The sequence below is a fragment of the Haemorhous mexicanus genome, chromosome 7, assembly GCF_027477595.1.
Source record: "Haemorhous mexicanus isolate bHaeMex1 chromosome 7, bHaeMex1.pri, whole genome shotgun sequence".
In the NCBI taxonomy this organism is placed as follows: domain Eukaryota; kingdom Metazoa; phylum Chordata; class Aves; order Passeriformes; family Fringillidae; genus Haemorhous; species Haemorhous mexicanus.
The window spans coordinates 36173258-36317436 of NC_082347.1; the positions used below are offsets into that span (position 1 = coordinate 36173258).

The 144179-nt window shown below is 40.5% G+C and overlaps 3 protein-coding genes across 3 annotated transcripts; 2 read left to right on the plus strand and 1 right to left on the minus strand.

Annotated features, from left to right (window-relative positions):
- Positions 1-5831: 5831 nt before the first annotated feature.
- Positions 5832-10264, plus strand: KCNK18 (potassium two pore domain channel subfamily K member 18). Its single transcript, XM_059852295.1, has 3 exons — positions 5832-6048; positions 7068-7223; positions 9459-10264. The coding sequence occupies exons 1-3, from the start codon at positions 5832-5834 to the stop codon at positions 10262-10264; spliced, it is 1179 nt and encodes a 392-aa protein (XP_059708278.1).
- Positions 10265-38361: 28097 nt separating this feature from the next.
- Positions 38362-65893, plus strand: SLC18A2 (solute carrier family 18 member A2). The gene is made up of 15 exons (XM_059852033.1): positions 38362-38538; positions 40299-40650; positions 48087-48145; positions 50272-50355; positions 52782-52874; positions 53272-53361; positions 53466-53509; positions 53584-53644; positions 56970-57065; positions 59934-60012; positions 60262-60313; positions 60724-60787; positions 61791-61910; positions 62466-62599; positions 64388-65893. Exons 1-15 carry the CDS (start codon positions 38418-38420, stop codon positions 64496-64498), a joined length of 1560 nt encoding a protein of 519 aa, XP_059708016.1. The 5' UTR covers positions 38362-38417; the 3' UTR covers positions 64499-65893.
- A 1170-nt stretch (positions 65894-67063) lies between these two features.
- PDZD8 (PDZ domain containing 8) lies at positions 67064-119875 on the minus strand. The gene is made up of 5 exons (XM_059852034.1): positions 118872-119875; positions 102422-102544; positions 98307-98409; positions 72684-72846; positions 67064-71644 (listed from the first exon to the last, which is right to left on the minus strand). The coding sequence occupies exons 1-5, from the start codon at positions 119762-119764 to the stop codon at positions 69453-69455; spliced, it is 3474 nt and encodes a 1157-aa protein (XP_059708017.1). The 5' UTR covers positions 119765-119875; the 3' UTR covers positions 67064-69452.
- Positions 119876-144179: the final 24304 nt, after the last annotated feature.

Below are 144179 nucleotides of genomic sequence, written 5' to 3' on the forward strand. Positions count from 1 at the left end.
CAAGGGCCCAGACACCTGAAAGAGTGTCCCCCACTAAGGTGGCAAAATATTTACTGATTCACTAAAAAGCATCCAAGTGCTATTCCCATGAGAGCTAAAACATTTAAAGGGCCAGCATTACAAAGGGTGAGGAATTAATGGTTTATTAGCTGAAATGGGTAGGACAGGATTTGAAAAGTTCATGTATTCCTGCTCAGAGCTAAGGGAAAACAGCAGAATTGAAAGAAATTTGAAGACAAGTGTCCACTCAATGTTGTCCCAAGGCACACCCATCTGTGAAAGTGTCTTCCACCCCTCAAATCCACAATGACTAATGAGTGGTAGGATAATGGAGTTAAAACTGCAAAGATTACTTTACACAAAAGGGAAAGAGAAATTGCAGAGTGTCATTAGGAAAACTGGGATGAAAACAAGTGATGGAAAATTTAGCCTGACACTCAAGAAACTCTGAGCCACTGACGTGAAACTGTGCCCAGTCTGATTCCAGGGAGAGGAGACAGAAAGAGGTGTCTGATTGTGGGCATCTCACAGACTCCTGCTTGTGGTTTATTAAGTGCCATGGATGACTGAGGGTAGAAAATACTCTAAGCAGGATACTCTGGGGATTTACAGTCCTTAATGACCTCAGAGCTCCTCCAGATACACATTTGACCTCAATGTTATCTGTAATACTTGGCCAATACTGCAGCCTGCAAAGGAAGTGTGTTCTCTTTGACTGAACTTGTATGTGACATTGGTTAAATAAGATAATTTTAAGTTTTTATTCTTGTTAGTATTTTGTATGCTGAGACTTGAGAGGGTCTGTGCCTGTCACAGAGACAGTCTCACATGAATGCTGGTGGATATTTATGGCTAAAAGTTTGTTCTTGTATTTGGGGTTTAAGATTCCCCTCTTTCCACCTGCCCATATACATATAATGCCACATTAATAGTAATAAAGAATGAGCACTTTTAAGAGCAAAGTGGACTTCTCAAAGTGGACTTGAATCTATGTGGGTCTTTTGCCAGTTCAAAGAAGTGCAGAATTGCAAATAAATGCAGTGTTGACATGAATCATGATGCTTAGCTTTCATGCAGCATATAATCTCACATACTCTAATGTTAATTAAATTCCTAAGAAGCAGCTTTCTGATCTCTCTACAGGGAGCTTGTTTGCCTTGAAATGAACTACTGTGCTGAGATAGTCTCCACTATACCAGCATTACGTTCACTACATTAACTCAGTAAAGACTTGGCATAAGACTTGCAGCTGAACCTCAGTAATCCCCTTTGCTTATCTGGAAATCCAAGGCTCCTGCACCGTGGGGTCTGATGCTGGTGACTCGAGGTGACACCAACCTTTCTGCTTGTTCCAGCACCCTGAAATGGTGCCACAGCACTCAGAGGAGTCATGCAAAGTAGTCAGCCATGATGTGGCTTTGTTTGCAAAGCCATCCCTATCCTGACTGAAAATTGTTGTCCTCTATCCACTGGTTTTGCTGGTGGCCCTTTAGAAAGGGTCTGGAAGAGTGTGGTCTGCCTAGAGCAGATTCCCATCCCAGCCCCAAGTGTATTCTGACTTGCCACAGAGAGCAGCAGGAACAGAAGTGGCTGACACAGAGTTCTGCTGTCTGGAAAACCTCAGCCTTGCAGCAGCCAAACCCTCCAGATGAGCTACACCCCTGGCTACTGGGTGAAGCTCTGGGAGAGAGAAGATGTTGCCAGTCCCAGAGGGAAAAAAGCTAATATTTCCTCATTTTGGAGGCAGCCTGGCTCCTTGCAGGCTGTTGTGGTTGCTCAGGTTTGGGAAAGAGGAAGGCAAGGTGAAGTCTTTCTGCCCAGGCAATGATTTGGGCATCAAGGGTCTGGTTAGCTCGTGAGTGACCAAAGACTGGTCCTGTGTTTAGTTACCAGGTGAAAAAGACTCCCATCAAAGGTGTTTCCTGACTATGTGACTTCATCCCTCTTAGAAAGAGGAGGAACAGAACTAATACCCAAGCCTTGGTTGGTCCTGGGGCATATTGAAAGTATTTTTCTCTTGTAAATGAAATGATGGGACCACTTGCTTGGCTTTGGTGTGAACAAGGAATGAAATAGGAAATTCTCCTATTCAGGGTGAGAGTCCTGGACATCTTTAAATCCACTTAGCATTCTATGTAGTGTCAGGATGTTAGTCCTGAGTGCTCTCAAATATTCCCAGAGGTTACAAGCTCAAGCACTCGACTCAAGCAAAAGCTGAGACTTTTAAAGATGGATACAAAGAAAACTAAACCTTCCCTGGGGTATCCAACACACCCTACACTGCCAGTTTGTGCATTTCTCTCTCCATCCCAGCAGTGTGAGGTGTAAGGACTAAGAATGGGAGGTGTCAGGGGAATTCATAGTCCAGGGCAATATGGAATGTGGGGTTGTGAGGAGAAAAATATTTGCAGAGTGCCTTAAAAGCTGGTGTGGCTCATCTGGCAGGGTGTATTTGCTCTGCAGAAGTGTCTTGTGTCTGTGCTGGGGCTGGGCTTGGGCCAGCACTGCTCCTGGGCTGAAATCCCACAGGGAGAGGCCTGAAGGAGCCCCAGAGCTGGGAGTGGGAAAACCATTGTGGGTGGGAGGTGGGAGGAGTCCTAGCAAAGTGCTGGGGACACTAAAAGTGAAACTCCACTGACATCACCCACCCAGCTGACCTCAAGTGGTGTGTCCTTATGTCTTGGGGTCAAATCTAATGCTCACAAAACCCTGAGATTGCTTTCTCAATGCAGCTACTGCTGCCACTTGCTTTTTGCTGTTTTGGGGTGCTTGGAGGTGATATCACCATTAAACCAAAACTATCATTTTTTTGGGGTAGCTAAGGTATATTAATGCATTCTGGAAATACTTTCCAGGGGCCTATAGTGGGGCAATGGATCAAATCTTCCATGATCCTTGTTAGCATTCAACCTGGAATGGAAAGTTTTTAATTCTCCTTGTCATGAAGTGCTGCCAGGCTGAAGCCTCAGTGCCTCTATCAAACTATATTCCCATCAGAATCAATGCCAGGTGTAAATAAGAGTAAACCATTTAATCCATTGCCATTTGTTTTTAAAAAGCACTGTCATCCTTCAGGTCACTTTGATTTTCTCTTTGTCAGTACAGAATGGTGAATCCAGTGGTGTTTCACAGAGCAGGTAACACAGCAGGTCTTTGGCAACATAGCAGATGAATTAATGTAGAGAGGGTTTTACTGATTATTGAAAAACGTTTCTCTCTGCCCAAACAAGGACCTTCTAGGTTTAACCTATGTAATTCAGAAATATCAGATAAAATAGCAATTTCATCATAAGTATTTTTTTACTGGAATTATTTAACCTTGCAGCTGTGGTCAAAAACTTCCCTTTCAAGCAGCCCCTTACAGAGCACTCACATTTGCCCTAATCAAAGAAATGGAAGTTGGGACAAGTGCAGGTTTGCTGTCCATTAATGTGGATAGGAAATGTGTATTGCAAAAATCTCTCTCAATACAAGTACCAGTAACTCAATTTGGAATAACTTGTGGTTAGTGGGATTTGCTTTTAAGCAACTAAGTTCAAATATGTAATACAGCAATAGTGGGAAATGGTTTAGATTAAGCAAATAATGTAAAAATCATTTCTGGTTTTATTTTTATTAAATTTTCTTGTTGTCACAAGCTCAGAGCCTGATGCTGCAAATGGCTGAGAAGCTCCTGGGAATTGCTAAATACTTTGCAGTACCATGTGTAGGAGGAGACTGAGAAGATTTCAAAGCACTTTGTGGAAAATATGTTTATATCTGAGTTGCAGATGAAAAACTGTGCAGGACAAACTGTATCAGAACTACCATACTGGTCAGTGAAAACCTTTTTTTATAACATCAGTGTGAATATGTTGCCTCAGACAGGGGCTCATTGCACAGCACCCTGTCTTATTTTTACAGCTGCAAGCTATTTTCAGTTCAGGGGGGTTATTGAGCCCTGTGTGGTTTGAAGTCAGCACTAGTGACTGTTCTTCTAAACATCTCTCCATTCTCTTTCATGTATGGAAACACCACAACCTTTGGCAAAGACCTTTCTAGCTATGTGAGAAACAATCCTGTTTTGTTTTGAAGCAGATTTCCACTTGCTTCTTTTGATGGTTTTCTCAATTCTGCTTCCAGAAGAGGCTACAGAGAGCTGATCCCTCACCTGCTCTCTCCAGAACACCTGGCAGAACTGAAGATAGTTCCTCAGTCACAATTTTTTCCCCCTGGCCAATGACTGCTCAGTCATTCTTTGTCTGAAAGCTGTCCACACCTTCAGCCATCCTTGTTGCTTTTGAAATTTTCTCAGTTTTTAGCTGTGCTGCCTGAGAGCAGGGTAGCAGAACCATGTTGACTCCTGCAGGTGTGTGCAGCCCTTGCATTTGGACAGTAATAAAGAGCTTTCCAATGTTTCAGTCCCTATTGTAGCAATTCTCAGCATAAAGGACACCAGACCTATGTACATTATCTCCAAGTACGACCTCTCAGGAAGTTCTCTTGCTTTTGGCTAATTATGAACATTAGCAGTTTTTAACCCCGTGTTTCAGGGTCAGTGGGGGAAAAAAATAAAACAGAGATTGACTGCAATTAGAGGATTTATAAATTTGTTGCCAAAAAGCAAGACTGAGCCAACAAGGCACATAACAAGAAAAATATCAAGCACACAAGCTTATTTTTGTCTTAGCCTTAAGGTCTCTTTTTTTAATAGTGGAGACTTGCATACTGGTGAACATAAACTATTTTCTGATCAAATTTTCCGAGAGTTTGACCTAGAATAAGTCACTGTAAGAATGTAGGATTTCTGTGTGGATGTGTGGACTTGTTCCATACATACAGCTCAGTAGGTCTTGGCTGCACAAGACTGTTTCAATTTTTAATGAAAAATGCCTGGAGATGAAATATTTAACACCTCTTTTTGTAAAGTCCAACTCCCCTTACTACCACTACAAAAATTGCAAAGGGCAATGAAGCTGCTTGTTGCTGCAACAAGTGTTTTAGAGCAAAGGATGTTGTTGCTCCTTTGTGTTTTAGAGCAAAGGATGAAAAGAAAGGCTTTATTTTTAAAGTTGGATATAGTTTGCAAAGATCACTAACCCAGAACTGCGTCTTGCAGTTCTGACTTACTAAGGTCAGTGGGAATTTCATAATTGAAACTTCTATTTATATAGGAAGATTTTATTCAAATGAGAACTAGGAGAAACCTTCTTGACTATTTGTATTTTAATTTTTCTCGGGAGAAAAAGAATTTAAAATTCAAAAGACACTTTCTACAAAGACTGTGTGGTATAGAGAGATTCTGTAAGCTCTCTGAAAGGGAAATTAATTGTTTTACCCAGGTCTGCCCAGGGGTTAAAATTAGAGCCATCCCCTTCTTTTGATTAATTTTAAATTTTCTTGTTTGTTTCTGGGAGAAATCTTTAAAGAACTCCATCCCTTACAGTGCACATTTCCCTTCTGGGAGCTGGAAGCATTTCTGCTCTATCAATGGGAAGCTATTGTTCAGGAGAAGGAACTTTAAGCACAAGTTGGCTCCAGTGGAAGCTGATAGGAGCTGGTAGTCCATGTGCATTACAGTGCTGGCTGATCAATAATAATTCAGGGATAGAGTGGCGTGGCATCAACTGAGAAGTATTTCAGGGCTTGATCCGTGGGGACTGTAGTGCAATCTTCACTTATAAAGACATGTGATCTGAAAGCCTGAGGCAGAACAATCCTTGTTTTCACAGGAGAAGCTTTTCTTGGCTGCAAAAGCTTTTACATCCTCATCTTTCTTTCTAAAAGCTGTGTCTTCTCCACAAAATTTTATATTAAAAAAAAAAAAAAACCAACAAAAAAACAAGCCTAGGATGGCAACAACATCACAGCCTCTGCGAGGTAAAACGACATGTAAAAAAATATTTTGGGCAGTGTTTCCTCATGCCTGCTTCATTGTGTCTCTTGTCATCTATGCTTTTCTTGGGGCTCTCATGTTTTCCCACATTGAAAGTACCCGGAAGGTCACAGTAAGTGAAGAATACAGAACATTTCTGCAGAAGCTGATGTACCTCGCCAGAAGGTTACCAGGTATGTGCTGGAATTTCAAAATGACTTAACTGCACAGGGAGCTATTCATTCTCTTGCTTTTTGAATGAGTTTTTTTGCTTTTTAAGACATTCTTCAAAATATTAGCAGCTCACCCTGCAAACAGGATTTTCCCTCTGCCTAGCTAATGACTGCTGTTTTCTTCCTTAGCTGTGATTTTTGACTGCAAGCTTCCCAGTCCTTGTGTTCCTGCCTGGAAAGACTTTTCCTGAGATGCCTGTGTTCTCCCTTTTGCTCATGTTACTTTTTACCTTAAGGAGCAGCTGAGATTCCTTCAGTGGTATTTCCTTCAGTTTGCTGGGGGCTGAATCCTCTCTCTCAGAAAGTTTCTCCAGCTGCCTCTTCCATGCTCTGAGCTTCCCTGCCAGCCCTCTGGTGATGGGATGCTCAGAGGGAGACAGGTGCAGTTCTGCACCCCAGACCCAGTGATGCTGATTGGAGGGGGTGGAGGAGAAAAGAAGGGTTAGAAAACCCCCTGAGTTTCACTCAGGTGGCTGTGCTGACCCAATGGTCAGTTTTGGGCAATTAAATAATGTAAATAATGTCCTTTCCAGCAAAGCTCAGCCACGGGGAGGAGGAAGAAGGGTTGCAGGATTCACAGCAGGGCACTGGGCAGTGACATCCAGGTGGTTCTTGTTGGTTCCCTACTGTTGACCCCACATTTCTTGGTGTCTTTGGGTAAAAAGAGGACTAATCTCCTTTGAAGTCCAAAATGGAACAGGACATTCAGGCTGGAAGCTGGTTACTCAGTCATCTTGTCCTTCTTTATGTTTATTTGTTCCCTGTACTTTTATTCACCAAAGTCACTGAACCCACCTGATTTTTTCAGAGGTGGGGGTGAGGGGCTTGAAAGGGGAGGGTGAGAAGGTGAATATTTTTATCTTTTAAGAGAATATGAGCAAATCCTCAGCTGCAGCATATTTCACTGGAGTAACAGGCAGGCTGCTCCCTGAGTGGTGGTCTGCAAACACTCACTGTGCCTCCTGCTGTGACCGTGACAGATAATGGGACACATAACGTGACAGAAAATGAGAAGTTTAACCAGGAAATCCGTGAGCTTTTCAACACAGCTGACCCAGTCTGGTTTATCAATCCGAAAGAAAGATGGAATTTCTTTGGGTCTCTCTTTTTTTGCTGCACAGTATTCACAACTGTGGGTAAGTACAGAGGTAAAGTAACACCCTTCAGAATAAATTCCTGTTGCTGCTTTCTCTAATGCATTTCCTACAGAGAATTAAAACCACCCTAAACAAACAAACAAACAAACAAACAAACAAACAAACCCACCCCTTCTGAACCCAAAGCCCAAATCCCCTTGAATTTTTCCCCTGAGTATTGCTGATGAGTCTGCAGGCAGTTCTGCAAGCACAGACTGCAGAGACATAGCTGAGTTACAGAAACAAGTCACAATTTAGTAATTAGTGATGGTACACACTAATTAACTGCATCATTACATATATACTATAACATGTATTCATATATGATGTTCACAGAGCTATTGAACTAAAACCATTTTTCAGTCAAACCTTATCCTTCCCACTGTTGTGTGACCTCTTGGGTAATGTTTTCTTCTCTGGAAAAGGTAGTTCATAATGCATATATTGTTTTTCAATTGCTTCTCAGTTACTTTTGTCTAATTCAGCTCTGGTAATCTGTGGTTCTGTAATTAACCACTGTGTTCACATTTCTCTGCGTTAACAGCACTTGATAGTGTTTAAGTCACACCTTTGAAATCTTTCAGTCTGACTTCATATTTCAAAGGAGGACCTAGATCAAATAGAAACATCTGCTCTGATTTTGGCTCCTTCTGCATTGCTACGTACAACTCCTCATGCTCATTCCCAAAGCTACTTTTATCCTTCTGTTAATCTTTCTCAAATGCTGGCAAGTACAGGCACTGTCTATCCAAATTTGTCATAATCAAAGCTGGATGGAAAGTATTCCCACAGCATTGTATCAAATTGCAAAGACATTTCTCCACTGCAGTAGGATGTGCTCAAGATCCCAGCATGGGGGTGCATCCTACTGTAGGAGAAAAACTGAACCTTAAAACCAGCTCATCCTACACAAGGAACAGTGTGAGAGCTGATGAACTCACCCAGAGCCCTTGTGTGCTGTGTCACAGCTCAAACCTCACACTCTCATCTCTTGGGTGACTGCTCAAACTCAGCTTCTCGCAGTTAAAGACAGATGTCTGGGTGGTCAGAGACACACTGGGGATGAGACAAAAATCCTCAGCCCAGTGAATATTTCCTGGAACAAACACAACAGCTAAGAACTTTTGAAAGGGGATGTTTTATCAGAAAGCTTTGACTTCAGCAAGATGATGAAAAGGCATATTGTGGGAAATGTCTTCCCTGGGCCTATTTACCCACCTCCATTAACATGGGACTTGACAAATGTCTCCATACACACCGACCCAACTTAATTATTTCTAAACTGCCAGTACTTTCTGCCTCCATTGCACTGAGTATTAATGCATCTTCCTCAGTTTTGACCTGAATTTTGGGATCAGTAGAAAGCCTGGAATATTTGCTGCTAATAGATGGAATAGGTGGCTATTTCCATTGCAGTGGGTTTGCTATTTGCAGTATCAGGCACTGATAAATTACCTTGGGATAGAATCAAATTATCTGCCTTGAATTTTCTGGGAGAATTGAGGCATCTAGTCTGCAGTTTGATGGTCTGAACTGCCATCTCTTCCCTGCCTGGGGAGGCTGCATAGTGGCTCAGCTAGGATAGATTTCTGATATTAAATTTAAGATCAGGATAACTTTTAAGCCTGGAAAATGCAGAAGATATTTTTAGTGCACAGGAAACAATTTAAAAAAAGAATAAATAAGATCACTCTGTGCAATAATGACAATAATCTTTCCCAAGTGCTTTGAGAGTAAAGATTAGCATTGCCAGTTAGCCTGTGGGGAAGAGAGTGACCAAGAATAAATGGTATTTCAGTGCCTCACAGCAAAGCAGGGACTGAGGCTGGGTTCAGACCAAAGGCTGTGGCAGCCACAAGTGAAAACATGAATGGATGAAGAAAATGAGGGAAACCATACCTCAGCATATGAGCTGATAATATGACAGGCTAAGTACTTGGCCTAGAAGCTCATATAGGAAAGAGCAGGGTTTTTGAAGGGAGAGAAGGAATTGTCAATGTCTTCTGAAGGATGAAGAGAAAAATGGTTGTTAAAATTTAATACAGTTACTATAATACCAAATTTTCTCCCACTGTAATGGAAAAGCACTGGTTTACAACTTGAGTTTCATATCCAATATGTTAGAGGAAGGAAATATAAATACCCAAATTGGATTTAGGGAAAAGGCATATCTTCTGCTACCATTTTATGTATCACATCTCTCTCTTTCTCTTCCCCTTCTTGTTCTTGTTCAAGGTTATGGTAATACCTATCCTGTGACACGGAGTGGGAAGTATCTCTGTATGTTGTATGCTTTATTTGGGATCCCCCTGATGTTCTTGGTCCTGACAGACATGGGAGACATCCTTGCAACTGTCTTATCCAAGTCCTACAACGAGTTCAGGAAACTACAGTCAAAAATTCTTGCCTCTAAACTCTGTTCTGGATCCACATGTAGCAAAAGGAATGAACTGAAATGCAGGGCACAGTCTAACATAGTCATCAATGAGCCCCTGACCATTATGGAAGTGCTGAGAAGTCAGTCAGGTGTGAAACAGATCAAGTATCGTAACGTGGAACTTTTTGAAATGTTAATTGCCAGGGAGAATGAAAACACACAACCAGCAAGAAATAAAAGCATGGAGAGATGGAGTTCATGTCCTGAACTAGCCAGGGAAAAGACGGTGTCCAGAGTAATCAAGAATTTTGACAAAATAGGAAAGGAGTTAGAAAAATTAGATGTGCCCATTGTGTTGATGGTGCTCGTTATCTTTGTGTACATCTCCTGTGCTGCTGCTATTCTTCCAAACTGGGAAAAAAATATGGATTTTCAGGAAGCCTTTTATTTCTGCTTTATCACTTTGACCACTATTGGATTTGGAGATACAAAGCTAGAACATCCCAAGTTTTTCTTGTTTTTTTCCCTCTACATTATAATTGGCATGGAAATTGTTTTCATTGCTTTTAAACTGGGTCAAGACCGCTTAATTGTTCTGTATAAAAAGGTGATTTCATTTTGTGCAGAGAAAAATATTCCATCAAAGAAGATATATCCAAAATAAGAGCAGTCATTTCTCCTTCACTTGTCAGCACTGGCCACTGCAATGAGATGAAATTGTTTCTGTGCATTTCTGCCTTGGGCTTGCAGGTGCCATATTTTAATCTGATTTCCTCTGAGAAATGACTGTGAAATGGCTGAACACTTCTGAAGGCACTTGGTGAAGGCATCTCCAGGGAGTACTTTCCAAAGGGGTCCCTTCTCCTAAATAATCACAGATGCTGCCTGATGAAGAAGCTGAAGGCTCTCCCTGACAGTTCTCCCTGACATATTTTGCAAAGCTCTTACTTTCTGCCGCCTTTCTGTCCCTTCTCCCACTGCAAGCAAATTCAGGAATTTTGTTTTCAGTACTTGTCCAAGCAAGGCCCAGATCTCCTTGGAGGTCCCGTCCTGCCACCTTCTCTGCAGCCAGCTTGGCTGTGTCTGACCTGAGCTGTGACACCTTGCTTGACATCAGAGAGAGCTGGGGAGGAGAGATGTGGACCCAGCTGCTGTGTGTAGCAAACATCACACCTGGCACAACTCAGGGAAATGTTCCATGGAAAGGAAGGACACCACATTTCCCCATCTCTGTCACCTGTCCAGAAACCAGTCAGAGAATTGCCCATCTGTTCGGGGCTGGAAGCACTCCTGCTCCATCATGAGACTCATGATGTCTGTGCTCAGCCTGGAGTCAATGTGTGTCCCACAGTGCCCAGCTCCGAGGTGCTCAGGGCAAGTTCTGCTCCCTGGTGGTGTCTGGGGAAGGCACACAGCAGTCCTGGAGTGGCTGCAGCCCTGGAGTGATGCTCTATGTCGTTGCTGTCACAGGAGCATGTGCTGAACACCGACCCCAGAGATCTCCACTCCTCACCCTCATTTCCCCCTACACAGACTGTGTCACTGACATGTTTTATGAAAAATCTTTTCTTTAGGATTTTTCCTCTTGAGAAGCTGAGAGGTCTCAAGAACAAAATGTAAACAATGATTATTTGCTGCTGTGGAATGCAACGGGTGGATCTGTGATTGGTCTCATCTGGTTGTTTCTAATTAATGGCCAATCACAGTCCAGCTGTCTCGGACTGCTTTAGTCAGTCTGAGCTTTTGTTATTCATTCTTTTTCTATTCTTAGCTAGTTTTCTGATGAATTTTTTTCTTCTATTCTTTTAGTGTAGTTTTAATATAATATATATCATAAAATAACAAATCAAGCCTTCTGAACATGGAGTCAACTTTCTCATCTCTTCCCTCATCCTGGCAACCCTACGAACATCGTGACAGCTGCTGTCACAGGAGCATGTGCTGAACACCAACTCCAGAGACATCCACTCCTCACCCCCATTTCACCCTGCACAGACTGCTCCACTTCTGGGAGCTCCCTGACCCACCTGCAGAAGGAAAAGCCCACCTGCTTCACTGGGATGTGGGCAGGATCCTCTAATTAGAGAATTGTGGAGCATATTAAGATGAGAACATCATTGTTTCTTCAAGATTTTGCTTATATTATTAATAATTTGAATGATCAATAATAGCTTCTCATTAAAACCAATAATTTAGAATAAAAATATATAATTCATATAAAAGAAATCACTAACTTTAATTAACCACATTTAACTTATGATGATATGCATGCCCACTAAGTGTGAACATCTCTAGATAATAAAAAATGCTTGATTATTTACAGAATGTAAAAGATTCTCTATTAGCAAATTTACCAGTTGGAGCTGAGATTTTCAGAATATTTACATGCCATCTTATGTCTGTTGCACTCCATGTTTGTGGTAATATGTATTCAAGCCTTATTAATAATTAGATGCAATTAAGCATTGATGATATGCAAGATATATAATGATTTATAGTAAATAGAAAAGTGTTTTATAAAAATAAAAATAAAAACTACAGAAGCTGAAAGAAACTTCATTTAACTCTGTCATGTTTGCTGTGATTTTGGCCTTATGTAGAAAGCCCCTCCATGCATATCACTCTTATTACTTAATTTTGTGTCTTCAGATTAAAATCAGTGTAGAGCTGTGGTACCATGTCAGAGTTCTCAGAAATCAATGGAAGGACTTGCATGGATCAGATAACTGCATTTCCTGCCCCTCAAGGTTTTCCTTGTGATATTCTAAACCTGTCAATATTTTTAATAACTGGTCTGTATGTAATTTAATTTGTTTCTTTCATATCAATGGGATCTCATTTATGGAGAGCAGTTAATCCTGAATTTATGCCCTCTATATTTTTCATTGGCACGGTACCTTAATACCTTCCCATTTACTTTATGAATTTAGGGAATTTTGGCTGGATTTACAATAGACATTCTGCACCAAATCATTCTAGTTATGGCCAAGGGATGGCAGTAAACAGCTTTCTTTCCTATAGAACCTGTCAGTTAAGAGGGATAAAAATTGATTTTGTAGAAGGAGAGGGAACAAATCACATAACCATTACCCTCTATAAACCAATAATGCACCTGACTGTTGAATATTGTGCACAGCCCTGGTCCTTCACCTCCCAAGGGATATGTAAATTTGGAAAAAAAGTTTATATCCCAGGGTAAAGGATGAACAAAGATAGGGAACAGCTTCCATACAGGACATGTGCAGGAGCTCTCTAGTCTGGAAAGAGGTGAGAGACTGATGGAGAGATGTGTAACATTACAAGGGCTCAGAGAAGGGAAACAAGGGTGCCAGAATGATTTTCAAACATCTCATTGTGAGAGCTGGGGCTGACAAATGAATCCCACATGTGACAGGCTTAAGAAAAGAAAGAAGAGAAAATGGTGCTTGACATATGATATAATTAAGCCATAGCTATTCCTTGTCATGGGATGGTGTGGCAATTAAAGTTCCCATTAGATCAATGAGAGATGGGACAAATAAAAAGAAAAATATTAAAAACAATTAAATCCAAAGATAAAAATTCTGGCTTGATAATCACTGAGTTCTAAATTGGGAGATGAGGATTCATCTGTAGATCTCTCTACAGATTTTGCTGTTCTTGTTTTCTTCCTTTGCAACCTGCTGTCCCTCAGAGACAGGAAGTATTCTGTCCATCCTGTTCTGGCCTGATTTCCATGCCTGTAATGCACAGAAACACATTGCTATAGAGCTAAAAAGCCACTCAGCAAATCTAATACCTGAATAGATATTTAGTTTCATATTTGTGTGCCAGGTAGACCAACCATTCCAGTCTGATTGTGCAAAACATACCACCAAAAAATGTGATTTAGGCAACACAACACAACCAGTCTGAGTAAAAGTAATGTGGTCATTTGACTTGTATCATGAACCTAAAGGAGGGTGGTGAGTTGGACACACATTGCATTGTCAGGTATAAAAATGTATTTATGTCTTCTGTACAGGTGCACTGAAACAGTGATTCCCTCACAAACAGGAATATCTGGGCCTGATTCTCTTACTCTCAGAGTTGGGAGCCAGTTTCCAGATGGCAGAGCAGCAGCTTTGGGCTGAGAGTGACAGCAGCAGTTCACACTGCAGAGCAGGATCTGGATGTAAATCCAGTAAATATAGTCACAGAGCTAATGAAAATGAAACAAAGTAGTGACTAATGGCTCATTTAGTGCATAAATATTTATGATTTGACTGTTCTTATAATGGACTAAATCCTGGAAGAATTTACAGTCACTCCCCACAGAAGTTTTTATTCAACAAAATTGACATGGAGATCAGCTTTGTTTGCTTCAAAGCAGTACAAAATACTGCTTTTCATAAATTTTCCCCATCAGGATCTGCATGAGATGGTGGATTAGATGTGAGGGGCTTCATTGAAGAACTCTTCTATCAGGAAAGACGTGACTGATGGGAAAAGAGCTGCTTGATGTGTAACCCACAGCGGATATGAGTTATTACAGCCCCAGCTGGAGAGCTTTACAGATCAAATGCACTTGATGCTGAAGGATGCTGGATCAATCACCCTTGATTGGGCCAAGATGGCAGCTGTCACGAGCACTTAGGAGCAGAGGGCAGGGTATCCCTGGTGTGGGAATCACAGGGAAACCATGGGAATGAGGGGAAGGAGTGGAAAATAATCTTTGGGCAGAAGGGTTAGAAAGAGAAAATGACAGCAGTGGCAGAGGAAAAAGCTATTTTCTGTGTAGACATAAATATGGTGAAGAGATGCTTGAGACTGAAAATACAGTGGGGGCTAGTTCCTCTGGCTTGGGAAGGTTTGTGCAGCCAGCTTGGCTGGAGAGCCCTTCTTAAACCAGCACAGTGGTTGTGGGTGATGGGCTCCAGCACAGGTCTCACCACCAGCAGCCACAGCAGAAAGTCTGTGCAAGGAATCCTCCTGAGAGATAAAACAGTGTCAGAAAGAAGATACAGGGTCTGGACTGAAAAGTCATTAATGAAACCATCAGAAACATTCCTCTCATCCTCTGCTTTGTCAAAGAATGACATTTTTTTCACAAGCATCTTGTGCAGGAGCAGTACGTCTGAGGACTCAGGAAATTCTTAAAGGGATGTAGGACTTGTCATCTGTGTGCCAGTAGTTCAGATGTAGTCCAGATTTTAGTGGGCTCCATGTTGATAACATCTGATAACACTTTGATGGCTTTTATGCTTTTTCAACTTGTTCCAGGTGGAGATGCACCCACATCATAAAAACACTGCCATATAATGAATGCTAATTGCATGTGTGGTGGCAGGCTCAGCAGAGGCCAAGGCTGGGACTCCAGCTGGGAGCAGTCCCTGAAGTCCTCTGTGCTTCCAGGTTCCCAGCATACCTTGTGATCCTAATTTCCAGACCACAGGGAGCATCAAATGGAGCATGTGTGGCTGTTGCATGCAATGTGTTTTGTGAACCCAGAGGGATGGCTCTTATCATTTAACCTGGCTTGCATAAATAAAACACTCTTTGAAAATTCATTATTCTTCTGTATAAGTAACAACAATTTTTTTTGTTGTTGTTATTACTACTACTAATCAACTCCTCTGGCTGCATTCAGCATTTTCTGCCAGCACATGCTATATTCTAAGACCCACTTTAAGTATTTAGCTGGGCTATATTTCCATTTCTTCTTCACCTTATGCACCACTTTTAAGTAGAAAAAATATTTTTCAAGCCATCTGACATGGCAGCCTGCATTTACACACAGAGCAAGGGAGATGAAGCAGCTCAGGATAAATTTCAGTTGTCTCTGTTAAAGTGCACAGGCACAGATAGCAGTAGAAATATGAGGAATTTTCTCCATCACTCATATAGCAAATCATAGCTACGTGAAGACAGCAGATCTCTCATATATGAAGCCAATATTTTTAGGATAGCAGTCTGAGGTCAAAGTGCAAACCTTCATGAGCAATGAAGTCCATGAATGTATTGCTTGTACGTGCCAATAACTGATTGTCTGCAAGTGGTTTTCATTAGAGAGTTTTAGGAAGTGCTTGAACAAATGTTAGTTGGCTTGTGTGCTTATGGCTTTGCATGTGAATCTGAGCTTTTTTCTTCTCTTTTTTTTTTTTTTTTATACTTTGAGTTAAAAATTCAGTCTCTGAGTAGATAAAATGTAGTTCTTTTGAGGTTAGTTCAGGCTTTTTCCAACTGATGAAGCTCTCAGTGTCTGGCTGGAGGCAGAATCCTTCCAACACTGATCCTGTGCATAAAACTTTATGTCTGTGTATTTTCAGGATGCACATTAGTCCAAAGGAAAAGGAAAGCAATGGGCAAGAAGGGAAAGGGAAGCAAGAAGAAAAGAGTAGAAATTCGACAGTGAAAAATGAATTTCCATGTTAAGCATCCACTGAGAGAAATCAGGGTAATGATGCTACCAACAGTGATTCATTACATTATCTGCTTCCACAAATTCCTGTGTGAACAGGAAAACAGAGAGAGAGAACACCACAAAACCAGCAGATAAAATTGCCAGTGTACTTGATGTGCTGCTGGAAGAGAGCTCCTTGATCTGCTGTGCACTGCAGACTGTCATCGTGCTCTCTGATCTGTGCCCTGTGGGGGACAGCCACCCATTTGCTGCCTTCTGTCACACGTGGCAAAAAGACTTGAGAAGCAGTACCAGAGCTGCAGGCTGGGGTTCTCACTGTGGGTACAAGACACTCACTTTCTAATATTTTCCCCTGTTTATACTTTTCTTGTGGAAAGTAATAGGAGATGTTGCTGCCAAAGGAATTCTGGAGTTTGGGGAATTCAGTTATGTATAAAACCTTCTGCTCACCAGCTTGATAATGCACATGATTTCAGGCTGTTTGTCTCTCACACAAGCATCCAAACTCTCAGGAGAGCACTGGCTGCCTGGATTTCACTGATGCTTAATGGATGGTGTTCCAGATACGACTGGCACCCAAAAGCAAATCTGAGTGCAGGGTGGTATTTTTGACTGAACCACAAATTGTTGATGGTGAAGAGAGGGCTTTTGGAAAGGCTTTAATGTTCTCACCTTTGAATGACTCTGTGAATTGAGCCATTCATGTCAGTAAGAAGGGAAGGACCTGAAGGATAAAGCTCTTTGTGATCCTCCCATGCTGTCACTGTAACTTCTGACACAGAGACATGGCAGGTCACACTGGACTGGCTTTCTCCAAGGCTCATTCCAAGCTTTTCCATATCCCCCAGGAGAACACCAAATAGTTGTATGATCTACTTCAGTCAAAGAAATATATGGCATTTTTGATAAAAAAAATATTTCTCAAACAGTTTGAATAGCCTTGTGTCAAGATAGCTTTGTACTTCCTGGGAAGAGGAAATAAGAGAGCAAATGGATTTTTCATGAATTTTCATGAATTTCTTTGGAGTTCAAGAGCAGGACATAATTTGCTGCACTAAGAAGTCTGATTTTCAGAATGGGTCTATAAATAGTGAATGCTTGGACTAACATTTGACAGCCAACAGCACCTCTTTTCTGTCTTCCCTGCAAGAAATGGTTTTTACAGCAATTTTCTCTGCCAAGGAAATGAACACATTTTGTGCTCAAAGAGATTAAGGACTGGCATGGGTACATGTGTTTGCCTTCTAAAAAAGCCACTTATAAATGCTATTTAAGAAGGAGAGGGCTGAATTTTGGTCTTCTTGATATCCATGGCAAAGCTCACAGTCCTTTAGAAAAATCGTGTTTGGAAAGAAGTGACAAATAGAATCTGTTTTGTCATTAACCACTTTGATCCTGGTTTTAGAAGAGTCATTTCATGCCTAAACTGCCCTTGCATGGGAAGGTTTTTTCCTGCCAAAACCTGCCAAAATTACAGATTATTTGTCTTTTTTTTTCCTCTTGAAAGGACTAGATATTTTTTTAAGTCAGCAGCACTGACCTGAAATCAAGACATTGTTACAGGCTCTGGAGAAAAGGAAATTTCTCAATAAATCCAAGTTCTTCTTGATCAAAGCCAGACAAACATTAAGATGTGTCTTATACCTACATGAAGCAGTCGTGTGGTTATTAATTTCGTTTTTTGTGGCTGTGTTTGCCATTGGCTTTGAACAGAGCTCCCTGTCTCAGAGTTCCCATCAATGGCCCAGCTTGTCCCTGGATCCTGATGAAGAGCCTGGGTGTGACAGGTTCTCTGGGACAAGGCTCACCCTGCCATGGGTCAGAGATTCACTTCTTCCTTGGAGAAGCTTGGATATATTTCCTCTCTTGGCCTTGTTTTCCATTAAAAGGGAAGCAGCAGCATCAATAATAACAACACTATAAACACAGCAACTAAGGTAGTCATTAAACTCAGTCTCCAGGTGACTTTAAAATAGATTTTAGGGATGATGTTCCAATAAGCACTTTGACTTGAGCTTAATTGAAGTCCAGTGTTTTGAGAGTCAGGTATTTTATTTGTTCAATTATAGCTTTTACTGATGGGAGCAGGAAAGAATGCTAGAAACTGTTCTCATCATTTCAGTGTTTGGAAAAAGGTGTCATAAAAAAGCGTTAGGGAGTGTGTTCCTGTAAAATTCTCCAGCCTGCCACTTCACACAGAAGGATTTGAAGTGGCTGACTTTGGCAAATGCTGCTTTGATCTAAAATCTCACCTGCTTTTTAGTTTGAATAGCATCACCATGGGGCTCAGAGCAGCTCAGTTATAAATAAGGAGACCAAAAGATTTGGTCCCTGACTCTGGTTACACTTCCAGTTTCAGAGGGAAGCAGCTCTGTCAAAGTCAGAAAAAATAATGAAATTATAAACCCAACATGGGATTGAGGTCAGGCTCCTTGAATTCTGTTAATAATTATTATTTCTGGAGTTTATTATCTTTATTATGTCGATTCCTTGGAGCATCTTAGATAAGGACTTTAAATCCCCATTTATCTGAGAGTTTTGAGCTGCATGCCTGCTGCAGGGTGCATCTCTGTAACTAAAGCAGCCCTTATCACTTCCTGCCTGTCCTGGCTGAGCAAGAAAGAGAAACTCCTTATGGCACGTGCACAAATATGTGTCACTGGGTGATTGAGTAGATCTGCGGAGCAGCTGCGGTGTGTTTCAGAAAAGAAGAAACTCAGTGAAATAGGAGCTGTGAATGCAGAAGCCTCCTGCAACACCATGAAATTTCATGGCTCAGGAAGTGTCTGCACTGCCCATCTGTCCTGCTCCAGCTGTGCCACTTCACCCCACCAGCTGTGGTCCATCTCAGGGACACTTGGCCTGGCCAATCCATCATTGAATGCCTGATCAATGCACTGGCTTTAGGTGTAAGTATTTATAAATATCTTCATAAATATCCTTAAAAATATCTTTATAAATATCTCTCTACATTAATCTCTTGGATAACTTTGAATACTGAGGAAACATGAGTCTGTCAGCCTTCAGATATTAATTTATCTTTCATGATGATGGATAGCTCTTGTTCAAGGTGCTTGGAGCTGCCTGGAAAGCTGGAGAAGTGGTGTAACCCAGCACAGCAATAATTTGACAAGCACAGATTGAGGAAATCACTTTTCCCCTCTCCCGAGTGGGGAAAGAAAAATGTGATAAACTTGCAAAATTTCAAATTATCATCACATTTTATGAGACTGGACTAGAAGGCATGTGTGTCAGAGAAGTACAAGCATAGGAGTGTTTACAGTCCTATTATTTATATTGCCCAGATTAAGTGATTTATAGTAAAAGAATCTGCACTCAGGGGTCCACTCAGATGAGCATCACTTCTTCACAGGCAAGACTTGCCTTAGGACAAAGATGAAACAGGTGCAGAAAAGAGATCAGTCAGAAGAGCAACCACACTTGAATCCTTGTTATTATTGAGAAGAACTGAGACACTAACAGACCCTTACAGGAGATGTTTCAATTCAGAGACCTCCTGGCTCACTCCCTGAAATATTTGTCAAAATTGTACAAGAAAGATGCTCAGCTGGAAGAGAACCTCATAGCAAGAATGGCTTGAAACAACATTATTTAATGAAAAAGAAAGAAAATCAAAGCAAAGTAGATTATAATGTCTGAGAGAGCTGAGCAATGGTCTGATAGGTTATAGCTGTCAAACCTGGGAGGGACATGAACTGCTGGACAGCCCTGCCTTCATTTCTGCAGGTCTGTATGGCTCTCTGGAGACAGCAAAGCAAGGAGCACCCTTTCATCCCTTTAGCTCTGCAGAGAGATCTCTGGGTCCCTGCAGTGTGGAGAATACACCCCTGCTCCTTTCTGCAAGAGGTGATAACACAGGGATAACCTCTCTGGACTATTTGCCTGATAAATTTAGTTTTTAGTCCCAGAGAACACAGTGAGTGAAGGCATGTTAAATTTGTATTTACAAGAGGAAAGCAATATGCACAAAAAAAATTGTCCACTTGAGTTCACATTCTCTTAAAGCCCCAGAGCCTGTTAAAGCAAACAGGCTCCTGTTGGCTCTGCAAGCTGGAGGGCACTCTTCAGGAGGACCCTAAAAACAAACACCTTATGGCAAGTAGCAAGTGCTTAAATTCCTAGAAAGGCTTTCCAAGTCACAGCGTGCTTCTGCACAACCATGACTCAAAGGCTGTTCTGAGTGAAGAATATGATTTACAAAGAATTCTGTGCAGGTGGTTTAGCAGGTCATGTGTTTCATGGTGGACGTGTTCTACTCTCTATGTAGATTATGCTGTCTTGAGGAATGAATCATTTGTATTTGAAGAAGTCCTCAGGCATCCATTAAACATAACCTGGAGCTTCACAGCCAAGTGCCTCTCTCTTCCTGGAGGTTTTCCATCCTCTGGCACCATGGATCTCCTTGGTGAGAGAACAAGGTTGTTTGCTAAGCTCAGGTAAATTTCCACACACAGACTGACTGACAAAAATTGCAAAACTCTCATTTTCTTCAATGGAAAACCTTTAATGTGACTCCATCCCTGAGTAATGCAGCTCCTGTCATTCCAGTTGTGCTTCTGAAGTCTTTGCAGATGCCTTTCTTTCTGTTCATTCAATAAGAGTGATGAGACACTCTAGCTTTGCTTTCACAGCTCTGCTTCTCTCTGGAGGAAAGCAAATCTGTCCTTAAGCAGCTGCAAAAGGAAGGATGTGTGATAATGATCCCAGTCTGACCTCCACAATATCGATCCTGGCAGGGAGATTGGACAGATGCCATCTTTTGTGTTGTTGTGGAAGAACTTTCTTCCTTATTTTATTTCTTAAGGATCCTGCTTTTCTGCTTTTCTGTGCTTTGAATGATGGTAATGATAAATAAAATTCGGGGGGGGGGGGGGTGTGTGTGTGTGAAAGAACTGATTGAGAGAAAATTCTCATTTTATTCCTGGAGACTTAAGTGTGCTTTTTGCATTCCCTGAGTTCACTTAGAGTTACCTGAAATTGCAAACGCCTCATCTGTATTTTTACTACTCAGGCTTGCTGGGGATGTGTGCTGGGAATAGAAAATCCCTTTGGCTCGGTTACCTGAAGCCACTAGATGGTGCAAGCAGACCTCGTTCCTGCGGGAGGCGCAGCGCCAGCAGATGGCACGGCTGAGATGGAGTCAAATCCTCCCGTCTGCTCTTCAGCCTCCTCTGCCTCCGTAACCAGAGAACGCCTTGGAAAATTCTGTGCGACATCAGCAACAGTGGGACTGTTAGTTGGGGTCTAAAAGCAGGAGCATAGGAGTGAAGTTTAGGAAGGAAAGAATAACAAAATACTTTACACAGATCAGTCAATCTGTTATTGGGTTTAAAGAAAAAAGGGGCCACAAAGATCATTTGATGTGATGCCCTACATTTATTGTCACTGACAGAGCATAGATTTTAAGATGCTCCTTGATCAGTTCTTATTTTAACATTCCTTTAAGAGAAAAACTATATAGAAAGTATTGAAAAATCTCAGATTTCTTAATCATGGCCATGTGAATGGGCAAACAGAGGCACAGAAGGCTTGGAGCCACACAGCAGCTCAGGGCCAGAGCCAGAACTAGCAGCTGGGTCTGTAGTGCTGCTGCTCCCCCTGCCTCTCTCCAATTCCTCTCCTGCTCCTCAGGAGGTGACAAGAGTTTCCTGCAGTGGAAATCCCTGATCACTGCCCAAAGCAGGGACAGAGGAGGTGACAAGGTGTCACTTCCCAAGCCAGGCCCACCCAAACCCAGATGGGAGGCAGGCAGTAAAAACTGAGACCTTTGCAATCCTTGCTCACTCAGGAAGGGTAAAAGCACTGCCCACATTGCTCTGCATGCCAGTGAGGGAAGCACTGGCTGATGGCAAGAGAAACTGATGTAGAACAGGGCATTTTATGCTCTGGTTTTTATTTTGCATCAATTTGGAAGAATGACCTAAAGGAAATGACAGCCTCCCTTGGCTTTATTTGCCCTCATCCATTGAAGTGTGGTAATAATACCTTTGAGGACTGTGGCAAAGCCTAATGTGCTGTTTGCTCACCATAGGATAAAAGATTTAATTAATACCAGAGGAGGAGCTAAATTCTAATTCTTTGTTCCCATAATTGATCTCTACAGGCCTTTCTAGCATTAGAAAAATGAACATCTCAGACAGAAAGACTTATTTTGAAGTTTATTGTCTTTTACTGACAAAAAAAATCACTGGATACACTCGCAAAATTTTAAAAAGTCAAACCAAACCACCATCCATCACACTACAGTTAAAATAATGGTCAAAGCAAACCCTAACACAGCCAGAACAGTGCTGACTTCAGGGTGTGTTGGAAGACAGGGGAGCTCTTTAAAGTCATATCACCAAGCACAGCCCATGCACAGCTGGTGCTCTGAGATGGGTCACCACTTCAGGAACTCAGTGGGAAGGTGTTTGTTACAATTTCAGGGTTAGGAACAGAGAAAGAAAACGGATCTGGTTGAAGGATACCCTGGATGCACAAGTTTTCTCTTCAGGCAGATCAGTTCCCCCTGCATTTCCCACCATGTCCATGGAAACAACCAGAAAGGAGGATGTTTTCACAGCCACCCTTTAAACTGGTGTCACCACTGAGCAGTGCCAGGAGCTGGACTTGGTGACCCTTGTGAGTCCTTTCCAACTGAGGATATTCTAATCTATGAATACTAAATGCCACAATGCATCCTCGATGTGAAATTTATGTCTCCACTCAGATTTCAGACTGAAAAAATGTTCCTGAGATATCCCCCTCAAGGCACACAGTGCCTTCTCTCCTGCTTTGGAGCCCTGGTTCTTTGTTGGAAGCTTCCAAACATTATTTTTGCTTCCTGAGTTATCTTTGAAGCAGACTCTGCCATTTCCATCCTACTGCAAGCAGTGATTTTTCCTCTTCTGCAGCCAGTCAATATTTGAATTGGCAGGAAGATGGGGTGTTTCAAAGGACAGATAATCTTTTATTTGTTCTCTTCCATCCTTGCTTATACTCGGCCCAGACTTCTGCTTAAATGTCTCCAGTTTCCCTCATTGTTATTTTTTAGTGGAATTTAAGTTCCAGCAGTGGAGGCCACGGGACTTGAGTCATTCCAGCCCGTGGTCCTGCTGGCATGGCTGATTATAACTGCACCAGGCAGGTCTGATGCAAACACACAAAATGTCAGCTCCTGCACCACAGCCCCATCCCAGAATAGCACCGACCTTACCACCCCTCCAAATGCTGCCTGGATGCTGAACTTTGCCTGCCCTGAGTGCAGGAGGAAATGCTCAGGGAAGGAGAATGGCTGCCAGCAATGGCACCCAGCACATCGGGCATCGCTGATGGAGCTCTGGGGGAAAGGAGATGCTGACCAGTGGTGACATGCTCCTAAGTGTCATTCCCGGGCCATGGAGGGGACTGTGTGACCTGGGGGTACCTTCCTGAGAGGAGGAGGGAGAATGGGTGCAGATCCCTCCTGCTGTCCCTGTCGCTGTCCCTGTCTGTTGCTGTCCCCTGTTGCTGCACCTGGCGGGGGTTTCTCCGGGTTTGCTTTAGGAGGAGAACACAGGGCAGGGGATGAGGATGCAGAGCGGATACAGCAACCTCCGTGCCCTTCCCCTGTCCTCCCTGTCCCCTCTTCCCGCTCCCCCCGCCTCCTCCAGGGCAATTCCCACATCATTTCAGTCCGAAATCCGGGCAGAAATCAGCGTAGCATGGAGCAGCCCGGATTTACAGCCAGGGCTCCTGAGAGGGACCGGGGCAGCATCAGCGCTGAGCCCCTCGGGCGGCTCTGCAGAGGGGTGGAAACCGACCCAAATCCTTCTTCCCGACACAGATTTATTACTCTGGGCTTCCTCAGTGCTTTCCCGGGCTGTGGTTGTTGTCAGGTAAGAGCAAGACCCACCACAAGGGCTGCTCACACCCCGAGGGAGAGGGGGACTGGGCATGGACAGAAAATGAGCCCAAACATTCATTGTGCTGCCTGCCCAGCGAATGTTGCTTCTCTTATTAGAAAAGACTGGCTGGAAAGCTGTAACAAAAGGCTCAAGGATGATATCAGAGCAAGCAAATCCTTTTGGTGAGTATTTAGTAACATTTATCAATTAATTTTTTTTTGGGAGAAACAAATTTTAAAAAGAGCAAGATCTGTTTCATAGAGTTACCTTTGAAACACCTATCACAAAAGCAGTGTGCTTTAAAGAAGATCTTATATCCATAGGCAATTCTTGGCCAGGCTTACAGGACCCAGAAAGGAAATGTTAACATTTAAAAGATGTCTTTGTTGCTGTTTAATGATCTTTGCTATACATTTCAGACACTGCTCTCTTTCTGACTCTACAAGTGGTGTGTATAAAACTGACAAATAGAAACAGAAACATGTTATCTGTGCAATCAAATAGGACAAACCACACACAAAAAGGTTTCTAATATTATCAGCCTTTCACACTGAATGGATTATTGTCTTACAAAGAAATTCAGCTGGATTACAATCTTTGATAAACAGCAAGAAGCAGTGCTCTGCTTGTGCAATACCCACAAGGAGCAGTTCCAGCTCCAGGATATTGTTCTGCTTTTGTAAACATTTCAAAGGCAGCCCTGCTGAAGGGTTGATGGAAGTGCTGTTTGTGCTTAGGTGGTCATGCTCAGCTGCAGTGTAACAAACTGCTCAGCTCAGGGCTGCCTGATGGAGGGTGCTGCAAAGAGCACTGATGAACTCCTGTTGGTGTTGGCTCTGATGTGGAGGGAGCCTGCAGGCCCAGCCCAGCACTGGAAGTCCTTTTTGTTATGCACGGCATAACTAAATAATGGAAAGGCAATTCCTGCCCTGAGCAACATCTAATTACTCCAAACAGCACAGGGAGGGCTGCATGCAGGAGTACAGGGGGAAGTGGCACTGCCTAGGCTCAAGCAGGCAGCAATTTCTGTGTGCCAGGATCTTTGCACTCATGGGCTGAGGGAGGATGACAGATTTTAAAAATTCTTCTTTAGAGAATATTTTTGGTGTCAAAAGCAGCAGAAGAGGAAGGACAGTATATTTATTAGAAACACAACAAGTGTGAGCATCAGCAGGGGAATATCCTGAAGGGCACACCTTCAGCCAGGCTCTGCTCTTTGTAGCAGCCTGGTTACTCTGGTATTCCTGGACACAGCCACTGCACTTTCCAGCAGGTGCAGGAAATGCAATTAGTTGCTATGGATATTGATCCTGCCTTTAGAGTCTAACTTTGAAGTTGGTTTGGGTTATCTGAAAAACAAAGATGTAGCACGATGCTTTGCCTTCAGTAGGATTGCAAATTGTTTCTTTTATCTTCAAATTTTCCTTTTCTTGCTTTGCTTTCTCTCTTTTATTTATTCTTGTGAAGAGACAGTCTGTGCAAATATTGTGATTTGAAAATAGAGGCAATGGAGACAGCCTGTTGAAATCTCCTTTCATGTAGATGCAGGCTCTAAGAAGAGCTAAATCAAAGGTAAGTTTTTTGCAAAGAAGCGGGAGTACCTGATTATTTTTGACAAAGAGAAATCATATGGAAAGAAAAACATAGTATTTAATTGCAAGTGAAATTCTAGAGGTGCTCAAGATACAATTTGATTCAAACTGAGACTGCAAACAGCCCAGAATTCAGATGTCCAGTTTATTAAAAGAGAGGCTATTTAGAAATTTAGAATTTTGAATTTTGAGAACACTTGAAGATTGCAGGGGCTTGATCCTCAGATCCTTGGTTTGCCTGTGTCTTAAAGTTATGAGGGATCTGCCACTATATACTTACATGACAATCTAAGCAAAAACAGGAAAAAGGTTTTACATTTTTAACAATCATTATTTAATTTAGGAAATTAAAAATATTGATTTCAGAAAATTTATCAGTTACATATATGCAATGTTGATAAACTTTCCAGGAGGCAAAAAAGATCATTAATATTTTGGTGCTTCATATTTCTTATCAGAAGCTTTTCCTTATGTTGATTGTTCAGTGTAGAATTTCAAAAGCATACCTAATTTCCCCTGAAAAAGGATTTTTAATCAGAAATCAGGAAAAGTTATTGGGAAGCACTTCATTACACAGAAGTCAACTGGCATCACTTCCTCACCTTCTTTACTGCAGGCAATCTAGATAGTTAATTATGATTATAATTATAATTATGGATATAATTTGCAGCTTTCATTGGATCTATCTTACCTGGGTTCCTCAGGAAAAGGCACAGAAAGAGAAGGAAAAACTGAATGAAGAAATGCTCTCCTGTTAAAATCCAGAGCCTTTTTCCCATGAGAGGGCTTTAAATAATGAATTAAGCCAGAGAAGATATTCATCTTTAGTACAAGTCAGCGTGATGTTCAGTCCATTTCCCTTTTAACCCAGAATATGTGATCAAAATGGGATTTCTGTTTTAAATCTGCATATCATTCTTGTGTGAAGCATCTGTAATGCCTGGATTCCTTCCCACTAACTTCAGTCATTTCTGAAAAGGCAAAACCAGCTTTCTTTATGGAAGAGTTTCCTTTAATAAAAACCAAAAAATCATAGTCTGTAAACCTGGGACTGTTTATTATTCATAAAGCTATTCTTGTCCATAACTTCTCACATGTGATGGGCATCCCTAGAAGCTAAAAATCAAGAAATTGTGGGCAAATATTCACCAGCACAGAGTCATGAAACACAGTGAAGGACCTGAAAGTTGGAGGGAAGAGGTTATGAACGTGGTTCTCCCTTAATTTAGCTGAATGAAGCAAACAAACCTTTGGAAAATGAAAATGAAGAAATCAGATAATGAATAACAATAAAGGCTCATTAAAACTTAGACGTGCGCCCCTCAAATATAATTACCTTTAATATGATTTCATCAAATGTCACTGAAGAGCTGGAAACTCATAATGATGAAACACTTTTCACCAGTGAGGAGGTCTCATTGGGCTTTATAAATATTGACAATGACTGGCTCTTCCTGCAGGGAAAATCTGGTGCCTGGAAATGTTTAATCTAATAGAGAGCCCAGGCAGCGTCACACAGGGGGTGCAGGTTGGGCCCCTCCACCCAACACCTGCAGGATGGGCACCTCCACTCAAATCTCACATGTGGGATGCTAAATATTTGTCAGACCTGAGTGTCTAACTGTGGAACTTCCTTCCCCTAGAATGTTTAAACTTCACAAGGAGGAACTAACCTGCCCTGGATCAAAACACGAGTTGTGGTGAGCTGTCGTGTGAAGCAGAGGAGCTAGAAGGATTTCTGACTTTGGAAAAGCTGTCCCCAAATATTTCATGTGTGATTTGTTTTGTTTACACAGAAAATGGAAGGAAAAATGGTGTAAAACTATGTAAAACTTTATAAAACTTTAAACTATATATAAACTATGTACTATTAACTATAGTATATAACTATATAACTTATTAGCTATGAACTATATAAACTTTACATAACTTTTTAAAAAAGCCAGGATTATGTTTATTAAATAAAAATATATGTTTATTACATAAATAAACATATATTATTTATATAATTATATATTACATAAACATATATTAATTATATAAAACATATATTAATTATATATTAATTATATGCTATTTAAATATAGATTATGTAAATATGTGATAATTATCTAAATATATGTTTATTATATAAAGCCAGGATTGTATGACAAAGAAGATACTCCACGTCACAGAATCCTGATTTTACATAAGTTCTCTTTCCTTTTCAGAAAGGCAAAAATGTTTTAGAGTGAAAATTTATTACTTTGATGTCATGCATAGAGGAATCCCTTCCCTCCCTTTGCAGAAATGCTCTCCTGCTCATGTCCTGGTCTCTGGATAAAGATGGATGTACTGGAGGTTTTTAAATGCAGTGTTCAGCAAATCACATTTTTGGATTTCATGGCTTCCCTGGTCTTATCCATTGTGTTGCATTCTGCTATATTAAAGGAAAAAAAAAATCTCTTGTTGCCAAACTAAGCCTTTTTAATGCTGTCAGGGAAAGCTCTGGCTTCAGCTTAGTTTTTACAGTTCATGGCTTCTCAGTTTGAGCAAATGCATCTTTAAATTCAGCGCTGTCTCTGTTATTTGCAGTTAACTTTTCAACACCCAAGGCCTGAATCTCTCCCTGCCAGGACCCTGTGAGGAAGATTGGTGCTGACCAGGGCTCCCAGGACTGAGTGGAGTCTCACCTGAGAGCTGCTCCCAGCTCTCCTCCCCAGGAGGGCCCTTGCTGATCTCTTTTCTCACCTGTGGGAAGGCTGGTGGCATTTTGCTCACACCTGCACTCCTCCCTTTCCACATGCAGTCGAGGTTCCTTGCCATTGTGTCTGTCAATTCCTGGTTTTCAACCATCTGACACCTGGCCAGCTTTGCTCCTCTGTTGTGTTACTTAGATAAAATGGCAAAAATGAGAAAGTCCAGGTGTAAAGAGGTATTCTGTTGAACTGCTTTCCCCTGGAAGATCCATGGAAATCCTCTAGCCCCTGTACCACTGAGGGTTCATCTAGGACTCCTGTGGCTCTGAGAAGCTGTCACTCACACACCAGGGAAGTTTTGAGCCTTAAAAGTAGAATCTCACATGAAAATATGCAGCAAGTTCACTGACAGCCAGAACTTCCTTCACTGCTTGGAGCCCCCTGGCTCATATTTGCTTCCTCTTTTTCTGAATGCATTTAACACAGCTTCATGCTTTTCCTCATTGTGTTCCCTTGGAAAATGTCCATAAAGACACCAGGAAAAGCTCAGGCAGTACAAATGTTGACAGAAGTTGCAATGCATACATTATAAAGTGGTTTTTTAAGTAGGATTGAAAACAAAACTGCAGAGCTCAGATTATGGAAATATTGTATCCACACCTAGATATAAATACCTGTGTTTATACATCTGTGTGACATTGCATGTCTGTGCTCATGAACCCCTGCACATACTACACAAAATTTTCTATCCCATTACGATTGCACAAGGCTCACAAAAGCCTGAAAACCTGACAGAAAACAGAAGGGACCACAGCCAGTTTTGATGGCTCCTGACAATAAATAGTAACCTTTATTTTTCACTGTCATAGCACAGGCCACACATCACATCTATGGGCAAACCCTGCTTTAGCCAATGGAAATATATCCATTAACAGCACCAATTTATTCTCCTTTCATTTCAGGGTTCTACAAAGCAAAATAAAATATGAAATGAAGCAGGCTTTATGCTGAGGGAAATGACATTTTTAATTTGAATGCATTGATCAGGAATGAATAATTTGCCCCATGTTTTGGGGTCATTAGTGTGGGAGATGGTGCAGTGCAGTCCAGCAGAGTCTAAGTTTAGCAGTGATATTTCTCATAGAGCATGGAGCTAATTAGTCCCTCTGAAAATTCCCCCTCAATCCCTCGTGGATTTCTTTCTGGAAAACCTCAGAAAGTCAATACAGAAGTTCCTCTTGATGCTATGCATCTCTAGTTAACTCTTTATTTTTCAGTGCAGGATCAGGACAAGTGTGGCAGTCTTGAAGGCTGTTCACAGTTGTCACACACTGATAAACACACACACTTTTCTGGGCTTTAGTATTGCAGCCATTAATAAGGAAAAAAAGCAGGGGGAGGTTATCCTGCTTGGATTTTCTATTGCTAAAGCCAATGCTGAAGAAAAGAAGGTGTGTAAGAACCCCAGGATCTGCACCTTCAGGCCAGGGCTGTAGGCACCACCAGCCCATGAGCACTGGTGATAAATACACCATGGGTTTCAGAGGATCCCCAGGGAAACCAACAGCTCTACTCACAAAAAAGCAAATGGTTGTACACCAGTTTTCTGCTGTTTCCTTCACTTTTGATTCTTCCCTTCCCCTGTTCTGCTTCTATCCTGCCCTGCTTCCCATGTCCATCATTTACTTCTGCCACCTCAAAGGCTTTTGGAGAACAACCACTACAGAGACATTTCTGCCTAGGGCAGCCCAGGAGTTCCAGCCCTGTTTTAAACTCAGTCCCTCACCATGATTTCCTCAGCACTGACATGTTTCCCCTTCAGTTGAGCAGCTGCAAAAAATTACAGGCTCTGAAATCTCTGTGTATTGTTCCCTCTGTGAGTGGTAGGGATCTGTTGGGGCCAAGCTCCCTTCCATATGTGTAAACTGTTCTCCCCAGGAATACTCCTGCTAACTCTGTTCTAACCAGCCACTGCCAGATTATTTCTAGGCTTTAAAAAGATTTTCTTCAACCAAACACATTTAGGATTTTCTAATAGCAATTTAAACCTAATCTGAGAATGTCTGGAAGTGGAAAATGACTTCTACATGCTGAGGCTAGTGTTCCATTACCAGTAATTTATTGTCTTTAAGAGCATCACTGGAACATTTATTGACACAACAAAACACAGACATTTCTGGTTTATTGTAAAATCTCATTGTGCTCAGCCATTTGTGACTAAGCACAGCAGTGCAATTTATACTCCCAGGCAGGGCTTCCCATTTTTCCAAGTGTGTTTAGACTCATATGAAGATTGTATAGTCCAAGGGACAAAAAAAAAATCTCCTGTTGGAAACCAGTGTAAAACCACAAGCTGTATTGGTGGAAGAAAATCAATTAAGATCTTTAGAAAGGAATTTGGCTGAAGAAATTTACTGCAGCATTTCCAGTTGTGTATGCTGGTATCTAAGAGTGGTTTGTTGAAGAAAAGGGCTTCAGTCATTTTAGATTGTAAATAATGGTTTTGTGTGTTAAGAATTCGACAAGATCATGTAGGATATAAATTTAGTATTTGTCTCTTCATTGATTCTAGAACAGATATTTCAGAGAAATATAATTTCTAATTAAAAGTTACACAATAAAGTTTTTTTTTTAATACTTGAATATTTATAATTACTGCTAAGACATTTTAGATCCAATCCTGCAAAGTCACATCTTGAAGTCAGGGATTAAACATGTGGGTAACTGTCAGGTCTGTCAGAGCACTGGAGTAGGAATCTTGTTTGAATTTCACCCACTAGCAGTGGGTGAGGGAGCAACTCCCTGGATGGTTCTGGGTGTCTGAGGAGATCCTGAGTCCCACAGGGCTGAGAGCTACAGCTCATGCACCCCACATTCCACTGATGTTCCACTGCATTGTTCAGAGCAGTCTCAGAACTGTATTTTGCAAGGATTTAGAACTGTTCAATGTCCATTTTTAACCTTCAGATATTTTAGAGGCTCTCGTGCATTTTTATTTTGGATATATTTATTTCTTGGTAGATTTCACCAATTAACTTGACCTCTACCAAAAGCAAAGCCCATTGACTTCTTAGGTTTGTCTGGGATTGCTCCTCCTTGCAGATGTAGGTGGGTGGCAGAAACCTCCTCTGCCTTCCCCTCTTTCCTGTAAGACCAGGATATTTCATGTAAGGCCTTGTCTTGTAAAACTAATGTGATTTTCTCCAGAGCAGGCAGTTAACATTTCTCATTGACTGCACTTATATCTAACATATTGCATAAAGCTCTGAAGAGATTTCATTTATGCCAGCAATATAAATAAGGCCATACAAAAGCTTTTTTGTCCCCCAGCTGATCTAGTATCTTTGCTCCTGCATTACAGTTGTTTGTTTTCTTGCAGGCTCTGAATGTTTCTTTGTGCTCTTATCCCATAATTATTTCATTAGGACCCATGAGGCTGCTGCATCAGCAGAGCACATTCAGCCCAGGTGTTGCTAAAATGATAATCCATGGGAAGCAATCACAGTATTCAGCAGCCTGCAGGTCACACCTGCTCAGGGTGGTGGGCTTGTTTTTCATCATGAATTTTCCACAGGGTTTATTCCAGGATAATACATTTAGATGTAGGTCTGGCAGGCAATTCAAGGATTTTTGAGTGGATTCACTTTTCATGATGGATGGGATATGCATTTAAATGTTAATTAAGTATGGCAACTTTTTGAAGCCCCTTTCACTGATGATTGTGTATTTGAGGGACTCTACTGTGACACCATAATTCTTTAAAATGGCAGATGAATCTTGTTTTATTTTATACACACTTAACTTGCCCTTTAAAAAGAGAAAGTTACAGCTTGGTTTAACATTCTTAAAGGCAACTGCATTAAAAATGTGTTGAAGAACAAGGAATGTTGTTCTCCACAAGAATTCCCATGGTGTGTGGGTTGTGCAGCATTACCTGAATAACTGATCTTAGGCACACACATCCCTTTATGTACATGTGTCTGTAAACTCCAACTCATCTGCATTCTTATTGCTAAACATTTTTCCTTATAAAAGGAGTTCACAGTTTGTGCCTGGAGGGGACTGTGTTTTCTTGCAGAGCCACCTAGAAGACACCAGTTTCAAAAGACATGTAAGCAGTCAATATAAACACAATTCACATGCAATGACTGAATTCCTCTGAGCTCCAGGGATAAGAAGGACTTTTTTGTCAGAGGCTTTTTAGTTTCAGACAGATTTCTGAAGAAAATAATTAGATTTGTAAAACTGAGACCAGCATCTCTCCCCATTGATCACAGAGCTAAGAGTGGCCTCAGGGCTGTGTTCACTCCAAGGGGAAAACCAGCTTGGAAAGGAAAGCTACAACAAGGTGTTATTTAGCCCAGTTATTTTCCAGCTTTTAATGTGCTTGGCAGAGCCTCTTTTTCTTGTCAGATGAAACATGTCAGAGGTAGATCTCTCCATCACTAACCTGTGGTCAGTAATACCAGAGTACTCAGACAATGGAAATGCCATGGAAATGCTAGAAAGAGCTTCCCTGGCCACCTTGCAGGGTGATGGTTCTCCTGGACAGCTCACGAGGACAGAAACATTAAATCCTCTGCCCCATCCAGCTCTTGGCAATGTCTGCTCTCAGGAATGAAAAATATTCTGAATGCAAGAAGCCAGCAGAGAAATGATGATATTTTGAGGTGTGGGATGGAGGGGCACTGCCTCTCCTTCCTCTCCTGTCTCCTGGTTCTTGAGGTTAAATTCTCAAGCAAGTCCAAAAGATGAGAAGATACCTGAAATACCAGGAAACCATTGCCACTGATGAAGCATTGGTGGTGTTTATTCTGCCATTACTTTAGCTACCATGTATATATGCAGACAAATATCTGCCCACCTGTACCTAAACACCCCTTTCATGCTGTAACTCATTTAGGGGTCCCAGGTGATGTGTTTTCTTCAGGGGTTTAGACAGAGAGCAGGGTTTAGTGGTGCTTTTCTACTCAAGCAGCTCCCCAAGTACAGAACTGTCAAATGCTTTTTTTCTAATGTGCATAGCAAAATACTTTAAAAAATAAACTTTAAAGACATTTTACCACAGAATAAAATTTCCTAAATTTGAAATGCAATGAAAATTTCAGACCTTCATAGAAACCCTCACAATATTGTATTTTTTTGATTTGTTTTCAGTCTGAATTGTACAAAGCAAACCTGAAGGATCACCCTCTCAGACTGCTACTATTATTTTGGGTCAAGACAATATATGAACAATATTTTAGAATAAGTGCCCTAACTTGAAAAACTTTTACTTTTGAAGAGGTTAAATTATTTAGTGCACATGGATATGCCATTATATATAAGTCCAGGATTTTGTCAATGACACATATATACATAGATGGTCTTCCAAAAGCATCACAGCAAAGAATCACCTATTTATGGTCATATTTTCATCTACTCCTCCACCCAGCTTTCCCACATCTGTAAAAACCTTCTGCACAGTTTCTTGGTGGATGGGGAAGTGTCAGCCCTGTATTCTGACATTAAAATTAATGTTGTTTCTCTTAAAAGGGGAACAAAGTGATATTTTACTCCTTTTCAGCAGAGACACAGGAGCTGTTCAATCTCTCTTCTTCTCCCACACCCCCTTTCTCCACCCTGAGCCTTTCCAGCTTTAAAAATTACCCCCTCAGAGCATGTCAGACCTGGTTATCACACACACAGCTGTTCAGCCAAATAAATGTTTAGCATTATTGGTGAATTGGTCAACGATTCTCTTAAAAGCAAAATTTCTGCTTTTCTTTTCCTCTCTCCTCTGAACATTCCATGCCATAGGGAGCAGTTGAATATATAGAAATACACATTCACTTCTGTATATGTAGAAATCCACATTCACACATACACTTTCTGTAGGTTATAATTTCTGCAGATTAAAACACAATGCACACCCTCTGTGCCTGGAGAAGAGGAGATGCATTATTCAGTGGAACTAACTACCACCCAGTCTCACTGCAGAGTAATTAGCAGCATGACTGTTGGGCACAGAGGGGGAAAAAAAGTCTGGAAAGGGCTGCAAAGGATGAAAAAGCTGGCTAAGTGTATTACTTGCTATTAGTAAAACATAAGCTGCCAGGTATGGCTTCCAACTTAAATGGTAAGAATTATTTATAGCAGGAATTTTTCCCCAGCAGCAATAGCTGCAAATGATTAATTCATACAGAAAGCTAAGTTAATTATGAAGTATTGCAAATTAAAACTCCAAGCACTAAAAATAAATGTAAATCTTAAAAAGAGACAGCTTTAAAAGGGATTACTTTTCCCAAAGAAGCCAGCAAGGTAATGCACTTCTCAGACTGGATTGTGAGAGCCAGGAGGGTTTTGTTGTAAATTTCAACATTTAAGGAACCTGTAGGCAAATGAGCAAAATTCCACTTCTCCCTGGTGCTTGCAATGGAGTCATAGAATGCTTTTGGTTGGAAAGGGTCTTAAAGATCATCTCATTCCACTTGACCAGATTGCTCCAAGCCCCATGCAACCTGGCCTTCAACACTCCCAGGGACGGGAAGTATTTGTAAGTCCTGAAAAATATTTTTTTTTTCTAAATAAATAAACCCTTTTGGAACTAATTTCAGAGCTTATTTATTTTAAAATTATCCTATTAGAAGTTTATTTCATATTAATTTCTTATTAAAATTAATATGGTGATCACATTATTAAATATGGGTCTAATAAGCGTGTGTATAGTTAAAGAAGTCAAAGCAAATAAAATGTAGCTGACCTGCATTTTTCAAAGCATGAAAGTATTTTTGAGCATTTTTGCACCACTGTTCTGTTGAAAGCTAAAATAACAACTGGAAGAAACAACTCCCTGGCTTTTCTTCTCTCTTTTTTTGACCAATCTTAATTAAAAATTACTGAACAGTAAAACCTTATAATCATCAACAGCTGATTTGGCTGTGGCTATTCCTTTTCTGCTTGTTCTTCAGTAGATAGAGAGATGGCTGATTAAAGAAAAATGGGTGTTAGTGAAGGAATAACTTTTGCCTGAATGCAGTTCACACCTGCAGAGCAGCAAACCTGGCAGGCTTTGCCCTGCTCCCTGCCTGGGTAACCACAATTCCATCAGCTGGATGGGGAAAGCAAAAGTATCCAGGTACCAGCAGGCATCTTCACGTGCAAATGGGTGTTTTTGAGTGCTCTTCTGTCTACCCATGCTGGCACAGGCATGGTTCTGCTTTTATGTTTCAGCATATTTTATCAAACAATCAGTTAGCTGAAGGCAAGAGAAACCAGGACAAAGGGAGTGAGATAAAGCTCCAGCAAAGTGAGCAGATATTGTCAGTGTGTTGTAGCACCACAGCAAGAGAGGGATGAGGAGGAGAAAAATGCCACAAGAAAGGAGGCAGGAGGAAGGGAAGGTTCCCCCTGTCAAGATTGACACCAAGAGATAGAAACAGATTGCTTCTACGGTCATGTCCTTCTTAAGGAATGGTTAGAAAAACATCTCATTTCTCTCCACATCTGCTTTTTGACAGGTGACAAAGCAACAGCATTGCTGTTGATTCACTGTCCTGTGAACTGTTGGGAACAAAAAATACACTGGCCCACATTTTCCTGGTAGAATATTGCAATTGACATTCCACTGACGTGCATTCCATATTAATGCTGCTTCTGCTGCTGACCAGAGCTGGTGCTGCCCTCCTCCTACTGCTATCCATGCAAGCTGTCAACTAAATAATGTCATTTTTTGACCAAGTGCCTTCAGTTTCTGACACTTGAAAGATGAAACATTTCTCCTCACTTCAGCCAGTCAATTGTATTTTTCTATTTCCACCAAATACAGAAGTCCTGTTTTGGAAATTCAACTTCAAATGTGAATGTGTCCAGCTCCTGAAGCTGCTGGTTTAAAAAGTTTAACAACCCCAAACCAATTATAAGCCATCATTCAAGAATCAATAAGCTATTAATAGCTTTGGGTGACACTTGTCATGTGCTGGCATAATAGGTTCTTTAGAGAAATAATATGTGGTGGGCATTTTAAATAAAATCAAAGCTACCTGCATGCAAACAAAAGAGTGCTGAGCTGTCAGCAGATCCTCTCCCACTTTTCACTCTTTTTTGAAAAATCTGTGTTTAGCAAATAACCTGCTGTCCTGAAAATTTATTCCCATTTCCAAGACATGTTAAACTTCATCCAGAGATGGGTTAAGACCCAAGAGAACAATTCAGACCATAAACATTTATCTCCTGTTAGAACTGACACTGGCAAAATTCCAGTGTAAATGTCTTTTGTTCTCAGTCTGAGTGTTTGCAGCACAAGAAGGCTGCTGCCACAGAGGCACCAGCAGAAGTTTCAGCACTTTCCTAAGAAACCTGCATCAGCAGTGAAATCACAACACGTGGGAGATGGAAACCACTAAATGGATTAAAATGCACTGCAGGCAATGTAGCTACAGAAATAAATGACCTGCGTAGTGGTGATGTCATTTTCATCAGCAGGACATTTGGATCTGGGGCTACTGAGCTCCTGAAGGGATTTCTCTCTTTGGGTTTTCCAAAAGTGAAGCTCTGTGAAGAAAAGAGCAGTTCACAAAGCTCAGAATTTGGTGACTAAAAGAAAGTAGTGTGCTATGTGATGTGAAAGACAAGAGTTTTACAGAAGTGGAAACCTTTGTTAGAATGTGTTTCTTGGCCAGTTCACTGCGGTTAATCTCTTTTTTCATATAAAAAAGAGAGGAAATTGATAAGGCTGAGTCAAATACTTGGAATGCCATGAAGAGAAGACCAAAAAATGTTGAGAGACCTCACTGTGGTCTTTAATAACCTCATGAGGGGAAGCTGAAGGGCAAATACTGATCTTTTCCCCTCTCATCATCCGTCACAGGACTCAAGGAAAGGCATGAAGCTGAGTTAGGGGAGGGTTAGGTTGGGTATTAAGAGGAAGTTTTTGACCAGTGGTTGGGTATGGGAATAAATCACACTGGACTCCATTTTCTTCATGGTGGAAAAAGGCCATTCTTTATTCACATATTCCTTTTTATACAGTTTTGCATACTTTGTGTGGGACTCCAATTGGTTAGTAGCTTTCTTGCTAATTACCTTTATTGGTTAGTAACAGGTTGTTATTCTGCATTGATTGGTCACTTAAACCCTCCGTGTCTACTTGTAGGGACAGTTGTTTGTGAAAGATCATTTTCATTTTTCTATCTAACTGTGTAAAACAGTTTATACAGGTGCAAGTTGTTTTTTTCCCCAAGAATAGCTTGTTAGTTAACAAATTGCTCAAAACAGGATTGCTTTCACATGGGAACTAGCAAAATGCTGGCTTTGACAAGGCCAGCCACTGCTTCCAGGAGAGCAGCCTTGATTTTATGAAGCCTTTCTTTATGATTTCTCTACTTGGCTGTAACAGTTGGGCACTGAGGCTCCCCAGGACAGCGGGCACAGCACCGAGGCTGCCTGAGCTAGGAAATGTTTGGGCAATGCTCTCGGGCACAAGGTGGGATTCTTGGAATGTCCTGCACAGGGCTGGAGCTGGACTCAATAATCCTGGTGAGTCCCTTCTGATATTCTGTGATTCTATGAGATTCCTAATTTTAGGCAGCTGTTCCTTGTGGCTCTCCAAAGGCGGCACTGATGTGCTCTGGTGTCTGAGCAGTGACTTTGCTGGGCACACAGAAGTTCTGGCACATTCTGCTGGCACACAGAGGCTGCACTGGGCACACAGAGGTTCCCTGGGCACACAGAGGCTCTGGCACACCTCACTGGGCACACAGAGGTTCCCTGGGCACACAGAGGTTGCACTGGGCACACAGAGGCTCTGGCACACTCCGCTGGGCACACAGAGGTTGCACTGGGCACACAGAGGCTCTGGCACACTCCGCTGGGCACACAGAGGTTCCCTGGGCACACAGAGGCTCTGGCACATCCCGCTGGGCACACAGAGGTTCCCTGGGCACACAGAGGTTCTGGCGCTGCCCCGCAGACCCGGCCCGGCTGTCCCGGAGCATCCCTGCCTGCGGTGGGGGGATATAGAGAGGAGGGCAGAGGAGCGGACTCCCCCCCGTGCCCTGCTCCGCTGGCTAGCTCTCCCCGGGCTCCCACGGGGACCAGAGGAGCCGCCCCTCTCCTCCTCCTCCTCCTCCTCCTCCTCCTGCTGCTGCCGCTCCTCCTCTCCCGCTCCCGCCGAGCAGCGGCCGGGGTCGCGCCGGGAGCGCAGCGCGGAGCGGGGCTGCAGGAGCGCGGCTGCCGCCCGGGTCCCCCCGTGTCCCTCCGGTCCCCGCCGGTCCCCGTGTGTCCGCAGCCGGGCCGGAGCATGGCTTGGGGCGAGCTCGGGCTGCTCCGCTGGCTGCGGGAGAGCCGCCAGTCCCGCAAACTCATCCTGCTCATCGTCTTCATCGCGCTGCTGCTGGACAACATGCTGCTCACCGTGGTCGGTAGGTGAAATGGGCTTGGGCTTCTTCGCCTCCCCTGGCTCCTGCCAGCAATCCTCTCCGGCAGCAGATGTGCTCCCTGGATGCCTGATTAATGCTCTCAAACCCAACGTTTTCAAACACTGGTTAATTTTGTTTTTAACCGTGAATTATATTGCAGGCGTTGCAAACGCGCCGCTGTGGACATCAAAGTCTCGCTTTATTTCCATGCTAATTGAGAGATAAGGAATGGTATAAAAAGGTCTTAATAACTCCTTTTTTATTCTTTTTATTTTATCTTTTTTTCTTTTTCCTGCTAAACGCCACTAATACTTTGTAGAATGACAGATAACAGTATTTTTAGCTCATCGTCGTTTTTTCTCCTGTGGTCATGCAACTGAAACAGCAGGCTAGATAACATTGGAGATGCCTGTTTCCTTGTGATAGTTCTGTTCCCCCCGCATTGGTCTTAAAATGATAGGTTAATAAGAAAACTATCTAAGTCACTTTTAAGAAAAGCACTTCTATGAGTTAGTTTAATAAAATAATAAAAGTTTCGATCAAAGTCCAAGATCCAACTTTTAATGGCTTTAGTGGCACAGTGTCAAGATTCAGAAATCTGCTCAAATAAAACAATTGAATATTTTTTACTGGTAGACTTAGAACTCCTCATATTCAAATGTTTATGTGAATTGAAAGAAAATGGTCCAGAGAAACCAGTAGCTGATGGATGTGCACACAAACACACTTGGTTCTCCTGGAAGTGACTTGGTCTGTGCAGGACTCAGCTCTCAGGTGATGCTTCAGACTCAGCTTCTGAATCTGACTCCTGAATTTCTTGAAAGGGTTTCAACTTAAAAGTTGATACCACAAGGTAGACCTTAGTTAAAAAAATTATCTATTTTTAGCAGTTGATTTTGGATTTTTTTTACATTAATATTCTTCCTTATAACATTAGTAATATTTAATTGCTTGTTTAGTAATATGTATGCTAGAGGCACTAGAAATTGTTATAGTTTGCAGATTTGATAGGCTGGGCTTTTTCAGGATGAAATGCAAGATGGGAAGGAAGGGGTGATTCTGTCACTTGTATTAAAATGAATGAACCTGACATCTGTTTTTATAAACTCTGAAATCCTAATGTCTGAGATGCATATTAATGCAATTAAATTGCAGCCAAGATCCTAAAACATGTAAACATTGTTCCTTTTGGATGATCTTTTCAATGTAAATTTTAAAATAATGAGACATGCAAATATTGATATACTATTTCTGATTCCTTGATATAGGTCTGTTACTTTTTTCCTTCTTATTCCTGGTACCTATCAATATTTTGGTGGTTTATTTTAGAAACGTTTTATATTGTATCTTTTATATTTTGGTTTAATAATCATTCCAATGCTCTTCTCGTTATTCATAATTTTACAGCCTAATAAAAGGACTTGTGAAGCCATGTGCAACAGAGAGGCTTCAGACATGGGGTTTGATACTTGTGATATTTTGCTTAGTGATGTATGTATAGAAAACCGTATGGGAATCTTATGAAAAAACTGGCAAAAAACCCCCAACTATCAGTGTAAATGAACTTTTTGTTTTAAACTGCACTTCTGAGTTACGGGTGTGTTTTTTCCCATGAGCAAATTTCTCTTTCAGTTCTGTGTTTCTGAACATGCCCTGTAGGAAAGCCTTGTATTTCCTGATCAATGGCACAGCAAGCAGCTTGGTGATTCCTTTTCCAAACGACCTGACAGTAAGATGCCAATGTATTCTATTTGTTTTTCCAGTGCCAATAATTCCCAGTTACCTTTACAGCATCGAACACCAGAAAAATGCCACAGAAATCCAGACTGCCAAACCCAACCTCCCCTCAGCCACCATGGACAATTTTCAGAGCATCTTCTCCTACTACGACAATTCCACCATGGTCACTGGAAACGAATCTGACAAGACACAGCCTGCAGAGCTGCATCAGAGCCAGACAGAGCCCATGGTTGTCAGAGTGACTCCCTCTCCCTCTGACTGCCCCAAGGATGACAAGGAGCTGCTGAATGAGAACGTCCGGGTCGGCCTCTTGTTTGCTTCAAAGGCAACAGTGCAGCTGATGACCAACCCCTTCATAGGGCCCCTGACAAACAGGTATGGCACTGCTGCTGCTCCATCACTGAGGGTCCCACACTGCTGCTTTAGCCCACATTTGTGTTTCAAACAGATTATTCTTAATTCTCTTTTGGCCCTGGATTGCTGCCTTCTTGCTTGTTCTGGAGGAGTATTTTAGTGAATTACGTTTGGTGAACCCTTCTAAACCCTTTCCAAAGTAGCTGCATATCAGCCATTAGCATCACACACTTGTCCTCCAGCTCCTGAGACTTGGGTTTTTATAGAAACCTTTGCTGAGATGGTGTTGAAATATCTCCCATATAGTTACAGGAGGCCAGAAGACATTGCAATGTAGTATTCACAAAGACTGTGAACTGTCAATATTCCTGTGACACCCACATCAGGCAAACAAGATATTGAAACTGTAGGCAGGGCTCAGATCCCTTCCCTGCCCTCACTGAGATGAGCAGCTCTTGCTGTGTGGTGGTTTGGAGCTGTCTGAGGAGAGAATCAGTGGGAAATTTGTGTGGACTTCAGGGAAAAGTGCACAAATGTCCAACTTTGCTGGTGCCCTGTTCATCACCAGGTTCAGTGGGTCCCACATTCCCATCAGTACCTGACTCTGCCCTAATTGCTCCCTCTAAATTCTTGCCAATATATGATGTCTTGAACCAAATATGTTTAAATGGGACTTCACAGAAAATTTATTTGGGCCAGGATCAAGCAATAAACACCAATATCAATGACTTAAAGCCCCTCTCCAAATCCAGGTACTGATGATGTTAACATGAAGATTAAGAACTATATATAACATCATTTAAATTTTTGATGTTAATAATAAATTTGATTTCACTGTTAGCATTTTGTGTAACACCTCCCCACAGAAGCAGCTTCAGTCCTCCCAAACAGACTGTGAGATCAATCTCTGCAGGAAATAATAGAATAAATAAACTCCAAACTGCATTTAGTCAGGTAACTGATCTGCATATTTCTTATATAAGCTATTTTCATAGAGAAATATTCATTTCAGAAAATAGCATGCAGCAGAAATCTGTACCTGTAGAACACTTTTGTTTAAGCAGTCAATGTCCATCACAGGTGGCAATGTTTAAAACAAGCAACACACTCCAATGACAGATACTTCAGGTTTTGAAGCCAAAACTACCTTGTTTATGTTTTATGGTGTATACATACATATATATATATATATACTATAAAAATACATATACACTATATATATACACACTATAAATATATATATAGTTTATATACATACACAATATTTATATTTATAGAGTATATATATGCATACACTATATATTAGTAGTGTATATATATATATACTATTAAACCTAATATATATTCTATATATATATGTAGTCTGAGTGTTTCCTTTCAATCTAATAAAAAGGATCCAGCTGAGGGCTAAGCAGCATTTGGACTCACAGAATTATGTATTCAAAACCTGTGTTTGATCTGTGGAACTGATCTAAACACAAAAGCTTTAAATGAGAGAGGCAGTTTCATTTCTCTCTCGTTTCCCCTTATCACCAATACATATCACCTACACAGATTAGGTACACCACCACAAAATTACTTGTGCACAAATATTGCTGCAAGTTGAGAAGGATTTTTTTACCTGCATTGTTTAGTGAGGATGCCACAGCTCCTCTGCAGGTAAAGTAACAAAACATTGAATTATGTTTTTATAATGGTGCTTCTAGGTTTTCCTAACTATCTAAATGGTTGATAGTTGCTCTTTTTGTGTCAGCACCACCCTTTCCAGAGCCTGCCAACACAGGAGAAAGGTGTGTGGTCACACCTGTGCCCTGGAGCCAGCTCCTGGGACGTGTGTGATGCATCCCAGGTTTGGCCATGAGGCAGGAGATGTTCCTGGAGCATTCCCCTGTCCTGTTAGGGACAGGCTTGGCACCACACCAGAGTGAGCTTTAGTGCTGGGAGCTGAGGTTTCCTCCTGGAAACATCCCCCAGGTTTTTGCCTGGGGCAGGGTGTGTGACTGCAGGCACAGGGGCAGGTTTGCTCACATGAGTGGGAGAAGGAAAAACAAGGAGCATTTCATCCCACGTGACAAACTCTTCCCTCATACAGCTGAAGTGAGTGCCTTAATGGCAAAGTGGCCCTAAATTAAATTTAGGGTTCACTGGTTTTCTTTCATGCATTATTTGTATCTTGGTACTGGTATCTGCCTTTCTTCTGAGAAATGCTTAGTGGGAAAAATCAGTTAAGACATTTATCAGCTAACTAACTAACTAACTAACTAACTAACTAACTAACTAATTAACTAACTAACTATCTGTTAACAAATTTATCAACTAACTGTAGAAATTATTGGATACCTTCCCCCTCTTAAGCTGACAATTTCTAATAACAGTGTAGTGTATATGATCAGCTAGAATGTGTGATTGTGTAAATCAAACAGAAAATATCTGGGTTATCAATAGAAAGACTCTTCCTTACCACTGATAAGCTGTTTGGTTACTGTTAAGCTTTTTTGCCTTTATTACTTCTACAGAATTCCAGCAAAATATCAAAGCTTAAGGAGAAATGATTTCTTGTTTCAAGATCAGTGTGCCCAGTTGGTTAAGATGCCCAGTAAGTTTCTTTTTCAAATGAGTAGCACACTGTGCACAGTGATTTTTATTTTTCAGTTAAATATAGCTATTCAAGGGTGGTTTAGAGTTTTAGTCAAGGGCTGATTTTCACCAGGTACTGGCTTTGAGTTTGTACAGCCAGAAACAGGATGTTCTACTCAGATGAGTCTGTGCAAATAATCACTGGTTTTTAGGTTTTCTGAAAGTTTTGGAAGCCTGTTTGGCTTTCCTATATAGTTACTGAGAGTGTAAATTTTCAATAACAAATTTCAGAATTGGTTTAATTCAAGGAGTATGCTCTGCAAATAACATTTCTTATTCAAAGCCCAGCTCTTTTCATGGAACACCAGACACACCTGGCTCAGAGAACAGGTTTGCAGTTCCTGAAACAATACAAGTTCCGTCTGCCCTAACAAAGTCCTGGCAGGGCAAACACTGCTGGTGGCTTTGCCATAGGAAGTGAACAGTTCACTTCCCACCGTGGCACAGTTTCAGGGCAGAGCTGATAAGATTTTGTGGGTCAGAAGCACATTACGTTTATCCTGGTGGTGAAATTTGTAAGGAGCTATCCACAAAGCCCAGCATGTGACACAGGGCTCTTTGTGAGGAGGATGCACTGGCAGGGGGAGAATGAAGGCTCTGCCTGAGACTGTCCTGTGAAAAGAGTGGGCAGAAGGCTGCCCTTTGTAAGCACCTGCCTTATCCCACTGCACTGGCACAGGTGCCCAGAGAAGCTGTGCTGTCCCATCCCTGGAGTGCCCAAGGCCAGGTTGGATGGGGCTTGGAGCAGCCTGGTCCAGTGGAAGGTGTCCCTGGCCATGGCAGGGGTTTGGAAGAGATGGGGTCTAAGTTCCCCTGCAACCCAAACCATTCTGTGGTTCTCTGATTGACTCCTCTGCTTTTATCAGTCTCCACCAAGCTCTGTGCACCAGGCTGTGAGCCCAGCTGTGCCAGCCCCTCAACCACCAGAGCCAGCTCATGCCTCTGCCATGTGTCCCCTCCTTTTTTTCATTAGTCTGAAAAAAATTTGTAGTTTGAACCTTTTCCTTATTCCTATCAGCCTCAAAAACCATTAAAAATTATTAGCTATTTTCATCATCACCATGATTCTGACACCATCCTGCCTCCTTAGCTTGAGAGAGAGTAGCTAGGACCACAATGCCCAAGACACACACAGAGAAGGAGGCAGAGGAATAAATAACATTTATAACTACATATTTACAGCTCAGTTCCTGTGTGAGCTTTCCTTTCAGGTTTTGGCAGGAGGTTGAAGTGACCTGCTCTGTCTGTTCAGGTCACTCTGTCCCTCTGCCTTCCCTGTGCTCCAGCGCGGGGGTGGGAGCACAGGGACCACACACCCTGTCCCTGCTGACCCTGCATGTTCTTTTGGAACTCCACACATATTCAGTGCTTCATTGGTTCAGAACCTCAAGGAACATATTCTTGCCATAAATCCTCCCCAGTCTTCACTGGCAGTGAAGAAGAGAGCCAGAGTTCCAGCCAGGACAGAGCTAACCAGGGGTGCTCACGTAGAGCTGTGTAACAGCCAGGTTGGAATCAGTGCAGAAATCAGGATTTGCAGCACTGTAATTGGTAATTAGGCTCTGATAATTCACAGCTGCTCACCTGGTCAATGTCACCTTTATTGTGCTGTTGCACAGGACCAGCAATCTGTTGTCTTAGTCTGGAGCAATCTTGTTAATGGGCATAAATAATTTCCTGAGAGCCCCACAATCTGGAGCCACAGAGACTGAAATGGAGTTCATCTGGGTAGCACTCTCCAGCAGTAGCAGCCTTTCCTTTCCCTCCTTCAACTAGTAACTCAGACTTTTCCAGAAATCAGAAATACTTGTAATAAGCACTTTTACCTGCAAGTAGCCTTGGTGAGACATGCTGGACTCTGCTTCAGAATTGCTTGGGGGGTTTTGCAAGGAGTGCCCAAGAAAATTATATGTTTAGCCATAGTAACAAGAAAAGATAAGAGAGAAGACAGGCTGTAATATTCTTTGGTGCTGCATACATGCAGAGGAACAAAATGCAGAGGTAATTGTGATGGAGGGTGCTGTGTCATGGCTGAGGACAAACTGCAAATTCACTTTTCACCTGGCAAGAGCATGAATGGCCCAGCACCAAGGGGCAGAATCACTGAGTTGGCTGCTGCAGGTGGTGCCTCTCTTTTTTATGATTATTTGTAGTGCACTTGCTCAGCAAAACCTCCCAGTCTGTGCTCTCAACACCTGTAGAACAGACCAGGGAATCAGCTGCAGGTTAGACATTTGTGGCAGCACAACTGCCACCTAATTAGTGCTGCTGTTTCAGGGTTTGCTAAGAGGCAGGGTGTGTTGAGATTGCCCAGGAAAGGACAGTCTGCATGTCTAAGGAAATGTCAGCTGGATGTGGGCAGGACTGTCCCCTGAGAAAGCCCAAGCATGGCAGGGGCAGCACTCTAGAATTGTGCATCTCCACATTTTGGGGCATGCTCTGGGCACTATTCTCCTTCCAGAGCAATATAAGGACTTGTTTAGCTCCCACCCTCTGCTGTGTGTCACTTTCCACCTTGCTGTGGCCCTGTTTGTCCAAGGAAAAGGAAGAATAACATCTGCAACTGCAAAAATAAAGAACAATGCCTGAACAGTATTACACTGAGCATTAGAAGTGGCTTCCAACATGCTTGTTTTCCTCCTGCCTTCAACCACCAGAAAGTTCCCAGGTGTGGGAAGCCCATTGGAAGGACTGAAATCTCCTTTATTTAGTATGATAGCACTGCTCTGTGTTTAATTTGTGAGTGTTTGTGGAAGATCTCACAGCTCATGTCTCTGATGTAATGATGTGAAGGTGGGAGCCAATTTGGATGGCATTTCTCTTCATGCAATAACTGAATATTATTTCAATGTACTTATAGCAGAAGCAAGCTGCTATCTCACAGGCCCTGTGTCAGGTCTATGAATTGCTTGATTCCTGTACTGAAATCAGAATTCTCCCTCACAGTGCCCATCCTAGATACACCTGGGATGGCCTTGACAGACCCAGCCCTACTTTACTTTGCAGTGGGAAAAGGCATGAGGACATTCACCTTCAGCTTTCACACCCCAGAAAAAGCTGATAGTGCCCACCACCAGCAGTATCCATACCTGCAGGGCTTATTTATTTATTTATTTTTGTCTGTACTCCTGTCAGTGCTTTCTTTAATTGAAAAAACTCAAAATCAGAGCAATTGTGATCAAACTCTCTGTGGCCTTTTCTACCTGGGCCCACTGGGAAGTGCTCACTTCAGCTCTGAGCAGGTAAGAATTTGTCAAGAGGTAATTTTTTATTTCCTCATGTACATAGAAACACCAGTGGAGACCAGCATCCCATTGTGTAATACCTATTACACACACAGCAAGGGAAAGCTGGCTTAGGAAAAAATCATGCACTTTAAATAAAGCAGACAAAAAAAAGTATTGCTCTTTCATATATCAGGTGTGAAGGTGCTGGGAGATGAAAGTTATTATCCTAAGGCCACAGGGGAAGTTTGTGACAGGGATTTAATTTGCTTTGGAGACACCAGTTCAGATGAGTAGCCCATGAGTGACCAGACTCTGCTGGATATTTACAATACCCACTTACAGATTTCAACTAGGAGAATCTATGCACTGTTTTTATCATATTTTAATGCAGTGGTGATTTAAGGCAAAATACCACACAAAAGCTCAATTTATTTCATTCACAAGAATGAGACAAACAATGACCACTGAGCTCTGCTCTCCAGGGAGTTTTCCATTATCAAATGTCCTTGACTGTATAAAAATATTAATTCAAAAACAAAGTTCAGAACAATTATTTTGGTTTGTTTATGTCATGACTACTGTTATTAAAAGGGCCATTATTAACCCTTCAATAATTTGATTGACCTATTTTAGCCAATGCTGCCCATTTAAATGTGCAATACTGTCAAATCATTGGAAACTGAAATCCTTTGAAAGTATTCCTGAATTTGGCCATTAAATAATGTCCTGGAAAATACATTTGAGGTGCAAAATCCTACAAAAAGATGAAGCTGTGAACAAAGTGTGTTGGATAGAATGTGCAGACTGTCTTCAGAGCTGCCTAGGTTTGGATTCTGGGGTAGATTTTTATTGGTGTGAAAAATAATATGTTGTGATTTTATTTTTTTTTTGTGTGGTTGAATGTTCAGTTTTATCTGCTCAAAAAATGTAATTGCTTCCCAGCCAGGAAGTTCTTTATTTCCTGGAAACTTGAAAATGCTTGGAGCAACCAGGCATTTCTACAGGCTGTTTAGAGTCCTGATGAAGAAAGGGGCTGATGAAGAAAGCTTTGATCAGCTCCATTTCTACTCCTAAACCCATGGAAAGCAAAAGTATTATTCTCAGGCTCTTTGGGACTCTTCCAGTGCTCCTGAGGCAAAACTCCCAGAAAAGCTGATGACAAATTTTTCCAGTAAAAAAGCCATTGGCTTGACTATGTCTCATTATAATCATTGTCTGATGAGGATGGAAACAGATGAGCACTGAAACATGACTGGGGTATTTCAAAATTCAGCACACTCAGGGAAATCTTCCCTTGGCATATCTTTGGCAACCTCACGGAGCCCCAGAGGGGTTTTATTGGGAACAATTAAGGCAGAATGAGAACAGGGCAATCAGGGCAGTCATGAGAAGGATTTTTTCCAGGGATTTCAGATACAAGGTCTGCTGTGTCAGATGAAAAGAAGTTTTTGATGTGGAAAAATATGGCCATGTGGTCCACAATAAATAGTTCAAAGCCTGCCAAGGAACTACAGGTTGGGTTTGTGTGGTGTGTGAGCTTGTGTAAGACTAACTCAAAACCTCAGAAATGTGAATATTCATTTTGTTTTCCAGAATAGGCTACCAGATCCCACTGTTTGCTGGCTTCTGCATCATGTTTGTTTCAACAATCAGTAAGTGTCACATCTTACTTGGTCTGGCCCAGGCACGACTTTTAAATAAATGGCCCATCATAATTATCCCTAGGAATTCTTCTTGTTCATGTCTGGGGACTAATTCCCAAGGAAAATTTGAGGGAGTCAGCTCCACATTGGTGCTGATGAGACTGAACAAGGGAACTTGATCTGAGGAGTCACAACCCTTCATCCCAGCTCAGCAGGTCTCTTCCTTAGCTGAGCCTTCCAGGTATTTCTGATCTGGAGCAGTGCTCAGAGAGTTTTAAACAGCCATGGGAGAGCTGTCCTGCAAGGCCCTGGACAAGCAGATACCAGGGGGGTTTATCAGAAAGATTGTGAGGCTGCAGTGGCTCATGAGTAGGGTATGAGTCAACAGGATCACAGTGTTGCTAAACATCTCCGTGGGATGTGCAAACAGGAGCACAGCCTGCCAGTCAGCTGAGATAATTTCCCTGCTCTAATGGCATTGATAAGGCTTCAGCTGCTGTTTCATGTTTGGCTTTGGCCTGACATTTAGAGCTGTGGCCAGACAGAAAGAGTACAGAGAACACCAAGGTTCATTAGAAGCCTGTGAGGATCAGTGAAAGAACTGGTTTTGCCTCAGGAGGCAGATGTAAGATATATTAGAGCCTGTGCCAAAAAAAGGAAGGGGACAAACAGTTTTCCACGTTGTCTGTACATAAAAGAAAGAATAATGAGAGGTTTCCCAGAGGAGATGTGGATGGCACATCCCTGGAAGTGCTCCAGGCCAGGTTGGACAGGGCTTGGAGCAGCCTGGTCTAGAGGGAAGTGTCCCTGCCCATGGCAGGGGATTGAGCCAGGTGATCTTTAAGGTCTCTTCTAACCCAAAACATTCTGTGATTCTATGATCTCAGAACTGCATCATCAAGGGGACTGAAGTGCTAGAGAAGATGACCTGGTCTTAGGGCCACTGACAGCTCTGTGTTTCAGGAGCATGTTAGATAAATTCTGGCTGGGATGTAGATAAGAGTAGGGAGCCTAACTCATGGCAGAGGAGAGAACTGCTGATCTGCTGAAATCCTTTTCTCCTCTATTTTATGTGTCCACATGGAAGGGACTTTTGTAAAATGTGGTGAAAAGCCCTAAAAGGCACAACCACAGAGCAGGTGGGAGGAGTGCATGTGGATCCCATGTTTAGTTGGTGCAGAACACCTTCCTGCAGCTATAACCTGCCCAGAAAAATTCCTTAGGTGGCCAAGGGATGAGAGCTGAAAAAAAAAGCTTTATAAACTCACTCTAGATTTAATGACACTGCCAACATGGGCTCTACAAGCAGAGATGGGGTTGAGTTTCTGAGAAATCTTGTTTTCAGTGTTGTGGGTAGGGAATGGTGACAAAATTTCTGGAAACAGATAGTTATTTTCACAGTTTTGTTTCTTCATCCTAACCTGCTTATCTAGCAGAGCAATTCTTCCAGGCTGAGTGCAGCATCCAGGGGCTCTGTCCCAAAGGGCAGGGAGTGGCTGAGAGTGACCCCTGGGGTTAAATCTCATGGGGAAAGAAAGAGTGGCACATCCTCTGGTGCAGTTTCTCTGACAGTGGCAGGAGAGGGAGCTTGCTGAAGGGTTTGAGCTGGGGGATCTGGCTTCCCTGCGCCTTCAGCCAGCTGTGCTCCACACATCTGGCACAGGGCTGGCAGCACCAGGGGAAAACCTCTCTGCACCCACTCATTACTGGAGGAAGTGGTGAGTGTGTGTTACAGCCTGCCTTCCCTGAGAGCCTGGAGCTCCAGACTGGGCAGCCTTAAATGAAACAGTGTGGAGAGGTGAGGCTGGAAAGAAAACTCTTATTACTCCTCTTGTGTGCAGCTGAACCAGAGCAGAGGTAATCAAATCCTGAGTAATTAGTTAAAACTGCTTGGGCTCTTGCATTCTGTGATACCTGGAGGCTTAGACACCTGAGAGCAATTCAACACTGACACATCCAAATGCAATAAGAGAAAATAATGCAGTTAGCATTGAAAGTGGCACAAGTCACTGTAAACATTTGACTGAATTGTAGGAAGTTTTTGTGATAGTTTCAAGAAATCTAACTTTTTAACCTAGTTATAGTTAACCTAATTTTAAAAATTACCTCTGCTCTTTATTTCTTTTTTCCTGCAGTGTTTGCCTTCTCTGGAAGCTATGCACTACTATTTATTGCCAGGTCCCTTCAAGGAGTGGGCTCCTCATGTTCTTCTGTGGCAGGTAAGAGATGACAGAGGAAAATGCAGATCACTTTCAGTCTGTTTTTAAATTGAATTTTGTCAGCACGTTCAATAATCAATACAAAAATATTCAATTGAATCAATTTCTTTTTTTTTTTTTTCCCGTCTCTTTCATATGGAGTAGCTCAAAAGTAAATGTCTTTTAAGACTTCTTTGGTATTTGGGTTGCAGTAAGGTGGAGCACAAAATGAACTACACTCTCCCTGGGATTTCTGCACCTGTGTCTTCAACATTTGAAATTCATTTTTAGCCATTTTAAAGGTCACTGGGAACTTATGTTGGTACTTATTACAGTTAGAACAGCAGCTCTGTCTGTTATGGAAATTTCTGTTATAAAATGTTGTTTTCAAGGGTTTACCATGCTGGTTGGCAGTTTAGGTACCACAGTTCCAAAAAAAGTGTCTCATTTTTAAATGAGTAAATAAAATGGAGTATGAGTTTTCGGCCCAAATTATTTGAGCACTCTTGAGGCTGAGGCTGGAGAAAATACCTTTTGTTCATGCTGAATATTCCAATCTTGGAAAAATTTCCTGTAATGGCAGGAACTGACATCAGTTAGGGCTGCAAGTCAAGGTTTCCCAAGGGAAGACATGCCAGAATCAAAATTATTGTTCAGCTGTAACTCAGTCCCTGTGCAAGGGGGCATCTTGAGCTATGGGCTCCTAGGTGAGCACAAGACTTTTCTCAGCCACTGAACACAAAAGAGCAGAAAAGGCCAGAGGATCATCTAGTCCACCCTTTCCTAAAGGCAGGATCAACTTAATACCTGTCATTCCTCATGCACACTTGACAGGCCTGACCTCAGAAGCCTCCAGAACTGCCCTCAGCATCCAGCTCAGTGCTTAAGTACCTTTCTGGTCAGGAAGGTTTTGTTCCTGATGTCTCATCTAAAGGCTCCTCACTGCCATGTGCACTTATTTCTGCTTGCCATCCTGCAGAGAACACAGAGATCAGTTTCCTTTCTTTATCTTCCTGGCTCTCTTTTGTACTGCAAGACTGTTATCACCTCTCACATCAGTTTTCTCCTCTCTGGTTTTAAATTGGAAGTCCTGCAGTTGTCCCTCACAGATGCTATTCTGAGCTCTTGCTCTCCCTCTGAGCATTGCCATTCTCTGCATGGTCTCCAGGCAGCCCCAGATTGCTCCCTGTGCTGCACCAGACCCAGACCCAGCTCTGGGGAGAGGCTCTGGCTCCTTACAGGGCCACCAGCAGTGAGGGTCTCACCCTGTGTCTCACAGCAAAGGAAGTTTTGTGAGCCACTGCTGGCAGGCATTGACTCCCCTGCATTTGTGTGTGCAATCATTCCTATCTGTGTGTAGAACTTTGTGTTATTGTCTTTGCATTTCCCCCTCCCTCTTTTCTTCCAGAATATTTCCCCAAATCCCACATTCATTGTGAATTCTAATGCAGCTCTCCAGCTGTTCATGCAAACAATTTGATGTCATCCACTCTTTTCAATAAACATGCTAATCCACTCAGGACCTCTGCTCTTTTGATGATGGATGGTATTTACTGAATGATCACCCATGCAATGTATTGTTTTCCTTCTCTGTGTAGCTGCAGAACTTTTTTACTGAGTCCTATGTAAATCTTGATTTGAGAACAGAATTATTAATTTCCATAAGGACTCTCCTGCAGCATTTACGTCTGCAGTGTCTGAGTGCTCCACAAACAGACAAGCAAATTAGGCTTCATGATTCCTTTTGTGAAATGAAGGCTCATCATCAAGTGCAGAAATAAGGCATGTGAAGATAAAGGTCAAAAGGATCCTTTAAGTTTTTGATGCTGAGCTTGAAATACTCATTTACAAAGCAATCAGCTCTGCATAATACCTCATGCCCAGAGCACTGTCCACAATGGGAGCTAAGTGGTCACCAGACCTTTGTGCACTCTGAGGATAAATAAATGATGGTGAATATTTGTCAAAAGCTTTGATTCTGCTCGTTGGAAAGCATCATCAAAAAGCTCTGTGACAAAGGATGAATAAAGAATCTAACAAATAAGGGCATCACTAAATTACCTGACTAATACTGCACAATGGAACATGGTCTTGGGGACCATGAGTGCTGCCAGAACCATTTTTGCTTGGAAGTTGATTCTATGGGGAGGGAGTACATATATATATATCTATATCTATCTATCTATATCTATCTATCTATCTATATCTATATCTATCTATCTATCTATCTATATATATATATACAAAAAAAAAAAAACCCAAACACTGGTAATTTCTGTATAATGTTTAGTAGGTGTGGCAAATGCTGACCATAAATTGTAACACACAGATGCCTAATTTTGTGCTGTGCTTTTTTCTTATGTCTCTTTACTCATTCATTTATTTATTTATTTTTATTTCTTTATTTTCTTATGTCTCTTTATTTATTTATTTATTTTTAATTGCAGGGATGGGATTGCTTGCCACTGTTTACACGGATGATGAAGAGAGAGGCAACGCCATGGGAATTGCTCTTGGAGGCCTGGCTATGGGAGTATTAGGTCAGTGAGCTGGAGGCTCTACTGGCAGAAGAAACCATTCCCCAGCCATCCAAAGCTTGTTCTTGGGACCTCTGGAGGCAGCAGAAGGGTCTCACTGGGTGTTGTGGCATTGTGCAGTCTCCAGACTGGAATCATGGGGCATGTGAAGAACAGCTTTTCCCACAGCAGGCATTCCCTGTGTGGATTCACATGTCAGGCAGTAATCTCTGAGATGTTTGGGTTTTGTTTGCATTGCACAGTGCTATTGGGGAATGAAGAGGATGGTTATTGCCATGATCAGTGATCTTTGTGGGGATTTTCAAACTGGATTTTTGGTGTGCCCGTAGCAGGATGCCCGAACGCTCACAGGGGTTTAGGTCAGAGTTTTCACAAGTGTGTCCTTTCCTTTTCTTGGCAGTGGGCCCCCCCTTTGGGAGTGTCATGTATGAGTTTGTGGGGAAGAGCTCTCCTTTCCTGGTGCTGGCAGCCCTGGCTCTGTTTGATGGAGGTCAGTAGGTACCTGCATCAGTGCCCTGAGGCACATCCCTTTCCTGTTCCTGCCATCCATCCCCCTCCCTGGAGGAGAGTCACAGCATGGGTTTCTCTTCACAGCTGTTCAGTTACTTGTCCTGCAGCCCTCCAGAACACAGGCAGAAGTGAGTATTAAGGCAAAACACAGCAGGAATGGGTGTCACTTTGCCTTTCCTAATCCCAAGCTTTTGTTTCACAGAGTCAGAAGGGGACTCCTTTACTGACACTTCTGAAGGACCCCTACATCATTATTGCAGCAGGTACCAGACCTTTTTTTTCCTTCTTTAAACCAGCCATTGATGTCATTCTTGGCCTCTTGGCACACCTTGGGCTGAGCTGCTTTAACAGCATTGTCATTTGCTGGTTTACTTCATGCAAAGATCTAAGAATGTGCTGGGCATACAGGGAATGTACCAGCAGAAGCACAATAGGCAGGAAATGTGAAATAAATGTGTCTTTCCAACTGAGAGGCCATTAATGACTTGCAGGTGCCTGCTGGGGCAATGAGATGTGGCCAGGAAAGTTCCTGTGAGGCAAGTGACTTGGGCCAAGGCTTTTGGAGTGAGGGATTGCCAGCACATCACAGGCAGGCACAGGGAGTAACACTGAACTTTGTTTCTGTTTGAAGAGGGAGTAAGTTTGGTCTCTTGAGTGTGAATTGTTGTATTTCAGAAAAGGTCTGAGTGGAATGGTGAATGGTGTTTGGTATTATATGTATCTTTTTTCTGATGAGCCTTTCTGTCTCAAGAGAAGTTTGCCTTTTTGCATCGCACATTGTTGAATGTTTATTCTGAAGTCTGTAATTAAGCCTGGCCCTTTCTAATGTTGACAAAACACCTGGAAACAGATAATCATTTTCACAGTTCTGTTTTTTCATCCTAACTTGCTTGTCTAATAGAGCAATTCTTCCAGGAATTTCTGGAAGTTTTCTGTTTCTTGCTGATTTCAAAGAATTATCAAAACCTCAACTCTGTGACTTGGTCGAGCTGTGACTTAAGTTGTCCAAACCCTTTTGCTTGAGGAGCATGAAAAAAAATAATAAATATACTGAATAAAGGTATTTGAGGGTCAAGTATAGCAAAGACAGTACTTATGATAAGAGATCAGATTTGTCATTCAGCTGTTTCAGTGACTTCTCCTACAGCTGTTAAGGTATATAAAATATGAGAAATCCCCATGGATTATCAGTGGGATTAAGAGGAGCACCTGGGGTCTCTTCTCCTTGCTTTATTTCCCTTGCAGACCACATTTGGTTTTGTCAGAGCTGAATGCCAAATGCCCTGGTTTGTGTCAGAGGTGGTGCTTCACAGCCTGTGCCATCAGTACCCTGACTAGGCAGAAGAAATGTCCCTGACATGTTTTTTCCCTGCTGGTGGGAGCTCAGGGAGTGAAGTCAGTGTCATTCCTGAAGCCAAACCTCACTGACAGGGATTACAGGAAAATCACTGCCACTGCCTGACACAGCTGCATGGACAGACAAGTTGGTTTAAATGATCAGATCCAAAAACCAGAGCTGAGACAGATGTCACCATGAGCACACAGGTCCTTGGGAAGCTGTGGGACAGCTTTTCACTGGGTGCCTGCTCTTCCACAGGAAAATGCCACTGATGTCTGTGGCACTCTGCCAGAAGCTGGGGGGGTTCTTGGCTGTGGAGATGGGATTCAGCTGGAAGGCTGCAATTTCCCACCTTCTGGCCAGCACAGGACATTTAATCTCATTCAAGGAGGAAAAGATGTAGGGTTCATGCCCTTGACACATGGCACTTTAAAGTAAGGTCAGCTGCAGGCAAGGCTGAGGCAAAAAGTAATTTATTTTCTTTTGGGGAAGCTTTGCTGAGGTAGCAGGCTCTTGGACTTTGCCCTGAGATTGCAGAGTACAGCTCAGGCTCTCACTTTTCTCTTGGGCACGTTCTCCAGGTCTGAAGCACCTTTATCACCACATCCCTGGGTGCTTTGGCAAGCTCTGGTGGTGCTTCCTGGCCTAAGGAGAAGTAGGTGCCACAACCATGGGCAAGCACACCTGTTTCTCCTTCCTTTGTGAGCGTTCTTCAGAATAGAATAGACTGAATAGAATATTTAATTAAATAGAATATTTAATTAAATAGCAAATCCTTTGTTATTTAAGCTGTCTCAGTTAGAATGGTCCTGCTTCCTCTGGCTGCACTTTGTGCAGCCTGAAATGTTTTTTTCAGCATCAAGGAAGCTGTTTGAGCCTGGCTGATTTTGGCTTGGGAGAGCCCCAAGGAGTTTAGCTGGAGCTCCTCACAGACCCACTCTGGGAGCTTGCACCCAAGTGGAAAGGTTGGCTTTTGTCTTTAGGGCAAAGCAGTGCTGAGCTGTTGCTCCTTGCCTGGGGAAGGGAGAGAGCTAGCTAGCCAGCAAGTTCATTTTAGGAGTTGTGGATACACAGCCTAACATATTCTGACAGCTTTGAGCAAAGAATGACATCAGTGCTCATTTGGTTTTGAACCTTGTGATGAGGAACTCCCTCCGAGAGAAAGAATGTTTCTCTGACCTCTGAAAAATAGAGATTTTTTTTTTTTTACGGTAAAATTTGCATAGTAAAAGACTGGAAGAGTCTAGAATATTTTCCTGAGATTCAGAGATTGTAAATACTAGGAAGAAAGGGAACACAAGTCTGAGGTTGTCACTTCCAGCAGTGATTCCCAAAAGCCATTTTCAAGGGATTAGCAGAGGGGACGTGTCCTGTTGCCCTGCATTAAGCCTTGAGTGCCTGAGGGTCTTTTGAGTAAGTGTGAAAGGCATCTTGAATCCAAAGAAACACCGTGGGGTATACTAATATCTGCACTGCAGCTGAGGTGCAGCACTGAGGAGAGATGAACACCACCCAAACCCACTGGAGCCTGGCTCTGCAGGCACTGGTGCAGGGCAGAGCTGAGCTGGCAGGCCAGACTGAATCAGCACTTCCACCCCCTGCTGTCCTTTGTGCCTGGGTTATTGAAGGTCCAGGGATTCAAAAGAGATCTGTGAGCAGTTGAAATTCATAGGGCTGTGCAGGCTCAAAGCCATGCTTGCTGCCCAGGCTGGCTCACTGCTGCCTGTAGGATCTCCAGAGAAAATCCCCAGTTGTGGGGAGCAGCCATCCCTGGGCTTGCTCCTTGGTATTTCCAGGATCAAGACCTCCACATGCTGTCGTGTGAGGCAGGCATGAGCTCTCAGGTGACAGAGGCACAGGGTCAGGGCCTGAGCCTCTTACACAGCAGGGCTCTGGTATTGCCCCAGGAGAGCAGGTAAAGACCAAGTGATTGTAGTTTTAGCTAATCATTTGTACAACAGACCTCGTGAACTTTCCAAATGTCATCAAGCTCACTGCAAACTTTCACATTATGAAATAGCTTAACCTTTATTGTAGAATTTCTAGGAGAATAGAAACATATAAAAAGTTAGCCTTCAGTGATTTTACACTGTGTTCTATTTAATGTTAATCACCATCTGACACATGACAAATAGGGCTGTAAAAAGTGCAATATTTTGTGTAAAAGCATCCATTCTTTGCATGGTGTTTTGTTTACAGTCAAAAGAAATAATTACTACTATTTTTCCCCCTCCCCTTCTTTCTTTAAGGCTCAATCTGTTTTGCAAACATGGCTATTGCTATGCTTGAACCAGCTTTACCCATCTGGATGATGGAGACCATGTGCTCAAAAAAATGGCAGCTTGGTAAAGTACAGTGCATTGTTTGCATCTCTATATTTTGTCTATTGAATGTCTGAGTTCTGGTCCTCTTAGAGATTATTTGCTTCAGGGGGGTAATTTAAATTTTTTTTTTTACAATTTGCAAAATGTCAGTGTTAAACCTGCACAATTACAAACACTGGTATGTAAGAAAAAAATTACACAGAGGGGTGATGTTATTGCAGTAGAGGCTACACTCAACTCCTGAACTATTTGAATTATTTTTCAAGGAAAATCAGTTGCAGGCAGCCTCAGGACTGGGGTTGGTCCAGCTCCATTGGGAATCCCAGCACTGCTCTGGCAGTGGATGTTGGCCAGGCAGCTGCAAGGTGCCTGTTGAGCTACAGAGCCAGCCTTGCAGAGCAAAACCATTTGTTTTTTCCCTGTAGGGGATCCCTCCTGAGTGCCCAGCTGAATGCCCCAAGCAGGCAGGCTCAGGGATGTGCAGCAGGTGCTCTGTGCTTGCTGCAAAGCAGGTTTGGGGCAGCACAGCCTCCTCCCACACTGCTCCTGCTGACATGTGGGGGAAAGATGGACTGCTGCTGAAAACGTGGACATGAGGAGCACTTTCCCTTGGAATTTACATAGTTGGCTTCTTTAGTGGTTACTTAATCATCCCTTTCAACAGAAAGCAGGGGGGAGCCCCACCTTGGACCTGGTTCTGAGTTTTAGCAGGGACAAAGCCTTGGGAAACCAAGTCCCTGGGCAAACATGGAGCCTGCCCCAGGCATCCATTTGCACTCCAGTGAATTGGGGCAGCTGCTTTCTCTTTGAGGAGAGCAGGAAACAAACACCAGAGAGTGGATTAAATTCTAGTGAGTGACAAACTGTGTGAGAGGTTGATGTGAATCTTTCTAAGTGGGGGATGCCCAGCCTTCATCCATCTCTGATTAATTTAATGGTGTGGTCATGAGGGTATTTTTTAATATCAGTGTATAGCTTGACAGAAAAAGAAAAATCCTTCATGAAAATGATGTTCAGCTGATATCTCTGCTCTGTGTTAATGTACACATTACACCCTCTAGAAAGCACAAATCTTAGTTCTAATTAATGCAATTGAGATCTAGAGTAGCCACAGATCCAGTTCTTAATGTGCTGCTGAACCTGGCCATTACTTCTAGCCTGTAATAGAGCAGAATGAACATGCAAACTTAGGTATTTTGAACCTCAAAAAGGAAAAATAAGTATTGCCTATCTACCTCCTTCACCAGTTTCATATTACTGGTGCAATAGAAATGAGATTTACAAATCTCTTCATTGAACAGAGGTTACTAGAAGGAAAAGATCCCTTTTAAATTAAGACTAATTTAACCTCTAATGATACAAGTAATTGACTCCATTTCACTTGGTCTGATTTGACAGCATTAATTAAAATTTTTAGGCTTCTTAAATGGTAAATTGAACTGTGGGGTTTTAAGCAAATTATTACCTTCTGCAATTGGAAGCCAGCTGTTTGAAGCATGATCTGGAGAAGGTATAAAGAGCCTTGATTTGACCAATGAATATTACTGTTATTTCTATATTGCATAATATTACATTAGAAAATTATGGTTCTGCCTCAGTATACCACAGCTTACAGACCAACCTGTGCAAGTCTTATTTAACAAGTCTTTGCAGTATAATTTCTCTTTCACAGCTGTCAAGGTCTGCTCTGTGTGACCATTTGGTATAACCAGATAGCTCCAAGCAGGACTGAAGTAGCTGTGGTTACACAGGCTGAAATTAAATATTTCCCCAGCACCACCACTGTAACCCACAAGGTTTTTAATCACAGGATATTGCTGTGCTAAAAATTACCTCTTGATTTTTCTCTTATGAATATATCAGAGAGATGGGAAGGAAGATGGATAGGCAGGAAATGAGAAAAGCTCTGTTGCCCTGGTGAAAGATGAGGAGCACACCCACGTGAGGCAGGGGTTGGATTGTGTACCCTGACACCACGGCTGCTCTCTGAATCCCTGGCTGGGTCCTGCCCTGGGACTTCTGTGTGAGGAGAGGATGAATCCTCCAGTACAGACTGTAATAACTGGATTTTAGACCAGAGATGTCACCAGACAACAGCATCTGCTCTAGATACAGCCACTGCTGTGGCAAGCTCAGGGATAGAAAAGCATTGCTGGTGCCAAAAATGTGTTTTTCCAAGTGGAGGTGGGAAATGAGAGAGACAGAATTTACTCAGGTGTCCTCATCTACAAGCTATTACATTTTTCTTTTAATTTTATTTTATTTAAACCAATATGTGTTTTAAAAAATAAAAATACATTGGCTAAATAATTCTAATACTATTTTTAAAGGTTTTTTATCCTTACATTACTGATACATGCTTCAGTCTGTGCTTGACCAAGGACCATGTCACAGCACTACAGACCTGCCTGTAAGAGGAAGCTTAGTGGCATTCCCAGGCTCAGAGGGGGACTGTCACTTGCAGAGCCTCAGCAGCCCTGCTGGCCCCTCCTGCAGGGGATTCACCCACCCTGAGCACCCTGGGCTGGCTGCATGTGCTGAGCATCTGCTCCTTAAGCCCTGAACTGCAGCAGAGCTGCTCTCCCTGACCTATCCCAAAGCTTATTGCAGTCAGATATAAACTTTTTGCTCTTTGTTGTTCTGTCCCCTCTCCCAGAGCAGTTCTTGTATCAAATGCTGAAAAACTCTTTTCACAGGCATCAGGTTGGTGCTGCATTTCACAGATGATGTCCTTAGATTTCAGGGGAAGGCTGCAACAAACCGGATATTTGATTCTTTGGGCTCTATGAGATGTGTCCAGATCAAAATTGCAGTGTCTGGCATTTATTAGTTTCTTCTAACACTTCCCTGAAATCCTTGCTGATAAAACATCTCATTCATATTTTTCAGGCGTCGCTTTTCTTCCAGCCAGCATCTCTTATCTCATTGGGACGAATCTTTTTGGGATACTTGCACACAAAATTGGAAGGTATGCTTAATTTAAAAATACTAATCACCTTCCAGTCTCTTCATGTACCATTTCCAGTGTTTTCCAGGGCAGTTTATTGATAGTGGAAATTATTAAAGCTTGTTCTATAGGAGCAAAATTGCTTTTTTTTTTGAACACATTGCTACTTTTGCTGTTTAACTCAGCCCTTCAGACATGGCTTTGTAACATTCAGGATCAGCTCTAACATCTCATTATCACCATCTCTGAGTGATGTTTCTTCTTTGCTAGGTGGCTTTGTGCTTTGCTCGGGATGCTAATCGTGGGAATAAGTATTTTATGTGTAAGTAGACAATCCCACATCTTTTAAATCATCTGAATGGTTGTGTGCTCCTCTTCAAATCTGTGCTTTTCCCAAGGGAGTTCTGTGACATGTTATTAAACAATGCGTGGTTAATAGGTTCCAGATCAGATTTTTGAGTGCTTTCCTATTTCAGTGCTTCAATTATTTTTAGAAATGATGACTCTGAGAGGAGCATGCTCCTCTGTTGAGCTGTCACTCAGCAGTTTATAATAGTAAGTGTGTCAGTGGTTTAATGGCACACTTGTCTGAAATGACAGCTCAGAACAAGGATCAGACTCTCAGATCTCAAAGTGGGCCAAAACTACTTGGAGAATTATCTCAGAAAAAGAAACTAACCTCGTTAGCATGTGCAGAGTGATGGAATTAACTGCCTGAAATCTCCTTTGTAGGTACCGTTTGCTAAAAACATTTACGGGCTCATAGCACCAACTTTTGGTGTTGGATTTGCCATAGGTAAGAACATTTGCAATGAGTTCTTACAGTCTGTTGTTTCTGTAAACATGATTTGATATGAAATCACACAGCAAATCAGGTTTTTTGCCATTCTGATCTAACAGTGGTGCAGCCTGAGCTGGGGCCCAAACTGGCAGGCAGAGCAAGAGGGAATTCAGGGACAGTGCTTAGGGAGTTTGGACCAGGCTGCTCTAGACCAGCTGGACCCTCAAGCCTGTCCAGAATTGCTCCATCAACCTAAAGAGATCTTTCAGCCTTTCCATGAATTTAAATGTTGGTTTTTAGAAATGCAGCTGTGCACTGCCCCAAACCCACAGCCTTTCCTGCAGAGGAGAAGGATTTATATAGTCATTTCCACTGGAAATAAAAAGGCTTAAATTGTTTGGGAATTCCCAGGCTCACACACATGTACTCCCCAAGTGACATGTGTGATTTTCCTTGCACTGGGCTGTGCAGGCAGACTGCAGTGGGGACCCTGCCTTGCTTTTCAGTGCTTGGTGCTCAGCAAATCTCCTGGGGCATCCCCACACAAGGAAAGGAGCTACAGAACAAATTCAGACCCCAAGTGTCTCAGCAGTTCTGTGAGCTGTCTGTGCTGTTTCTTGCCAGAAATGAGGGTGTGTATCAAGACACCTGATAAAAACACTGTAAATCATTTAGGTTGGTTGGGGGCTAATGGTGTCTTTTAGGCCTTCAGTCAGGGTAAGTTCACACCAGATAACTTTCCTATAATTACTTGGCAGGGAATGTGAGGTGGGAAGTGTGGATACACCCTAAACCCACATCTCTCCTGTCCTCTGGCAGGTGCCACGTGTACACCTGTGTACATGCCCACACATGACCCCAGACACAGCAAACACCAAAAAAGCAAAGCTAACACGGACTATTTTTACACAAATCTTGCTTTTAGCTGCTTCTGCACCCCTTCTTAGCTCACAATTCACCGAAAAGGGTTCAAAGAAGGGGAAGAAAAGGCAGCATTTTCCTGGGATGTGTTTTGCAGGGATGGTGGACTCCTCCATGATGCCAATCATGGGCTACCTGGTGGATCTGCGCCACGTGTCAGTCTATGGCAGTGTGTATGCCATAGCTGACGTTGCCTTTTGCATGGGTTTTGCCATAGGTAAGTCCAGCCTTCCCCTGCCTGGAAAGCACAGTTAAGAGAAGGGGAGTCTGCTCCAATGCCAGCTGTGAATCCCAGTGGTGCTTGCAGATTTTATGAGGAGAGGTTCTTATTTTCTGCAAGAAATCAGAGCGGGGGGGATTGTGTTTGGCAGCTGTTCCCCTCCCCTGCAGCAGTTTGTGCTCCCTTCGTGAGCCTGAAGGGGTCTGAAGGCACTGGACACAAATGGGAAATGCTGAGGAAAGAGGCCTTGGAACACTTAAAGCTACCACCACAGCTGTGCTCCAAGGGTCTGAGGGGGGAATCACTCCTCACTGACCCCCTGCCTCCTTCAGGGCATGACACAGATGCCCTCAGGAACATCTCTAATCTTCCCAAGGAATGTGGGCTACGGAGCCAGGAAAGTTTTATGATGTAATTACAAACATGTCTTTACATTCCTCAAATCTGTTTGTAAGATGGGGGGCTTGTATACAAAATGACTTGTATACAAAATATACTGCTGCAAATTTGGTGTCAGAGCAATCTCCAGGAAAGGTTTTTTATCTGTACAAGGTCCCTCTGCTGGTGGTGCCATTGCCAAGGCCATTGGATTCCCATGGCTTATGACAATTATAGGAATTGTGGACATCATCTTTGCACCCCTGTGCTTTTTCCTTCGAAGTCCACCTGCCAAAGAGGAGAAAATGGTAAGTGTAACTTAGTTTCTGTTTGTTTTTTGGGTTTTTTCAGTGAAACAAATGATAACTTACATTTGCATCTTTGCCTCTAACTTCCTCAAAATGGGACCAGCACAGTGTCCCCACATTTCACCCCCAGGCATTAACTTTGGAATGAACTCCCCCTTTCTTCTATGGCCAAGATGTATAAAGGCAAACCCGTTGTTAATTAGATGTTACAAAGACACAAATTTGATTTTTATGAAACAGGGTCCTGCAGACATTCCTCTGCACCAGAATATGCTGTGGTGGAGCCAGTGTAGAATTCATTTCTCTTTTCCTTGAGAAGCCAGAACTCTATTGGCCAATTGACCAAATTATTCCTTGGTGTGCCTCAACCTGGTTTTTTCCCACTGGGAAAAAAATATAGAAAAAAATATACCACAGTATATTTTGAATCATCTTTTTTACTCCTTCTCCTTCCTTCATACAGTTCACCTGTCCCTACAAACTAGTGGCTTCTCTTGTCCATTATGTACCACAGGGCTTCTCTCTCTCTTTTTTTTTTTTTAAATATAAATTTGCCAAAGACTTAATGATCTGGAGCACTCAGTGCTCCCCAGCCACTGTAGGGTGTGTCAGAACAGTGTCACCAGATGGAGGTTTAGCCCACTCAGCACCCCATCCTTGCTCTGCCTGAAAAAGGCTGATCTGGGCCCAAAATGTAGTTGCTGGTTGTTTATTTGGGTGAAAAGAAACTAATTTTGCATGGCCATGGTGTTGTTCTGCTGTGGCACCTCTCTGCAAGGTAAGGACAGCACCTGATGCTGGTGCTGCTCACTTTGTATTTGCAGAAGGTGGAAAATTGAATCTTGCTGCAATAATGGTGTGTGTGAGGCCAGGGACCTTCTGTTTGGCTCATATTTGGACTGCAGAATCCCAGTTAATCCCTTGTCATGACCTTTGCTGAATGCACTGGTTTCGTTTGTTTTGGTTTTTGTACATTAAATAAGGCTGAGGAACAGAAAGGAAAAAAAAATCAGCTCCTGTTTCCTGGCAGTATAAAATTTATCAGGTACTTCTATGGTCCCTGACTGTTTCATTTGTAACATCACAACCCTGAAGGGACAGGATCTCTCCCCAGGGCAGAGATCTAATGTACCTTTAAATGCAAAATAGCTCCTGTTTCCAAAGGGGGTCATGGCTGTAAAATGATGTACCAATTCTTTCAGGTTGGAGGACAGTCAGAAGGAGGGTCCCAAAATTGTGGTCTTTGCATAATTATTAACCCCCAAACTTAATTACACTCAGCAGAAAGAACACTACACAGCTGCTCCAAAACTCCTTGGAAAATTTCAGCACAGAAAATTTAGTATTTTATCTGACCCTTGCCCTGATTACCACTTTTAGCTTGCTGTGGGTGTCAGAGCAGTGTTGGGACCCCACTCCTGGCATCATCCTCAGTTTTGCTGTTCTGGATCTCCATGGAAAGAGGGGGAAAAAGCAGTAAAAGAGAACTGGCTTGCAGCAGTAGGACTGCTCTTGGCCATTCATCCAGGTTTTAATAGAAGGAAACTGATTCTGGGAGGGGTGAACTACTGTCTCTGCAGGGCAGGTAGATGTTTTTCAAAAATAGCTGGGTTGAAATACTGGAAATAGAAATTTTAGCACCAAGATCCCCCCTCACACAGACCTGTGGACTCAAGTTACCCTAATTACAATCAGTTTGGGCTCTGCCTCAAGGGAGGAGAGTGGTGCATGCAACCCCAGCCCCAACTGGATGCTAAGCAGAAATACTCACACTCTGTTTTCTTCCAGGCAATACTCATGGATCACAACTGTCCTGTGAAAACAAAAATGTACACCCAGAACAACATCCAATCCTACCCCATAGGTGAAGAAGAGGAGGAATATGAAAGTGATGAATAACAGAAAAGCCATATAACATATTTAGGTGTACAAAATGCTGTGGTTCATGTGAAACATCTCATCCAGAAATAGGTTTTAGCTGTACTGTACATTTAATAGTGAAATGGTCAGAAAAACCAAAGGTATATTATTTATTGCCCGTGACTATGAAGCAGACTGCAAACCGCCTTATGGGGGGAAAGAGCTTTTATAGACCATTTGTATAGTGTTACTCTTTGTGTATTTAATTTTATTGAATATTACACTCTATTTTTTATTAAATGTGTAGTATAAATCTGTATAAAATGTGAATTTTAACTATTTGGTTTTTAAGTCACCTCATTGACAATATTTCATATTTTATTTGAAGTCATAGGTTACTGTCAAACTTGAGTCTTTCTTATTTAATTGGAAATTTTAAAAAACAACTCTCAAAGAAAACCCATCCAATTTGCACCTTTTTAAGTGACACCCTTGTAAGTGCATTGAGAGGAGCTGGAATTCAGAGTGTGGACAGCCCTTTCACTTTTTTCATCAACTTCAGGTCCTAATAATGTATACAAAAAACTAAGTAAGAGGCACAACTTCTCTGCCAGTTTAAATACTGACTTCTCCCTGAACCCCCAGTATTGAGGAAAACGTTTAAGAGATGAGTGTATTGCTATTATTGGTATCTAACAAAGTTTTAATGAAGCAGTTGTGCAATGTGAGGCCCCCCAACACAGAGCACCAGGTAAACATGCACTGTTCCTGTCCCTGCGAAGGGACAGGAATGTAACAGCATGAGGATACTTTTTGTATTTCTATCTTTTGGATCTTTTAACATATTTCAACTTTATTTTAGTTTCTTTATCTTCAGTGAGTGGTTAGGAACAGCTGCAGTATTACTGTATTTAGTCTTAGCATGTACTGAAAGTGAGCTGCTCACTGGAGCAGTTCAAACAACTCTTTTACATGCATTTATGTATACATCTAAAAATTCAATGTACAGTTATTTTTTTAAATGAGTTCAAATGCATTCTTTGCTTAAAAAATTGGAAGAAACAGCCAGTTTGTTGCCAATCTCTCACAACATTTGGGGACACAGCCCAATACAGCTGAAGTATTGTATTAGGCATTTGCCTGCACTTAATAAAAACAAGACTTGGAAAGAAAGCATTTTAAAAACAATCCCAATGTCCTTCTCAGCCATGGTGTATCATTTCATTTGTAAAATGAAAATCTTTATGTGCCTTCTCTCATGTAATTGCAGATGTTTTATGTACTACAGCATAGATAATATGTTTACATATAGTTTTGTAAAGCATATATACTATGGTCAAAAAATATGAAAAAATATAGTGGATGAAACTTCAAGTATTGCTCTGTCAATAATTATGCATTCAGAACGCATCAAAATAAAGTTATCTGACAGAAGTTCATGATCTATTGTAATAAAGTGAAAAAAGGAATTAAGAAAGAACAACCCCCCTCATGATTTGCCTTATGCAGTGTGCTTTAGCAGTGTGGGGAAAGCTGGCAGGAAAGAATTTCTCAGAGCTGCATAGGAAACCAAGATTCTGTCACATGATGAATTCTTCACCAACACCAAGTAAGTAATAATTGTGCAGATCAGTGGCTTTTTACATTAGGCTCAGATTTTACTGTCATTTGCACACTTTGTTCTAAGAGATGTTATTCTACTTAACTTCACTGAAGTCTTTTGGCCAACATCAAATTGTTAATCTGATCAAATTTGAGACTGAAATTCCAACGCAAGAATTCTGAATTATTACAGGACAATTTCATCCTTTTGCCAGCTGATCAACCAGTGTATTTCTTGAATTCACTAATATATGATTCAAACACAGCAACTCATATTTTTTTTAAAAGCACAAAAAGGCTTTCTTCCCAGCTTTGTTTTGAATTTTTTGAGCTCATCAAAACTAAGGAGGAGTTTGCATTAATCTGCAACATGAGTATGAGAACCAAGGAGAGAGAAATGGATCACATTCCTTTTCTACAGCTGGTGCCAGTTTCTGCTGGGCCTGAGTGAGCAGCATCTTCCAGGATTTGCTGAGCAGATCAATGCAGTGCAGTGGCTCTTGTTCTCTTGCTTCTCTCCTGCTCCACCAGAAGAGGAAGATTAATTAAAATCCACACAGACACTCATGTTTGTAATCTCTGTGCCACCTCTCTCCCCATTCCCAAATAAAAATTCAGCAGTTTAGGATTTTTTGAGTAATGAGTAACCAAACCATTTTGGTGACAGTCAGGAAGAAATTTTAGTCAGAAAATACACAAAAAACCCCCCTTTTCCTCATGGAAAAATGGATTTTTCTTATTTTTTATATTTTGATCTGTGTCAATTCAGGTGTGACAAAGACACTTTATTCATTTGCTCCCACTATTTATTCCTCCTCTGCAGCTTTTAACTTCTACAGATGCTTTATTTCAAATTTCTCATCCCAAATAATTCAGTTATCAGTAGTTTCATATAATGCAAAATGTGTCTCTCCCCTGAAGAATCTTCCTTTAAGTGGCGGCTTTAGATGATAAGCTACTGCAATAGAAGTGTTTAAAAAACATGGACACAATGCAAGAAAGTTGATAATTTAGCAAAACTATTTTATTAAAGCTTATTTTCATGATAAAATAATAGCCAACAAAATCATATTAGGCAGGTCTTCTGCAAATGTGTGTAGCTGCCACCTATTCAGATATCATTAAGTCAAGATATTCTTGTTTTCTGTGGTATTCTTTATTTTCAGCTATTTACAGTCAAGCATGAAGCAAAGATTACATCAGGAATGTAATATTACAATTTCCCCCTGGAGATCCACTGCTTATTGTAAATAATGCCAGATAAGAATTCATGTTTTCCTGCTTATCACTAAAATACAACTATTTTGCCCTTTTTCCATTCAGTATATTTAAAAATATTGCACTACATTTAATTTACCTCTTACAATCATCATCATTAGCAACACTTACGTGAGGAAAACGATACCCAGCTTTTCTTACCCACTGTGTCACAGGAGTCAATTTAAAACCATGAATGTGTATTTTGAAATCAGTATTTGCATTGTTTTCACAGCTCCTTCATGTGCACCAGGGCTTAAATGAAGCACTTGGATATATTTGAAAACCTCTGTAATAGTCTGTAAGAGCAAACACTGATGGCATTGAATGCAGATCACCACCAATGGTAAGCTGCTGAGAAAATGGACTGGGGAAGTCTTAATATGCATCTCAAGCAAGTACAGGTTAAATAACTTTGAGACAAGAAGGGAAGCTCATTTTGTGCGATTATTTGCTGAAGCTTAATTTCAGAAGTGTGTCACATGCCTGTTTTAGCATGGATAGTTTTCCATACAACAACTAAGTAGTATCAACTGCCCAGAACTCACTAAAAAGTGCAAGTAGTTGCATGACTGGCAGTAACCATTTTGCTTAGAAGCACAAGCACACTGTCCCATGATGAAAACCACTGCTTCTTAATTCTGCCCATCACAAACTAAACCAAGAAGCAAATTTAAAGGAGAGGTACATTACAGATGACCTCAAAAACTAAAGGAGTTATTTTTACCATCTCAAACTCCACTCCCACAAAGGCTTTTTTTCTACTACCAGCAATACCAGTGATAATGAAACGAGTACCTAGCACAGTACCTAAAATAAAGATGATATTTTATACAAAATTTCTATACACAGAAGATGAAACAATGTCTACAGGAAATAAATAAGAATGATGGCCTTAGCCAGGTGATGCTAAGATCCACAGTTTACACATAGCACAAGACCAGACAGTTCTTTTCAAAAGCAGCTGGCTGAATTTCTTCCTCATCTCTACTGGACTCACAAATTGACTCAAATAAAACATGTTATATACACTATAAGACATTTTGCTGATAAAGGTGATCCTTCTGCTCAGACTCTCTTCTGTCTGAGAAGCTGAATGCAACTTACCATGCTATGATTACTCAAAAGTGTTGAGAGAACATTAGTTACTTTGTATTTTGCACCTCAAGCTTTCCAAAATGATAGTCTGCAGCAAAATATTAATTTCTTTATATTACTTACACCATGATTACATGCTTTTACACAGAAGGCAATGAAACCTCCAACTCTTGTGAACAACTTTCCTTTATCAGGCTATCAGATAATACAACATCACAAACATATGATTTCGGAAGGCAACGAGCCTCTTACCTTGAAAATATTCCCAATTAAATTATTATGAGATACCACTTTATACTTTGACAACTAACAATAGTCCCAAGTTCGAAGGAGGATTTTTTTTTAGCATAGCATTACTACATTTCGTGTTAAATACAAACTACAAAAAGTTCCTGTATTTAACAAAAACATGGAAAACAAATGATATGCAATGGTAACTTCAGTAAGTATTAATAACACACAAAATGAAAGCTCTTTTGTTTGCTTTCATGATATGTTTGGCAAAAAATATACAAATACCTAGAAGACATACAATAAAACTGTGATCAACACTTAAAGCCTGGCCCCTTGGTGACTTCTGAGTCAGTCATCAGCTTAGGCATGCAACAAGCTTATAATGTTTTCATCATACAATGGATACTAAACATCTTGACAACCCTGCCTGTTTCCCATTGAAAACACTAGCTAAAAAAAAAAACAAAAAACAAAAAAAAAAATACAGAGAGGGGAAGTGGGGTCAAGTAATTCATTAAGGAAACCACACACATTGATGTGAAATGGTAAGGTTACATAATTAGAAAAAATAAAAATAAGTTATTAAAAATAAGTTTCCAATATAAACCCCAAAATGTAGTTTTAACCAGCTACTTTAACAAAATGATGGTGCTGTAGCTGGAGAAGAACCACTATTAGCAATTAACTGTGGAGAAGCAGGACACGCACATTATACCAGTGTTTTAATTTAATTTGTGTGTGTTTGGATTCAAGTGCAAAGTATTCTTTTAGTCCATTCCTTCAAAGACTAAATATGTAAATATCAGTCTACTGATTGAGGTGGATCAACGGGTTCTTCTGATATGATGTTCAATGTAGGAGCCTCTGTCAGACTGCCATCTTCGCTATCCACTTCTTCTGCTATACTGGGTTCCTCAAAATCTTTAGTCACTTTTTTGGATTGCTTCTCTAAGAGCATGTTCTCCAGGGACTCTAGATCCTCAATGCCTGCCCTGTAGTGGATCATCAGCAGCGTGAGGGCCTGCAGTCTCTCACCCGACTTAGCCAGCGCAGCAGAAATCAGGGCTTTTTTCCTCACGTCGGTCGTCTCTTTTTCTTCTTTAACCAGCGAATTATTGTTTTCCAGCTCTTGGTCTATTTCATTCTGCAGCTTATCCAACATAAACTCCAACTTCTGAAAGCGCTCCTCCGTGGGTAAACTCCTGTAGAGGTCACGCCCGATCTCCTTCACGGCGATGAAGACGCTGTCGTCGAGGCCGCCCTCCTTGCGCACCAGCTTGATGCCGGCGCTGGCGCGCTTGGAGGGGCTGCTGGGCCCGCTGAGCTCGGTGTCGCTGCTCTCGTTGTCAGACGTGTTCGGGGTGTGCTTGGGCGAAGGCTCGGCCGCGTCCGGGCCCTGCTCGGCCAGCCGGGCTTTGGGCACCTGCCGGAGGTTCAGCAGCCGGGTGCTCGTGTTGATGATGTGCCTGGTCAGACCTGTAGTTCTGTTGGCGGACTTGGCCTCCGAATCAACCCGAGAGGATGCGGCTGCAGGAGGCTCCTGGCCCTCGGCTCTGCTGCTGCCCCCAGTTCGATCGAGCCGCCTTTCAGCTCCCACACAAAAGGGCATCTCAGTTAAACATTTTTCTAGACATTTTTTATGGCAAACGTAAGCACAGAACATGCACTGCGAAGCTGCTTTAGTCCATACTTTCTTTTTGCAGTAATCACACCAAGTTGGATTCTGAAACTGAGTATCTTGAAAGTTATGCTTGTTCTCTGTGAGAACTTGTCCCGAGAAAGGATCCTCTTTCTGAAGGGCACGAGCTTCTTCTTCTAAGTGATTCTCTCTCTCTTTCTCCAGAAATGCGCTTGAATCATCAATTTCACCTTCTTTTAAATATTTGAATTGTAAAGTTATGTCACCGTAACAAAATTTTTCATTGAAACCTTTATGGGTTGTCAAACTCCGCAATGCTGTTCTGGTGACTGCTGCTTTAGGTGTAGGAGCACGCAGTTGAAATTTTCTAACAAATTCCATCGAGGACGTAGCTAGACAATCTAAAGCAATTTCTTCAAGTTTTATGCTTGCATATCCTAAGCAGATAAAACCACCTGCTTTGAAAGGGTCTCTGCACCACAGTGCAACATTAAGGTACTTGTGGTATTTTTCTACTTCAAATAGACAGGAGGATGTTCTCGTCATCGGCCATCGGCCCTGACGGATCTTATAAGGAATTTCTGGTGACTCCCACGTTCGATGATCATCGTTATCTTTGCAGCTACGTGCATTTTCTGTAAGTCCATCTTTCAATGTATCTTGCTTTGGTGCTGTTACTACTTTTGATACTGCTGGGTCTTCTATGTGATCACTAATTTTAATTAGCTTCTCTGTAGATTTTTCTCCATTATTTGCAGGGGGAGGTGGCCTCTCTGGTTTATCAGAACATACATTTCCAGTTTCTAACACAGTTTGGTTATCACTAGTAGACAAAGCAGGCTTAATTTGTGGCCTAGGTGGCACAGGAGGCTTAGTACTAGATCCTTGTGACTGTTTACCCGACAGCTGTGGTGCATCTGAAACCTCAAGAGTTTTAGGTGTTGCCACTTTAGCCCCATCTTTTTGTTGTGTTTTTGATGCTGCCTGGTAATTTCCTAAATGCAGTTTTCGATTCAGGATGGGTGATATAGTTCCAAGAGGTTTAGCAGCAGCAAGAATTACTACTGACCGTTTGGGACTCTGAGATGTTGGCAGATCTTCTTTTTGGTCAGGTGCATCACAAGCTAAGTCTTCAAACTCTGAATCAAAATCTCTGCTATCAGTATCAGCTGCCAAACTATTCTGGTCATCTTCTGCCTGTGCCAAGAAAGCTGTATCCTCCAATTGTCCAAAGCCATCCTGCAGTGCTGAGCCATGCTGATTATGCCCAACAGGCCTTTCATAAAAGACTAAAACTCTCTCCCCAGCTTGTCTAATCAGCTTCAACACTTGGACAGTTGATGTGATTTTAACACCTATCAAAAAAAAAAGACAAACATTATTAAGTTCTAATTATGATAATAATCTAAGTGACCAAAAATAGTCAACAAACATTGTTGCTCAGTAACAAAGGAAGTCAATTATGGCAGAAGAGCTTAATTGAAATGTAACAGATGGATTCTCTCCATTTTATTCATATAAATGTGGAGCTGGAAAAAATAATTACATAAACACTCCAGTTTGCTGCTCATAATAATACTGTAATCTTACATAGTAATGTTGATTTGATATGGCAACAGTTTTAACCTTGTTCTTACTGTAAGTTTGGACTTTTCAGCAGTAGACATTTAACAAAGGATTCAAAAAAGATGAGTATCTTTAAACACAGTTATAATTATAACAGAAGCAGGCTAAAATGAAAATACTTCCAATATGTTAGTGAAATATGGGCATAATGCTACATGATCAGTGTGGCTGGAGTGAGCTGAACCCTCTTACTGAGCAGAACTTTCAGAGCCATTTGATGTATCTCCAGATTACATGCAAGCTAAAATATCTTAATGAGCACACAGTCCAAATACAGTCATGCAGGGGATCCCATAAAAATGACTCTTCCTTTGTTCTAAAGCAATCATCAGCTATCTATTCAAAGGAACTGAAAACCCTTTTAAATTACTGGAGTATTGCAATTGGGATTTATTTAGGCAGTACCTGAGCAAAAGAACCCATTGTAGATTTTAAGCTCTGGCCTGTAAAATGCCTGTAAAAGGTTAAACTTCCTGCTAGCTCAGTCACATTAATGTTTTGGCTCTGTTTTTTATTGTTTTGTTTTGTTGTTTGTTTGTTCTGGTTTTAATGTTGTTGCCAAATGTTTATTCATGCTTCTTTTGCCTTTTACCTAAGAAGGAGTAAATAAATATGCAAGGAAATAAATCAAGCAAACAAAGACCTCAAGTGACCATAAATACATTAATGTTAGCTTTTGAGTGCCAAGCACAACTGTAACAATTAAGAAAGGGAGATTGGCTGAACTGCATACACGACCCTCACTGTGAAAGCTGACATATCACTCACTGCCAATTGCCAGCAGTCTGTCTCCTCTCTGCAGATCAGCAGCTGCAGCAGGTGAGTTTGGAGTCACAGTTTCAATGACAACATGCCCTGCATCCTCCTCCTTGGACTGCACAAGGCGCAGCGTGAGCCCGACGCTTTGCAGATTCCCTTTCACAAGTTCTGCCTGCAGAGAAAGAAGTGAAAAGTATCTCAGTAAAGCTGACTACAAGGATTCATGGCTATGAACAATAATTTAAATAAAAATTAAATAAAATTATACCTTTTTATTAAAAACATTATTATTTAAAAATTGCATTAGGACATCCATTGACTTCACCTAATTGATTAACTGTCTGCCAACTAATTTTACACCTTCGGAGATATTCACAGAAAGTCCCAGTCCTAAATAAATACTACTATTAAACACAACCTCATTATCCATTTTATTAGGAGCACTGCCCCATCAGTCTAGGTATCACTTTGAATGTAGCCCATTTGTGTTATAAAACCTAACACTATGAGCGGCTTTCCAGAAGTCTGTGCAAAAGGGTGCTTGGAGTGACAAAACTCTTATGTACTTATAGATTGCTTAAGTATATTTAGAACAAATCTCAATTAACAATAGCCCAAAAAGTTTCTTCAAAGGGGCAAACCCTTTTCTCACACTTATCTTGCAAAATAAATACAATTTAAATTTTAACTCAAATAACCTCAAATACCTTTTGAAAAACAAACAAACGAAAAAAAAAGGACAACTGAGGTGCAATCCCTGCAGCTGATTTTCATATGACAGACTTAGGTAGTTATTAATTATTTACAGACCTTAGTGTCTGAGATCTTTGGCAACCTTTTTCCTAATAAAAGCAGCCCTTAATGAATTTAACAATATCATTTTTTTCCCGTAAAGCACACTCCTTTTAGACTATTTCAAATGACTGTCTACAATCATTCCATCAACAGATATTCTGTCTGAAAGGAGAACTCATATGTTTCAGCTTCAAGGAATGAAATTTAATTTAGTTTTTTGATTCCCAAGAAGAGAGAGACCGACAGTGTAGAAACCTCCACAGGAAATTTTATATTTGGTTTCAATTTATTGAGTTCAGGTAGACAGCCTTCTCCTCCAGCCTTCTGCATTTACTTTGTTGCTATTCAATTGTGGATGTTTGAACTGTCTGGAGCTGAGCCTCCTCTTTGGAGGATGTGCTCCTTTACTCGGTCCATGGCTCTCTCCTTGGCTGCACGGCTGTCACTCCTTTCCCATAATCTTAACAGCACTGCATCTTGGTTCTTTTTTAATTGTAGTTCAGTTCTATACAGAAATAAAAATGCTGTGCTGCTCAGCAGTTTGCTGAGTTTGAAGAAGCAGACTTGTATTAACTTTCAAAGCTTTGTCACTATTTTCTGGATTTCCCACAGGCACCTACTCTTTCTTCTCAAACTTCTATTGTTAATACCCAACCCAGTAATATATGTAAGAATAACAAGACCAACATAAGCTTAATTGCAGTTCCAAGACTTAAAGGTTATTCCAGAATGAAACAAGTAAATAGTTGCCTACAGAAACAACCCTGATGGAGTTTTCAGGTTGATTTTTGTTCATTTGTTTGTTTAAATGCCATCCTCATTTACACCAAAACTACTGTTACATAATTAAATTTCAAAAAATTTAAACAATAGACTACTAAGTGTTAGGAAATAAAGAAGTATTAGAAACGTCTGTGGAAGAAGACAAACTATTTTTTTTTAAAAAGAATCGCTCTTCTGCTTTAGTCCTTTATTTAAATGCAATATAGCTTTAAGCTAGCAATTCACAAATGTTGCAATGCGCTGTATGGAAACAACATGAACAATTACTGCAATTTCAAACAACACTAATTGAATATTTTAACTGTCAAAAACACAAACGACATGAATTTGCTTTGGCAGCACGCAAAGCTGCAACAAAAACAACATCCAAAGATCACAATAATATAACTGCACATTCTTATCAAACAATGAGGAAACCATTATTTCTGAGCTTTGCTCGGAGTCCAAGTACTCAAATCTCAGTTTTCCTATGATGGGTCCTTTGTAAGTCTCACTCTAAGTGATTAAGCTCAAAAAAATACTTCCAAATCATTGCGTTTGAATAGAAGAGGACTATCATAATGAAGATCAGGAAGTAAACTCGCATTTAAGGAATGCTGACAAACATGAAAATTACAAAGGGCTGAAAAACAAATTATAACCACTTTTCCCCCTAATTTCTGTTAGTGCACTGAAGTAGAAAGCTGTTTAGTGAGAGAATTCCAGGAAAGAAATGGATGCTTAGAACAGTGGAAGGAAAAAAAACAAACCCAACAAAAACCTCAAGATGGTTTTCTTTTTAACACCCTGTTATTCTGGCCATTTAATTATACTCCTTAGGAAGTCATTTATTTTGACTGTATATAGTTTATTCTGAAATCTTACATTAGTTCTGTAGCTCAAAGCCCAGAACTGGAGCTCTTTAGCACGACAGGATGTTTGAGAGCCAAGGCCCATCCAGGGTGGACATCCTGTTAGCTTTGTGTGGCAGCAGAAGAGACATTGCTGTGAGTTTGTTCTCAACATGAGACAACTCTTGTCCCCTCAGTCTCTGAGCAGAGCAGAAAAACACCCACCTACTGAAGGAAGGTGGCCACCACAACCCTGTGACAGGAGTTACCTCAGGCAAACCTACTCCTTCCTTTTACAGTTAGTATTTTCTCATCCATTCAAAAAAATAGCCCATAGTGATAAGATTTCTCCAGAAAGTCACAGGTCTTGTCTCAAAGAGAATGAAGAGCTGGTGTTGCAATATCTGACTTTTTTTAAAAAGGCAGGAATGACCTCTAACCACTGTTGGTACTTGCAAATATGGCAAAGTGCATGATAAGCAGATATGGAGAAAGGACATAATTAGAGAGTAAAAAGGAATAAAAAAGTTACCAAAAAGCTCTTTTTTAAAGTGCTTGTCAGTACAGACTCTGATGCTCTTGAGTTTCCTTTGAATCCAAGCACTCCTTTGAGCAGAACTACACAAGTGGATGACCTAACAGTGAAAATATTCTGTAGTGCAAAGACTAGAAACTCCTGAGGTGATCCCCAGCATTTCACCCTTCCCTCCTCCTCCAGGGAGAGACCACATGAAAGAAATGAGGGACAGCTGGGACCCAAGATATGTAGGTATCTCTGAACATTTGGCTCCCATGCAGGGACACAGCCTGCAGATTACAACATGTATGACTCACTGATGGCAAGGAGACTTCCCATATTCCAGCAGTATCTGATGGAAAGCTGTTTTTGGAAGGAGAGTGCCTTTGAACATAACAAGCAAAGTTCATCTCAACTTTTTATTAACTTTGGCACAGTCACAAGCTTTCTCATGAAGTGAAGTGGTTTTATTTATCAACCCAAACCAGATGAATGGTTTCCTTGATTATTCTTTCTGGCACCTGCAAGAAACACCACACTATCTCAGGCTAAGATGAATGCAGGTGAAGACCATTTGGAGCTCTCAAACATCCCCCAACCCAAAAAGTTCACTCACAAACCCAAACATCTTTTTAGACCCAGCACAGCTACTTAATGCCTTTCTGTCTCCCCCTCAAATTAAGACTTGATAATAAATGTGAAGAGCCAAAGACCTATTGGAACACTGAACACGAGGAGGATGAAAATCAGCTAAATGACACAGAGGTTGGAAGAAAATTGCTAATAATGAAAGGACATTTATTATCAAGAAACCTTGCTGCAAGGAAGAAAAACTAACAGCTGCACCCAGGAGAAAGGGAAATTTTAACCAATTAGCTATATCATATTAAAGCAAGTTTATTTTAATTTGATCTGATTAATAGCTCTGTTTTACTAGTTCCTGCAAACCTTAGTAGTTATTTAAATAAGGAGCAAGACAAAGCAGATATTAGTACTTCATTGTCAGTGACAGGCATACTTTCAATGTATTTTATATTGAAATAGTTAAATAGTTAGAGATAAACTGTATCACAGAGCTTAGAAAATGTATCTTAAAAAAAAAAATAAAAGGCAAGCAATCCCCAGACTATCTATTAAACACTTGTTGAGATTAACATGCAACAAAAGAGGAATGACCATCCTGGAGAGAGAAAAAAAAGGTAGTAATTTCCTTAGTGTTTTATTATTTAAAATATCTCCCAAACCCAACAATAAAACAAGAGAACACAAGATGTCCATTAACTTTAGAATTAATAGAACATTTTGATGTGGAGCTGTGAACACTTGGCTTTTACAGCACGAAGTCCACAAGCATCAATTCCACAGCACAATCTCTCTGCCACTTTCAGTTCAATACTGGATGTGTGCTCTGGAAACATAATGCAGGAGAAAATCATCTTGTGTCTCACAGCCTTTCCTTGCCTCAGTCCTGCGGATCTGAAAGCCCAGCAGTTGAATGTCAGTGAAAAGAAATTTTTCCAAATCTTTTCAAACATACCAGAACTGAACTCCACAGCTTCACAGTGACTAATCAGAAGTTTAAAGCTTGCTAGTATCATTTAAATGGCCAAATATTTAAATGAGTGTCAAAACATGATGCAGTTTAATCTTCAAATGCTTCATGAAATTATCGGTCTGAAATAATTTATAAATACAATGGGATGATAAATAAACATCCCTTTTACAGGCAACAGGCAAATGTGATGCCCTCTCATTTACTATTTACTCCAGAACTATATATGAAGTTAGATTTTTATTTGATTCAGAGGTAAGAATGCCACCAGTAATACTGTAGTCTCATAAGTAGAATCTAAGTTATCATTAGATACAGCACTTTCATTCAGAATTTCTAAGTCAAGATATAATAAATAACGTCCATTAATAAATACAGAGATTACAACATCTAGGAAAGTGTGTATGACAATTTCTTACCAGCAGTGCAATATCATTCAGCTAAACTTTAAAAATTATTAGGTGTACACAAAAATAGAAAATTACAAAATTAAGCCATAGCAGGATAATTGGAGCAGAAGACTTTTGCTTTTAAACTTAACTGCTTATTTTCAGGAACTAAAAAGGAAACACTTGTTTTTGAAAGTGTAATTTTACAATGTAAAATTATTTCTAATAGTCCAAATTTGCTTAACTATTTTTAAGCATTAACATCATAAATAGAATGAATTTAGTAAGCATGTCACATTCTTTTGAATAATTGCTAAAAAAGCTTGATCACCCAATCACAAAATAAGAAATCTTTCTTTACTGACTTTGCATCAACTAGAAGAATACAGTTTTTCCAAATTGTTCATATTCCCCATCAGGGGTATGTAACACATGCTATGTGGCAGAACTGAAACCATGTCAGTGCTGTACTACGGATAAAAATATTTCTTTTTGGCCAAACCATCAACATTGTTAAAGGTGGTATCTTAGATATTCTTGCAAGGTATAGTCTAATGCCTTTTGAGGAAAAAAGTGAGAATGTCTGTGAATATGTCTGTAAAGTATTACATTCTCCCAGACAACCCTGCACGCTGAGAGGAGAGGAAGGAATATTTCATGTCAAAACCCCCCAAAACATTAAAGTCCAAAACTGGGAAGCAGTTTCTTCTCTTCAGAAGATTCAGTTCTTCGTATTATTGAAAAAATGTTTTTGGCAAACATCCTTAAAACATTGACTTTAGTATTATTGCTTTTTTCAAGCCTATTACTGAATACAGTTATTATGTATGACCTGCACAGCAAAGAGGTTGTGAGATTATTTAAAGGGGAGAGAAGGCACTGAAAGGAAACGCGTATCGCCAAACTCATGATTTGCTCCTTAGAAACACTGGACACAAAGGAAATAAAACAATTTTCTTGTGGGAGTTTCTAAATCTATGGTTTAGTAAAGTAGTAGATGTTTTTCTTCTCCTTGTGTCACCTGAAGCCTAAAAAGGGAGCTTGTGGCAGTGTAGCACAAGTCTTTTCCAGCCCTCCTGTCCACGGGGCACGGTAACCCCAGACGTGCTCTGATGTAAACCTGGACTAAGGAATCCATGATGACAGAAACACTTTCATTTCCCAGGCACTGAGAAAACTCCCAATTACAGAAAGATAAATGTTTTCTGAACATTCAAGAGCTACCCCTGTTCTTGGGATGCTTAAATAGCTCACTAGTCAATAAAGTAAGCCCTAATTATCAGTTCTACACTGTACTCACTGTTATGTCTTACACGTGCACAGGTGCAATGATGCACACGTATGGATGTGCCTCCATCTCCAGATTTAACCTGGGTATTTCCTTTAGTGGGCTCAGAAATGTTGAAACACACTGACAGAAGGTTTAAAGAAAATAAAAAGCTGTAGTAATATTTATAGAATAACTACGCTATACAGTACAACGAACAATGAAAAGGAAGGAAATAATCTCTGCAATCAAATTAAATCTATATAGAAAATTGACTTAAGTTCTTTTCCTCCCCACTAGAAAGAGGCATTAATTACAAATCACTCATTAGAAAAAGACTGATGGTAATATAATGTAAAAGATAATACATTGGCTACTTAAGACATCAGTATACACTACAACTAGAAGCAATATGCCATTCTAGAAACCAAAATATACTAGAAAACATATTTACAAATGTGGAAATTATTTTAATGATTCGTGAATTTTTTTTCAAATAATTAAAAAAAGACTGCTTGAATAAAAATCTGCTTCAATTTTTTCCATAACTGAATCTAAATCCTAAATTTAAACTTGCCAATGTTCCACAATTTGTATCAAGACTTCTATAACAATAACTAACATACTCTTCCTTGCTATGTGATCCTTCCTCCATGCCAAAGATATACACATCTTTAGTATCATTCAAGTGGAAATTTAAATGTATTTTTCTACCATTCCCAGGTTTACATTGATTCAGGTAATTTTAATAAACAACCTGATTTGTCCCCTCCATTTTTTTAATATTTTGACAAAACATATCAGACAAATATACTGAAAGAATAGGTATTTCTTCTAGTTATAGAGAATGGTAGATGAAAAGGGGGTGAAATAACTAAATTTATTAGTACCCTTAAACATGGAAATATATATATGTGTGTGTGTGAATAGAACTTCCAAAAAGAAATCAAAAGGAAACTATCAGCTGCTTATAAAAAAAAAATTCCTGTTGAACAGCCATCCTAATAATTGGTTTTGCACAATTCCTTTTACAGTCATATCTGAGCAACTGCTATAAAGACATTCTTATGCTCATTTTGCCTGAAAGAAGTAATTTGAAAATACTATTAAAAATATAACATGCAAAACCAAAATAAGTTTGAAAAAGCTACTAAATTGGACTTTTACCATAAGGAGATATCACCAATAAAAAAAAAATTTCAACCACATTTTCATAATTTCTCTTTCTGTTCTGTGCCACTTATTTGATAGCTAAACCATTCCTTACTTGTACCCAACATTCACTGGAGTGTTTGTAGTGGGTTTCTGGACCAGGCTGATAAAATTTTAGACATATTCAAATTTTAGACATTTTTAATTAATTGGTTTTTTACTTAACCTGGTGTTCTGCTTTCCTCCACTGCTGCTCTGTGTGCTGAAACCTCGTGGGTCAGGAGGGTTTTCCTGTACTCACAGCTGTCCTGAGCAGACTTCCACTTGCTTAATCCTCTAAAAAAGTTAACTTTCCACACTGCTCACCATTCTCTCCAAAACCTCTGAACAACATACTCTGTCCTGAAAACAATTTTCATCAGTGAAACAAAGGAATCAGCCAACACTCAAAATCATCTTGAGATTAATCATTCCCAAACAATTTTTCTAGTACAAATATCAGAAAATATCTAGTGCAATATCAGAAAATAAGTTCTTCAGCTTCTTTCCTTTGATTCAACACTGCCCATTTTGCAATTTCTGCATTTTTGACATATATTTGCATTCCATACCCTATCAGCTAGAGCAGCTCTATAGGACTGGTTACAACTTGGTGTCTCCTTGAGTGTCACTGAATGAATAGTCACCAACTGTTTTATGGAATATTAGGAAAAACAGGTTTTTGATGACTATAAAACAGAGAAAAAAGGGAAGTGGGATGTTCTACCTTTTGCTGTTAATCTTTGCAGCCTTTTGAACTGTGGTCTGTGCATGGGGAGACCCAACGATCTCAGACAAACACTGCATTTTTCCTGTTTGGTTTGTTTTACTTTTAGGAATAAGTGCACTCATGGACAAATGCCTTGATATTTTCTTACTAGTCATCCTAAATAGCAAACCAGCGGGACTAATTTTCTGTTCTGCAAGATAACTTGTAAAACTCAAAAAATACAAGTTTTAAAAATATGACGATAATTTCATTTTGAAATGAGTTACATATTGGGCCAAGATCATATTTAAAATAGCAATTCATTAACACCACAATATGGCAAATGTTATGCACATGTCTAACTTCACCATCATAAACTACTTGTCCGAAAAGAAATGTGAGAATTCATCGTAGGAAAATGAAACATCTGCATGTCTGCCTGATGAGCACTGAAAACTTTAGACATCAGCAAAATCCAGAACAGGCTTGTTACTGAACAGAATGAGGAGCTGTATCTTATTTTCCCAAATACTTGTGACACATTGCAGGTACTCTTTGGCTAAGCTACTCCCAAAAAATTGCACTTTCCAATTGCATGGTGAAGCAGGTTACACAACATGTAAAAAGCAAACTGTTTAGCAATTATCATGAATTGCTGGGGCATTCTTACAGCAATTACAGGACTTGAATGGAGGAGATAAAGACAAGGCAGCAGAAAACCTGCATTTAACTTTGAAGTGACAAAAGCAGGTAAAATAAAGGCCTTCAGTTTTAGGTGGAGCTCTTTGCAGAGCAATTTAGCACAAACACCAACATAGCTTCTCTTTAAGTGCTCTTACTCACTGACCTCCTTTTAGTCTTTATTAAATTCAACTCTGATGATTTCCTTCAGCTCTGAAGAAATGACAAAGATCAATTTTTTTTTCTCTAATGTTATATAGCCATATAAGCCTTTGATAGGAAAAAGGCTTCCTCCAATATTGGTTAAGCATTACTTGGTCATCACATATATATTTAGTGCAAAACTCAGTCTAATAAGAAATATTGAATAATGTTACTAAGTTCATTAATAATACCATGTGTGATATCAAACCAATAAAAACTTTACCGATCACTGCATTGCAAATTACAGATAAAGGAGACTGATGAGAACCTGTGAGATGGAAGCAAAAAAACTGAAAACATTCAAGTGTATGCATTAAAAGTAAACCCTCTAAAACAGTAATTATTTATATGTATCTTGGAAGCATCTAATCAATGGTGATATGACAGCTACTATTAATCTTCCTGCAATAAACTCCAAATATTGGACTATCAGGTGCAGTTCTTTATAATGGAACTGACTGACATTATGAAGAGTTTTCTCCACACAGAGAAACTGCTTGGCAATTTTCACTATCAGACCCAGCAGCATTAAATACCTGAATACTGACATGGATATTGCAATCAAAACTAAAAATATGAAATGTTATTATCCACTGTGATTACAATAATATGCATTACAGATGCTAGTCTCCACAGAAATAAGACATACAATATAATTTATATGCACTAAAAAGTAGCAACTCTTTGAGTTCAATAATGGGCTTAAAAGTCACGTTTTAAAAGCTTAGAAGTTACTTTTCTGACAGAAAAGCTACTCTCCCAAACAAAGCATTAAGACTGCAGGTAATAGAAATTACACTTTTATCAATAACACAGCCAAAGCAACAGGGACCTCACAGGCACCTAGAAGCTCCACAAACATACAATTTGAAATATCATAGAACTTAAAAAGAATAGTTTGTTTTTTCAGCACTGCAGAAACACTACTTTCTTGGCAACTGGTACATTTCTCATCAGCATTAATGGCTAGATGGCTATTAAAGCAAAGCACAAGCCTGAATAATATCCTGTGTGACCCACAGAGTGTTCAGACTCCCACATTCCCACTGAACGAGCTAAGCCCAAAGGAACTAAAGCAGATGTAGTAAAATGATTCGTGATCTTAACAGCTCTTCAGAGATTAAATAGAAGACCCATCTGTATCAATATGAAGTTCCTGCTGAATACGACCCCCAGCCCCACCCTTTGCCCAGAAAATCCACACCAACACTTTTCTGAAATTCTATGTTACCATGGCCAGAAGAAATGAGGATTTATATTTAACTTATTCAGAATAATTGCTGCAAGAAGGCCAAGGTTTTGTATATAATAATTTTTTCTGTACCTAGAAAGGCAGCCAAACCACACTGAGTTGTTTTCAATTAAATTCTGGACAAAACACTGCAGTATAAACACACAAATATACAACCAATAAAGGTTTCCACGACCATACATCTATTTCTGGTTATTTTGTTGAACACATCACATCAAATCAATTTATTTATGGTTATAGGGCACAAGTCACTGGCAGGCAGTGAAACAGCAGCTCAATGTCACATCTAATTAGCAGCACCAAGACAACAGCACACCTAGAAACTAGATTTTCATTCTGTTACCGACAACTACCACTTATAAAAATTGCCACAACTATTAAACTGAAAATATCTTTACATCAACTCAAATACTGACAATTCACTTTGCAAAAAAATCAATACCAAGCTCTATCTCCTCCGCACTTGAAAAACAGTCCAGATTATTTTTTAATGCACATAAAGATCAGTTCCCAATAGACTGAAAGAATGCTTTAGAAACAGAATGTTAGCTGTAAATTGGAATGCACATACCAGCCAGCTTTGCAACTGAGCTTCTAAAAACTCTTCACGAAAATCCAAACATCTGAACTTTTCATAGAAGGGAGCTTTGTCTGCAGTGCTCTCTCCACATAACCAATGTGACCATAAGTGCCTAATAAAAAGTAGGATTTCCTTTCCCTATAGTCAGCTATCTGAATGACAAGAAAACAATTCGTGTAACTACATCTTCTCCAGAAACCAATATTAGACCTCTCTAACACTAAAGTATGTAAAAGAGCTAAAAAGAAACATTCTTCCAGAAACAGCTTATTAAGAGTAAACCCAAGAAAAGTTACAAGAGAAGCAGAACACTACCCAGAGTGGAAGTAAAAGTTCATTCCTTTTGACCTTTTTTTTTTTCAGTATCTTCTGGCACAGGGAAGTAATAGATACCATCTCCCTTTTGTAAGGTAAGTGAAAGAATGAATAGGAAATTATGTCAAGCTTAAAAACTTCTTTTACTTCAGCACTCACTATAACTTCATACACTCTGGTTTTATGCTCTATTATTTTTAAACTACCAACATATTCTATTGATAGTTGGTGAAATATATATGAAAAATACCCACAGGATTTCATAAAGCAACATCTTTCTACTTCCTTTTTTCCCCTTCTCTCTTCTGTCACCAGAAACCCAGCTTGCTTGGGACTGTGACCAATTACCTCTTCCACAGAATTCAGAACTGACTCATTAAATTGAAAATTGAACAAAGGATTAGCCAATATTGTAAAACGCTTGAGAAACAAATCTAACTTTAAGAAAGTCATACTGCAGAAGGTAGGAATAATTCAGCTTACTTAATAACTTCAATGACCCTTCTTATAAAAGAAAATTGCATCCAAGAAGTTGATGAAAACTTGTGAAGTAATTTGAATACTTGGTTCAGACCACAGCACTATACTTTTTTGATCATCACAGTAAGGGCATTGGTGAAACAGCCCAAAAAAGGCATTGTTCATAAATGGCACATTCAACATTAAGTATTCAAAAGTCTGAGGTTTCTCTTTTCAAGTGGTACTTGTAAAAATATTTCATTTAAAACCTACAGGCTTAAGACATTAGGACTCCATAGAAAAAAAACAATGTGCAATGTGATGAATGATGAAATACCTCACAGTAAAAAGAAGAGTAAATCCTACAAAATTCCCAATAGCAAAGCTTCAGGATACAAAATTACAGATTTAATCATCAGCTTGCTCCCAATGTTATACAGCCACTTTCCTCCCACTAGAGTTCAATATTTTTTATAACCTCTACAACATACTAAAAAAACCTACCAGAAAAATTATATTCAGTCAGGGTTTAAGGGGAAAAAAATAAAGGGGTAAAAAGACTGTAATATAGAGATGAGAAGGGAAAGGAGATTGGAGATGGAAAAAAAAAAAAAAAACAAACAGATCTGGACTGGGAATTAAGTTGCAGTTTGTAAATCCATGGCTGTACTATGATGGCAATACACTTCTAATTTTCCCATTCCCATGACCTCTGAGTAATAAAACCTAATTAATTCACATTAACTAGAAGAAACCAATGGATTTAACTTAAAATTGATAATTTTCAATTATTTGTGTACAGTGTTACATTTCAGTAGAGACATCCATGCATATATTACAACATATTAAGAAAGGAATTGCCTTTTTCGCATGAAAAAGGGAAAAAAAAAGACAACTTGGGAGACAAGAAAGCAAAACTATCAATGCTTTATATTTTTACTTAGGAGTAAAAAATTGATTTTCTTTTTACCAAAAGAAAATCATAATGAATAAACATGTGTATTCATCATGAACAGCTTGCCCTTCTTCATGAACTCTTGAAGTCCAAAAATCCAGCCTGGGGCTTACATACTTTCATACCATTTGATAAAGAACATTGCAAAGTAATTAAGCCTCAGGTAAATCTGTCCTGCTAAGTCAGACAAACATCAAAATTAACTGTAATTTAGATGCTTTCAGCAGAAACATCATTGATTTTTTTGCCATTTTCATACAAGGACATTTCTAAGTTGAAAAAGTATTTTGCATAGAAAGCAGTCAAAGGTTAAAAATGGTATGCAAGGATCATAATATGAATATAATGATAACATCAACTAGCGAGCTGTTAATAATTATTAAAATGATTGAATTAATAATTATTGAAAGAGCTATGGTTTTATTACACAGAAAGTGAAGTGCTTGCTACCATTGAGAATATCTGGTTTTTCTGCAGGCCCTCCTCCATAGCAGCTGCCAGAGCTGTGGTCACAGGGGCAGACCCAGCCCTGATGGGGACAAGTGGCAATAGTGGCAACATCACCCACGCCCAAAGGTGAGTGTACAGGGACAGGGTGGTCCCACAGCAGCACCCTGGATGCCCATGGCAGCAGGACCCTCCTGCCCTGCTGGGGAGGTGTCCCTGAGCAGGGGGACCTGAGAGCCAACTCACCCCACAGAAAGCCTGAGCTTTTCACCGGGGCTTGCTGCAGCTCTCTGCAAAGCACTCACCAGGTTTCATAACACAACATCTTTTTGTTTCTCTTTCCCTCTTCTCTCCTCCACCACCACAAACCCAGCTTGTGTGGGACTGTGGCCAATCACCTTCCCCAAAGAATTCACAACTCAATCATTTAATTGAAAATTGAACAAAGAATTTGTCAACACCATACAATGCATGAGAAATAAATACAACTTAAACTCATACAAGTAGCAAAGCTCTGAGGACACAGAGCCAACAACACAAACGAGGACTACAGCCAAGCTAGGCCACCTTCTTGGTTTAAGTCTCTGCCTGGGTAAACAACTTTTTTCCAACAGAAGTTCAAACTCTATTTTACAAATAACTGTGATTTCTTAAAAAACCCCAAAACATTCTACAGGTATACAGACACTCAGAAATATCAAAAAAGGAGACATAGCTAAATTAATACAAAGATGAGACTTTTTCAGTGACCAATAAGACACTCTGAAATGGATATCAAAGCTATGCCTGCAGATTTCAGTGACACTTACTCAGCTGACATATCAACCTTAGGGCAGTGTGGTTAAAATATGATTTTTTGAAATTCTTAAATAACAAAAAATTGCACTACCAACAATAACCAATTTAAAAACAATCTATACACTAGATAAGACCCCTAGCCAACATTCACATTACAGAGTATCCAAGACAAATGGGAGCAATACTCAAAAAATGGAACTAAAGATATGCTGGGGAAGAGGTGAAGTGATAGAAACTCAAAAAAAAGCTTGTCTGCATCTACAGTGCACATTTTGCATATCAGCCACACTCTCCCTCTTACAGAAGGCATTGCTTTAAAGTATTTCTGACCATAACTGATAGTTACTTTCTGCCAGTTCATTCAGCACACTCAACTGCTATTCCTTCCTTAATAAATGCTATGTAGCAATGCATGATGCCTATAGATTCATAAAAAGATGACTGGACAGTTCAAGTTCATGACTTACTTGCAAAATTTTAACTTTTCAGTAACGACAAATTACCCTCTGCTCTCCTATTCTGGGTTTATGCTGCTGCCTCAAGAGAAATTCCACTTTAAAAAAATTTCAATCTGTTCTATTGATAGTAGAAATTTATACTCCTGCAGTTTGCATTTGTCAATACAGAATACTTGAAACTTACCTAGTAATCTGTAGAACTGCTAGACACCAATCATCAGGAAAGCACATTGCAAGAAAAAAAGAATCTAGCTTTCATAAGGAAGAAGAATCCCTCTCAGAAACTGGTTGGTGAAGTTACTTCCCAGTGAAATACAAAAATAAAAAATAAGAAAGAGCGCCAAGGTTCAATGTCAAAGACTTATTTCTGATATGGACAGAAGAGAAGAAAGAGAAAGGAATTTGCTTATACCTCTCCCACTCTATCACTGCTTTGCTGAAAAGGAGTCCCAGGACAAAACCTGTCAAGACCCACACAGAATCTTTCCCTACACTGTTCTTCCTGCAGCCACAGCAACATTCCTCGAGTCTTTTCTATTGCAGATTTGAAATACCTACCTCAGCATTTGAAGCATTATACACCAGGCTGAGGATTTGGCAAAATCAAAAAAGAACCCTTTGCTCTACTAAATTATTTCTGAATGTACAGAGAAGTGTGTATTGTGTCCAGGACACATTTCCAGTATCTTTATAAGTTACTACTTCCATCTGTTAAAACAAATTCAGAAACAAAACTAATCTCTGCAGAAGTAAATTTTTTCTTCTTAGTGAGAATCAGGTTCTTAATTTTCTGGTAAATCTATTTTATTTTCATTACAATTACTAGATATGAGGGAATATTGCTTTAATGACCAGTCATGAAATCTGTTCCTCCTAGAAGCTATTTTTAAAGCTCGGGAATTAATTACAACTCTTGGTTACCTCAATCATATGCAACAAAGACTTTTGGTTCCACATCCACTTCTACACATCAGTTGGCAAGAATTTGAATGCCTCTGCTCACAACAGCAGCCAAGAGTTTGCTCTGAGTTATTAAAAACATTTTTAGAATACTCCCTATTTCAGATTCTCTTCCAATAGTGAAAGCTTCAACAACTCCAGTGGAAATAAAAATGTTTATCAAGATTGGCAAAAAAATTGTTCAAAAAAATGAATTCTTTTCTCAAATACTGTTTTGCAAGGAGTAAAAATCCATCATAGATGTTCCCATGTTTTGGCAAAACACCCACTGTAAACTAAATGAAGACATTTAATATTACTTTCTCTCTCCAGCAGGTCTGTACCTCAGATGTAATCTTGATGCAATTTAATTAAGAGTTTTTAGGCTGAAACTGCCTCCAGCCTGGACTGTCTGCTATGCAAAGAAAGTTTATTTCATCTGAAGCCATCCCTACACATATATTCTTAGGCTAGTCTGAAGACTAAATTAGTATTTTTGTGAATTATTTTTATTTAACTAGTTGAAATGAGATAGCTCTGCTGCCCTGCCCTCCCTGTGTAACAGCATAGTCTGTCATGTACTATTTACCAAAAGTGAAAATACAATTTGAAGAAAAAAGACTTTTTTATCAATGAGCCCTGCCTGGCTGTGCTCAGGAAGAGGGTCTGAGCCAGCTTGGCTCTGGCCTTGCTGGAGCTGGGACCAGATTACTTCCAGAGATCCTTTCCATTCTAAATTACTGACTCCACTCAAACAGATACCTTAGCCAGATACCATTTTAATCTTCTTTTGGACTATATACAATTATAAAGAAATGGTAGGAATCAAGCCAATTTTTCTGCTGAATGTTTCTGACCATACAACCACATATTTTCTGGGAGTTTCAAACCTGTAAATAACATACATTAATCAAGCACTTTAAAGATTCCACATTAGCTAAATATTCACAGCTACTCTACTCCCATGAGCTGGCTTTGCTGGTAGTGTTATTCTTGTCCTACTTCCACTGCTCTCTGTGCAGCAGAACTGGTGCAGGTATTTATCCCTGCACACGGTCTCCTGCACCAAGCTGGCAGTCACTGTTTGCACTTCCTCTCTGCTGTGCACAGGCACAGCCTCAGCTCAGGCCAGCCGTGTGCTCTTGAGGCAGAGCTCCCCATGGTCCCCACCTCCTGGCCTTGGATTTGCATTAGGAAGTGCTCCTGCTCCTGGAACACACCGCCTGCATTCCCTGCAGAGGAAGCTGTGGCAGCAGTGCTGCTGCTAATGCTGATGCTGATGAGTGTTCCAGGAGAAGAGTCCAGCAAGGCCTCCAGGACTGCCCTCAGCCCCAAGGCTGTACCAGCTCTAACAGGGCAGCCTAAGCACCCCACTGTCCACTTTTCTTGCAAAATGCACATCTGGTTTCCCAACTTTCTTTCATTGATTTATATGTACATGTCCATAGAGAGAACTTGATCTACAGTCTATACACAAGTCTTGAATCCAGAAATAGACTAATTGTCATACTGGTGTGTTTCATAGTCCCCAAGAACAGACTGTACAGCTCAAACAGAATTGGACTCCACATTTCACAGAAATACCATGTGAATGAACAGCAGTTTGTGACTTAAGCAAGTTACTTGTTGTATACTTAACTAGTCCAATGAAATCCTACTGTAAATGTGCATCTGATTTAAACCAGTGGAAATCACTGCTTTGAAAGGGGGAGATTTACAGTGGAGATGAGCCATATGTTTGTTTGCATTAGAAGTTCTCGACACTGTAATCCTATGCTCCCTTCACACGTAGCTCACATTGTTATGTAAAGTGATTGTTTTTTGTTTACAAGCTGCTGTACAGACTATTTCTGATATATTCCCACAGATGTGTGATTTAACTGCTGTGGAACCTAGAAACAGATTTCTGCAATTGCTCTCTAAATATCAACTTTGTTATTTCTTGACTCTGCTGATGAACTTCAGGTGAGTCAATTCCAGTTTCTCAAGGGTCACTTATTGTATTTACAAGTATCTACTTTTTTTTTAATGCACGGTCAACTTGTTATCCATCAGACTTCCATATATATTCAACTGAAGTAGAGCAACTGATATTTTTCATTATACATATATATATAAGTGCATGTACTTATATGCACAACTTATACTTCAAAAGTGCATATGCATATTTACAGTAGATATGCTTTCAGATGGCTTTTATAATTAGAAAAAAACAACACACAAAACACACAAAAAATATTTCTGCATATCTGCCTCAGGTTTCTAAGGAATTAGGCTTCCTTTCTTTTCTTCAGCCAAGGAAAATCTAAAGCTTCAATTAATATCAAATGGATGTGAGGGTGCACAGACATGATATTTGTTCCAAACGAAGCATCTAAAAATGGAAAGAGATGACAGAAGTATAGATCTGAATATACTGACTTTTGATTAAAGTATCTGTGAATACACTCATAGTTCCTAAATTCTATTTATCTCACCCAAACTCTGACAGAGACAGGCTTTTACCATATTGCATTAAGGGAAATGCTCAATTTTCTAATGATTATTTCCTCCTGATCACTTCTGATCTGCAGGTGGCCTTTGCAGAGCATCACTCTGCTCCTTCTAACCTTAATATACCAGGTGACCTTTTAGTCATTTCATTTGTATGACAGGAATTGGCAATTCCAGGTTTGATCCCCAAGGCTTTTCCAGGACAACTGCTGCACTGCCCACTCACATTATTCTCTTATTGCTCTCTGCCATCATTACAGAGCTCTGGGAGAACATGCACTGCACTCCTCTGGGAAAATTTTTGCTTATAAATTTTTTTTAAATTATGGAAACCATTTTTAAGATGCTTGGTCACCAATAAGAATCACTTATCTTGCACTGATAATTATCTTAATATTCACTTTTGCCTACAAAGTGAGATTCCACTCCTGCTATTCTACAGACAGAACAACCACAGTAACTGCTAATGCAGTAACCATTGAAAATTGTAACAATATAAATATACCACTGTTCTCCTTCACTCTGTGTGGCCTTCAAGTGTTGAGCTCCACCAAACCTAGAAGAGACTTGTAACACTGAGATAAGCACCTAATTTCTGGTTTAGCTTGTGACTGAAGAGGGAGAAAGAAAGAAAAAAGATAAACAGTTGATTTGAGATAACGTTCAGTTAAATAATTACATTCTAGGAAGGCAAGATGTGACACATGTAACAACACTGCATTACCTTGAGTTCAAGAATCTGAACTACTTAGAGCGTTTGACTTCAAAAAAATAATTACAATACATTAGACTGTACTCAGAATAAGGGATTCCTCCCACAAAATTAAAGGCTTTCTTTGCAGTCACTCAGTACATTTTATGCCTCTATTTTGACACTTGAGCCATAAAATTTAAAATGACTAGACATCAACTATTTGTGGTGTATGGAAATTCATTTCTACCCCATTGAAGGGCATGAGATACCCACATTAAAGAATGGTAGGTTTATTAGTTAAATAATGAATATAAATAATTACAGTTAATAATTAAGGATATTTTTTTAAATCTCAATTCTAAATTTCTTCCTGGTATGCAACCTGATGATACTTTTGTTTAAGCTAACGTAATTGTTAATTCAGCCAGTGTAAACAAAACAGTAACAACCAGAACCAAGCAGCTGAGATTTCTTGTATGGTCTTCCCAGTAGTTATTAATGCACTCCAAGTCTATAAACAGGTGAGATATTTATACTTGGAAGCAAGGACAATATCAGATTCCTGAAGGGCAGAAGTTAAACATCAGCTGTTCTGTGACAACTACAAGCACTTGCCTATCCTTTGACAATCTGCAGAAACTCCAATGTAATTTTCTCTTCCTTAACTGCAAGATGAACTTCCAGAAGATGAACTGCTTGTGGCAGTAACACTCAGACAGGCTCTTACTGAGCAACCTGCAGTCAGAAAAGAACAGCTCTGCAACTCTGTCATGTCAAACCTGCACACATCTCACACAGATGTTGGGTGGGAGATAACTGGTTTTAGGAGAGTTTGTGAGCACCAAGTGCCAATACCTTGCTATTTCTTAACAACAGTTTTACTCACAGCCATGGGCCCCTTTTCTACAAGTTTTTACCCACTCCCAGGCTTTCTCACTGGAAAATGTTTCTGTTCAGTAATTACACATCAAGCACAGACTCCCCTTCTTCATTATTTTGGGAGACATAACTGTTCACCAATAGAAGGAAAATAGCTGTCAACCTGCCCAACATGATGAGGTCTTGATTTGGTAGGGAAACATTGCAACATCACTAAAATCCATACACATGAGTAAATTAGCTCCAATCCAGTTACTACCTCCTTAGTAAGAACAGATCCCAGCCTCTTAATCTGAAAAAAAACCCCAACATTAGGAAAAGGCTAACTATTAAAAAGTTATCAGAAAAAATATATTTTAAAAGTAAACTAGGGGGCTGAAGAGGAAAACAAACTACAAACCAGTGAGACTAGAACCAGCTTATTTTTTCCAAAGGTGGCTGTAGATATCTTTGTTTAAGTAAGTCCCTCCCCTTCCACTTCAGTCATGTGAGGCAGCCTCCAAGCTGCCAGCTCATCTGGCCATGCAACTTTGCAATAGGATGTAACAAAATAATTGAAAAAGCCATTCCAGAAATACTGAATTACCCAGGAACCACTTTGTGTACTCTGGCCAATAAAACATTGTTATCTCTCTTATAAGAAGCCATACTGTTTATGCAAACAAAGTTAGCTTTCATGCATCAGCCATCTATTTATTTAGCAAGATCAGCTATCACTGTAAATCAATTTCTTTGCAAATGAGAAAGACAGCTGCTGTAAAACCTACTTAAAACTCTTAACTGCATTCAGTATTTGGACCTGTTACAGAAAAGGCAACAAGAATAAGGAGGGGAAAAAAAAAAAAGTCACCAGTACTACATCTGGTGACACTCTGAAACAGTCTTCACTTTTACAAGCATTTCTAAGGACAAGGTATAATTTACTGTAAATAGCTACATATCTTTAAATATGAACCTGTACATTAAAAAAGTATGACAAAAAAAGCTTACAACTGACAGTCAAACTGGGTACTATCAGGATGATACATAAAATAGTCAACTGAAAGGTAGCTCAGAGAATCTCTACTACAGGTTGGCTATTCCATGAGTAAAAACACAGCAAAAATTATTTTCTTTTCAGATCAGGTCTGTAAAAAAGTACTTAAAGAAAAGAACTAACCCTTACTAAGCCTGAAGTTTCATGTAGCTTTTGTCCTGAAATGGTCATACAGAAAAGTCTTACTAAGGACAATTCACCCAACATAACCAACTAAAAGGCTGGAGCCTCTTTCATGACTGATGAATCAGGAGGTCACTGCCACATTTTCAGAGGTCAACACCTTGCAAAACATCAGCTTGTAAAACCTCAGCTGGATACTTTCAACTGGAATTAGGTGGCTTCAAATCAAACTTATTTCACTATACGAGACAAGTAGATGGTTCCAGAACTCCTAAATCCAAGGAGCATGAACCAGCCTTACTGGCAACTCTCAGAGAAAGAGCTGGGGATGGGGAAGTGCAAGAACACAGAGAGCACTAAGCACTGTCCACCAAAGCTTCTTCTCACTCAAGTGATTTTATCCATTAATCTTTCCATCTACTATTTTCAATTTGAGATCAGCAAGTCAGATTTGTTGCAAGCAGTCAACGTCTGCAGCACTCCAGGGAAAATCACAATGTCAAATTTGGACATAGGGAGAAAAAGGTGCAGAGAAGGGAAGCCCCAGCCTTGGATGCACATGCTGCATTTAGGACTGTCTGCTGCCAAATGCCAGAGTGGAGCAATCTCTGCTTTCTGCCTACCCCAGCAAGGGTGCTCATGGCCAGGATACAGCACAGGCCAGCTTCTGATGAGCAGGTAAGAAGTTCCAGGTCAGGCTGTGACTGAAATAATGACACTGGGCTCTAAAGAACTATCTGAATATACACTGAAATAAACCCCTCTGTCAGTGGGGTTTTGATGGGGTTTTTTTTAATGTTCATATTCAACAGTTTTTAAGTAATAAAGAACTGCTGTGCATTTTCACGGAAGGTTGTTCATTAAATCACAGTAAAATTTTCTGAAGCCCCAAGTCAAAAAGCTTAAATGTTTAGGATGAGACTGAAAAAAACCTGATGGCCTTCAAGTTTATTTGAAAGACAGATTACAGAATATTATGTAAGGCTCAAATCTCAGAACTATTCCCCATTGTATTTACAAATATTACCAAGTTTTACAAGATCATGAATTTTCATAAAAAGTGACATTTTCAAAAAGCTTTTCTTGCTTTAATCCTCCTTCTTTCTTTTGATAGGATTAAATGCTGAAATGGCAGGCTGTTAAATAAGCACAGTGAAATGCCAACTGTGAGGCATTTAACTCCATGTATTCACAAATTAACATTTCACAGTTGCTTTAAATTTTGACATTATAGTTTAATACCTTCAGGCAACTCATTTCAGAAGGTGCTGGATTTGATTTACATTATTTTTCATTTTAGATTCATATGTTATGGTATTGGAATACCTTGAAGTTTCCCTTAATCCCTGATAAAGTAAATTTACTTTTATGAAAAGCTGAGAAATACTGCTCTTTTTTTCTATATTGCAAGGTTGAAAGATGGTGTTATAGGTCCTTCCCCTTGAGTTACTCCAGTGTTGATCACAATGTTCAGAATGAACTGGAGAAAACATCAAGCAGTGTTCATAAAAAAGCACTGGGATGCTAATCTTAATTCTTTAATTCCTTCTATTATTAGATTACTTCAGGAGATATTTGTGTGCTTCTGAGACAACTGCTGCAAGAGTGAATCCTACAGGCCACCACACGTGGCATTTTAGATGGAAATTTTTACTTTGCAGAATATGAAATCCAGTTTCAGTATTGCTAAAGTTAATATTTATAGAAGGGATTTTAAAACATCATAATGAAAAACCCTACCAACAATAAAAATCCCCAACACTTACTGCCTGTAAGAAATAAGAAATTGTGGAGAAATACGAACCCATGGCTATTCTCGCAGTACCACCTCAGACAACATAGCTGATACCAGAGTGTAAAGGTGTTCCCTCCAATTTTTCTTGGGTTATGTAACTTATTTCATGATCAATAATGGTTCTCTTGTGCTCCTGAATTTATATAAAAAAAGTCTTTAAGAGAAAATTTGGAACAGATATATTTTTGGTATGCAGTGGAGAACCTCTCCACATTACTTTGGACTGTTACAACCAATAAAAAGCACAAACCATGTACAGTATACATAAGTATAAGATTATCAGAAGATACCAATCTCTTTGCAATATTTTCTACAATTTCTAGAAAACTTCTTAATCTTTATCAGAAAAAAATCAGTATGTAGATAAAAGAAACATGACTACAAAGATTTGCAGTGCAGTTCATCAGAATCAAGATTCTCACTTCAATACAACTGCACTTTAGAGTCATTCTTCTCTACAGAGGTGGATCCAGAGAAAAGCACCAGCATCTACAGAGCAGTCAATGTACAGGGTACTTACAAAGCTACCTCAGGTCTCTGCCACTCATACTTCAAGTTCATTTCCATGTCCATCCTTCTGCCAGTTGTACAGAAAGCAGACTGTACTTTCCTTTTATAAATAAATTTTTGATTTTTGCTGAAAAATCATGTTGTTCTTTCATAACACTGCACAGGAAGAGCTGGTAGTGGTAAAGAGCCTCACCAAGGGTAGAGGGGGCCCAAGGTTTACTCTGAACAGATGTGTTCCAAGGGAAAATAGAACAATTCTTTTTGTTTGTAGAAATTAACCTGGTACTGCTGACTTCCAGTCAGCCCACCCACATTTATGACACAGCCTCCACTTCATATCTACAAGCATGTATCTCATTATTTAGAGATATCTCATTATTTAACCATACACAGAACACCTGTCTGCCAATCCAATGCTGCTAATGCTAATTACTCCATCCTAGCCATACATCACTTTTACATAGCAATGCACTGATTAATCTTAATTCCAGCAGCACGTACTACTAATTAAGGTATTTAAGGATGTGTGAATGTTTCACATGGGAATGTGCCAAATCACTGTCTTAAGTCTTACTCGTGTTTCAGATTTGACAAACATAAGCCTGAGACACCTTTGTATTGTAACAGACACTTCAATAATGCTCCAGATATATTCAATAACACAGCATCTTTTTTCAAAATCAATTGTGACATCTACTAACGTTCCATAAATTCTGGGATCAGATTAAAGTCTTGCCAAAATTCATTACAAAGTATTAAACCTGTCTAATCTTTTATCACTACTACTAACACAATAAAAAGAATGAAAATGTCAGGAAGTATAGAAAGTTATGAGAATTTTCCTCGGGAACATTGTAGAACATAGTCTGAATCAGAGGATGTATTGTCATGCCTTTGTGAGGCTTGTATAAATTAGAGGCTTGTATAAATTATAAATTCTGTTAAACCAGAATGTACCTTTAGCTTTTCACTTTAACTTTTCTGCTATTTCTTTTTTGTAGTTTCTAAAATTGTTAATCAGTCTAACTTCATCTCGAGTAAGTATTGCACATGTGAGCATTACAAGAAGGATTTAATATTAAAAAGCTATTAAGTATTGCCATCAGCTGCCTCATGGTTAATATTGCATTAGGGCTAATAATCATAACTAAGGATAGAAATAAACTTTTTTTTTTTGAAAAATAACACAATTTTTTCATTATAACTGACTATTTAACTACTCACATAGTTAGTATTTCTGAAAAGAACTAAGTTCCAGTGCTAAATGTATAAGCAACTCTTCCTGTTTTGTTGAGGACCTTTGAAAATACTCTAACCACACAATGAGATGTCCTAACATTTTGTAACTTAGCTTGCAAATTTAACTGGATTTCCTAAGGAAAAGACATTTCCATGATTTTGCTACATCTGTTGAATAAAAAGCAGTTCTGCAAGTTGCTAATTTTCAGTTTCCATATTGTCCCATACTGAGATTTCAAAAGCAGGACCTTTAAACCAGGCCACCATTCCAGGGGCCTCAAGTTCAACGAGGTTGGGCACAGTGAATTCTCCAGTGCCAGCTGAGCTCGAGATGCAGCAACTCAAACTAAGGAGTCTCTGCTCTGGCAGTGCTTGAACCCACTGAATGAAGGACTGCACCACAGATGCACAAAAACCCCTCTGTACATTGAGGGCCAGATTTCCAAAAACTTAGGACATTTTAAAAAACTGCCATTTCATTTAAATACCTGCCATTTCACTTTAGATATGACACTGAAGAGGAGTTTTTGAGAGCCTCCCCGTGAGTACTTTTCCATAGTTTTAAAAGAAGCCATTCACTGTCACTCCTTTACTCCTACTGCCATCTGCTGTCACAAACACATCAGTGCCACAGCGTCTGCAGAGCGTTTTTCCTTTCCTCTGTGTAAAAGAATGTGTTGTAACGTTGCTGCTCAACCTCTAAAAATAATCACATGCTAATTTGTCTAGAGGAGTGTACTGGTAAATCAATGCATTGCCACCTTCACTGCCAGAGCATCCACCCTGCAGATTCTGTGCATGTTTTCATACACAGCTATTGCTCAAAAAGGGGCTATTTGTCCCTTTTTGGCAAAACATAACATAGATAAGCTGAAAACAAGTATAACAGCATTTGTTACAAGGATTTTAGACCCAATGCAAAGTGGAATTTAATGATGGAAAACTGAATGAGATGTTGAAATTCTGGATTCTTGCTGCTCCAGTGGAAAACGATGCCGGTCTCCAAACACAACTCCAGTCAGATGTAACAAAGGCAAAGGCTTAAATTAGTGGCACTCAGCAGAGAGAAAATTCAGGGCAGGGATTTTTGTTCCACTGATTTCTTTACATGAAACCAACTGTTAACATGAAGTCTTTTTAAAGCTTTGGGGGGTTTTCTTCAATAAGCACACTACTTAATGCTCAGCACAAGCCCAATTCAATTTGATTACTAACACAATATCCCTCTAATGTAAAACTGAAAGGCTGTTTCATACATCACACCTCTTCTTTGAATAAAAAAAGGTCATTCTCACTCTCACACACAAAAAAAAGGCAGGCAATCTGCAGGCTGTATGCTGTTAAACTCCTGTTATCAAGTGCAACAATTAGTAAAACATTACCTTGCAATACTGGCCAGGCAAAGACAGGTGAATCTTACTCACTGCTTTCTAAATACTGCCCCACCCAAACATAACAAGACTATAAAATGTATGTTTTCCACTGCTTGTTTTAATGCAGCTGGACAGCTGGCAGTATATTCAAACTAGGTACAGTTTCAGTTGTGAGAACTGAACATGATGTTATCCATACACGGTAATTGGCCAGTGGACTAAAAAGTGAATGACTGGTCTGCTATGTTTTGGGTCTGTTTTTTTCTGTTATGTCACCCATGTCATTGCCTAAAGACACACTTTCTAGACAATGTATCAAGTGCATAAGACAAAGTGCAATATGCAAAGATGACACCCTTTTTTTTTTACCGTTTTAATAGAACTTCTTGATTTTTCTTCCCAAACATTACTGCTCAGCTCCATTGTGCAATGAACATTTGTTTCTCTTTCATAGGATCCAAACACCAGTAACCTGAAATAGAAAAGCCTGTGGTAAGAACTGTAGTACCATTACATATACCCTAGATATCACATTAAATTCCCTATTCTTCATTTATTCACTATTATTACCAACGTGTATACCCACAAGTCCAGAGAGAACAGATTGCAAAGGCACAGCCTTACACCAAAGGAAAGACACTGGCACCCTCTAGTGGAAGAACTCTAAAAATATAAAATATAACAGAATTTTTAGCTAAGGGGTTTTTTTGAGTTGACTTTTTTCCTTTTTTTTTTTTTTTTTTTTTTGTTTGTTTGTTTTTTGTGGGGGGTGGGGCTTGGTTGCTTTGTTTTTATATAGTGTTCAACTGGCATTTTCCCATAAAGGGCTTTTGTTTTATTTTAAGAAGAGCAACAATAGCCACCAGAGTCTTCCACTTTAGTCCTAAACTTTACAATGGGAAGCTCTTGTTAGTTTAAGAGAATGCTACTGTAGATTAGAGTCAGTTTACTACTGCTTATATTCATATTTCACTAAACTGTGATCCTCTTATCTATGATTTTTGTAACATTTATAACAGAGTAGTTCTTCATGCATGATACCTTATTCCAGAAGGCTACAAAGCTTTTCAGACAGATATTAGTACTAGAAGAGAAAAAAAAGCCCACACTATAAACTTTAGGCTATAGAACAGTAATCAAGTTGTTCACAGCTTATCTCACAGTAGCTGGAAGCGGATAAATATTTTGGAATAAAAACTTCAAACAAGCCTTACTCATTCAAAAGAGCAGTCAGATTTTAATTCCCCACTAAACTTTCTATACACATTTTACAAGAACAGTTTCTAATCTTTCATCCCAAGTAACTTTTTTGTGATTGTGATGTGTTATACAACTCTTTAGATTATGCAGACACAAGCTGTCAGAAAAACATGTCCATATTCTCTGTTTATCTTGACATTATTCAATAATATTTCTAGGTTAAATATTTATAATCAAAAAGTCTCATCTTTCAGATGTGGAGATTTGTAGTAAACATCCTTTGAAAATTAAGTAAAGCTATTGAAGACAACTTTCACCAATGATCAGAGCTGGTAAAATTAAGACAACCCCAGGGTAAACACCACTCTGACTGTGACAGCTCTCAAGCTTGCTTCTGCTCATGTAGATACACTCTTAAGGAATTCTTCAGGGGCACTTATGGCCCCTCTAAAATATCAGCACAGGAGCTATTTTGCTGTACTGAATAGAAAAAACAAGCACATGAGATAGCTCAAAACGGGAATAGAACAATTTTTAGCCAGAACTGCAACATAAGCCACAAGCAAAACCAAGAGCCATACTGAGATTTCATCTTACAGCAGGTTAACAGCACTTTCTAATCTGGTGAACAAACACATCACAAGGCAGCCAAACTACACATTTAAATTTTAATGAGCTCTTCATGCTGGAAGTTTGGACCTCAATTTCCAATTTCAGAAAGACAAAGGCAAAATTCTAACTTCTGCTACACTAAGAAAATTTTTGCTTGCACAACATCTCCATTAATATGCAAAGAAAGGTGCTGCATCCTGTAAGACAGCTGCACATAAAGATTGACATTATTATGTATGACTAATATTAAAGAGATATCTATATCCTACAGATTGAAAAGTGCCCATTTTATGGCACAGTTTTGGAAGTGTATTCTTGCCTAATAAAATCAGAGTTTATTACCTTTGTTACTTTTTTCACAGTGTTTCCTGATTAAAAAGAAACAAAGACAAAATTTAACAGAATGTTGCTTTGTTTTTCCCTTTTTCTTAAAAGTTTTAAGATAATGACAGATAACAGCATTTTTGCAACAATTCAGTTCTTTGAGGGCATTGCACTTTTTGAGAACTTGAGTTTTTTGCACAGGTCAGATAAAGACTTGCCAGATATATTCCTTATTATTTCTTTACACCAAAGTTCCCATCCTTTCATTAATTATGAGCAAATTTAATTTTTCTTTCAACAGCATGACAGCAGAAAATTGCTATGGTCAAGCCTGCAATTAGAAAAGAAGTGTGAAAAGTGCAAGTATTTGGTCATGTGAAGAGTATAATTTAATTTAAAAAGCCATTTATAATACAGAAAAAGTTTGCTAAACATTTTACCACTATAGTTTCATTACTAATCTCCAGACTTAAATGGGAGAAGCAGCAGAACTCTGTTACTTGACTAGATGGAAGAATTCTACTTCCAAATTCTGTAGAGAAGTAAGAGATCATCTACTGTACTGATAAAATATAAAACTTTCTGGGGCACTGAGCAAAATTGAAAACCACACAGAAATTAAAGTGATCCTTCATTCTGGAATGAGAATGAGAGGATGAAAAATGTTTAGGTTCCTATGGCAGATACAAGTGCAAAAGCCCTGGATGTCAGCACACAGTGCTGTACTGGGAATTGGCCCAGCCAGCCTCCACACCACTCACAGAGGGCTGATGAAAAAGGGAAATCTGCTCACTGTTACTTTTGTGTATATAGTGTATGTTTCTTCTCTCACTATCAAAATTGTCCGTTTCTCTTTCTAACTCATCAATATCTTCAGATGCAAATTTACTCCCTGAGGGACTCTATGGATAGCAGTTGTAGCTGTTAGTTCAAAAAAAGAATGGACAACTGGAAGATCTGTGGAATTACTGTGGGTCCAACAGAGTCAGACATCTTGGCTGAGAAGTGTCTGTTGAGACAATTTCCAAGTGTGTGCTGAAAAATTCCAAGCTGCATAAAACACTTGGATTATGTCAGACCTGACAAATCAGCAACTGCATCCTCTCCCAGCCATCTGATAAGCATCTGTGACAGCTGAAAACACTGAGAGTTCAGAATGATGTCAGACTGAGCAATCTGAGTCTCAGTGCAAAGAAACTCAAGAGTTGATGCTGCGCAGTGTTTCAGATTCAGGAAAGACAACATTTAAAGATTACTTCCCAAACCAAGAACAACTGTACACAGTGCAAGGTGGTCATTCTGGCCCTCATGATAAAAACAACATCACTGGGCTGAAACTGGAGAATTGCTTTGACAGAGATCAGGGTTCTCTTACTCAGTACAGTCAAAGGGGAAATGCTCCTGGTGTCCAAGGAATGCAGACAGTTATTTAGTATCCTTGGATCACCCACAGAAAACACCACAAAGACAGGGAGACAGGTAAGCAGGAATTTTATCACCAAAAAAAAAAAAAAATAACCACTGCTGCCACCACAGAACCCTTAGAAGCAGAAGAACATCTTCAGGAAATCTTGACCATTGATAAACTACATTAGTACAGCAAATACAGCTCAAGTGTTGTACAGTGCTACAGAAAAAAAGTGCAAAGAGGAGTTGATATGGGAATACGAGCAATGAGAAGAACAGGTTAAAAAAAGAGCCTTTCTGCAGAGCAGTTTAGTTCATAAAGAGAAGAACTGCACATGACTAGATCAAAGCCTTAGCACTGCTTGGATAAGATCTAACATAAACCAAGAGGCCTGACAAAAAAATCCCAACAAACCAAGAGCCCACACACCTTTTCTTGAGCTTTGAAGAGAATATTGTCTTCAACGAATGGAGGAAATAGATTTTATTTCTTTCCATTATTTACTCAAGACCAAGACAGTAAATAATGCCTTATAAAAGTGATTTGGATTTGTCCAAGTAAGACTGAGTGAAACAATTATTTCCCTTTGGTTACATAATACAGTAATATAATTACAACACTCATATTGTCCTGGAAACAGACCCATAATTTGCTATGGAAGAAAAGCAAACCAAGCAAATACAGATTAGCTTGTAACCAGGTAAAATTCAGAAAGGCAAAGGCTTGCCCCCACACAAACCCAAAGTGCCTCAAGAAAGTAACTGCAACTTTCATTTGTTCATTTTTACTTCAAGCAAAGTACATTTTGTGGTTAGAGTGCAATCATAACACCAAAGCTGCCAGTTTGCAAATCAGAACTGCCCTACAACTATAATTACTACAAACTGAGGAAACAGGTCCTTGCTTAGTCAAGAATGAGCAAAAGTGCACAAAAATATACCTTGTACATTCAATTAATGTGACCCTCAGTCGACCTTCTGTCAACAGAAAATCCTGTATACAGAGGTCTCGATCTTCATATTCATCAGCTGGCATTAATTGACATGGAAAAAATGGCTTGAATCTGAAAAATAAAGAAGAAACTTCTCTTAATTCACATAACACAACATGAACACACAAAAATATCAAAAAAGGTAACAGGACAATAATGAATCTTTAACACTCTTTAAAAAGAGAAATACTGCCATCCCTATGTATTCACTGGTCAAAAGGAATGAGTAGGAGCTACTAAAGCTTTTTGAATGCAGCAGACTGGGCAATACAAACAAAAATTGCTTCATAGGAATAGATTGAGTTACATTTACTTGCACAAATAATTTCTAGCAAGTGGGAGACTGGTAAAAAATCACATGGCATTTTTATGATTGCAAACATGATTTAACACAAGAGTCCTACTGCAGTAAATATCTTACCAGTTCTTTAAGTTAATCTGCATAAACATCACAGCACAGAAAGATGAAAATGTGCCGTGATCCTACAGCTTAAACTTTTTATGACAGTACTGTTGGTACATGCTAATGAACAGTTCACTTAAGTCACACAGACTGATTCTTCTTTCACTTTGTAAAAAACTTTAAGTGGCTCTTCTTAGCCAGTCTTCTTGAATAAAAATAAAGATACAGGTATTCTAAACATTTGCCCTTGAGCTTTATTTCCCTCACTGCAGCATGTGATTCACAGGAAAAGCAGTTCATGTTCAAGATAACTGTGCAAAACATCAGCTATCTCACCACATAATTCTCTCTCTTTGATTAGAAAATGCTGAGTTATAAATACCAATTTGATTTTTAAGTGATAGTGCTCTGGTGTCAGACACAGCCCTGATCTGAGGAGGGAAGGAGGGGGAGAGGCTGCACAGCTGCAGCCCCATCACATGGCTGACACACAGAGGCAACCCCAACAGCAAGGGCCACAACCCTGCACAAAGAATGATATCACAGCATCTGTGCTAAAGTTTTTTTTAAAAAACCCAAAACCTCTTACAGGGTATTCCTTCTTTCTGTCTTTATTTGTTGCTCTCATTTCCCAGCACTGCCTTGTGTCTTGGTTTCCATCCTCTGTCACTGATGCAGCCTCCCAGCAATTATTTGTCTGGAGAGTCACAAATAGCAGGAAAGGAGCAGCAGAGCCTGCAGGATGGCTCTGCCATTTCATGAGAAAGAACTCTTTCATAAGCACTGTTTGCTCAACCATCAGAGGCATCTGCTTGTCACATTTGGAGATCACAATATGTTCAGGAAACAGTCACATGGAGCTGAACTGAAGAGTTTCAGAAACTCAAATAAATAATTAAGCATCCTTTAACTGTCAGCACACACTTTGGGAGGGAGCTCCATGCTCTGATTCCAGACACTTAGGTTCTGTACGAGCAACAGCCTCTTACAGAGCCATGAGAAAGTAATTTCTTTTGTTCTCTTTGTGAATAAACACAACTCAACACTCCAGCTATTTTCCTGAAATCCAATTCAACTTCTAACTTTAATTTGGTTCCAAGTTTCTCCCTCATTAACTCCTTCATAAAGAAAACAATTTTGAAATATGTCGCATAAAAATACTCACTTTTAAATACTCTTTTTTAAAAGTCTTGTGCATGAAAAATATGAGGCTATTAAATCACTCTGGCCACGGTTTAGGTTTATGAGTATACCACAAACAACTAACTCAAAATATGCCTTGTTCAAGTACTGACTGACCTGGTACTTTATCATCATCTTCCTTGATAGCTCTTGAATTACTAAAGTAATAGCAAACATCATAATGGTAGGGAAAAAACCACTAAGATGACCCCACTGTTTCCATTTGGCAAAACTTCATCCCTCTTCAGGGCCTGGTCACCTCCCCATCCAGACTCACCCCACGTTTCTCACTTTAAGCACAAGCAAGGGTACCCTGTTCCTGTTAGGAATGATTTTATCCCCTCTAAATACAGACTTAGCTAAGATTTTGTTAGGCAGAAAAGGATGAGTTTAGCAAGCACACTGGAAAATAACAAGTTCTGAGTGAATAGGTACTTGTAGGTTTGAGGATTTTTACGCACTAATAAACTGCTTTTCAGTTAGTACCAGCAACTGCCAATATTCCTTCTCTCAAATCAATCATTAAGATACTTTTCCATGGGAGCATCAAACTAACTAACAACCATTCTGAGCTTCAGTGACTTACTGAAACAAGATTTCTGGCAGGGAAAAAAGACAAAGGAAGAGGATTCAGTAGGTTACCATTAGCTCTCCCAACTTCTGCAAATAACACGCCTAAAAGTGTTGGTATTTCGAAGGTCTTTCGCTGATGTATGCACACATCCTGCAGGACATCTACAAGAACACAAACTTGGACAAACCTATTTTATATGCTAAAATTAAGAACAGAAAAGCAAAATAACAGACTGAAACATTCCAGTAAGGATGCAGACATATCCACCTACACATTCAAACTAGAAACATCATCCTCAAGTGACTTCAGAACCAAGTGTTATTAGAGCAATACACTGTAAGCCTTTGCTGCAGCACAGAATAATGAAACAATCCCCAGAAAAAGCTATTTTCCTTGCTAGATTAAGACAATGTTTATTGTATATTTGATTTCTATTTTCAAAATCCTTTTTAAAAAATGTATACAACACTGAATTAAAGAGGAATTAATACTAAAATCCCAATACAGTTATATACATGAATATATAAAACACTTAGCAGTGGATGAGGGACTTGGTGCAGCACTACTTAAATTTTCTACAAATACAGGATTGAAAGGCAGTATCAACATCATGTTTAATTTTCAACAAGCACTTACTTATGTTCACATTCTTATCACAACTAATTTGCAAAATCATTAGCAAAAAAAAGAAACACATCACCTATTTCCATCAGCACTAGCAACGTACAAAGAACTAAATATCTCACATTAAATGCATTTTTAATGTTTTAGTGCTGCTCTGGAGCCTTCCAAACTTATATCATAGCACTTATCTATTTAATTTACAGAGTTTGTGCTTCTCCAAAATTAAACATTGTACAAATTACTATTTCCTGTAGATTTCAATTACATACTAGGGAATTGAACTGTTGTTAGAATATTTAAGTAGAAGACAATACTATTTATTTGGAAAGACCTTCCCACTGGGAGCTGGTGAAATAATACAGACCCAGATGGGGACTGCTGGTAACAGGGTGGGACCATTCCCTTGTGTTGTAAAACCACAGAGGGGAAATCCAGGCTCCCAACAGGTCAGGCATCACAGGCTCTCCCATCTTTTTCCCCATGGTAGGAAAAGCCTGTGAACTTCCCCACCTTTTAAAAGCAGGGCACACCTTCTTACAGAGCCATTATCCCTCTCCTTCTGTTTGGCAGGACTGCAGCAGGCCAGCAATGGATGCTCTCTCTGCAGAAAGTCTTTAAGTGTTTTATATGAAATGCTTATCATGCCTTTTCAACGTCTTTTTAAATTACCAGAGTCCCTCCACAAACTCATCTTACTTGTCCAAAGGTCTGAAATTCAGACAGCACAGTCTTAAGAAAAAGCAAGCTAAAACTTAGCATTAATATGAAGAGGAATATCCATCAATCATGTGACATTAAAGCAAATGAAAAAATCCCAACCCAATAGAAACAACATTTAAAAGAAGCTGTGGTGTAGCAAGTGTTTCTTAACAAATATTACAAGATACAAACAGCAAAAATTCCTCCTTCACATGAGGGATTAGATGATTATAGTGAAAGTAATTAAGATAAAATTACTGAATTATATATATAGGATTAAAGGTAGACACTAAAATAGCAAAATACTAAGCTCTTCCATACACAAAGCACAGCAAAAATGTTTCCAGCCACTGCAGGCAGTGTCTCCTTGACATGAAGGACTTCTACACTCCCTTCATGCCAGACTTCAGAGTCACTTCAGTGGCTCATTTGCTCTCCAGTGACTCATTCCCTCTCACCACCACCTCCCTCAAAGTCTAGATCTAAAGTGTATCCAGAAAAACCCCAAGCACATAAAGCTTCTTCCCTTCTCTTCAAGTGCTTTCAGCCCTGGAATGGGAACGGGAGAATTCTCCCTTCCAGCTGGCAGTTCTGGGAGGCAGAACTCAGATATCTACTTGGAACAAGTCTGGATTTGGTGATTTGATTTTAAAGATGTCGGACCTACATTCCCTTTAATTTAAATTCACTATTCTGTGATGATTGTTTTGTGGTACTTTAGCCAATTTTTAACAGAAAAGAGAACAGAAGTCTTTTATATCTTAGTTTAATTAACCTAATCCCCAAATTCACTGCTCACCTCAGTACTTCCTTAATATTTTTACTTGCATGAGGAAATCTATTGAGAACTAAAAAAAATTGATTTATCTAGTATGATAACCATATGCTTCTGTGTCTGCTCACTGCTTCAGTTAAGAATATCCAGAATCACAGAAGAAAAAAAAAAAAAAAAAAACAAAACCAATTGTTCAGAGCTAAACAGAGCCAGAAATAAAATTCAAAAGCTGTCAGTATTCCATCTACTTGGAGAAGTAGAAAGTCTTATGGTTTCATTTCTAAGGGCAGGAGGAGGTGGGATTTTGTAGAGCTTTTGCTAAGAAGTGTGACTATTTTTCTAAAATAAGTTATAGGAAAAGCTTTAAATTATTCTCTGGTTTTATAAAGGAAGTTTGGTATCTAAAACAGTGTTTAAAAGTACTGAATATCAGTTTAAGACCACATTAAACACTTGAATTATATGAATCCCAGCACTACTCTATTGACATAAAGATTTTCAGGTTTGGGAATTCTGAAGTTACATTAACTGAACATTTGAATTTTAATAAAAAGCAAAAAAAGATTTTAAACCTCAGAAGAATCAATCAACCAAAAATGCAAGCATCTTCAGCAAAAAGCAACTTTGAGTGCACTGCAAGTCTTAATTTTCATCTAGAATGTTAAGCAAAATTCTATCACAATCTAAAGACAGAATGTGTTTAGAAGATCTCAATTTTGCAAGTGCTACTGTATGTGAAGATTCTTTTACCTAAAATACTGTTGAAAGAATAACTGCTGGATTTATTTTCAGTTTGGGGACTAATCAAAAGGTTCAACTAATTATGCAACAGAATTGAGTCATTTTTAGATTGTTTTTCACCTGAGTCACAGAAACACAAGTCAGGCACTTGTACAGCACGTAAACTTCAAAGGGGGATTGAGAGCAGATATTTTAAGATATAGAGAAGTCCTCTATTCTGACAGTGCATGTAATTTAAGATTAAGTTTTACTTCTACAAAAATTCTAAAATATTACAATCCACTCCTAAAAAGACATGATCACCTTATTAATATCTTTAAAGTGCTTATCAACTAACATTTACACTTGCCAGGTATTACAATGTAAACAGCTTATATCATTCTTCACACTGAAGATATAAAAATGAGGTTTATCCTTATTTTGAACAAAAAAATAGTAGCATTAATGGTTTCTCTATAGATTTTGTTATAGATTTTACAGAAGCAATTCTCCAGCTTCCATTAATTCCTCAAGGAATAATGCTGCTGCTGAAATCTATCAGTATTTACACTCAGGGACTTGAACAATTCAAATTAAAGTAGATTTCTGAAAAAATAATACTTATTTCAGCTTTACTCACAGCCATGAAAATCTGGCTTAGAAGCAGCCTGAAAAAAACTACTGCAATAAGATGGTGTTTATTTTCTAGGAAGTTTTATGGTAAACTGCAAATCAGGTCTAGTAATCCACCCACTGTCTTACAGGATATTCTGCCACACACATGTAGGAGGTTCATACACACAAGGTCTCAATATATGAACAGTCCCTTTTTTTTTTTTAAACCAAGACCTCAAAAGAAAAAAAAAACAACAACAAAAAAGGATTTTACTAGTCTTTTTTTTTTTTTCTTCAAAGAAGTTTCACACATTTCCAGATTCTTAAAATAGTCTTCTTTCTTCTCAGTAATTCTGAGGTATATCTGGAATCATACATTTGAAACAAGACATTTCTCAAACTTCAATTTGTTCTTGACTTCCACAAGAACAAATAAAAGAATAAATGAAAACAGTCTAGTAGCTTCTTCTAAAAATATCATAGATTTTTTCTTGGTTATATGGCAGAAATTGCAAATACAACATGGACAGTCTTAATGATATGGTTTTACTGCCTGCATTGGAATAGCCACAGGTAAAAAATCTAACAAAAAATTATTTCTAATCACCACAAACCAGATCAACTTGGCCATGTGCATATTCTTTTGTATTTCAGGAACACTTCCCAAATTTTAAATTCCAAAAATACTGAAGCAGCTTTGTTAACTCAATGTAGTCAATGTCTGTTTGTTCCCAAAGTTTCCAGGTTCTGTTGATTTAAATTAAGGGGTGAAAATCCTGCTGTATCTCCAACAGGATGAAGACAAATTTTCCCTAACCAAAAAGCAGAAATTGTTGCTGCTTTGCTCCAAATGGGACAGAAAATACAGAATATGCTTATGTTCATGTGGAGCTGAAAGAGAAGTATGTGTGGTTTAGCAACCAGCTTTTAGGCACTCAAGGAAAATAGCAGCAGGAAAAAAATAACAAAAAATAAAAAGCACACACACACAAAAGCAAATAAAACCCAGGCCACCCCAAAACTCTACCTTCAGCCAGCTGGATTCGAGGTTGGGCCCAGTGACTGAGGCAAACATCTGCTTTTGCTCACTTCAGCAGAATATTCTCCCATAAGGAAGTCTGAAGTCAACAAACATCACCTGTCTGCAATCCTGCTTAGAGCAAAAAGATGCTGATGTTCTATGAGAAGTCTAAGCTCTGAACATGATTCACTCATTGAGCTGAAGAGTTTTAATCCTCCGCTCTAAACCCTAGCCTATACCCATGTGAAATAAAGTGACATCTCTTAGGCTGCTTAGACAGAAAACAACTGTCTCACTGCTGAAAGCAGTCCCTGACAGCTGCAAACCAAAAGCGAAAAAGTATTTGTATCTGCTGTAAATTCTAGGCAGGAGAGCTTCCCAAGGTTTATCCTCACTCCTCCAGTAAGTTTTAAAAATGCTCAAACTGCAGAAGCTTCTCCTCAATCTACATTTATCAATTCACTTCTGACAAGACAGAAGATGCTCCAATTCACACACTGAGAGCCCAGGCTTAGCATCAGCATTTTCAAAGCTGAGATGACTGCCAGCTCACCCTGAAGCTGGTTTGCAGAGAGCTCAAGGACTGCAGTGGTGGAGAGGGCACAAATGGACCCAGGGACACACCATGGCCATGCACTTGCCAGCTGTCCCCCAAGCAAAGATGACACTGCAGGCAAGTCACAGCATTTTATTAATAGACCCACACTGTAAACAGGATTAAGTAACACAGAAGCTCAGTCTGGACATGACCTGTGGCACCACTGATGACAATCAAACCCAGGAAGGGTTTGTCAGGTTAATTAACAGGAAGGATTCCTGCACTTTCCAAATCCTGCATGGCACATTACATTTAAGACTTGTGATTACATTTGGTAGAAGAAGCTGCTCAAATTCTGAATTTGGATACTTTCTCTAATTTGCCCTTCATTCAGAGGAACAGAGGAATAGAAAAAACCCTCTGAGTTTTTGCAGAATTGTTTTAGAACAATACCACTGCCTAACACTGCTGTTCCCACCCCACTTCCCTTTCTAGTTCACTGGGCTCTTTGCTTGGAAACATTAGGCTTGTTTTGTTTCTTCTAACATATTGCATGAAGTTTTGTTAGCAAGTATATGGTTATTCTTTAAAAAAACACCAAACCAACAAAAACCACACAACTGTTGAAGTTTCTATAGTCATTTCCCCTGGTTAATTACTTAGGAACTATTCACCACGACAGATCATTCAGAGGTGATCCAAACACCACCAGGAAGCCTGCCATGCCATCACCAGACTGGGATCTTGCACTTCTACTCTTCCTATTTGAGCTCAGGCAAACAGGAATAATAGTTTAATAATGGTTTAAACCATTTACTAAACAAGTGACATTCATTAAAAAGTCCATTTTAATTTTTACTACTCAAGGGGTTACCTTTCAGATACTACATATAAAACATGTGACAGGATATTTTTCACAGGTTTAAGCATAATTTAAAACTTTTTACACATGCGGTAGTAGTTACTACCAGTATTACTATCTTCATTTCACTGGCAAACAACACATAATCTTGTACTTAATGCCATTACAAAAATGAATTTTAATATTTGTACACATTTCCTTCTGAGTGAGCACTTTTCATAGCAATGTTGTCACTGACAGTGAGACAGGAAAATATCCTGCTTAGCATTAGGTCTCAGTAAAGGAAGTCAGGACCAAAGTATGTGAGTGTTATGATTTCCATTAGATATCATCAGATAATTTCCATTAGATATCATCAGAAAGAAAGAAATAATGATTTTGAATTTACATCTCAAGGTGTCCCTGTCTCAAAGTGTCCCTGTCTCGTTTTTCAGCGAGAGCAACAAAAAAACTGCCAAAAAATTAATTCCCAAGTGATTATGCTAATTTAATTTTATGCTTGTCATATCTGGCAATTAATTACTGCCTTTGAGTGTGTGTAATAGTCTGATTAATTATCAGTGGCTGATCACTGTAATACACTCTATTTCAGACAGAGCTTTATGGCATCTGGGAAGCCTTCAAAAATGTGTGAACTGTACTGGTGTAGTAGAATTCCCCACAAAGGAGCTTTAATGGAGGAGACACTGCTGCTCAGGTTCTGCTGAGCTCCAGCAGCACTGAACAGCAGAATTAAGATGTTACAAAGGTAAGTTGTACCCAGTAGCTTTAAGGTTAAAATGAATTCGAGCAGCTAGTAGGGGGAAAAAAAAAAAAAAAAAAAAAAAAAAAAAAAAAAAAAAAAATCAAACCAAGCAGCTCTCCAGAGCCCAGCTAAGGGTTGAACATAATTTCTGTGGGCTTTTTACCTCATAAAACCTAATGTTTTTCCCCCTCTTTCTTTTATTGTCTGCTACACCCAACAACTCCTGGCAGTTGGCAGAGCTGTGCTTGGCCACAGACAGGTGTAAAACACTGCCAGCCTCCAGCTGGGTCCTACAGGAAACAGTCATGAGAGGACTTAACTCAGGCAGGGCACCACAAAGGTAGGGTATGCTTAGGGAATCAGACATACCCAAATGGCTTTGGGCAGGTGTAGGAATCTTCATCATCACATTGGATCACTGCTTGTTTTCTGGATGAAAGGATGGTTTGAGACCATCACACAAAGTTTTCTGTAGTTCCACAATTCAGGGATTTTAACAGACTGGGGTAACACAAATTATCTATTAATGTTACCTACCTATGTGAGTTGCTAATTTCTCCCCATACTTCGTTTAGAGAATAAAGCTTATTAAGTGTTACATTTAAAGTCTTTTACTATAATCTAAAGAAAAAATAATATCAAGAACAACCAAATGTTGCAACAGTTTTAAATCAAACAAGTGTGAACACGAACTGTAAACACAGGAGCATACTGGGTGACTTTAGGCCATCTCTGCAGGAATGCAGAATAAGCAGTTTCCCACAGAAAGCCAGAACATGAAAGGATCAGTTCCAATAGTGAATGCAGCATCTTGAGGCTGAGCTTCACCAGCACTGCACTGCTCTACCCCACTAAAACCCACTGTCGCTACCCAGGCTGCTTTTAAGAGCTTTCTGATCAAGTGCCATTTGCCAATAAAAGATTAACTGTTTCATGCATTAACAGGTTTGACAAAAAAGCCTCCTACATTTTTACATCCAATGAACTATTGAGAGCTGTATTAGCTACAGATCTTCACAGTTAAATTCTTTTTCCTTGAATTGAGGTCCTTCAGAAAAACCCAGTGTTCAGTTCAATGTGACAAGTGGGGAACACTAATCATACTACCTATCTCAGAGTCTAAAAATCATAATACAGCCTGTAGAAGGTGGCTCAGAACAGCCCAATTCCAGAGCCTGAACACACCTCCCTGCTCCAGCAGACAGGCTCAGAACCTGTCCACACATTTCTTAGAATCCACACATTTCTTAGGTGCCTACAGTTCAGTAAAGCGATTGATTCTGATATGATCTATATTTTGAAATAAGCTACCCTTAAAAAAATAAACACTACTACTGCTTATTTGATATTTATTTAAATGCATTGAAAGCAACAGAGATTAGGACAACTGAATAAAAAGATCCATATTTGTGTTCACTGAGCAGCATGGTCAGTTCAAGGGCAGAGTCCAGATGAACAGAAATGTGGTCTCAATGCTGGTGCATGCAAAACACCATCAAATATTAAATAAATCTCAGCAGATTCTCAGAGTCTTTATTCACTATCCACATGAAAGCTCACTGCAGGACTAAGATCAAGTAACTTCTAACACAAACTAGTGAAGGATTAAATGAGGTAGTTTTCTTCACATTATTATTGTAGTGTTTTATATACTGTACAGGAAAGTAAAGAAGAAAAGCTGAAGGAGGTCCTATTTTCATGTCAGACCAATTATGCCTGTTGGATTTCCATCTGCAGCAAAGGCAGATGCTAATGACCAAAACATATTCCTTTATCCTGTACCTTCATCCCTCACTCCCTCCAACTGAGATTTTCTCTCTGCCCCATACCTCTGGTCTACCAATTTTTTCACTAATCTATCTCAAGTCAGTGATGTGTTAGTTCCTTACCCTTGTAGGTAAGAATAGGAAATATAATATTTGTTGACTAACCATAGAAAAAGGCTCACTCTTAAGCTGAAAAGAATGCCACCTGTACGCTGGGAAATGTCTGGTATGTAGCTGGTCACTCATTACTTCTGACTTTACTATGAACAAGTTTCAAACTGGCATTCTTTCAGAATTCAATCTTTCCAGTATGAAAACTCACGAAGTGCTGGAGCTGGGGAAGATGAGTAAAAATGTTTCAAAACCCTTAGAACCAATGGATTTGAAATTGCTAGCTACATAAGATTTACATAGAAAAAAAAAAAAATAAAATTACTTGCTGTTCTGAGGTTTGTGTTCATTGTGTCTCAGGTTGCCTACAGACCCATTTATCCAATTCCTGTAAGACAAACTGCTGCTGCACTATTCAGAATCTTCCAAGCATGGAACTACTGACTACAGACAGATCTACTGAGTGAAATTATCTCCACTGTGCCATGACCAGAACAGTCTGTGCTGGTATCATTCAGGGCAGTATCTCTGAGACAGTCTGAAAATCACAGTGCTGCTTTACCATCAACTTTTGCAGAGCAGAAAAGGACTCAGATCCTGCAGGGTTTTTATTGCTTTTGTACAGTAGATGTTTTTTGTACCTAAAACAGGCGTGGCATAAAAAACCCCAATAAACAGAACCAACAAACAAACCACCCTTCTTTCCTATCAGCAGCAGTAGGAAACAGAACTTCAAACAGGAGTGTCTTACAGATTTAACTAGTGAGAGATTCCTATCAAGTACTGCAGAAATCCACTCAAAAAGGAAAACCCTCCATTTGCAGCAGCTACAGAGAAAGGTCTCTGAAGCAAAGACATGATCACAGTCCCAAAATCTGATTATTTCTGATACTCCTGCCTCATCGTATGAATAATACATGCTTTTTTTTTTTCTATTTCATACTTTTTCCAATACCTCAATTTCCTCATTATGAAGTAATTTCTATTGTAAAACACACTTCAAATCAATAGCTATTTACATTACTTCTAGGCTTAAGTTTTGCCAAAAATAAGAAACTAAACTACTATATAACTCTCAAATTGCATTCTATAATGGTAAATAAAAATAGGCTTGTCTAATTGTTCTTCCCAGAGAAATTCAATATAGCCTCAGCTTCCAAATAAAGCATAAAACCATTTAACATGACTAAATATATTGCAAATGATCAGTTCTAAGGACAATTCATGTTGAAAGTGGCCACAGGAGGTAATCTAAACACCCAATACAGAAATGGTAGGAGCAATGCTTTATGAGAATACTTACAAAGAAAAGAGTTATTCCCCTTTGTGGTAGTATGCATTAAAATACAGCAAACAGATTTTCTCAAAGCAGACTAGTATTAATACAAAATAATTGGGTTTTTTAATGTAACAAACCAAGAAACAAAGTGTTCCTAAAATATACAGAACTGACCCGCAGCTTAACCAACACCTGGTCTGCTTAGAATCTGAATGGAAGAACTTGTGAGATGTTTAATTTAAGGAAAAAAAAAAAAAAAGATGACACCTATCAGGTTTTTTTACATCATTGCTTAAGAAACACCAGGAAGTCAATTCTGGCAGAAGAAGCACTTTACATATACACAACAGGCTTTGTATCTTCATTATGTCAAAGTGTATTTTTATTGCCTAGAAGGAACCCAAAACCCAAACCTCTCCAAAATCTAAAAGCAAGATCAAGAGCTGTGCAAAAGAGCAAAAATACACCCGAGTATTAAGAACAGGCTGGACACAGCATAATCAGTGTACTGATAAGCCTGAGGTGAGAGAGGGCACAGCAAGGCTGTCACCATAAGCAACTTAATAAAAGGTTAATGAGCAAGGTATAGCTCATTAGAGAACTAACACAGATGAACCCATGACTACTGCAAGAGCACCATCAAGCAAGGAGACACCTGAAATAGTCCTTACTCTGTGCCTCTAAAGCCTATTAACTGCTTTAATAGCCACTGTTAAAAGGACATGATAAAGTTAAAACCAACATGAACAGTGTCTACAGCATTAAAGAACTGCTTGAGTGCATACAATGAAAAACCAAAGGCTGGACTCAGGTTACAAGATAAACTCCACTTTGTGCTGATAGCATTCACTGCCCTGGTCTACTAAAAGAATCCTACATGAAAACAACATGGTATTAGGTTTTTCCCACATCTGAATGAGACACTGCTCTGCCATATCAAAATGTTTGCATTTCTATTATAAAGCAGCAAATACATTAATATTAAATACAAACATTAAACTATTGGTATTATCAATAGAATTGCACAAGTCCTTTATCAATGATGACAAAAAAAAAAACCAAAACAAAACAAAACCCAACAAAACATCCAGCCTACATTCACTGGATTTTACCAACAGCCTTACATCCAGACATTTCCTCAAATTCTACTACACAAAATAGCAATTCCCATTCAATAGCAGAGCAGCTCCAAAACAGGGTGTTTTGCCAGACACAAACACATTTATTAAAGAGACAGAGAAAAGTGATTATATGCTATTAGAGTAAAACACAAATTACTACTTATTAGTTTAGACATAAAGCACAACCCTTCTTTTTCAATTAGTAGACAATTGCTTTTATGGAGAAAAATGTGTATGAAATGCTAGACAAACTTTAAATGCACTAACTAGGTTTCGCTGCCTCTCCCTATGGACTCTTAGGAGTGCAGCAGGATTGCAAGATGCCTTTTCCTGCTTTCAAGGTACAGTTATGTAGATCACACAAAGCCTGTAAGAACAGATGATACCAAATATGATCTTACTCTTCATGGCTGTGCTGCATAAATTTTGTACCTAACTGGAAATAATACAAAGTACTTGTGTAGTAATGTGGCTGAAGCAACAGACAGATCACATATGAATATACATTCTTAAAATACAGTATTTTGTAACTAAATAACAAAGAGAGGAGGCCAGAATCTGCAACACAAACTTAGTTATAACATGTTTAAAATCAACAACTGGCAAAAGTTCTCTTCCTATGCCATTCACCTCTCAGTAATAACCTAGAAGTTGCCTAATAAAAAAGACAAGGAAAATGGCATATTTTTATATACTAATTAACATATTGAGACAAGATAAAACTCTTTTGTGGGTTTCAATGCGGAAGGCAACAGAGCAGCAAAGTGCTCCTTTTGACCAGATGAAGAGAGAATTCCTCACACTCCAAGTACTTTTGTTCACAAAGTTGTAATCACTGTTATTCAAAGTTTTATTTACAAAGTTACTTGAGCAAGAGTAGGGGGACATCTAAAAGGTTTTGAACTACACATGGAAGCAAATACTATGTACTTAAGGACATATAGGCAATAGGGAAAAAACTGGGAGAGAATAATCACATTTCATGTAGATGAGAAACTTTTAAGCTTTAGGTAAGGTAAGAGGTTATTAAGCAGGTCCTGACTTTCTCCTAGATATTCTTTGCTAAGAAATATATTAGCATACCATAATCCCAAATCCAATGTAATCTTACAATTTAAAGCCCCACTTTTGCATCTTATCAGCAAGGGACTTGATTTTCCAAACTAGCTTTCAGTAACACCTGAACTCTCAGCTCTGCCACCACCTAAGACTGCACTGTTACTGCCCAGCTGTTACCAAGTTTGGGGATTCACCTGCCTAAACTCAGCCTGGACACACTGGGGAAGAATTTGCAGTTTTAGTCTGAGTTCCACAAAACCTTGGGCCCCTGTGGACAGCTCAAGGTTCCCAGCTGAAGCTCTAAATGCCATGGTATGGACAGCTGGGACACCAATGAGCCAACCTTCTTTCCTTAGACAAGTCCATTAATGTGCATTGAGCTCTGTGTCCTGCCTTAGTGTCCCTTTCACAACACGGGGGTTGGAATGGTTCCTTCAGTACATGGCATAAAATCTTAAGGTCAAAAGCACCACAGCAGGGTTGAACATTTTCACTGAGCACAGTAGGCTACCAGCCCACTATCTAGTGGGAAAATCAGGTATGATACTGCTTTTTCCTCTGAAGCATTCATAGATTCCCAACTCCTTTAACCACAGAGAACATTTTAAGTTAACTGTTAATTCTTCTTAGTTTTAGAATTATTTATGCTTCATATGTCATTCTAAGTGTCAGTTACCTTCTATCATCACACTTCTCATTTCTGTTTCAGGCTCTGCACTCTGCTTCTTTCTTTATTTGACCTTCCAGTCCCTCATCACACATGCCTCATTCACTCTTTATGGTGGCAGAAAGTTTGAGAAACACATGGAAAATTGGCTGTCTCCAACTAAATGATGAGAACACCTCACTGTCCACGTGCATATCTCAGAGGCAAGGTGAAGATGTCTGTCTTCCTCTGCTGGAGGGGAGGAGCACATTATCCATCACAGGTTGCACAGGAACCCTAAACACTTGTCTAGGAGTGCAAAGTTCATTTGTTCTGGCTAGGTGTGCTGGGAGTGCTGACTCTGCACCACGACTGTGCTATCCCAACCTCTCCTTCAGGCTCCTCTCCACTTTACAGCTTCACTCTTTCCAAAACAGTAACAGAAGGGAAGCAAACCTGCTGTGACAGCTTCCCTGCTGGCCAGGGATTGCTCTCTTCTGGAGAGCAGACCAGTACCTCAAAACTTAAAAGAACCACTACATTACTCAAAAAAACTACTTACTGCCCTGTCAGGGCTATCCAAATCTTGGTCATTTTAAAAATCCACTTTCATGAGAGCACTTATAAATTCAATTGCAGGGGAACCAGCTGAAAAGCCTTCAAAAACTACACCACTACAAAGCTAATTCCACTTCAAAATTCAAACAGGCATTTTCAGTTACTCATCTCTCATGAATTTCAGGGGAAAAGGCTTATTGCAGAAGAATGTTGTAAACAAACCTAAAGTCCTTACTTAACACATAACAAAAGCTAAAAATAACAAACAAAAGAGAAAGGAAACGTGGTACCTAAGAGTGGTAAGTCACAACAGAAAGGAAACACAGTACCTGAGCAGTGGTAAGACATTCCATATCAATATGAGCAGATATAAACAACGTGGATATGTCTCTTGCCACTTCTGCTACAGAAGTATCAGTGCATTTCATTATATTCACTATATAATGCAGTCTGTGCTGCAGTGCATGCATTTGTAAAAGAAAACATTCTATAATACCAAAAAAACCCAAACCAAACAAAACAAAAAAGTCCTTCAAAGTTTTAGTTACCACAGCAGTGGTGATAGTTCGCTTATCAACTTTCAGACTTTTCCCAAAATTACTGCGTGAATTAAGCAGACCAGAAAAGAAGTAGACTGCCTATATCATGGGATCTCAAAAATATTCCTTAGACAGTGAACTACCCTTTCTTATATTAAGTAACAATCACCTTACCTCTAGAGGTAAGCAGCAGCCACAAGTCTGGCCCTGGTGGCTCACCACACCAGCGGCAGCAGCTTAGGATGACACCCCAAATGCACACACTCTTCATGGAGCCATCCTCCTACCTCTTCAAAGAGGGACATCGTGGTCCTATTGTCACACACCAGACAAGATCCCCTAACTTTTCATATGTATTAATTCTGCCACTTAGTTACACCCAGATGGAACAACCTCACTGTGCAAGGCTCCTTCACCTGTTATAAATGGAAAACGATCCTTCCTTTCAGGAAAGCTCCTGCCAGCAGACAAGTAATGTACCATGCTAAACACCCATTAAGAGCAAAACAGCAATTCTGCTGCACACCACCCAAAGTAATGCTAAGGATGCAGGCCAACTCACCTGATTTTATAATTGGGTAAGGTGTGCTTGCGCTTAATTACTTTCTTGAACTGGTTCACTATGATGGAAGTGAGCTGAGGCATGGGCCTCCCTTCAAACTGAGACTTCACCTCAAAGAGTATCACGGGGTCGTCCATAAAAGAGAAGGACCAGTGAGTGAAGGGCAGGCGTGTGAAGACCAGCTTCAGCCTCCCCATCACCCGGGAGATCTTCACGAACAGGTAGGCCGACTTGCCGAACACCAGGTCGGCATCGATGGCCAGGTGGAAGCCACCATTGTATTCCAGGTCTACCTCAAAGCCCAGCTCCTCGGGACAACCCTCCTCATTGCAGGCCACCGGCCGGATGAGCTTCACGGACTTGAAGACAGGCAGGACATCGCCGAGAGAGACCTCCCTGAGGCTGAGCCCCTCCAGCACCTTCCCCGTCATCTTGGCCTGGAGCAGCTCCTCGAACTCCACCTTGATCTTCTTGATGACCCAGTCCCTGACCAGGGCAGTGTCCCTGAGCTCCCTGAAGAGGAAGAGGAAGATGGCATTGAGGAAGTGGCACGTCTCCTCGCGGGAGGAGGGGGCTGGAGGGGGCTCCGGCTGCTGCTGCGGCGGCGGCTGCTGCTTGGGGCCGGGATCGGGGCCCGGGGCGGCGGCGGGCGCGGAGGCCGGGGCCGGGCTGGGGGCTGGCTCCGCGGACGCCGGGCCGCCGGCCGGCTCCGCGCTCTGCAGGTATTCCCTGAGGCCGTGCTCGGGCGCCACGCGGGCATAGACGATACCGCCGTAGGCTCCGTCCGCCGTGGGGGGCTCGGGCTTCCTCCTGCAGACGAGCAGGAGCTGGAACAGGAGCGTGAGGCAGCAGCCGGCCAGCGCCGAGAGCAGGATCACGTACAGCAGCGGCATCCTCGGGCCTCCGCGCTGCCCCGGGCGCGCCGCTCTCACCGCGCCGCCGCCATCGCGGGGGTCGCGCCCGCGCCCGACCGGTGTTTAACGGCCGCGGCCGCCAGGGGCCGCCTCATCCGGGTCCCCCCCCGCCGCCGGCCGCGGGGCGGAGCGGGCCGGCGGCGGCAGCCAACCATCGGCACCGGCCTCGCCCTCCTCGCGCTCCGATTGGCGAGCCCGGCGGGTTGCGTCATTGCGCAGGGCACCGCCTTGGCGTCACGGCGCGGCGGGCGCGTGCGCGCGGGGGAGCTGCGTGGGCGGGGCGGGAGCGCGCGGAGGGGTCACCCGCGGCCGTGAGGGGCGGCGCGCGCTCCCGAGACCTGGCCCGGGGTGCGCTCCCCAAGCTCGCTCCCGAGACCCGTTCTCAGGGCGCGCTCCTCGTACCCGCTCCCGGCGCACCGTCCCGAGACCCTGTGCCAGGGCGCGCTCTCGAGACCCCCCCGGTGCGCGCTCCCCTGATTTGCTCAGCGGGCACAGTCCCGACACTCGCTCCGGGCGCGCTCCCGAGGTGGCCGTGCCCGGTGTGGCGGTACCCGGTGTGGCCGTGCCCGGTGTGGCGGTGCGGGCAGGGGAGGCGGGCTGGGCACGGCCCGCGGACGCACCGCCCGTGGGAAGGTGACCGGTGTCGGTGGCACTTGGTCGCCTGAGGAGCACCGAGGGTGGTGACAGAAAAAGGACATAGAGCATCTTCAAAAGTCGGCGGGTGGGTGGGGATTGTTTCGGTGAAATTGCTCCGGAGAGGCGCGATGACATAAAGTCTGTTTTCGTGGGCGTTGTGTGACTTCCTAGAAACCTCCTTGTTTCCTGCTGATGAGAGATGCTTTTAGCACAAACCAAAAAAACCCTGCCTAGATGACATTTTATCCAGCTCTGCTATTATTGGTGATGAGATATAAATCTGTTTCCGTCCCCTCCAGCTATCTACTTGTGCTTAAAAGTCGTCATTGAGTAGATGAGGTAAAAAAATCCCTACCAAACCTGTGGAGAAAAGGAGCATGAAGAAAAGAAAGCTGAGAACTTTGCATGATATTTCAGCCTCTGATGTGTGTGAGGCCGCTGCTGTCCTGTGGGTAGGACAACCAAGGACAGAGGTTTCTTTTAGGACAAACTGGCTTCGATGAGATCACAGAGGAGAGGAGGGATCTCACTGCCCAGGCTGCTCAGAACCCTTGCAGGGAGGTGACAGATGTGGGCTGTGCAGGAGGCACAGACAGTGACAGCCCATCAAACTGGGGACATTGGACATTACAGGGAGGATGGACATTACAGCACTGCTTTAAAATCAGTGAGCAAGGAGAGAAAGAAGAAACGTGACATGAGGCAGGGCTACAGCATGCAGGGAAAACACGTGACTCTTCAAAAAGAGTCATTTTGAACATTTTGAGAGGTTAACTCGGAAGAGCCATTCAAATTTGGCTTACAGAATTGTTATAGGAAATACCCATATTTTTACTGGAAAATATAAACATATACATCAAACTCCTGGTGTCCAGCAAACTCATTTAAAGGCCAGATCAAAGCTGTCTATACTGCTAGACAATGTACTATGTCTGCTGTACACTGTTTTTACAGGTGCTTCCCTTTGTCAGGGGTAGTCTTTTCTTTCAGGCTTGGAATAGAAGTTTTATGATTTCTGAAAGGCAGCAAAAATTGAGACAAAAGTTACTTTAATGATTAAGCTTGTTTTTTACACTGTTTTACAGTAAATACCTAGCTAAAAGTCCTTTGATTATGTTATACTTAAATAGAATAAAAGAAAACTCATGCTCACATTGTTGGTTGCTCTTTTCCCCAACCTCCAGAACTGCTTAAAAATGCAAACGAGAGGAGAAGAAAATGTGAAATTTTATTACCAAGAAGATAAAAGCTCTCTTCCCCATCCCCCTTCATAAAGTGTGTGGGGTGGGAGGATTGAAAAGCTCTTAATGATGTAGTGCTGTGGTTTGAAACTAGAGATTCAGAGTATGAATTTTTTATAGGTCTTGTGACTGAAAGTTGAAATGCCTGGGTGTTTAACAGAGCACTTCTTTAGAAATACCAGAGAGGTCATTAGTCCAACATTTGAGCTGCTCTGTTACCGGCCTTCACCGTGGCTAACACAGCAAAACATGGCAATAATGGAGAGGTTTGGGATTTGCAACTAAATGGCTTTTCAGATAAGGACTGATCTATTCAAAAAGGCAATAGCAGCCTTGCTTTTGGGTCAGGAGGAACAGCAGGAGGATAAAAAAAAAAGTCATGTTGCAGATGTCTCAATTGAGTATTTTCTTCTGTTAGACGAGCAGAATAGGGAATTTGGCACATTCTGTACACCTGATGGCAGCTTAAGAGCCTCCGAAATGTTCAGCTCAGTAATGGCTTTTCTCCTTCCCCGGGAACATTTTCAACAGGAGCTGTGTTATCTTAAAAGCCATGTTCTGAAGCAAGAGTTGGGCGTGTTTTAGCATTTTCATTGAGAATGGGAGAATGGAGGGAAATAGCAAATGTGTTAACGTGAATACAAAACGATTGTGCAAAAATGTTATATAACATTGGATTGAAATAAAAGAAAAAGATAATTTAAATTTGTCAGGTAGAGGAGAAAATGAAGATTAATTTTAATACTGTCTAAAAAGGAGACATATTTTAAGAACATATTTTACTTTGGCTTCCGTTTGGAAGGTCTTATTTGCATTTTCTAAAAGTCTAGATAAATAGAAAAGTTTATGTAGTCTCACCAATTTCAGCTGGGTTACACAGAGCTTTGTAAAACTGTGTAGAATGTACTCAATTGTTTACTCTTTGAATAGCTGGAAATTATTAAATGGGGCTCAAGACATGCAAAATAAAAAGGCCTATATTTATACTGATATTTTTAAAAAGTACTAGGAAATAGTTTATTAAAAGGGATATTTTACCTGTATTTAAACAAGGAAAATACTCTTTTCATTTGTGAATCGATTTAGTACATAACGGCAGCAAATCACTAAGTCTAGAGCTTCAAAATTAATTTCAACACTTTGTGGGAGATTTCAACAATGATAGTGCGCAAAGATTGCAAAATATGTAGAGTTCCATAATTGGTAATACAGAACAAGTAGCATAAATTCACAGAAAGGATATGTTTGAGGCGATTGTCCTGTTCTAAGCAAGGACTGGTGGTGCCTTGGGAACATTTGTCTCAATTCATCTCATTCCTGGCTGATCCAAGGATCACTGGGCTTTTAGGAGCATTTCCTGTAACCCCAGGCAGCAGGAGCAGGCAAAGCTGCGCACTTTAAAGTTCATGTTGTGGAACCAAGGAAAGAAACATCCACATCACGTCTTGAAAAGGCAATTACAGATGGGTGGGTTTATTTTTTTCAGACCTGCAAAGTAGTCCAAATAGATTGTTTTTCAAAGCAGGATGTTTTGTAATGAGTGGTTTTAGTAATTTTCTTCATCACTGCACTGGAATTGTTGCCTTCTTTTGTAATATCTGTTGGCAAAATGATTTCATTCTTTCCTAGGCCTCCTATTGTTTTTGTATTACATCTCTTAGAGACCAAAATTAGATTATCATTCTCATGGTGCTGCATGAAAAAGGATTTAGAAAGTGATTAGGTAAATTCATGAGGAAAAAACAATCCATTGAAGGCTATTAAACACAAAAATTGCTGGAAGTTACACTGTGACAGACAGCTGGCGGGTGTCTTTTCCTTTTGACTGTCCTCAGGCATGTACAAATTCAGACAGGATATGCTGCACAGAGAGCAGCTGGTCTGCTCCAGTGCTGAAGATATGTTAAAACCCAAAAAAAAGGGAAACACAGTGATCAGTACTGCTTCCAATTCTGGTTCTGAACTCTGCCAAGAACAGTGTTACCTTAATATCAGGCAATTCTGCATTGTATAGATATAAACCTCTTTAAAAACACTGGGACTTCAGGTGAGATTTGAGTCTGCTCCCAGAGCTGGCAGAAAGAGCTCACCGTTTCTAGCTGGGCCCTGGGGAGATTTGTTCAAATTTGTCTCATGCCCTGTGTGAGCCCATTCCTTGTCCAGAGGTGAATCCATTGCTTGGGGCTCCATATTAATTTCCAAATCTCTCAAGTACATTTCAATATTATAACCTAAATTCCTCCCCTCAGAATTTTGTGGGAAAAAAATCCAGTTTGGGTGACTCAATCATATTTAGGCCGTGTTAGTGCTGCAGAGAACCACCAGGATTTTGTCAGCCAGAAAAAATCATTGGCTCTCTTGCATTAATGCATCCATTTATCCTACTAAAAATATGACACATGCATCCCCCAACTTCTAGTTATTTTAAGGATGGCAACTGAGAATTTTGGAAGGTTTTATTCCTATCCTTGAAATGTCTCACTGGAAGACTTATTTTTTTCAAGATGGAAGTGCATATTAGATATTGCTTTTTGGGGGATCCTACCTAAGATACCCAACCCTCGGTGTTCAGAGATAATGAGAAACGACAGAATTTACTTTGAAATTGTGAATTTTGTGTGCAGCAGGAGGAAAAAACCAAAACAGCTCCATTGGCTGAGTAAAGATGAGGACAGCCCAAATTGACACTTCTGAAAAACAAGAGGTTTTTAACTCTGTGTCCAAATTTTCAGGTCTGGTATAGTCTGTCTCACAGCAAGGATGCTGTCATTTATCAATCTTACCTGAAACAAGTATAACACTCGAGTTGTTTGGTAACAGTGGCTTAGAGCCCAACCACTTTGGATCAGAGCATGTTAAAACAAAAAAACATAGTGAGGGTTTGCATCCAAGATTTAGTTTGGCCCAAATACTAACCCAGTATTTTCACTGAAGCTCATCTTTAATTATCTTTTAAAGTATGTTCTGCTTTTTTAATCAAGAGCTTAACATTTTGGATGTAAAGATGCTTTGGATACTTACTTCAAGAGGCTCATCATTCTCAAGCTTAAAGTATCTTGGTTCTTAATTAGCGATTCTGTTACTATCTTACACAAACTCTGTTTTTTATTATACCATGAAGGAAGATACTCCACTTAGGAACTGTAGCTCTCAGATAACTTTTCCAAGATTAAAAAAAAAAAAAAAATTAAACTAGCTATTTAAATTGTAAACATAACAAATTCGGGTTTTTAGTATTACCAGTATGCAAGGCAAACGGAAGATTTCCTTTATTGCCTGTCTGCTGTTACATTTTAAGTCCAGAAACTGTTACTTAATTCATAGATGCGGGTGAGACTTGTCACATGTATTTAACTTTTTCCTGCATTTACTTTACTGACTTGTGGTATTCATGTAAATGCCAGCTTGCCTAAGCTCTGCAAAGTGATATGTTTGGGACAGTGATTATCACATTTGTCATTTAGTGTTCACTCTGGTACCTTTTCCTTACATGCTCTGAAGCACATTCACATCCCTACTCAGAATTGCAGGCACCCTCCCCGAGGCCCTCTTGCAAGCTCCCAAATTATCTTTTTCAGAGTGGAGATTGTTTTAGCTACTTCCCCTAATCCATTTCAAGAATAATTACACTATGGTCAATATGTTTTTGATGTTCCATAACTCACATTATTTTTTTTAATGCTTGGCTCATTTCCTGGATTAGTCCAAAGCAGCCTCTGGCTGATGGAGAGGCTTCAGGAGACTGCATTAAAAAGCAATTTTGGTTTGCACAGGGATTCACTGGCTAAAGGGTTAATATACACTTCAGGGATGAATGTGGGGTTTGAGATGAGGATCCCTGGGAGGCTTTGTGCCTCACTTGCCCTTCATTAAAAGTGTAATTCCCTGCATCAGTCCACAGCTAGTTGGTCGTGTCTGGCAGCTGCTGGTCACGGAGCATCTGCTGTGTCTTGTTAGCCTCCAGATAAGCTTGGCCAAATCAGGCCATGGCAAGGAGCTTCTTCCCTCCCTCCTACCCTCCCTGCTGCTGGAGGTGTTTCCCCCTGCAGAAAGGTCAGAGCTGCACATGTGGCTGGGCTGCAGTCCTGTGGCTCAGAGAGGGACTCTTCATCAGCCTGGATGTCTGACTCTTCATCCATCAGCCTTTATGTCTGATCCTTCATCAGCCTGTATGTTCAACCCTTCCTCAGCCTCTATATCTGACCCTTTATCCCTTCATCAGGCTCTTTGTCCATCTCTTCATCAGCCTCTGTGTCCGACCCTTTATCAGCCTCTGTGTCCGACCCTTTATCCCTTTATCAGCCTCTGTGTCCTGCAGCAGGGAGGGCAAAGGGCTGCACTGGGGGCAGTGGGAAAGAACCACCTTGCACTGCCACAATCCCAGCCCAAGTTCATGTCCTGGGGAGAACCATTAATTGTGCAAAGGCTCGTTAATCCCATTCCAGCAGCTCCAGCCCTGGGATCAGTGACAAGCTGTGGCAGGTCCTGGATTCCTGTAGCTGCTCACAGCCCCATGGATCCTGATACTGGCTCAGCTGGAAAGAGAAACGAAGTAGGAGAACAGGAGATCTGGGGCAACCTGCTCCAGCTTTTCAAGCTGGAGGGAGTATCTCAGAAATTTTAGTTTGTATTGAAGGTTTCTCAGAAAAGGAAGATTCTGGGATTTCTCCATTCTTCACCTTAACGTCTCTGATTGCTGCTGAGTTTCATATGAGGTCTCGAGCCATTAAAACAAAAAAAGAAAAAGAGACAAAATTACTGATCAGCTCCTGTGCTTCATGGGGAAGGTGTGTTTGGTGTAAGTGCAGTGGGCAGGCATGACTGTATCCTGTTCCCCTGGCATTCCTGGGACTTCTGAGGTACCTTCACAGGGCTGTACATAAAGCTGTCCATCTCAGCATCTGTAAACGTGTTTGTGGAGCTGAACCAGTGAAGAGATCCTTCCATCTCCCCTCCTGTTTGGTCAGCCCTTCCTCCCCTCAACCCAGCAGTTTAAACTAAAATGAATATAACTTGCCCAGAGTACTCAAAAGTAGACAAGGCATTTTGATGTAAATAAATCCGGCAGGGGGGAATATCTTTTGCACTGGTGAGAAGCTCAGGAAAGGTAAATGGAAACATTTATTTACATATTCTTGTTTCTGTTTCATCCTACTAACAAGTTTTTACAACGGTCTTCCCCTGCCTGTATTGATGCTTCTGTATTCAGAGAATGAAAATATGCATGTGGGCTCCTAAGGCTAATCTATACACACATAGTGTGATTCCCTTCATAACATATTTCTGCACAAACTCAAGTAGATTTTCTCAGAAGCTGTCCCAAAGGCCATGTTTAATGACAAATTATGATCATTGCAACCATGTCTGAACTATAATTCTGACATATGTACATATGTTTGTATTTTAATACATATACATATCAATTTGGGCTACGTATTTTTAATAACATGAGTTACTTTGTTTAACTATGTAAGACAAATAGCTATATTTTTGAAATCTTTGTAAATACCATTAATAACACATTTCAGGCTGAGAAAGCATAACATTACAATTCCTGCCATTTAGGCTTTATTTAATAGTCTGGTTTCATACTACTCTGTGCTGCTACTGTTCAGAGCAAGACAAACATTGGCCGAATTTAAATTCACCCAGAAACACAGCCTCACATTTCACACTCAGGAAGTGATACAGTTGAGAGAACTGGAGCAATTTGTAAAGTCACAAACATTTTGCAAGTTGGAAAACTGTATTATTTCTGTAGTAACAGTGAAATCTGGCTTTATCCTTTGACACAGAGCCTAGGCCATATGTTTTTAACACTTTTTTTAACACTTTTTTTTTTTGAGCATAAGACATTGCAGAGGTATGGGCTAAGTGAACTGCCTACACAAAGGAAGTAGCAGCAATAAGTAAGAAAAAGAGTAAGGAAAATCAGCAGGTTGGGGAGGTTGCTCTAAAATTTAGATTATCAGTAAAAATAGAATTTCAAACAAGGATCTTCATGTTCACTTCCAAACTTCTGACAAGGCAAAAATCCCTCTTAACTGAAGAACAATTTCCCCATTTCTTTTGGACAAACTGTACTCTTGTAGCATCATTAGGCCAGAAGACAAAGCTCATAAATGTGTGTACAGTTTTGGATCTGTTTGATTTCCACTCTCTTTTCCTGGGCACTCAGTGATGCTGAGGATGCTGAATCAAGTGAGAAGGTGAATTCCAGTCTGCAGACTCAAACAAGTGAGGAACCTGTTTGTTGTCCTCAGCCTCACAGAAGATTGGCATTTCCTCCCACTACCAGCCTACAACTTTTCAGTTATTTCACTAATTTAAGAAGAATGTCTCTAAAACCACAGCTGCCTGAAATGCAGCCTATAGACTTCTATTTGAATTTACTTATTGAGCTCTACATCTAACAAATGGAAAAACTGAAGCAAATATTTTCAAGATGAAACTTAAAACTTCTCTAAAATAAGCCTTAAAGAAGATTGGGTTCCTGAATAATTTCTGCTAAAATTTGTCATCCCTGCAAGGTTATTTAATCCAAATCAACATTAAAATTAAAAAAAAAAAAACCTAGGAAGATGAAAACTGTCATCTAAAAAGTGAAACTGAAGTTCTGTGAGGGCTGTATTTCCAAATAATGTTATTTTTATTGGAATGGGTAAAGCTTAGAGTATGGTAATAAAAACTTGGAGTTTTTTTGCCAAGATTTCGACTTAACTGCTTTTGATCAGCAGCATTTTCTCAAATCTTTTGGAAAGAGTAGCCCAGGTAACTACATGAGTACCAGCAATGCATTTTCTGCCATTGCTACTGACCTGATCAGCTCAGCTTAAAGAAAAATAAAATCTTTAATGCAGGTTTTGTTTGAATGCCATGTGTTGAAACTACTCAGATTTTACCTAGGGAGCTCCAAATGCGTGCACTGCCAGCCATGTGAATGATAACCCTTATTTTTATAATAGGATTGCTGCATTTATCACCCCAATTACAATGATCCTAAGCGCTGATCCTAAGCCCTTCTGCTTTAAAAAAGGCAAAATGTATTAAACAAGAGATATCTGCAAAGGCAAGGAACTGTTAATAGAGTGCTGAAACTGTACATCTACAGATTTTTAAGGGTTGAAAAACTGAGTAAAGCTCCTCTCAAGTGCTGTTTAGTTCCACAGCCTGTGTACTCCCACCACCTCCTACAAGTGGGAGTATTGTCAGTTTCTAGTAGTCTGAGAGAGCAATGTTACCTTTGAGGAATATAATCAATGCACATCACGTACAGTGGCTACAATAAAGGTCTCCGTAGCAACATCAAGAACAGATATTTTTAAATGCTCTTAGTCTTATGTTCATGGTTTTTTTTTAAATACAGCTATTAACTATTTCCACTGCAGATGTTGCTGTGAGCTAATCATCCAACAAAACTCCTTTGCTGAGGCTTGAAAGGATGATCCCTGCCTTGTTTTTCTGCAGATCACCACAGGTTTGCTTTCCCCTGCAATCAGTTAATTTCCACTAAATATTGCATCATTATTTATCAACAGGCAGCTGGTCTGAAAAATCAACCTGTCAGAGCTTTCTCTCCTCTGAGAGGAGTCACAAGATCTGTGGGAATAGAAAGAATTAAATTTGAGCAGGTTATGGCAGACAGTCCACCAGAATGGTAAAAAACAAGAGTTTGGGGAGGCTCATCATGCCTGGGAGTGGGGCTGAAGGAAGCAGAGTTAGAAGGAAGGGTAGTGAGGAGGAGGAGCAGGAAGGTGAGGAGAAGGAGGAAGAGGAGGAGGAAGCTGGAAAGCTCAGAGCCCTGTGAGCTGTGTCAGGTGCTGCAGTGGGGGAGCTGCTGTGGGAGCAGAGCTTGATTAAGAGAGGAAGAACAACAGAAACAGTTGGGTTTATCTCAGGGATCCCAAATGGCTGTTTCTGGAGGAGGAGCAGGAAGAATGCTAATGTTTTTCTGAGAAATGAAGCAGTGTGTGAGTTTTTCTTGCATTTTCTTGCTCCTTTGGTTTAGTGTCCCCAGAGCTTCACCCCCTACTGATTCCATCATAAAGACTGAGTTAAGGCAAGCATGTATTTCCAGACCTCCTTGTACCCAACATTTTTCTTTGTTATCTCAGAGTAATCCTATTGTTTTCCCCTGATTCCTCAACCCTACAGTTCGAGATGGGAATGTAGATTTCAGGCAGGTAAAACAGGTAGAAAAGGGCTGAGCTCAGCCCTGTGCTAAGAGTGGTACTGGGGCTTCATTTCTGAAAAAAAAAAACCAGAAAGATCTTCCTTTCCACTGTAGCTTCTTAAGAGACAACCAGCAAAGACCAATAATAGCAATAATTTATACACTGCAGTGATACAGGAGTGATAGAGGCATGTACTGCAAGCCTCAGACTTCATTAATTATATATAAATACACATACTGGGTAAAAAAACAACCCTCCTAAGTTTGTTAATAGACTTTTGAGAGGCTAATCTTTGCTTCATCAGCTTAAATGCTTGAAACATTGTCTGGCAATACTGTTTGTACCATGCAGAAATTATCTGCTTTGGAGGGAGCACAAACCAGGGAGCAGGAGAGTGTAGTCATCCACTACCCACTCTGTTATGTACACAGGGCTCTGGTCCATCTCTGGAGTAGCTTGGGCACAAAGGATGTCAAAGGCAGGGGAAAGGAATCATAGGTAAACATGTAAAAATTGTGTGTTGAGAAGGATGGCAGGAAAAAAAATGAGTGGGGGTTTAACAGCAGGCCTTGTCAAGAACAGAGTGTGCAGAAGGGTAGGTAAAAGGATTGAATTCTGTCCGATTCTAAATCTTTTCAAGGGACACCAGAGGTCTTTACCAGGGATTCACAGATATGCATTTGTGCAGCAGAATTGCCTGGGCTGGGCAGAGCTTGTTTATTTGAGTGTTCCTCTCTCTTCTATTAGGACAGGAGCACAGATTTCTTCAGCTAATTCAGCTCTGTTCCTAATGGCAATTATCTGGGAGGTTCTCCTTCTTCAGGAGAGATTCTCCCTCCACTCATGCTGTTTTGCTGGGAAAGCCTGGGAGGAGTTTTGTTGATGGCAATTTGGCTGAGCTGCCCATATCTCTAGGAAAAGGGCAGCCATCAGCAGCTCTGTGAGTGCTTAATGCAGTCAGTACAGCTCCTGACTGGGAAGTAGCTGAAGATTTAGGACCAACTGCAAGGTCTGATCAGGATCTGTGCCAGGGAGCAGCTGGACAGGCTGCTGGCTGAAGCCTGTTGCACCACCGTGGTTCATAAGCGAGGTAATTGTCTGTGTTTGATTTTACACAGGAGATTTGTGGCATCAGTACTTCCTCCACACCAGTTGCTCAACATATCTGATGCTGTAACATGAGCTCACTGCTTTCTTGCTGTCAGAAGGGCACCATCAAGGACATTTTCAAAGTGTATGCCAAGTTATTTGTGAAACCTTCTCAGAACAATAAAAATATTGCTTTTCAACAAGGCCAAGTTGTTATTTGATTCCTACAGTTACCCTCATGAGCATGATCTTCCCACAGTAACTTTCTTTTTCATGTCTTCTCTTCATGTGTATTTACTGGGGGAAACTTTTCACTTGAAACAAGATAGGTGACATTAAGAGCAAGCACAGGTTCAAATTTAGGGGAAGAGGAGGTCACACAGATTCAATGAAGATTTAATAGCAAGTTATTGCTGTCCTTCTCACACCATTGATTTTTCCCCTTTTGCTGTCTATGCTTTTTACATTTAGTAGAGTTAGCAGTAACAATCTGTAATTTTTTTTACATTTTGTATTTAATTTTGTTGTTTGGGGTTTTTTTGACACAAGTGTTACCTACAGAAATAGGTTTTAGTTACAATTCATCAGCACAGTCCTGTCTTCCCTCCTTGCTCACAATTCTGGCTCAATATTTTCTTTCTGTGTTATTCTGTGCCTGGGCTCAATATGCCCAGCTGTCAAGGTGATTTTGCTTTGAATCTGCCCCATCCCAACATTTAAGGAGGATATTTTAATGACTTGGATAGCAGACCTGGAGAGAACAGCCCTGTGAGACAGCAATGCCAGGATTCCTGCTGGAATTCTCACCACAGACATCAGCCAAGTTGCTTCATTATCTTCAGAAGGTATTTAGTCACCTGAAGCTCAGGTCTTCAAGCCCTGAAGTCACATGTGTAAGGTCAGGACAAATGTGCTCACTAAAATTACAGGCTGGTTGGGTGAGTTGGACATGGAGACACATCTGGGGCAGCTGGAATAAATATCCCTCACCATTATCTACACTAGTGAGCTAATTTAGCTCTTGTTGGAGGCCAGGGCTGCAGGGAACTGCTTTAGGTGCTATGGGAGGAACAAGGGGCACTGAGGGTGCTGTGGTTGCTCTCACTACATTTTCTCTCTCTGTGGTTTGGTGACTCATCTTTCAAACTTCCTAATTTTGCCATCTACCAACAACACAAAGTGTCCTTTTCTAGCACAGAAGCGTTTAGGAGAGCTGGGTTTGGGTAAATGGTAAAAGAATGGTTCTTGGTAGCTGTGAAGAGTTCTGGTTCACAGCTTTTCTGAGGAGTGCATGTCTTGGTGCAAATACACCTCTTTTGCACAGCCCATTGCTTTCACAAGAGCCAGCTGCTCATAGGTTGAGCAATACCCCTGGTGTACTCAGTGCTTCTCTATTCATGATGGATGATGAGAATTTGCAATGTCTGATCCTCTTCATCTGAAAATTTCATGCTCAATAAATCACATGCATTTCTTTTTCCTTATTTTCATCTGGGAAGAAAGCTTCCAGTGCCTTTTCTGAGTTTGCCTTGGTTTATTCTGCTTCAGCTACACTTGTTTCCTGATTTAGCTCATCCAAGGAAACCAGGTCCTGCATGGGCCTGGCAAATAGTGTGTGTGTTCCTGTGTGCTGTGATGAACTAGCATGCTAGCATGTGGAGAACTTGAAAAACAAGTTATTTGGAAATGCAATTAAGATGCCAAGGAGTAACTTGCAAGATTTTGCTGAACATATAGACCCAAACAGGCTATTGCTAAATAGGTGCTGTAGACTAGCACAGCTGTGTGGAAGGAAAAGCAAATAGAGAATGATTATAATTAAATTAAGTAGATTTTCATGTAGGAAAGAAAGGAGGGGGATCCTCTGTCTTATATTACAGATACTAGAGGTTTGTGATTTTCTTTTTAAAAATTTTTGGGTTTTTTTGTTAATTTGGGTGGATTTTTTTTCCCACTAAGTGTGAAATATTATATTTCAACTAATTAAATGCCTCAGGAATTAAACACATGGACTCATAGCTGCACCCCTCAGATTTCCTGTGGCATTAAAAGCCTCACCAGCACAATAAAAATATATTATCCTTTGAACACTTCCTCCTGAAGATACTCTTGGCTTGAAGAGTTAAAATATGGTCCAAAGCTTCATCCTCATAGGTCTTCTGGGACATGGAGCTCTGAAACTTTGTTCTTTTTGCATAGCAAAGATTCAGAACCAGGCTATGCTTTCTCCAAAACAGCTCAGCATCTGCAGAGCAGTGTGTGAAACAGAACAGCAAAGAGTATGAGGCCATCAGATCTTGCCAAGGTTTGTTTAGTCAGGCTTCCTGTAATGCGATACTAAATCCAGCAGCAGAGGAATCCTGGAAAAGCTAAGTGCAGAGCCTTCCTCTGCAGCAATAATATGCCATTATATCTTGTCAGTTCTACTTATTGATGTTAAGAGAAGAGCTTTGCAGTTGTGTAGACATACTCAAGCAATCATTACGATGAAGAAGATTTTCAGTTTCTTCCATTTTTGCCCCCAGACTGAGCCCCCATTGAGGTAGAATCAGCACAAAGAGGCCTGAACTCACTCATAAAAATATGCAGCATTTAATGGCTCATATTTTTTTTTTGTGTCTGGTTAATGATAAAACTGCTGCCTTCACCAGGGAGCACAACCCCCATTTGTTAACAAATTTTGAAGACCAAATTTTTCTCACCATGCAGTTGTGGTACCTCAGCTATAGATAATCCACAATCTAGTAGAGAGGTCTAAAGAAAAGAGCTGAGAGAAAATAAAAGACAGCCAGCAAACATCACAATCATGTGCATCCAGATCCTGAGAGAGGTCCCCTTAAAACCAGCCTTGAATCCAGTCATTGAATCCACTCCCCCTGGGGGATCCACTTTTTTTGTGGTGCCACCTCCACCACAGAAGGGATTGACTTCCTGGCTGTCTCAATACTGAGACTTCTCTGGACAGATGCACAATATTTTTGGGCATAATTTAATAAAGATTTTGGTATCTTTCTCTGCATTTCTCTTATGTCTTCACTGGGAGCTGGGCTGGTCCCTCTCCATGGGATGCAGGACAGCCTTAGGGTCAGTGCAGTATCTGCTCCATGAGGAGTATCCTCATACATTCTTTGCATTTCTACAGTGTAAAGTGAGAGACCATTCCAGCTCAGGGATGAAGAAGTCCTGTAGGGAAAAAAAAGCAGAACAGGCCTTGCTAATGGACTTGGCAATGCCATAACATTTTTCATTTTGGAGAGGCAGGAGAAGGAGTGGGATGGGGTGAGGATAGTAGTTAGGAAATAAAACTCTGTTAAGAAATAAAACTCTGTTTTCCTCCAACAAAACTTACTTTCCAGGAAGCCCAGGGAACTCCACATTTATTTCTTGCTACAAGAATTAAAAAAAAGCCAACATGGAGACACAGCAAATGTGCAAATGGAGCTGCTCCCTCTTCCACACCTAGTAATGATTAAATCTTTATGATAACTATCCCCAGCAGCAGGGAGCTGTCATGAACTTCTCACTGTGGTAGTGCTGGTGAGCTCAAGTCTTGGAGAGAGACCAGGGCACCCCAGCAGACCCACACTACGCTCCAAGACAGGGCAGCACTGCATGACCAGTCCACAGCTGATTTTCCTTTCAACATGCAGCCACCCTCCACACATATTCCCTCTTCTGCACGTGGGTTGTCTAAGGACCTTATGCCTGCCAGGGATTTTTGGAAAAAATTAATAATAATAGTGACAAAATATACTCCAACCACCCCTTTTAAGGTTTCATTTCTTACTGATGTGGCCAAACCGCCACATCTCAAACTTCTGAGAAAGCAAATCTTACTGTTTGCTCTGAATTCAGCCAAGTTTAATCCTATTACATTCTGGTAACTCCTGCTAGACTTACACTGCCTCATAGAGACTCTGCTGGAGACCAATACTGTCACCTACTCACTTCTTCCTTTTCACCACCACTCTGCTCTGTCACCCACCTGGCACCAATGACATAAAGCTTTCCATTTTTAACTCCTGCCTGGCACCCTGATATTTTTATTGGATGTGGTTCTGATATCTGGTAATCTGCTCACTCTCTCCTAGCTTAGAGGATGTTTCACATCCCATGACAGGGGGGTTACTCAGGGAGTAGCTCAGATCTATGTGGATTCAGGCACTGCTTACTTTCCCCATCTGTTTCCTTAGCAGGAATCAAACCTCAATAATGATGGACGTGTTCTGTTCAGAAGGTTAAGCAGAGGTGCTAATTATACTGCTGAAGTAATAGTAAATTCTGTGGATTTGGTTTGGAAAGTCATCCCAAAATTTTCTTGAGGGATCAGAATTTAAAGTTACTATGAATGATTGCAAGTACAAGATGAGTATAAATAGTTGCATGTGAATAATAGGAACTTGCTGCCATCTGGGTCCTGTTTGGAGCCTTAGCATCTTTTAAGCTTTGGTAAACAAACATTACAAGAAATGGAAGCAGGAGAGAAATAAGAGTCATCCTGACAAGAGAGAAACAAAAAGTGACATGGCAGAAATGTCAGTCATCATCATGATGTCCTTAAACAACCAACCTGAACAGACAAGCAGGATGTTTTATCAGGCTGCTATCTCAGATAAAACACCAGCAAGATCTGAAACAGCTTATGTGCCTCTGCTTTTTAGTTTCAGTACATGTGTTTTGAGACTCAACTGTCATTCCTTGCAGCATCTGTATTCTAAATGTAAGCAATGAATAGTGAGCAGGGTTTTACTGCACCCTGTTCCACAACTGTGAATTAAAGGTTTGGATCTCTGTGCAAAACTTGTTGCTCAAGTGCCTAAATATAAAACCCTGGCTCAAGCACAAATCAAGTACACCAGAGCCATAAACCAGGCAAGAGCATTACCAAAGCCCAGGGCTCAAAAATGAGTGAGCTCTTGCAGTGTAATGAGTTACTGACTGAGCATCAGTGGAGCCAGATGTTCTTGGCCTGTCTCATATTTGAGGAAAAATGTGTTCATTTAAATGTCAGCAGAAGAAGATTTAAGATAATACGTTTTTGCTGAGTGTTTGTGAGAGTCTAGAAGAATGCATGTGGTGGAACCCCCAGCCTCGAGGAACACACAGTAACTCTCCAGCCAACAGTAACTTGATTATCTCCCCCAACCCTGAACTGAACCACAGCAGTGGCTTCAGATTAGAACTGAGTAAGAGGCAGTGGGCTGCCAGAGAAGGTGTAAATTTAACATCTTAAATTGCAAGTCTGGTCAAGTGAGGAACAGTGTTTTACTGAGGATTTCCTTTCTGGAGTCACAGCATCAGCACTTCACTAAAGAAAAGCCTATTGTCTCTGAGGGAGAGTTGAGCATTTCCTAGTGCACAGCTGGTTAAAAACAGTCTGTGTCTGGCTCACACTGGGCTGGTCAGTATTTTCCTAACACACCAAGAAAGAGAATCAAGACGTTCTCAAGTTCCCCAACTCATCCAAGCCACCTGATGCACTACTTGGTGGCCTGGTTCATGTTCCCCATGAGGAGTCACTCTGCAGCCCTGGCTCAGCAAGGAGTGAAGCAGAGTGGCTACAATCCTAGACAGTCCCTGTGTCTGCTTCTTGAAGGCCAGGGAGCCACTTGGATGCTTGAAATATTCCCTTTGCTGTATTTAACACATTGTGGGTTGGAACATGATAACATGGTAAGGAAAAAAAAACAATCATGATGTAGAAACAAATCACTCATGATGTAGGATTGCCAAGTTGAACTTGGACTACCTGGATCTAGTGGCCCTCTAAACCTTGGGAAAAAGGGCTGTGAAGGTTTTAATAGGGGTCTGCACTGTATTTCATACACATTTCTTTTTAAAAAAGCATTGATAGCAGAGCCTTCACTCATCATACAGAAACCACGACATCTGAATGACTCTGCCAAGTGCAGAAAGCCCCTTTGTTTAGACAGCATTGCCAGAAAATGCTAAGAAGCCAAGGAGATGAATAGAAACCATCTGAGAGCCAAAAAGCCCTTGGAAAAAACTGATTTAACAAGCTGACAACCTGCACAGACACCCCAAATTCATCCATACTTTACTTTTAACTCCAAAATACCTTATTGAGTGAATTAAGAATACTGAAGGCTAATATCTATGGAGGGAATGTTGTGTGGGTCAGAGCAGAAGAGTGGCTCCTAGTACAAGAACTGGGTGGATATATGTGTGTGTGTGTGTGTATAAATATATAAATATATATATATATATTCTTCATTCCCTGGATAGTGGCACTTATAAAATCTACAAACTTTTTTTTTTTTTTTGGCTTACCCAACACTTTTAGGAGACATTTAAATCGTGGCAAATCCTACCCAAGCTGTTACATCCCAAAATTGCTGTCTGTCTCAGTTTGTGGCCACTGGATGTCACTACTGATCCATTTCAGAGGACCAGCAGATTTTTATGAGTGCAAAACAAATACCCTCCTAATTTGGAGAAAATGAAACATTATTTTACTTCTTGTTATTGTTTACAAGAACTTGACAGACCATTTTCCTAAGTCAGCACAGCTCACCTGTTTCTTTGTCTGTAACTGTGAAGGAGCACAGGCACAGACTCTTTCCTTGCATTGACAGACAACTTCTTCTAGTCAGGGAAGAGATCTTGGGATCCAGGGGAAAACTCTGCAGATTTGGAGTGATGGTGCCACGTCAAGGCTGCTTGGAGCAGAAGAAGCTCCATTCAGCCTGGGCTCATGAGCTGGGGGATGCCAGGAGCCTGGCAGGGGAGGGTGCTGGGACCCTGCCCCACACTTTCCTGGAGCTGGTGCAAAATGCCAACTCAGCACCAGCCTCATTCCCTGCCTCCTCTGTGGGAACAGGACAGATCTGCTTATTTTCTTGGAGATAAAAGGCTGACCCCAAGTATTATAAATTTAAATAAACAGTAGTGACAAAGCACCTGCCAGATCACTAAAGATGAGTTCTACACAGATCCACCCCCGTGTGTTGGACACTTGCATGGACATCAAGTGAGAGGTGGGTCTGCCTCTGAAGCCCTGCAGTAAAGGAGATAGCAGAGATCAGAGGACAAAAATATTCTGTGCTGTGATATCTTTGCTCTGCTCTTCTGGCATCCCACAGACCAGAGGAGAGGCAATCTCAGAGGAGCAGATGAAATGGGGCTCTGGGGAGGGAAGAGAGGAGATGACATCAAGATTTGGATGAAAAGAAAGAGTTTTATGGCAATGAAAGGCAAGTTAAGGAGATTCTGGAACAATCACACCAAAGACAATGAAACAAGGAATCAGCCTTGCTTCCCTGAGACCTCTGGGCAGATCACATACATTTAGCCACTCAAAGCAGTGCTCTGGGGGGGTCTGGCACAACCACTGGAGTGCTCTTCTAAACATTCTGTGAGTCCACCCTGCACTGCCTGAGTCCCACCTCATGCCAAGGTTGCTCAGAACTTCCCAGGAAAAGGTCTTATTTGCCATTCAGTATAGCCTCACAAAATTTTCATCATTCATGCTGAAAACTCCTGTTGGATTTTTCTGCCTCAAGCTGAAACACAAGGGAATTAAACTATTAATCTATTTCTAAGAAAGAAAATTGAAAGAGAATTCATATACTCAGTAGGGACTTCTAGAGAGTAATAATTGGACTCTTCCAGGATTTATCCCCTTTAGGCACTCAAGGATCCCCAAGCCACTTAAAAACTGGGTGACAGCCTGGGAGGAGAAAGGAGATTAGGACCAGGCAGCTAAAGGGATGGAGGGTAAATTAAGTTGGTATAGGCAGCCCAAAATTATTGCCTTTGAGCTCCTCCTTACCACCTGGAAGTGTTCTGAATGCTTTTTGGAGTACCTTCCCCTTGTGACCCACTTTGTGATGTTTGGGTGTTGTTTCAGGTGATTCAGGTAATTACAAAAGCACAGATTTTGGAGCTGCAGGGTTCCTGAGCCCATCACAAGCTCTTGAGAGCAGAGCATGGCCTTACAGCCTCAGCATCCAAGCCACGAGCTTGGTCCAGTGTGAATTACATCAGCTTGCTGAGTTCCTGCAGTGACATAACCAGATAAAGATAGTGGTGGCCAACACCCAGTTATCTCATGGAGCTGTGGCTCCAGGGCTCTCCCCATCACCAGCCCACTGACCTCACTGGAAACCTGAGGAACTCCTCAGATTTATGCTGGGAGGCTCATTTTGATTTAATCAGTCTGGCATTTTGCCAGCGTAAAAAATTCCTCTCTGAGATTTTCCAGCCTGTTGCAGTGAGAGCTAAAGGAAAAGCCAAGGAGGTCTTCAGGAGCTCCCTCTTTTTCCTCCTGTTTCCTTATGTGAAGATCCATGTTAATGCTGTGGGGAAATAGCACCACGTGCAGGGTTGTATTAATGTCATGGGAAAGGAAAGAAATACATGTAACAGCACTGAGGGGGCACAGAGCAGGTACTTCACCTAATTGGCTGACTTTGTTCAGGAAAAGAAGAAGCAGGACTGTGCCCATGGGATCCACCCTTTTCATCTGCTAGTGGAAAGCTGCTTTATTTAAGTCAGGGTATCCAGTGAAGTATGCTCACTCTACCAGTGTGACTGGGAATTTGGCTGGAGGGAGGAGGAAAAGCAAAAAAACCCCACAATCTAAAAACACAATCAGAATGGCTTTTTGGACAAATTTACTCCATCCTTTCTGACCTTTCTTTGTGTAGTGCCAAGCAGGCAGCAAAGCTCAGTCAGGGCATCTCAGTCCCAATGTACTGCAATGCCTGTAGGGCATTTAAAGCTTTTTAATACATAAGTAAACAAGGTGAATGGATGTTTGGAATCAAAGCTAGGGGCCTCCACACCATGCCAACACATCTTTCAATTCTACTACTCTACCACTGGTTTCGGTACAATTACTTGCAGAGTAAGAATCTGCTCACCCTGAGGGAGAGACCCTGATCCCTTCTTTTCAGCTGAAAATGTAAACCTTGGGACAAGGATCATTTCCATTTTGCAGAGGCTCAGTTTGGCTCTCTCTTCAACCATTCTGTAAAGCAGCATATTACAGGAAAGCTATTTATTAGTCCAAACCAGAATACTGGTTTGAATATCAACTTTAATTAATCTTTTAGAATCCTGGAATTATAGAATGTCTTAGGTTGGAAGTACTTTTAAGATCCCTGTGTCAAACCATTAACCCATCACTGCCAAAGCCACCACAAAACCCTGTCCCTAAGCACCACATCTACTTTGAAATATCTCCAAGGTTGGTGATTCCACCACTTCCCTGGGCAGCCTGTGCCAGTGTTTCCCCACCAGCTCATCTCTGAACACCTGGGAACAAGATGCTCCTCAGCCTTGAAGGTTTCCTTCCTGAAGAATGCCCAGCCTTCCTGATCTCCTTGGCCCTTCTGCTCTTCTTCCAGGGGACCCATGAATCAGTCTCCTAAAGAGGACAAAGTTTTCCCTCCAGATGACCAACACAGCAATTCTGTGGATCCTTCTCCTCACTTCTCCGAGAATGAAAATCTCTATCAATCCACGATCCCTGTGCCCCAGGCAGCCTCCAACCATCACCCCCCCTCCAGTCCTTCTCTGTTTGCTAACAGAGGTTCAGTGGGTGCCTTTCCTGGCTGGCTCCCTCACCAGCTGTGTCAGGAAGTTCTCCCCTGCACACTCCTGCCACCTTTTCCAGGGAGAATTCCTAATTCCTGCCTGACAATTCTCAGGTGCTTCCATGGTTTCTAACATTTCAATAACCCTCATGTCTCTGCTGCTGCACAAATCTCCATCCCTTCTGTCACTGAGGAGCAGAGCCAAGGACCTCACTAGCACCCTGCCCCTCAAATTTTGGCCCCAGTCTTCTCTCTAGCAAGCCTGGGTTTATCCCTTCCCCCTTCAAATGTTTTAAGCTGTCTTTTTTCTAGTTTTAAGCTGTCTCAATGAGCCCTGCTAATTCCTGTGCAAGGATCCTTTCCCATTTTGACACAGGTGTACCCCATCTGTTGCCATCCAGCTCGGTGTCGTGTAAACTGACCCATGATCAAAAACCCCAAAATTCTGTCGATTACATCAGGCTTGGAGCCAGCTATTGATCTGCTGGCTCTTCCTGTTTCTTCCCTCATCATTCTCTGCAACTGGAAAGATGGAGGAGAGCACTGCCTGTGCTCCTGATCCCTTAACTTATTGTCCCAAGCCCCTGAAGCCTCTCTCGATTGCTCTCGAAATTCTTGTCACAAATTTGTCACTTCCTACCTGAAAAATCAGTAATGGACAGAAATCCAACACACATACCAGGGCAGAAAGCTTTCTCTTCACATCTTTAATCTGGATTCTAGGAGGGCAGCAGACTTCCCTAAGAAACGAGTCTGTTTGGCATAGTAGGCCTTCTGAGCCCTTCAGGAGGGAACCTCCTCTGATACTGATCCATTTTCATCAGCTTCATTTCACAGTCTCACTATATATATAGGCTAGAAAACTTGAATTTTTCCAACAAGAGAGCAAAGAGGGAAGGAGCTGGCCAGAGCTTTGTGAGACACGTTGGCAGGATCCTTCCTTCCCCACTCCAGGCTCCCTGAATGCCTTAGCCCCCGCTGCAGGCTTCTCCCTCCTTTCCTGGAAGTGTTGCTTTGTCCTGTGGAAACTCAAATGCATATGATAATATGTAAGGAGTTCTTACTAGCTCTTTTTATGAGCACTGTGGAAGATGTCAGATGATTATCTGAGGCCTCCCATCGCTTCAGGGGGAGACATGGAGGCTGGCAAGAAAGGGAAATCCTATGGCCAAAAGCTCTTGGAGAGAGCAGTTTCTCCTCCCACTTGCAGAGACCATGCTTAAATATTTGTGGTATCATAAATATGCTCTTTAGTGTGTGCACTAATAGATCTCTGGAACACAGATGGGTTTGGACTCTTGGGCTTGTGAAAAGCAAGGTAAGAAGTCCAGTGTGTGTGTGAGGGGGTGTTGGGTGGGTGTCTGCTGTGCTCAGGGTCATTCTGTTTGACCCCATCCTGGTACTAAAGCAACCTGCCATCATTCCAGCTGTGGGATTTTGAAAATAACAGGTTTTTATCACTAACCTGGATGACTATAGCATAAACATTACATATAGGGAAGAAAAGTTACTCCCATGGGGAGAAAACGTGGCCAAACAGACCTCTAGTGCCCTATAGGTTATATAGCCATTCATGCATGCATGAAATGAATATAAGAACATATAAAATGATTATATAAACATAGCTGATAATATTCTGCTTACTCCCCATACAGTGATTTTATGCTAAAAGGTGCCACTTACCTAACCTGGTGCTAAAGCCTCGATCTGAAGTCTTAATTCCCTTCTTCAGCCACATTAAAACCCCTCCTTTGGGAACAGAACTTCTCTTTAGCTCCTTGCCCTTGCTTTCCCATGCTGTTTGCTCATGGCTTCAGAGAAGTCTCTTCAGTCTCAGAAGCTGAGGTCCTTCCTAAGAAAAGCAGAGTTAAAGGCATGCTGAGGGCTTTACCTGGAGTGGTTTGGTGTAACAAGACAGCAATCCCTCAGGGGAAGAGGGGTTGAGGTAGTTTTTAATGATTTCCTTCATGTCAAGGAAAGTTTAAATCAATTTCTGTGTCCTGAACATGAGACCAGTAAGAAGTGATTTCTCTTTAAGTAGGTGTTAGGAGGTGGGAAAGAGTGTTGTAAAAACAACCTGTCTCATAAGCCAAGGAAGTGAGATGTTGAATCTGTACCCAAACAAAGAGTGAACCTGAGTCACAAGCACACTTTGCATTTGTAGGGCAGCTTTCACTGGAGGATTTCAGCCTGTTCCAGAGTGTTTTACCTGCCTGGAGAGCAGGGGTGAACACATGAGCTTAAACCAAGTGCAGCTTTCCTTGGTGATGTCATGGAGCCAAACAGTCAAGGAACACAGAGCCTGGGACTGTTTCAGTATGAGTAAGAGGACAGAATTTGGCCCCTTATGCTTAACTTTCACATCTCTTTTCCCTTGTAAATTAAGCTTTCATTCAGCTTTATGGATAGGTAACTGATGTACAGAGATCCCAGGGAGTTTGTCTAAAGTCACAAATTGAGGAAGGTAATGAAAAAGGACACAAAAGTTTTGGCTTTGTGCTCTAACCCCAAGGAAAACTTAATTTGGCACTAGCAGCTGCTTGATCTTTAGGGCTTCTGCATGAACAGGGAGTAGTTTGGTTAATGAAATAATATCCCAGGCACATATGAAGAGCAATTACTTGCTCTCATATAAACTCTCATGTATTCATCTAGAAAAAATGCTCATGACTCAGTCATCTGGGATGGTTCAGGCTACTCACCCTCCAGCATGAGGCGTAGGCATTGCAGTGGAGAGGTTAAAAAGGAAGACACGTGACCCCAATTACTCACAAGGAGAATTATGATCTCAGATACAGTGGTATAAATCCAAAGTCATTCCCCCCCGAAGTAATTGGCATCATACTGTATTTTCTCTACCCTACAGGAGATCAGAATGCAGCCTGTGATCCCAGTTTGTCTGCAGAGCTTTGTTCAGGGAGAGGCTTTGCTCTCCTGCAATGGATGTTAAGTGATGGAGAAAAATAAGGCTGGAAAATGCACAAGAAACAAAAATGTGCCAAGCTTCCCTGTAGCAAGAGCAACAGATTACTACTTAGTTTTAACAGTGTGCTTAACAATGATTTCAATTTCTCTTTTTAAATCAGTTTTTCTCCATTTATAATAAACAAGAAAAGTGAACTGATATACAGAAAGACTGCCTAGTGATCTCTTTCTCAATTTCCTATTTTTTTCCTCTGGATATCACAAAAACTGAAGGAGGGAGGTGTTGACTGTCAGGAAAGGTGAAGAAAATTACAAACTTACAAATTTACAGATGAAATTTGACAACAAACACTGATCTAGTATTAGGGATATTGCAAGTTCAGAGAAAAGATTAATTATTGTAATGACCACAGTGAACTGTTCCTGTGGGACGTGGGAAATTGTATGAAACTATTTCCATCAGTGCAGAACAAAGGACTCAAGGCTTGAAGAGTGGGGACTGGGTTCATCACAGCAGGGAATCACATAGAAAAATATTCTAAATAGACTCTCCATTTATCATTTCTGAGATTTTGATAATTGTAATATTCTCAACTTTATGGTTTCAGTAATTTGTCACTGACAAATGAGAACTTTACCCCTTGGGACTGCAGAAAACTTGGCAAGAAATGAACAGGGAAAGGATTCAGTTTGAAACATTATAGGCACCTAGCAAGTTTCCAGCACATCAGGCAACCCAGAGTTTTTACAAATACGTGTGCTTTTAACA

Excerpts from the sequence above, each read along its gene's own strand:
- KCNK18 (XM_059852295.1), top strand. The coding sequence starts at position 5,832 with ATGGCAACAACATCACAGCCTCTGCGAGGTAAAACGACATGTAAAAAA. Across the intron at positions 6,049-7,067 it reads CCTCGCCAGAAGGTTACCAG|ATAATGGGACACATAACGTG; the intron begins GTATGTGCTGGA and ends TGACCGTGACAG. Across the intron at positions 7,224-9,458 it reads CACAGTATTCACAACTGTGG|GTTATGGTAATACCTATCCT; the intron begins GTAAGTACAGAG and ends TTCTTGTTCAAG.
- SLC18A2 (XM_059852033.1), top strand. The coding sequence starts at position 38,418 with ATGGCTTGGGGCGAGCTCGGGCTGCTCCGCTGGCTGCGGGAGAGCCGC. Across the intron at positions 57,066-59,933 it reads CTCAAAAAAATGGCAGCTTG|GCGTCGCTTTTCTTCCAGCC; the intron begins GTAAAGTACAGT and ends CATATTTTTCAG. Across the intron at positions 60,788-61,790 it reads TGGTGTTGGATTTGCCATAG|GGATGGTGGACTCCTCCATG; the intron begins GTAAGAACATTT and ends TGTGTTTTGCAG.
- PDZD8 (XM_059852034.1), bottom strand. The coding sequence starts at position 119,764 with ATGCCGCTGCTGTACGTGATCCTGCTCTCGGCGCTGGCCGGCTGCTGC. Across the intron at positions 102,545-118,871 it reads TTACCCAATTATAAAATCAG|ATTCAAGCCATTTTTTCCAT; the intron begins GTGAGTTGGCCT and ends TTTATTTTTCAG. Across the intron at positions 98,410-102,421 it reads ACATTAATTGAATGTACAAG|GTTACTGGTGTTTGGATCCT; the intron begins GTATATTTTTGT and ends TTTCTATTTCAG.